Source organism: Gnatocerus cornutus, chromosome 6 (genome assembly GCF_029298725.1).
Source record: "Gnatocerus cornutus isolate USDA-ARS CGAHR chromosome 6, icGnaCorn1.1, whole genome shotgun sequence".
NCBI lineage: Eukaryota > Metazoa > Arthropoda > Insecta > Coleoptera > Tenebrionidae > Gnatocerus > Gnatocerus cornutus.
In genome coordinates, this window is record NC_142238.1 from 4,430,800 (window position 1) to 4,552,695 (window position 121,896).

General features: G+C 34.5%; 15 protein-coding genes and 1 pseudogene across 18 annotated transcripts; 8 read left to right on the top strand and 8 right to left on the bottom strand.

Annotated features, from left to right (window-relative positions):
• Window positions 1-2,698: 2,698 nt before the first annotated feature.
• Window positions 2,699-11,392, top strand: LOC148172242 (uncharacterized). Its single transcript, XM_088039640.1, has 2 exons — window positions 2,699-4,273; window positions 10,473-11,392. Exons 1-2 carry the CDS (start codon window positions 2,939-2,941, stop codon window positions 11,319-11,321), a joined length of 2,184 nt encoding a protein of 727 aa, XP_087895766.1. The 5' UTR covers window positions 2,699-2,938; the 3' UTR covers window positions 11,322-11,392.
• Window positions 11,393-43,823: 32,431 nt separating this feature from the next.
• LOC148172243 (pseudouridine-5'-phosphatase-like) lies at window positions 43,824-45,267 on the top strand. Of its 2 annotated transcripts, none has more exons than XM_088038627.1 (5): window positions 43,824-43,968; window positions 44,017-44,403; window positions 44,447-44,665; window positions 44,713-44,945; window positions 44,987-45,267. In XM_088038627.1, exons 2-5 carry the CDS (start codon window positions 44,346-44,348, stop codon window positions 45,158-45,160), a joined length of 684 nt encoding a protein of 227 aa, XP_087894753.1. In that variant the 5' UTR covers window positions 43,824-43,968; window positions 44,017-44,345; the 3' UTR covers window positions 45,161-45,267. The 2 variants fall into 2 exon arrangements, with proteins under 2 accessions (XP_087894753.1, XP_087894754.1); XM_088038628.1 differs by having other exon boundaries at window positions 43,827-43,968; window positions 45,003-45,238.
• Window positions 45,268-48,847: 3,580 nt separating this feature from the next.
• LOC148172244 (putative pseudouridine-5'-phosphatase) lies at window positions 48,848-49,967 on the top strand. Its single transcript, XM_088038665.1, has 5 exons — window positions 48,848-48,981; window positions 49,030-49,107; window positions 49,157-49,375; window positions 49,419-49,830; window positions 49,876-49,967. Exons 2-5 carry the CDS (start codon window positions 49,053-49,055, stop codon window positions 49,898-49,900), a joined length of 711 nt encoding a protein of 236 aa, XP_087894791.1. The 5' UTR covers window positions 48,848-48,981; window positions 49,030-49,052; the 3' UTR covers window positions 49,901-49,967.
• On the top strand, window positions 49,945-54,438 carry LOC148172245 (putative pseudouridine-5'-phosphatase). The gene is made up of 4 exons (XM_088038666.1): window positions 49,945-50,046; window positions 50,096-50,314; window positions 53,930-54,162; window positions 54,207-54,438. The coding sequence occupies exons 1-4, from the start codon at window positions 49,992-49,994 to the stop codon at window positions 54,381-54,383; spliced, it is 684 nt and encodes a 227-aa protein (XP_087894792.1). The 5' UTR covers window positions 49,945-49,991; the 3' UTR covers window positions 54,384-54,438.
• mRpL33 (mitochondrial ribosomal protein L33) lies at window positions 54,371-55,091 on the bottom strand. Its single transcript, XM_088038667.1, has 3 exons — window positions 54,677-55,091; window positions 54,523-54,626; window positions 54,371-54,474 (listed from the first exon to the last, which is right to left on the bottom strand). The coding sequence occupies exons 1-3, from the start codon at window positions 54,715-54,717 to the stop codon at window positions 54,416-54,418; spliced, it is 204 nt and encodes a 67-aa protein (XP_087894793.1). The 5' UTR covers window positions 54,718-55,091; the 3' UTR covers window positions 54,371-54,415.
• A 651-nt stretch (window positions 55,092-55,742) lies between these two features.
• On the bottom strand, window positions 55,743-56,553 carry LOC148172247 (uncharacterized). The gene is made up of 4 exons (XM_088038889.1): window positions 56,385-56,553; window positions 56,113-56,339; window positions 55,988-56,068; window positions 55,743-55,938 (listed from the first exon to the last, which is right to left on the bottom strand). The coding sequence occupies exons 1-4, from the start codon at window positions 56,551-56,553 to the stop codon at window positions 55,804-55,806; spliced, it is 612 nt and encodes a 203-aa protein (XP_087895015.1). The 3' UTR covers window positions 55,743-55,803.
• Window positions 56,554-56,615: 62 nt separating this feature from the next.
• Window positions 56,616-57,855, bottom strand: LOC148172248 (centromere-associated protein E-like). Its single transcript, XM_088038887.1, has 6 exons — window positions 57,773-57,855; window positions 57,493-57,614; window positions 57,400-57,445; window positions 57,254-57,352; window positions 57,070-57,205; window positions 56,616-57,023 (listed from the first exon to the last, which is right to left on the bottom strand). Exons 1-6 carry the CDS (start codon window positions 57,814-57,816, stop codon window positions 56,616-56,618), a joined length of 855 nt encoding a protein of 284 aa, XP_087895013.1. The 5' UTR covers window positions 57,817-57,855.
• An 803-nt stretch (window positions 57,856-58,658) lies between these two features.
• Window positions 58,659-59,056, top strand: LOC148172249 (uncharacterized). Its single transcript, XM_088038891.1, has 2 exons — window positions 58,659-58,868; window positions 58,913-59,056. Exons 1-2 carry the CDS (start codon window positions 58,659-58,661, stop codon window positions 59,054-59,056), a joined length of 354 nt encoding a protein of 117 aa, XP_087895017.1.
• Window positions 59,057-60,464: 1,408 nt separating this feature from the next.
• Window positions 60,465-61,779, top strand: LOC148172250 (putative pseudouridine-5'-phosphatase). Its single transcript, XM_088038888.1, has 4 exons — window positions 60,465-60,819; window positions 60,905-61,123; window positions 61,170-61,402; window positions 61,446-61,779. The coding sequence occupies exons 1-4, from the start codon at window positions 60,765-60,767 to the stop codon at window positions 61,620-61,622; spliced, it is 684 nt and encodes a 227-aa protein (XP_087895014.1). The 5' UTR covers window positions 60,465-60,764; the 3' UTR covers window positions 61,623-61,779.
• A 6,834-nt stretch (window positions 61,780-68,613) lies between these two features.
• LOC148172251 (synaptic vesicle glycoprotein 2B-like) lies at window positions 68,614-70,718 on the bottom strand. Its single transcript, XM_088038925.1, has 10 exons — window positions 70,687-70,718; window positions 70,314-70,561; window positions 70,106-70,268; window positions 69,877-70,055; window positions 69,457-69,832; window positions 69,269-69,410; window positions 69,107-69,221; window positions 68,900-69,059; window positions 68,721-68,848; window positions 68,614-68,669 (listed from the first exon to the last, which is right to left on the bottom strand). The coding sequence occupies exons 1-10, from the start codon at window positions 70,716-70,718 to the stop codon at window positions 68,614-68,616; spliced, it is 1,599 nt and encodes a 532-aa protein (XP_087895051.1).
• Window positions 70,719-74,056: 3,338 nt separating this feature from the next.
• Window positions 74,057-84,846, top strand: LOC148172252 (synaptic vesicle glycoprotein 2B-like; annotated as a pseudogene). Its single transcript, XR_015770299.1, has 10 exons — window positions 74,057-74,204; window positions 74,251-74,617; window positions 80,986-81,167; window positions 81,206-81,384; window positions 81,427-81,591; window positions 81,637-81,781; window positions 81,826-81,937; window positions 84,373-84,532; window positions 84,577-84,704; window positions 84,749-84,846. The product of XR_015770299.1 is annotated as a synaptic vesicle glycoprotein 2B-like (transcript).
• Window positions 84,847-84,852: 6 nt separating this feature from the next.
• On the top strand, window positions 84,853-89,773 carry LOC148172253 (synaptic vesicle glycoprotein 2B-like). Its single transcript, XM_088039162.1, has 9 exons — window positions 84,853-85,116; window positions 85,160-85,526; window positions 85,574-85,755; window positions 85,802-85,986; window positions 88,646-88,830; window positions 88,878-89,022; window positions 89,079-89,350; window positions 89,398-89,525; window positions 89,577-89,773. Exons 1-9 carry the CDS (start codon window positions 84,966-84,968, stop codon window positions 89,630-89,632), a joined length of 1,671 nt encoding a protein of 556 aa, XP_087895288.1. The 5' UTR covers window positions 84,853-84,965; the 3' UTR covers window positions 89,633-89,773.
• LOC148172254 (synaptic vesicle glycoprotein 2C-like) lies at window positions 89,704-97,510 on the bottom strand. Of its 2 annotated transcripts, none has more exons than XM_088039163.1 (10): window positions 97,261-97,510; window positions 93,981-94,034; window positions 93,609-93,933; window positions 93,441-93,562; window positions 93,025-93,242; window positions 92,791-92,978; window positions 92,490-92,746; window positions 90,228-90,387; window positions 90,051-90,178; window positions 89,704-90,002 (listed from the first exon to the last, which is right to left on the bottom strand). In XM_088039163.1, the coding sequence occupies exons 1-10, from the start codon at window positions 97,286-97,288 to the stop codon at window positions 89,944-89,946; spliced, it is 1,539 nt and encodes a 512-aa protein (XP_087895289.1). In that variant the 5' UTR covers window positions 97,289-97,510; the 3' UTR covers window positions 89,704-89,943. The 2 variants fall into 2 exon arrangements, with proteins under 2 accessions (XP_087895289.1, XP_087895290.1); XM_088039164.1 differs by lacking the exon at window positions 97,261-97,510 and adding an exon at window positions 94,080-94,115.
• A 1,663-nt stretch (window positions 97,511-99,173) lies between these two features.
• LOC148172255 (uncharacterized) lies at window positions 99,174-99,711 on the bottom strand. Its single transcript, XM_088039732.1, has 3 exons — window positions 99,633-99,711; window positions 99,412-99,590; window positions 99,174-99,365 (listed from the first exon to the last, which is right to left on the bottom strand). Exons 1-3 carry the CDS (start codon window positions 99,709-99,711, stop codon window positions 99,174-99,176), a joined length of 450 nt encoding a protein of 149 aa, XP_087895858.1.
• Window positions 99,712-101,739: 2,028 nt separating this feature from the next.
• On the bottom strand, window positions 101,740-106,230 carry LOC148172256 (chorion peroxidase-like). Its single transcript, XM_088039176.1, has 10 exons — window positions 105,745-106,230; window positions 105,521-105,697; window positions 105,280-105,476; window positions 105,039-105,231; window positions 104,645-104,993; window positions 102,559-102,712; window positions 102,350-102,508; window positions 102,100-102,304; window positions 101,861-101,975; window positions 101,740-101,806 (listed from the first exon to the last, which is right to left on the bottom strand). Exons 1-10 carry the CDS (start codon window positions 106,190-106,192, stop codon window positions 101,740-101,742), a joined length of 2,064 nt encoding a protein of 687 aa, XP_087895302.1. The 5' UTR covers window positions 106,193-106,230.
• Window positions 106,231-108,490: 2,260 nt separating this feature from the next.
• Window positions 108,491-114,053, bottom strand: CCHa1 (neuropeptide CCHamide 1). The gene is made up of 5 exons (XM_088039189.1): window positions 113,878-114,053; window positions 109,344-109,379; window positions 109,130-109,283; window positions 108,813-108,927; window positions 108,491-108,756 (listed from the first exon to the last, which is right to left on the bottom strand). The coding sequence occupies exons 1-5, from the start codon at window positions 113,963-113,965 to the stop codon at window positions 108,718-108,720; spliced, it is 432 nt and encodes a 143-aa protein (XP_087895315.1). The 5' UTR covers window positions 113,966-114,053; the 3' UTR covers window positions 108,491-108,717.
• Between the last annotated feature and the right edge of the window lie 7,843 nt (window positions 114,054-121,896).

Sequence of the window (121,896 nt, forward strand, 5' to 3'; positions counted from 1 at the left end):
CTGTACAGGTAAAATATCAATTTTTCAAATAATTTCAAGAAGTTTTCTTTTTTTTTATTATTTTTATTGAACTGTCAGCAACATAAATCTATTATTGCCAGGCACTTTTATTGTTGTTTAAGCTATACCAGACGCCAATTTTGAATTAAAAAAAAAATTTTTTTCAAAATATTTTAGTATGGCTGAAATTTTAATATGATCTTATTTAAGCCACTAAAAACCCAAAATTAATTTGCCAAGCAAAAATTCGATTGTTAATCTACGGCCAGATCGATCTAAACGTGATAAGTGATTGGGCATGTTGGAAGAGTGCAGACAATCACGCGTTAGTTGCGCAAGCGAGATAGACGACAGCAGCTGTTTGTAGTCAAGATGGCGTCAGTTTAGTCACATTGGTGTTTACGTTTAACAAAATTGTGTTACAATGGTTAATGAAAAATTAAAGTGTGTTTTTTGTAAAGACAGAGATGGAAAAATAATAAGTTTTGTGGAAGAAAAATTAAAAAAGTGTAAAGAAGTTTTACAAATACGTGTAAATTTTAAACTGAAATATAATAGTGTACAGTTACCAGAGCAAGTTAATGACACTGATGGATATCATAGAAATTGTTACAACAGTTTTACAGCTCTCATGGCGAAATATCGAAATTTATCTGAAATTAATTTCTCATCAACAGTAGATCTTCCCAGCTCATCTAGTTCAACTCCGACATTAACTACAGTAGTAGATCTTCCCAGCCCATCTAGCTCAACTCCGATATTAACTACAGCAGTAGATGTTAATGAAACTTTTCCAGATAATACGTCTACAAATTCACAAACAGAAGTTAATATCCAAGAAATTGACAATTCCAATGTAGTTATTGAGCCTGATAGCGTGGTAAATGTGGTAAATAAAGAAACAAATTCAAATATCACACGAGCTTGTTTTTTTTGTGGAAAAGATCGCAAGCAAGCAAAAGGTAAACAACAGGCTTTACACTCCTCGAATGATGCCAAAATTTATAAAAAAATAGCAGAGTGGATGACAAAATTAAATAATCAAGAGTTGTTAAACAAAATAGAAAATTTACAGGCAAAAAGTGAAATTGTTTTTTATCATCATTCGTGTGAATTGGGATATTTAAATGATTATAATAAAGTTATTGCTGATAATCCACAAACTTCCTGGCATGACAATCGAAGTATCCATCAGAACATTTTCAAAAAAATTGTATCATTAATAGAGGAAGAAGTTATCAACAAGAAAAATTGTTTGCTCTTATCTTCTCTTTGTGATACATACAATGATGAATTAAAGCTTCAGTCTCAGTCAGATTTAAATTTTATGACAAATCATTATCTTGAGGAGAAAATATTGAAACAATTTAAAAAATCAATTAAAATTATTTCAAAAAATAAAAAAAAAGTTATCATGCATAAAGATTGTAGTTTATTAGAAGATAATGATTTGACGAGACTCGAGGAAAATGAGCTTATTGATAAAGTTGCATTAATGCTACGGAACACAATTTTACAAATGGATAAATTAGAATTACCTACAAAAATCAAGCCACTTGATTTAATCAATGGTGAATGTACTATTCCTGAAAAACTCGATCGATTTTTTAAAACATTGATTGGAGGCAAGGATATTCGTCGCCGAAATGGTATAAACTGTAATCGATTAACCAACTCAATCGCCTCTGATACTATTTTTTGTGTGACCAATGGTACTATTAAACCATCAAAACATATAACTCTAGGCATGACGGTTAAAAGTCTTACAAGTAGTAGAAAAATCATAAACATTCTTAATCGTCTTGGACATTGCTGTAACTACACCACACTGGAGGAGCTCGAAACTGAAGCTACTTATTCATCTGTACATCGCACTGAAATTTGTCCACCTGATATTACTCAGAAATCATCGTTATGCACTGGTGTCGCCTTCGACAACTTTGACAGATACGTAGATACACTTAATGGCAAAGAAACTTTGCATGATACCGTTGGTATAATCTACCAAAATATTGATAATGATGCTCTTGATGAAATTGATATCGATTCTAGAAGTGACCAGTCTGACATGTTACCACCAACAGTGAAAAGAAGACGAACCTTTGAAGCCATTGTTCCTGAACTTGTTCCGATATCTGCCCGTTTGGAAATGTTAGATCGATTAACACCTGTTGAAAACATACATCAATATATTCCGAGTACTTTATCATTAGTACAAACTATAGATTTATTACATATGGTTTCACTCTTTTTCCATGTACCAAATACTCCAATGTGGACGGGATTTAATTCTAGAATAATAAAGGATAATACTCCAAAACAAAAAGTATCCTACCTCACTCCGATCAATTTTTCACCAACGGAGACATCAGTAGTGAAGTTGACAATGACACAGGCTCAAAAAGTTGGCGTGGAATGTGACCAAAAATACGTCCAAGTAACATATGATTTGGCCATTGCTAAAATAGCTCTCAAAATTCAGGCGACAGAAAGTCCTAAATTTGATAATCTCTTCATACATCTAGGCTCATTTCATCTGATGATGGCATTTTTTAAAGCGATTGGAGTATTTATCAATGAGTGTGGATTATCACATATGATGGTTGAAAGTAAGATTATAGCATCAGGCTCGGTAAACGGCATCATTGAAGGAAAACATTTTAACCGGTGTAAACGTCTGCATCCGTTGATGGCTGTAGGTTTGCAAATTTTACATTTTGACCAATACTTAAAAACCAAACAAGTGGAACACAGTTTCTTAAAAGAACAAATCTTTGATGATCTTTTACAATATCAAGATAATGAAATTTCCATTTCCGATTCAACTACGACTGCTGAACTATTACCTAATCAGGTGTTATCCAGACTGCTCTCTTCGTATCAAAAATTCGTAGACAAAACTAGACAAGGTGATCATGGAAAAACTGCTCAGTTCTACATGACCTACATCCAACTAGTTAATTATTACATCACTTTATCAAGGAGCATTCGCATGGGTGATTTTGAAATGTTCAAGCATATAATTCCAAAAATCACTAATTTATTTTTTATAGTTAATCAGCCAAACTACGCTAGATGGTGTGTAAAATATTATGACAATTTGCAGAATGTTGACGACACACACCCAGGACTAGAAGAGGACTTCAAATCTGGATGTTTTGGTATTAAAAGAACAGATAAATCTTTTTCAAGAATACCGATAGATCTTACGCTGGAGCAGACAATCAACGCCGATGCAGCTAAACGTCTCAGCGGTATTGCACATTTTACAAATTCAATAGCTGCACGTCAACGCTGGGCAAAAAGTCATAGTATTAGGGCTGCTTTGATCTCACATGTTCTCGATGTTTGTGGATTAAGATATTTGCAAGACATTACCGCAGACTTACAACCTAATCGGATTAAAATTTTTGAAAAACAACTTGTTCATTTTATTGATATTTTGGAAAAAAACTGTAATCCGTTCGATTCAGATTTGAACAAAGATAATCTTTACAATATAGCTAGTGGAAAGCCAGTCTCTGAACATATAGCTGAGTTTCTCCTGAACATCGAAGAAAGTGGTGATGAGTTAAGAAAGCAGTTCATTAATGAATGTGCTGTCGATGGATCTAGATTTGACAAACCAATAAAAAAAAATCAAGTACTCAACTTCGCTGAGGCTCCAAAGAAAAAAAAATTAACACTCGGAAATAAAGTTGTGGAGCTGAGAATGCAAAGGGATTTATTTGGAAGAATGTTGGGGATATCCTTAACTCATAAAGTGGATATTGAGAAAGTTTTAACATTTCCACTGACACCAGTGCCAACATCAATGTGCCACGCAGATGGCAGTATTTGTAAAACTGACAAATCTCAATTAGTTAAATTAATTGAGAAGAAAATCGGTAATAATGTCGATAAGCCACCTTCGTGTTTTAATATAGCTATTTTGGATGGTTTCTTCATGCTACACCTAATGAAAGAAGTACCTGTAACCTTCGACGGTTTATCAAAAAAATTTTTGAGTATGATACTACGATTTAAATCTAATCGTGTCGATATTGTCTTCGATCAATATTTTACACCATCAATCAAAGATTTTGAACGCACACGTCGGGATGAATTAATGAGCCAAGTTACAATCGGACCCAATCAAATTCGTCCGCATAATTTTGTGGCCGAACTGAAAAATATAAATTTTAAAGAAGCCCTTGTTAATTTTTTTATTGACCATTGGGCTGGTGATGAAATGGCTCCGATAATTGGAAATAAAATAAGTTATTTGTGTTCGGTACCATCACGGTACTACCCTCGTATTGGTGGGCGTCTGCGCACGCCTCACCCCCACACAGAGGGGTGGTCTTTACTTTTCCTGTACATAGTTTTTTTTGTAATATAGTTCTGAATAAACCTCTAGAGTAAGAACAAGATTTTTTGGCAACAGGCCCTTTCCACATTTTCATTTTTTCATTACGGCGACGCTTGAAAAAGCTCAAGCGTCGATTGAGAACTCAAGTTTCTCAACATAAATTGGTCCTTCGAGCCGGATCTGAGAGTGCAGTGCTCAGATCCGAAATTTGTGCTAGTGCTGGTGTGAAATTCTCAATTCGACGCCTTCATCGGGAAGCAGTGGTATAATCCAAACACCGATCAAAAGGTCAGCAGCGAAGTCGAGAAGCACACTGCAGTCAACCAGCTCTCCCATCAATTCAACGCTCCAACGCAGCGAAACATCGTCACCAGGATCTTAGCAACAGCAGATTCAACGCCAACTACACAACCTCATCATCATCAGCAGCAGCTCGCTCCAGTCCAGGAAAGGTTTCAGGTTAGAACTTCCTTCATTTCATTTCCTGCGCTCATACACGCTTTCACTGTTGTCCCCAAGTTAATTTCTCGGCTTTCGCGTTGCTAATTAATAAATCTAGTAAAGATGTCCGAAGAACAACTTAAAACTCTTGTAACGAAACGTGCAGCTGTTAAAAGTCGATTGACTCGGTTTCACACCTTTTTTTCCAAGCCGGAAAACGCCAACAATGTTATGGAAATAAGGGAAAGACTTCAAGGGTTAAATTCATGCTTAGGCGAATTTGAGGGCTACCACTGGCAAATAAATTCGCTAAACTCAGAAAAGGCCACGGATGCAGACCTACAAAATTTTGAAGACGAGTATTATAGAATCATAAGTGCATGCAAGAATTTTCTAAACACGAAAACTGGGGCACGCCAAGGTCCATCGGCGGACGAACCGCCAATTACCGCGGAGAAACTACCAACGGTCAAACTACCAGAGATTAAGTTGCCGACATTTTCCGGTTCCCTTACGGAATGGATCAGTTTTCGGGAAACGTTTACAAATCTAATCCACGACACGGAGCTTCCTGCGGTCCAAAAATTGCACTATTTACGCGGTAGCTTGCAAGGGGACGCGAAACAGACAGTTGAGCACTTGACTCCATCTGCGGACAATTACGCGTCAGCATGGGCATTGCTGGAACAACGGTATGAGAATCCGCGCCTCATAACGCAGCACCACGTACGCGCTTTATTTTCACTACCCCAAATCCATGGCAAAGACGCGAAATTACTAAGATCCGTCATAACTACCTTAAATTCTAACTTAAAGGCGTTGGAAAATATGAAGCGTCCCGTCAATCAATGGGACGACTTGCTCGTCCACTTAATTTCATCAAAATTTGATCAACCCACTACAATCGCATGGGAAAATACGTTGACAAACGCGTCACCAAGCCAAAAAGAAATCATAGATTTTCTCACCAAGAGATGTCAAATGTGGGAGTCTTATGACGTAACCACAAGAGTCAACCAACACCCGTTCAAAATTAATAAAAATTCCGGTAACAACCGTACAATTTCTCATATAGTCAGCCCTTCAGTCAAACCGTTGAAATGCTCCATATGTCGGCAGGGACATCACATTTACGGCTGTCCGCGATTTTTAGCGCTTAGTCCAGAGCAGCGCATGTTGGAAGTCAAAAAACTTCAGCTTTGCATCAATTGCTTGCGCGGTGGCCACAGGTCGGAAACGTGCAATTCATCAAATTGCAGAAGTTGCAATAAAAGGCACAATACGCTCTTGCACATGAATCAAAATTCTGCCCACAATGAAGAACCGCAACCGTCGACCTCAGCCTTAACTTCGTCAGCCGAGACAAGCACTTCTTTAATTTGCTCGACCGTGTTTTTATCTACGGCCATCGTCAACGTACGCGCGCGAGGGGGCAACAATGTCCAGTTGCGGGCACTTCTCGACAACGGGTCCGCGTCGAACTTTGTTACGGAAGAAGCGATAAAAAAATTGAAACTAAACAACGTCAAAAACGTAAATATCGCAGTCTCCGGTATCGGTGGAATAGTGGCGCCGATAAAGCGATTTGTCAAAATTCAGTTCACTAGCGCGCAAAACGCTTACTCTTCCGAGCTTAATTGCCTCGTTGTCCCAAAAATTACTGGTAACATACCTACCGTGCCAATTTCAGCGATAACAGGTGTACCAGAAAATATTCGCTTGGCCGATCCCGCCTATAACGTGCCAAATAAAATTGACCTCCTTTTAGGCAATGAGTTATTTTGGGAGTTGATTTGCGTGGGCCAAATTCAGATGCCAAACCGCGGTCCCATTCTGCAAAAAACCCAATTAGGCTGGATCATCAACGGCCCTTCAAAATCTAATCCGGTCCCAGCGCAAATCCCGTGCAACATCTCGAACATCGAGTTACATGACGCGGTGCAAACATTCTTCAACCTTGAAAATTGCGGAGAAAATACGATCGACAACTCAAATAATTTATGCGAAGACATTTTTACCAAGACCTTCAGTCGAACGGCGTTGGGCCGATTTCAGGTCAAATTGCCCTTTCGGGACGAACCGCCCCTTCTGGGAAATTCTTACGACAGGGTTTGCAAGATGTTTTTGAATCTTGAACGACGGCTTCAAAGGGACCCGATTGTAAGGAAACAGTATAAGGAATTTATGACCAATTATAAATCGCTAGGACACATGGTGGAAGTCCCAGAACCCGATCATACCGGATACTTTGTTCCGCACCATGCGGTCATAAACGAGGCCAGCTTAACAACAAAATTGCGGGTAGTCTTCAACGCGTCCTTCAAAACTACGAACAACAAGTCAATAAATGACCACTTGCTGGTCGGCCCAACTTTACAGCCCGAACTTTACGAAACTCTCATCCGGTTCAGAACGTACCCTGTGGCCATCACAGCAGACATCCAAAAGATGTACCGGCAAATTTTGTTACATCCGGAGCATCAAAAATACCAACAAATCCCTTGGCGAGATGACTCGACCGAACCCATAAAAATTTACAAGCTGCAAACGGTCACTTACGGTTTCGCAAGTTCGAGCTTTTTAGCGACCCGATGCCTAGAAGAACTCGCGAAAATCGCTGCAGCCGCAGATCTACCAAACGCCGCACGGGCCATTCGCCGTGATTTTTATGTAGATGATCTGCTCACCGGAGCCGACACGGAAATCGAGGCAATTCAACTTTTAAATGAAGTAAAGTCAATTCTACGTAGCGGTGGCTTCGAACTGCACAAAATCATGTCCAATCGTCCTAATATATCGGACACAAGTCAAATTTCAAGTAATAACACGGCCTCCTTAGACAAACAAGAAGTCAGCAAAACATTAGGAGTTCTGTGGGATCGCAATAGTGATCAAATCAAATTCGAAACAGCAAATAATCCGTCCCCTTCGCAAAGAATCACCAAACGCACAGTTTTGAGTGCGATCGCGAGAATATTCGATCCTCTTGGATTAGTAGCACCAGTTACAGTTGCAGCTAAAATTATTCTTCAAAAATTATGGTCATTGAAACTTGATTGGGATGAGAGTTTACCTGCCGAGTTACACACCCAATGGTGTCAATTCATAAACACTTTCTCGGAGTTGAATCACATTGAAATACCGCGATTAGTTCTTCATCAGCGCGAGGAATTTCAAATTCACGGGTTTTGCGATGCCAGTCAAAACGCGTATGGAGCATGCATTTATCTACGTAGCCTAGACGCCCAAGGCCATCCACAAACAAAACTTTTATGCTCAAAAAATAGAGTTGCTCCATTAAAGTCCATAACGATTCCGCGAATGGAATTATGCGCGGCGCTGCTTTTGGCGCGGCTGATCGTAAAGGTACGCAACACTTTAAATCTTTCCGGGGCCCAGTACCACCTCTGGAGTGACTCCACCATAGTTTTAGCTTGGTTGCGATTAGAACCCACACGGTTAAAGGTATTTGTGTCAAATCGGGTATCGGAAATTCAATCCGCAACCAATGTCCGCGATTGGCATCATGTGCCATCAAGTCAGAATCCAGCCGACATTTTATCCCGTGGCACAACTCCCGCTCTTCTGTCAAAGTCTCGCTGGTTGACAGGACCGGAGTTTCTATCACTACCCAATTGCGAAATACCCTCCTTCAACTTAAATGCGGAATCAATGGATGATACAACCCTTCCCGAACTAAAAACCATTTGCTGCTTGAGAGTGATGCAGCCATCACAATTCGAATTATGGACGCGATTTTCATCATTTCAAAAATTGATCAGAGTGACCGCATTAATTCTGAGATTTAAAAACAACTGCTTATCAAAAACCACTAAACGAACCGGTCCTTTAAATAATGAGGAATTGAATCAGGCTCATGATACCATTATCAAAGCGACCCAATCAGAAGCTTTGCGCAACGAAATCCACGAGTTAAAGGGCTTCAAGGAAATTCCGAAGTCCAGCAAAATCGCGGCCTTAAGCCCATTTATCGACGATAACGGTCTTTTACGCGTAGGGGGGCGCCTTCGTAATTCTTCGTTGTCCGAATGGGGTAAACACCAATTAATATTGGCTAAGGATCATCCAGTAACGCGTTTGATAATTACAAAACATCACATAGAAGGTCTACATTCAGGCTGCCAGACAACTTTGGGCGCTGTTCGATACAAGTACTGGCCCATTTCGGGACGAACCATTGTTCGGAAATTAATATTTAATTGCTTGAATTGTTACAAAACAAAACCCAGGCAATTTGATCAGTTCATGGCTGATCTTCCCGCAGATCGCGTCACGCCTTCTCGTCCTTTCTCAATTGTCGGTGTGGATTATGCGGGCCCATTCGCGTTAAAGAATGGATTTGGACGAACCCAAAAAACAATGAAGGCATACATTGCCATTTTTGTATGTTTTGCAACACGGGCCGTACATATCGAAGTTGTCTGCGAGTGCTCGTCCTCCGCTTTTCTCAATACCCTTAAAAGATTTATTGCTAGACGAGGTAAACCGGCAAAAATATTTTCAGACAATGGGAAAAATTTTGTTGGAGCCAATCGCCATCTCCAGCAGCTGCGCGTTTTGTTACGAGACCGCGAATTTAGAGCAAAATTGCACTCAGCGGCTTCAAACGATGGAATAGAATGGCACTTTATTCCTCCACATGCTCCCCACATGGGAGGTTTGTGGGAAAGCGCGGTTAAATCCGCGAAGTCCCACTTAAAACGGGTAATTGGAGAAACGCTTCTTAATTACGAGGAAATTAATACATTGTTGACAATGGTGGAAGCGTGCATGAATTCCCGTCCAATCACTCCACTATCTAACGACCCTAACGATCCTCAACCTTTAACTCCTGGCCATTTTCTCATTGGGGCCCCTCTGACCGCCCCCAATGAACCTGGACTTGATGACCAACCAAGAAACCGGTTAAATCGTTACCAATTGGTAGAGAGACTACGACACGAATTCTGGAAGCGTTGGTCCAGGGAGTACTTGGCGACTCTCCAGGCCCGATCGAAATGGAGACAACATCCCGGAAAACGTCCTTGCATCGGCGACCTCGTTATTCTCAAAGAAGACAACACAGCTCCGCTTCACTGGCCCATGGGGAGAATTGTCGATCTCCATCCCGGATCAGACGGACAGTGTCGTGTTGTGTCGATTAAAACAGTGCGGGGAGTGTACAAACGACCCATTACGAAGGTCTGTGCGGTTCCTCTGGACTCATAAAATTATGTTATAAGTCCTCACTTTTCGCTAATCTACATTTAGCAACTGTATATAACTCTCTAACATCTCTAAATCGTTATTAGTTTAAGACATTTATTGTTTTAATTAAATTCAAGAACTTCACTAAATGTGTTTTATCTAAATCAACTTTTTATATCATTAGTTTAACACACCTATTTTTTGCCTCTTGAACTTGTTCAACAGTTCAACGCGGGGAGTATGTTCGGTACCATCACGGTACTACCCTCGTATTGGTGGGCGTCTGCGCACGCCTCACCCCCACACAGAGGGGTGGTCTTTACTTTTCCTGTACATAGTTTTTTTTGTAATATAGTTCTGAATAAACCTCTAGAGTAAGAACAAGATTTTTTGGCAACAGGCCCTTTCCACATTTTCATTTTTTCACTACGGCGACGCTTGAAAAAGCTCAAGCGTCGATTGAGAACTCAAGTTTCTCAACAATTTGAATTTCAACAAGTGCTATTCCTACCGGGTTCAAAATAATAAAGTAATTAAGACTGTGGAAGATTCATTGTCTTGCGAAGAACATGAAGAGGCGGATTCCAGAATAATATATCACATTTGCCAAATAAATGTTGATGCCGAAGTCATGATACGTTGCTCAGACACAGATATTTTAATAATACTTCTTGGTAACATGGAACATTTGAATGCATCACTAAAACTCTGGATAAATTTGGGTGTCGGGAATCACGAACGATTTATAAGCGTCAATCGAATATACGAAATTTTGGGGAATTCTGTATCGAAAGCTCTACCGTGCTTTCATGCCCTCACTGGATGCGACTACACACCGGCTTTTTTCCGGAAAGGTAAACTGCGACCTTTTAAACTCTTAGAACAATCAGAACAGTATCAGACGGCCTGTCAAAATATTATAACAGATGATGAAGAATTGTTGGAAGAGACATTGAAGATCTTGGAAAAGTTAATTTGTCATATTTACGGAGCTCGTGATTCTTGGAACGTCAATGAAACTCGGTTTCAATTGTTTACAAACACTTACCGCGCCAAAAAATCAGACGATAATTTCGAAAAAAAATTTCGTAATTTTGACCCATCAAGCCTACCACCATGTAAAGCTGAATTATATCAGCATTTTCTGCGAGTTCGTTATGTAACAAAGTTTTGGAGAAATGCATACTTGAAACATCCAACATCTCTATCACCTCAAGCTTCCGGCTGGACCATAAATGACGGCAAATACGATTTTGCCTGGTTTGTTGGGGAGCAATTACCATCATTAGTTGCTGACATTATTATTAAAGGTAAAAATTAAAAATAAAATATTTATAAATTTCTTTGCCGAAAAATTATAAAATTTTTCATTCTATTACAGATAATAATGTATTACAAGACGATAACAATTCAAAAGATGACGATGACAATGAAAATGACAGCAGTGATGAAGATGATGATGATGATTATGAAGATGCCTCCGTTTTTTGTGATACAATTATTGATTAAAAAATCAAGCCTTAATTTTCATGTAACCATAAAATTTTTGGTTTCTTTTCATACTCATTTTGTACAACAATAAATTATTACTTTGATACCGTATTAATCCACACATTAATTCAATAGTTTTCAATCTTTTCACTGTAATTTATTTGACAACTATTTATAGACCATGCAAAATAACACCACCTCACTTATCACGTTTAGGTCGATCTGGCCGTAGGTTTACAATCGAATTTTTGCTTGGCAAATTAATTTTGGGTTTTTAGTGGCTTAAATAAGATCATATTAAAATTTCAGCCATACTAAAATATTTTGAAAAAAATTTTTTTTTTAATTCAAAATTGGCGTCTGGTATAGCTTAAACAACAATAAAAGTGCCTGGCAATAATAGATTTATGTTGCTGACAGTTCAATAAAAATAATAAAAAAAAAAGAAAACTTCTTGAAATTATTTGAAAAATTGATATTTTACCTGTACAGATACGATGCGCACTGATGAGCGCAACCACTACCGCCAGCCAGGTAGCCCGGATCATGCCCGGGAGAGTGAGAGAGAAAGCATATCTAAAAACTGGCCTACCTGAAATTCTTGTTTTTTTCACGTTGCTAGCTCTCGTACTATTATCATCAATATGCTAAACACCATAGCATTTTATCTGAGACGTGGATTCACAAGGTGTACCTATGATAACCGTCATCGCAGATGGAGCATGGTCAAAACGATCATATAAAGTCAATTACGACGCTCTTTCGGGTGTTTTAAGTGCTAAATGAATAATTTTTCATAGTTTATTTAATATTTGACATATTACAGGCCTGCATAGTGGCGGCAAGAACTGGAAAACTTCTTTTCATTGGCGGTAGAAATAAATATTGTCCCGTTTGTGACCGATCAACAGTAAAAAACATTCCAATTCAAAAACTGGACTGCTTCTTCTACGGGGATGGAGTCAGACATGGTATGGTATTAAGGGGGAGGGTGATGTATTCACTGCACTCAGGCCGCAATCGGCCCATTGTGCAGCAATGGAGTCAGACATAATACTTGAAGGTTTTAGACAAAGTATGGCAATGCATGGACTTATGTATACACAACTTGTGGGAGACGGAGACAGCAGCGTTTTTAAAAAACTTTGTGTTGCGAGACCATATGGACATAAAGTGGCGATTAAAAAAATTGAGTGTGTTAACCATTTACTTAGAAATTACTGCTTTAAACTTAGGGATCTGTGTAAGCTAAGATTCAGTTCGAAAAAGACTTTAGTACCTCCGACTCTGCGTAAATGTCTCAACAATAACATATTGAGACTAAGAACTGCTGTGAAGAAGGCAATTTTGTATAGGAGAACAGAAAAAATTTCTTTGGAAGACCAAGTGGCTCTTCTGACAAAAGAGATATCATCAATAGTAATAGTCCAAAACATGTTTTTGGATTACACGATTGTTGTGATAGTTACTTTTGTCAAGGAAAGAAAGACAACGAAGTAAATTTAGTTCCACAGATGATAGAGTCTGGAATCTTCGAAGACATAGAAGCCTGCGGGAAAAGACTGGTTCAAAATGCCCACAGCTTAATTTTGAATATGAAAAATAATGCCGCTGAATGTTACAATGCAATAATTTGTAAATTCACAGGAGGGAAAAGGATAAATTTTTCTATAAAAAATAGTTACGCAATAAAATGCAATGCAGCAGCTATTGCTTATAATAAAAAAGAAACTATTTTTCGACGATTTCAAAAAAAAATGACCGGACGAAGTCCAGGAAAGTACGCAAAAATGTACATTGCGAGCGTGAAAAGAAAATCTGCTTACAATAAAGCTAGGAGGCAGTTGTTTCCTCGATATAAAAAGTAAAAAACTGTTGCACCACCTGACGAAGATTACGGGATTCAAATGGACGAAGAAGAATTTTTAAAAAAACGGCAGGATTTATTGACAAGTTTGAAAAAGGACGCTGAACAAATAAAGTTTATTGAAAAAGAGAAACGAGGACAAACCGCTAATACTAGGTGGAAGGAAGAAAGAAGATATCGATTGACTGCCTCTAATTTTGGCACTGTGTGCAAATTACGAAATTCAACAGACCCAAAAAAATTATGCCAAAACATTTTGTCGAGTGAATTTAGAAAGAGCGCCGCCATCAAATGGGGATCCGAAAACGAGAGTACTGCGAAATTATTATTCCAAAGACAGTTTGGTGTTACCGTTTCAGATTGCGGACTTTTTATTGACAAGGACAATAACTTTCTTGGTGCTAGCCCGGATGGAATTATTGACAAAGACAACATTTTAGAAATCAAGTGCCCTTGGTCAATAAAGAACACAACCCCTCAAGCAGCAAGCGAGAAAAAAAAATTAAATTACTTGGTACGAAATGATGGAAATCTCCAGCTGAAACGAAACCATCAATATTTTTACCAAGTACAAGGAAGGACAGCTGGCCATCACAGGAGCGAAATATTGTCACTTTATGGTTTGGACTCCTTGTGGATTTTTTGTTGAAAAGGTAAAATGTAAACATTAATTAACTATATTTATGTATTCATTTATTGTTCCAGATCGAATATGACCAATCATTTTGGGATACAATGCTGCCTAAACTAAAAAAAAATTTACCTAAAATCAATTGCCCCATGAAATTTTAAAATAAACAATTGAAAAATACTATGTAACAATTTTGTTCAATATATGTATTTTTTATGCTTATTATTCTATTTACCATAGACCTACACACCAGCATCGTAAACTCCCATTCATCCCTCAATGCTCATCTGGTTAATTTGTTATGGTCAGGTCAGAACCATTTTTCGACCAATAACAGGGAACTTGAAAGTGTCGAATTTCAGTTCTCTAAATGTTTGTATTACTTTCTTTTTCTTACATACTGGTTGCACCATTGCTTATTCACAACTAAAGTGATTTCTGCCAAATTACAGTGCCCTGCCCACAAAAAATCTGAATACTGTTCGACTGCGAAGATCCCCTTAAAAGTCAAGTCATCTGAGCAGGTCAGCGCCACATTATCTTGACGGCTGCTATACCAAGTCAGATAAGGTAATTCTTGATCAGTTTGCAAATGCAAAAACCATGGCTACCAATAACAGGCTCTAATTATCGTTAAACCCAGAGATTTGGGAATTAATAGATGGGGGGACATAGTTAAAAGTCTTAAAAACATATCTACGACTAGCGTTACAACTTTCGTCCTTGTCTGTTGCACGCATTCACTGGATACAATGTATACCTATCTCTCTCGCCAGGATGGAGAGTTTTTGATTGGCTAATTTTAAAACTTGACAACAGATTGACAACAATTGTAATGTGTGACAGTTCACAGCAAAATGAGTAATCCAACGTACTGTAACACAACAAGTTCTCTCAGCACCATAAAACCTCTGACGTCGCATACTACAGACGACAGAAAGTGAGTTCAAAGAAGAATTTTTGGTTTAAGACGCATTTGAACAAATTTGTGCGATAATTGTCGAAACAGATTTTGTAATAAGCGTAGAATAGAAATGGTACAAATAGGGCTAACTAGTGAAATAAAAATCAATGGAATATTACAACTGGCATGTTTCTGAACTAAATCGTCGTCTGTGGAGAAATTGAGAAGCAAAATATGAAAATTAACCACAGACTATAAAGTGCAAAGAAAGTGAATTATTATGCGATTAGCAGATGATTTATAATTGAAACGGAAGTCACCAAACATACGGAGAGGAAGAAAAACATGGATTTTGACGAAGAGAGAAAAGATCAAGATTCAATTGAAAGAAATATCCTAGGTAATAAAAATCCAAGTTGTACCTAACTAAATTGGATGAATGGAGAAATGTTCAAAGTATTGAAGAAAAATACATGAAAGCAGTAAAAAATACATTAAAAAGGGACAAGTAGATTGTTGAGAACATCAAAAGAGTGTGAAGCTCAGAACTGGTTAACAAAATAATGGACAGCTCTGACAACAAGTAAGAACAGAAAGAAGAACACGCTAGGAAACCTGTGACATTGTAGCAAATAAGATTCTGTTTAAGATTTGGACAGAGGCAAAAAGGTTGACAATGAGTAGAAAGGAGTAAAAGAAGATCGTGGCAGACCGAGAGAAGACTGCGCTTTTTTCTTACACTCGGACGAGGAACAAAATCAAATTGATGTGAATAGTGGCAAATACATCTTAAAAGAGACTTTCTGCATTTTCTTCTTTAGAAGTCTGGGTCTAATGTAAAGTTTTCTATGTTCTTACAATTAATCTAGGCTGTTTGAATTAGCTTCTCCATTTTGCCAGGTTTCTGGTGTCAGACTAGAAACGTATTAGTCACACGTTGGTAATTTTGATTTTGTCATTAGTGTTTGACCTTAAACCTATTGAAAACTATGTTATGCACACTGAAAATTGTATCAATATCGTTTAATTGTGGAGCTATAAATGCTCGGTTTTACCGCATTCATATTGTGGGAGTCTCCACTTGACGTAGAAGAGCTTCGGCCTATTAAGGAATGAAAGTTTCAACATTAAAAGACAGCAAAACGAAATCAAACTAGTGATGAAAGATCCTTGTCACAAAATTTAGCAACATACAAGAGAAATAACGTCTAAAACCTTTAAATTCACAAAACTTTGCATTCAAAGTTCTTTACTGACATTAGCTATGACAATTTGGATTTGCCATTTGAAATTCGAGTAACGATCTACGTCATGATCTCTGATTGGTTCCATCCTGACGAGAGAGACAATACTGCATAAGCATATCAGCGATAGGAATCAGTGCAATAGGTAGAGACAGAAATAAAAATTATTGTTGCACATGTTTTGTGTAACGTATGTCCAAATTTCCATATGGTAACCGGATCTATTATTTTCCAAATCTCTGGTTAAACCTAATTCTCTAAAATTTGTAAATATTTGCAATTTTTCGGTAAGCATCAGTAATTTGCGGCACACGTTTGGTTCCCGCAACTTTATTTTGAAGAATTACTACTTTATGAAAAATTTAATTCTCGATGTAAGTATGGAACAAATGTATGCAGCAAAACTAATTTCACGTTTACTACCAATATTTGTAGTACAAAATGGCTCTTTGTGCAGCAGTGGTAGCAGAGATTTGTGGTAACAGATTTTTGATAGCAGTAGCAAAGACAAAGAAAAAACGGTTTTAAATAAAGAATTTAAAATAGAAGAGATCTAACATTATTTCAAAGTACGAGAATAACGAGAAAAACTTTTTTGTAAATCAAAGAATTAATTGGAAACCGTTTAATCGAAAAATCAAAACGGTCCAAGGCCTTTAATGTTGATACACAACTTTATGTCGCCTTAGAATTTTTGGCCAGTGGAGGATTTCAATGGTTAGTAGGCAATACAATCCAGATCTCTCAAGCTTCGACAAGTAGAATCATTCGAGGTGTCGTTGATTCCCTTATAGAAATTGCACCACAGTTTATTAAATTTCCTGAAGACAACGAAAGCATCGTTAACATTAAACAGCAATTTTATGCAATTGGCCACAACGGGACACTTTGCTGTGGGTTCCCTAATGTGCTTGGAGCCATTGACTTGTATGTCTACAGAAACCATCTAGAAATCCGGAGCAATACGTAGACAGATTTTTTCTCCATCGGTTTTGATACCTTTACCCATCTTGTATAACGTAACAAGAAAGCAACACACTTTAATATTAAAATAATTTGACATTACTTTTACATTTCTCATAATAATATTAATAATTTTAAATTTGCAATGTAGGCTAAGATTAAGGTGATTGGTTTGGTAATTTAGGGGCGTGGTCTAGCAGATAAATTTTCGTTAAGGTGCTGATACCTTGCAATCGGTTTGTGAATTTCATTGCAAATCTCCCGATAAGTCATTGTAAGGATATTGCAACTTGCAATCCCGGTAAGCGTTTGCAAATCAGATTTCGTGAATGACCCCCTAAGTAAACATAAAGAGGAAGTGGATTGAAATTCTGCAAAAGCCGTCTGCAAAAGTTTTGTGTTGTCAACACACTTTTTTCAGGTAGTTAACTGCACTTCCCAACCTCTGGGGGCGCCACGGAGATTTTGAACTAAAATTTTTAAATTAAAATAGCTGGATTATGTAAACAGGCGTAGATGATAACCGCAATCGTTTTTTTTGACAAGTGATTAACCTAAAAGACACATTTTTGTTTCAAAAAGTGAGTTAGTCTTTATAACATTTATTATAGTGAGCCGCTTTTACCATGGCGTACCTGACTTTTAGAGTCGAATATTATCTTATTGCACTCATAATGTGGAGGGTGTAAACAGGCTATTGTGTCCGAAAATTAAAATTTACGACATCTCCAAGTAGGTAGAAAAATGTGGACCCGTGCCTCTTCCAGGTATTAGCGCGGAGGCTCAAGATGATTGTTGATCCCTTCACCGTGTTTTTTTTAATGAGATTGATAAGCTTTTAATTTTTGTTTATTAATTTAAATTTTAAACAAGTTAAAAAAATGGAGTGCTATCAAGTTTTTAAAATTTTACAACGAAAAAATTTCATCATTTTAATGATGGAACGTGTATTTTACATAATTATAAAGAATTTTCAAATCCTAACACAAATACATATAAGTAATTCAAAATGTAATATTAACATAATGCTTCTGAATTTGTGAAATGAATTATAAACATTCGTTTCCTTCTCATTGTTTTCTCATACGCAAAATTAGTTTTCTATCGCAATCCAATTTTGCTGTTTAATTAATCCACAAATAGGTACTTTTCAGAATCTTTTGTAAGGAGTCTGTTTGCCTATTTGTTCTTAATTCTTTAATTCTTAGAAAAAGTGGGGACTTTAAGTGGAATATTAAAATGTCGTTAAACTAAAAGGAGTGGTAATATGTATAAAGAGGACCGGTAAGTACGAAAAATCATTTTGAAGTTAACTGTTTGACGAATTTTGCTCACTTTGTTTTCTTTACGACCTATTTCATGATGTGGCAACCTTGGTTAGATCAATCTAATGAAGATGAAAATGATGATTTTATCGACGTAATTGGTGTAGAGCCAATGGACGTTCCAGAGCAAAACTTGTTAAAAGAAGGTAAGTGAAGAAAACCATTATTTTTATTTATTATCAATTCATTATTTTAAATAAAATTTAGATATTTTTCTTACGGACCTAATATTTATAAATGGAATTAATAACTACAAAATTTGTTTTTTCTTTAGGTGCTAGCGAGGTGCGAAAATATTTGTGCAATTCTGCAAAGGACTTGGTCAGAAAAGTCTATAAAAACTTGATTAACCGGGGAGAGAAAGCACCTGTCCAGGTTACATCTGAATTAACGGAAATACCATATCGGACAGTTCAGCGCATCATCAATTCTACCGGAGAAAACTGTGGACCAAATAGGCGTCACCGACTGAAAGTCCACGAAAAATTCAGTGAACCAGAATTAGATTTTGTTCGATCCATCATTTACACGATGTATAAAGAAAAGCAAGTTCCAACGGTAATGGCTGTTAGAGAAAGACTCATTCAAGCTAAGTTCCCAGCAAATTTTTGCGTGGATACTATGCGTAACTTATTAAGAGCCATTGGTTTTAGATACAAAATTTTGGACAAACGGTGTTCCATAATGAACACACCTCGTTTAGTGACGTGGAGAGTGGAATTTATATCCAAAATTAGACAATTTAGGGATTTGGGAAAAAACATTGTCTACATTGATGAAACGTGGTACGGTAGTCACGATGTCGTAAAACGAGGTTGGGTTGACGGATCCAAGAAATGTTTTTTTGAAACGCCACCAAATAGAGGAAAGAGGATCATCATCTTGGCAGCAGGTAATAAAAATGGATTTATTCCTAATTCATTTGTTTTAGCGACCAAAAACATAAAGGACAGCAGCGCAGATTACCACGATGATATGAATCGGCTTCTTCCAGAATTAACACCGAACTCTGTTATTGTTCTAGATAACGCTTCGTACCACTCCAGACAAGACCGAAAAATCCCAACTAAATCTTCAAAAAAGGATGCCTTATTGAAATTCGTCCAGGAAGAGAACATTCCCATTCCCGAAGGTCTAAAGCAGACAAAAAAGAATTTGGTTGCTTTAATTACACAAAGTGACGTGGATAAGTCCAAATCATATGCGATTGACAACTTTGCTGAAAACTGTGGACACCAGGTTTTGCGACTTCCACCATACCACTGTGTGCTAAATCCCATTGAGTTGGTGTGGAGCCAACTCAAACACCGAGTTAGGAAGGGTAATTTAACGCCAAATTTGACTAATTCTGTCGTTAATTTGATCCGCGAAGAGGCTCAAAAAATTGACGGTGTTCTTTGGTCCAATTGTATTGACCACACAGTTCACGTGGAAAACAATTTCCTAGGTCGAAATGACTTTCCAGAACTCATCATAAACACTAATGATGACAGTGATGATTCTGATGTGGAATGATTAATTTGTAGTTTTTTTATAACTTTATATAAATTTCATAATTTTTGTTTAATTTTTAATTAGATAGATAGGATTAGGATGTTCTTTATATTTTTTTTATATAATTATGCAAATACACATGTTCCAACATTATTTTTTCGTTCTTATCGTAAAAACTTGATGACTCTCGGTTTTTTCAAATTAATAAACAAAAATTAAAAGCTTATCAACCTCATTAAAAAAACACGGTGAAGGGATCAACAATCATCTTGAGCCTCCGCGCTAATACCTGGAAGAGGCACGGGTCCACATTTTTCTACCTACTTGGAGATGTCGTAAATTTTAATTTTCGGACACAATAGCCTGTTTACACCCTCCACATTATGAGTGCAATAAGATAATATTCGACTCTAAAAGTCAGGTACGCCATGGTAAAAGCGGCTCACTATAACAGCGCAATTCTGGAGGAGTACACTCTACTTCACGGTCGGACATTAGTTTTTAGGAAACAATTACGAGGAGAAAACCCAAATTTCTTACGACTTTTGCTAACAAATTTGATAGATAGATTTGATAGTGTTAATTATGAGCATTATTCTGAAATACTCAACAACAATAATAATTGAAGAGCCGGCCGTCTCGAATAACGTTGTAACCGTCAATTCGTCAAAACTGAGATACTAGTGAAAAAATGTTCTACAATATACAGTATCGGACAAAGTTAGAGCAACTTTGTAAAACCTTGACTGTACCTTTGGTGATAACAGCTATTTCCCAGCAAGCCATACATGTCTTTTACTATTATCAATACAATTTCTTCCACATGTTTTTTTTTTGTTCCGTCTCGCTTTTTTGTATGCCTTTTTGTAGATAAGCCTGAACTGGTGCGACACAATTAAAGCAACTTTTTAGTTTTCGTTAAGATTGTCGTCAGAGTAGGTTGAGGAATATTGAAACTTATATTTAACGATGCCCCGCGGAAAACACTATTCCCTTGATTCAAAACATAAAATAATAGAGGCTTATCAGTCGGGAAAATCTCAACGTTTGATAAGTGAACAGTTTGGTGTTTGTAAAAGCGTAATTTCCAGAACTATAAAAAAATATCGGCAACGTAAATGTGTAGTGAACTTTAAAAGAGGAGGTCGACCCCGAAAAACCACAAAGAAACTTGATCGTCGTATAAAGAGAATGAACGACAACAATCCCTGGCTTTCTTGTCCCAGACTTATGGCAGAAATTGACAATGCTAATGTATCCTGCAGAACAGTTCAACGTCGACTAGTTGAATTTGGACTTCCTGGACGACGTCCAGCAAAAAAACCCGCTCTGTCAAAAAAAAATAGGGAAGCAAGACTGTGTTTTGCGAATAGGCATTTGCACTGGTCGGAAGATGATTGGAAGAAGGTGCTATTTTCAGATGAATCTAAGTTTCAACTATTTGGAAGTGATGGAGCACGCTATGTTCAACGTCCTCAAAATAAAAGATTGCATCCGAAGTATGTTAGTACGACGGTTAAACACGGAGGAGGCAATATCATGGTTTAGGGTTGTTTCTCGGGATACGGTATCGGACCTGTTCATCAAATTGAAGGCATTATGGATCGCTTCGTGTATAGAAACATTTTAGAATCTGTGATGTTACCTTATGCTGAATGGGAGATGCCGCTGCAGTTTATATTCCAACAGGATAATGATCCTAAACACACGGCGAAATGTGTAAAAGAGTGGTTTCAACAAAATAATATTCATGTATTACAATAGCCAGCGCAGTCTCCGGACTTAAACCCAATAGAGAATCTTTGGGAGATAGTGGAGCGACAAATTCGTCAGAAACAAATGTCCAATAAAAAACAAATATTCACTGAAGTCCAGGCCGCTTGGACCAGCATCAATCAGGAAACTGTTTCGAATCTAATATCTTCCATGCCCAAGAGATGTCATGACGTCATAGCCAATAATGGGTATTGGACTAAATATTGACCAGTTTGTCTATATTACTCTTTTTTGAATATTTTTTGGGAAGTTGCTTTAATTTTGTCGCAAAATTATTATTGTTGAATACATTTACTCTAATTTCTGGCAAATAATAAGTGGAATAAATATAATTTTTTTATTGTAGATGTTGCTTGATTATTAAACAGTTTGATTCTATAGCTACCCACTTCCTTTTAGTGTGCAAAAAAATTACAAATCGATTTTTGTCAAGTTGCTTTAACTATGTCCGATACTGTACATATAGGGTTTTTCTTTGGAAAATCTTGTCAAAGAAAACTTTTTTCGGGTGTAACATTAATCAACATGTGTTTTAATAAAAATAAATTTTAAATACTGTCGACTCTCGCTAATTCGAAGTTGGCGGGACCAGTAAAAAATTTCGAATTACCAAAGGGTTCGAATTAGCGAGAGAATTACCAAGAGTTGTGATTATATGTAGCTATAATGTATATACAGGGTGATTTTTTTAAAACGGCAGGCGTTGTAGAATTTTTATTTATGAACCGATTTAAAAAATTTAAAAAACAAATTAAATGGTTTTTAATTTACTATAAACTGATGATTTTAAAAATTTTCTAAATGTCTTAGTATCTTTTGGGCTCAACTATTTTAAATTGAAACCTATATTTTTTTTTTCATAATTTGAAAGATTTTAATTTTCTTGATTCAGAAATGTGTAATATGTTCTACTTTTAACCAAAAATATTTAAAAAAAAAATTTCAAAGTTGAAAAAAATAAGCAATAAAAGTTAATAAAATCTAGGTGTATGGTGTCAAATAAAAGAATGCCGTTATTGTAATGTCAAAAAGCAGCAAATAACAGAAAGGATCGGCTTTTTTTTTTGAAATTATTAATAACAAAAGACAATAATAATTACAAATCAGAAAAAACAACTACTTAATTTAATTAAAATACTGTTGAAACGCCATCCCGTTTTTTTTTTATTGCACAATTGACACCTACGAGAAATGCATTGTGCATTGTAAACTTGTAAGAAAACTTGTTCTTTCTGTTATTTGCTGCTTTTTGACATTACAATAACGATATTGTGTTATTTGACACCACGCACCTAGATTTTATTAACTTTTATTGCCTAAATTTTTTCATTTTTGATATTTTTTTTAAATATTTTTTGTAAAAGTAGAACATATTACACATTTCTGAATCAAGAAAATTAATATCTTCTAAATTATGGAAAAAAAAATATGGGTGTCAATTTAAAATAAGAAAGTTGAGTATCGCCCAAAAAATACTAAGACATTTAAAAAACTTTTAAAATCATCAGTTTATAGGAAATTAAAAACCATTTAATTTGTTTTTTAAATTTTTGAAATCGGTTCATAAATAAAAATTCTACAACGCCTGCCGTTTTAAAAAAATCACCCTGTATGTATTGATTTGTATGAAAAGTGTATTTCAACGTCATTTAGCCTATCTACGTCAACGTAGTATAATATGTTCATATACATATTAGACACTTGTATTTTTTTGAAGTCATGATACTTGTGTCAAACTCAGACGATACCCTATTAAATTATAAAACCTAGAAACTAGACAAACAAAGGAAACAAAATGCGAATGAATACATTTGCTGACTTTGTGACTTCGGATTGTTGAGAGTTCCTTGAGAGAAACTTCGAATTACTGCGTGTTCCCGGTCGGCCTTGCCTCCTTTCAACTTCGAATTACCAAAATGCATTGAAAAACTTCGATTTATTGAGATTCACAAGGGACCGAGCTTTTGCTTCGAAATACCAAGAGTTTCGAATTACTGAGAGTTCGAATTAGTGAGAGTCAACTGTATTGTGTTTGTAACGTCCCTTTTTTGCACTTAACGTTATTCGAGGCGGCCTTTTAATTGATCAACTAGGCTTATTACTGACATTTCACTCTTTAAGGAGATGACACAATTGACGTAAAAATCTTTAAATCAAACATATTTCTTGTTTGTTTATTTAAATGATTGTGAATAAAATAGTATATATACATGCCTTGGTGAAAAGTTTCATTCCTGTCTCGCATATTTGCTGCGCTCTCGGGTATCAAACTTATGCTCGACAGGAATGAAACACTTTCCACCTCGGTATGTAATCTACTATTGAATTGCTGCCAAAAATTTAATCACACTATTGTCGTTCTTCAACGTCTAGATCTTATTTAGAACCACCATGGCAAACTAAAAAAAATATTTAGGCTACACAGAATATTGTGACGAAAACCAGAATTAACGCTGGAATACAAAGTTTTCTTGGATGTTTTTAATGAAATGAATTTAAGCCTCTCTCTAAAAAAAATAAATACTGGTTTTGTAGATTTCGAGCTCTTTTTTGAGAATTCAAGCCAGAAAACAGCGAGAATCAGCTGGAAATCGTCGTTTAGCATCGAAATAAGAGGATTTCTCTAAGAATTTTGATGATTTCGTGCAGATTTCAGCTATTTTCTCGCGATTCAGACGTTGAATTTTGATAGAAACTGGTGGTTTTGTAAATTTCGAGCTGTTCTTTGCGAATTCAAGTCAGAAAACAGCGAGAATCAGCGAGAAATCGTCGTTTAGCATCGAAATAATCGGTTCTTACATCTCAACAATATAATGTCAAAAGTTCAAGTCATTCGAAGCAAAATTAATTAATTAGTATTTATGTATGCGTCGCTCCAGACTAATTTATTATGATTACGCTCAACCAAATAATAGATTGCCATGGATTTCAAAACTGTCAAAACTGTTAAGTCATTCAGCTTTTTGTGGTGTTCAGTTTTAGTGTGATAACAGTTACTATTAGTAAAATGCCAACAAAAATTAAACAAGATCGGAAGAACGGTAATACAATTTTGAAACGACCCAGAAAAATAACACCCTTCCCATGTAGCACCGGACGTCCATCGGACCTACAGTTCATGTCCAAAATGATCCATATTTATCCGTCTATGGATGGTGTGTTTATGGACATTTGTTGGCTGTACAATGGATGTACATTTTAGGACTGTTTTTTGATGGACACATAATGGATATCCACTGGATTTATATTTTGGGATTAATTAGGGATGTACATTTTTCGACGTCCAATGGATATCCAGTTTTGGACTATTCTTGGATGGACACATAATGGATATTCATTGGATGTACATTTTGGGATTCATTTGGGATGTACACTTCTTGACGTCCAATGGATATTCATTTTTGGACTATTCTTGGATAGACACATATTGGATATTTATTGGATGTACCTTTTGGGATTAATTAGGGATGTACACTTTTCGACGTCCAATGGATATCCATTTTTGGACTATTGTTGGATGAACACATAACGGATATTCATTGGATGTACATTTTTGGATTTATTTGGGATGTACACTTTTTGATGTCCAATGGATTTTTGGACTATTGCTGGATAGACACATATTAGATATTTATTGGATGTACATTTTTTGATTAATTTGGGATGTACACATTCGGACGTCGAATGAATGTATATTTTTGGACTATAGTTGGATAGACAGATAATGGATGTCCATTGAACGTGAAATTTGAAATTATGTATGGATGTACACTTATGTACATATATTCAATGAATCTACATTTCTGGACTATTTTTGAATGAACATGTAATGGATATCCATTGGATGAAAAATTTTGGATATACTTTGAATACACCCCTACGGATGTTCGTTGGATGCACTTTTTGCACGCGGCTTCAAAAAAAACTTTTTTTAGTAAAGTAAATAATTTTCTCAATATTTGCCTCTTATCAAATTGTAGCATAAGGTTTGGTGTTTTTAGTAGTCCAAATGACAAAATCTATCAATTAGGATGGTGTGAGATATCAATCCGAGAATAGGAAGTAATAATGAAACATATTTTTCAAATTGAGTTAGAGCATGGTGCTGTTTGGTTGACGATTTATATTGGATAATCCATTCAATAAATGCATGAATCTATTATTTTGAATTAACAATAAACACACATTTAACATAGCTGTCTAGAATATGTACGAATTCATAAATATCTGTCCCTCTAGTTTGTCGTTCGTACGAGATCTTACCTCAAATTAACAATTTGGAACTTTATACGTATAGTAATATTTTGTCAGTCACTTTTTTTTTAAATTAGGAACATTTATTTACTAAAAAAAGGTTGCCAGTTATTTGAATGAAAGAAATGGTCAAATCTGTCTTCATCTGAACTTAACCTTTTCGCTGCTCCAAACGTAAGAATACGCAAAACGGAAATTTTTTCAGACTGCTCAAAGCGGATATGTTCGCATGGCTTGAGAGGCAGTAAACTGCTCAAAGCGTATTTTTATGGACATGTATATAGGATTACCTACCATTAAGGAGTGCGAATTTACAAGTTGTGTCGAATTTAATTTTTTTTTGTTTCTACGCCCTGACTGCTCAAGCCAGATATTTCCGCATGCGGCTAAAATGCACTCCACGCGCTACTGCACATGTTTTTTTACCTACGCACTTGTTTGGACACGTTTTTGCCCAAGTCATTTACTTGTTAGTCTGAATGCAGATTTGATTTATTAAGATGGCGAAACAATGGTGCAAAAAGAAATCTTTAACCGAAGCTGAATTAGCTGAACTTTTGGCCAATAGTGACAGTGAAAATGAAGATTTTATCTGTAATGACTCAGATGATGATTGGGATGCAGAAGATCCAGACGATCCAAAAGAATGTAATGAAAGCGACGAAGAGATTGAAAAAGAAACAGAAGGAGCGATTGAAGAAGATACTGAGGACGAGGTCGACTTAGAATCTCAACCAACACCAAAGAGAAAAAAAATTGCAAAATTGCCAAATCCTTTTGACTGGAAAAGCGATAATTTCAATCCGGTCGTTCATGATTTTACGGGACATCAAAACTCTGGTATTTTAGTTGATTTTGATACATCCCCTACAGAACTGGAATGTTTTGAAGTATTCTTTACTCAAGAAATAGTAAATTTCATTGTTTCTGAGACCAACAAGTATGCTACACATTTGTTGGAAGGTGCTACCGAAGATTCGCGTCTACAGCGATGGAAAAACGCCAATATGGAAGAGATGTATTGCTTTGTTGCAGTCACCATGTTGATGTCTCAAGTACGCAAGAAAAATATTAACGATTACTGGTCTACCGATTTTTTAATAAGAACCCCTATATTTTCTCAAATTATGAGCAGGGATAGGTACTTGGTACTTCTTCGTTGCCTTCACTTCATGGATTTGAACGAGCCTATAATTCAAAACGATTCTCTAAGAAAAATTAGAAAAATTGTGGACCACATGAAGACAACATTTCAAAATTCGTTTTACCCTTTTCAAAACGTTTGCATAGACGAAAGTTTATTGCTTTTTAAAGGGCGTGTGTTTTTTAAGCAATTTATTCCTTCAAAAAGACACAGGTTTGGAATCAAATTTTTTCTGCTATGCGATTGTGAGACGGGTTACATCCTCGATTTTATAATATATACTGGTAGTACAACAGAGATAAATACTGGATTTGACGAAGAAGGACTTGGAAAATCGGGACAAATTGTGCTCACTATGCTGGAACGCTATCTTGGAAAGGGCCATTTCGTAGATAACTGGTATACCAGTCCCACGCTATTTAATTTTCTCCATGACAGAGCCACAAATGCCTGTGGCACTGTCAAAAGCAACAGAAAATATTTGCCAAGTCTAGACCAAAAACTAAAGAAAGGTGAAGTAGATGTCAAAGCAACCAAAAATATGATGGCTTTGAAATGGCGTGATAAGCGTGATGTTCGCATGTTGACTACTTGTCATCAAAACGAAATAACAGAAACGGAAAAAAGAGACCACGAAACAAATGAACCTATCAAAAAACCACTGTGTATCATTGAATACAACAAATATATGGGTGCTGTAGATAAATCTGATTTAATACTAAGTTCATTGGAATCAGTAAGAAAAACCATAAAGTGGTATAAAAAGGTGTTTTTCCACTTTTTAGACTTATCCTTGCTAAACGCATACATACTGTATAAAACAGCTTCTGGAAACAATATATCTTCAAGTACTTTCCAAAAAGAACTCATTCGGCAGTTACTAGAAAAGTACCATCAGCCAATATCCCAAAATAATAATCCTGGAACTGCAGGCCGACGATCTAATGATGCTGACAACCCTATTCGTCTTTCGGATCGGCATTTCCCAGGACACGTGCCAAATACCACCAAAAGAAAGAATCCTACCAAACGATGTGTGGTTTGTTCTAAAAACAAAATAAGACGTGAGACACGTTATATGTGTCAACAATGTGATGCACCCTTATGTATACTTCCATGTTTCGAAAAATTTCATACTTTGAAAAGGTATTAAATTAGTAATAACTCTTGTTCTCTTTTTAATATATTCCTTTATCTTGTCTAATTGGTTGACGTCGTGAAAAATATAAACCACTGTGACCATCTACGAAATTACTTGATCAATTCACTGCTCGGAACGTAAATATACGTTCAAGCAAAACAGCCGTGAACTGCTCTGAACGTATAATCACGTACGAGCTTGCGAACGCCGCACTGCAGAACAATTCTTAAAAACATGAGGAGCAGCGAAAAGGTTAATAATAAAACAATTAGAATAATAAACCTTCATCGTCGCACTTCTTAAGCCGAGTATTTCTTTTTGCTACCAATAAATGTTGCAGTTGTATTGCATTTTGGCGGAACCCCCTGGAAACATGTGACGTCTCAAAACTTTTTTTCTCCGTTTTGTTGATTTGCCGGCACCGCTTGAAAGGAAAGCAGGTAGTGATGTTATCTCAGTTTAACAAATTAAGTTTTTAATCTAGCGCATAGACTTTTTAAGTAATAGTTACTACTAAATAATTACAACTAAAAACAATGAAGACATATGTATAATATATACTTATATTTATTAACATATTCTTTGTAGAACAGTTAATATAAAATAATAATAAAATAAGAGAAAGTTTGAAATAGTATAAAAGAGACGTAAGCTCGTAAACCCTAAAAAATTTTTGGATCGGGAACCATTGTTAAAAATTCGACTGCACTGAAGGGTGGACACTTTAGACAGGAATTTATTGCACCAATCTGGTCGAGAAGGCCCTTCGACAAGTGCCAGATGTTGAACAAGTGTTAAGACACTATTATTGACGAATACTAAGAAGAAACAAACACTAAATTAGTTAAAGATTAACCAATACTTTTGACTTGATGAATACAAATATGTGTGCTTGTTTAGCGACTTTATTCATAATTAAGACAATTAAATTACATGGAAATTTTGTTTATTTTTTCCTTAAGTTATATCTGTTATAATATATTGTAGTATACTTATATTACTTGTAGATTATAAGTATTTTACCGGAAGTTTTAATAGATACAATTTTTTTTTATTTCTTTTTATAAAAAAGTTTGTATTTTATTAAAAATGGAATAATAAAATTACTTATTATATATCTAATTTTAGAAAATCATTCATACGATATATGATCAATTTGAGATAAAGTGTTTTTAATGAGTTTTAGAAAATCATTCATATGATATATGATCAATTTGAGATAAAGTGTTTTTAATGAACGTGTGTTGTGTAATATAGTGTATAATTAGTAAGCATTTTAGGTAAGTATATTTTTCAACTTTACAATTTTTCATAGCCACTTTTTTATGGTTTTACCACCATTTTTGCCCTTCGTTCTCAAATCCTCTGACCACTTGATTTCTGTCCTTGGTCGGTGTACCTTGTGTTTTCAATAAGTGTGGTTGTATAATTTCGAGTATAATTTTTAAAAAATTTTGTCGCAAAAAGTTTCTACATACAACAAAAAGGTAAATCTTAAAAGTCTTTTATAAAATCGGTTTAAAATGCCTAAATTTAGTCGATCTGTTTATAGAAAAGCAACTGAAGATTTTAATAAAACAACCAGCCCGACCAGTTAGGAAGTAACTACAATATGAAGGACCGTGGACACAAATTGTCATTAGGCAATTCAAAAATCTTACAATTAATTATAGGTATGGTGGATGTTTCTAATTATAAGCGCATAATGCAAATATCTTTGGTCTTTTATAATATGTAGCATTCAAAACAACTGACTTTTGAACTGAAATTTTGATAACACCAATGTAATATTTATCATGTACAATTTTTTCTAACAAACATTTTTCAGAATCCACTAAAACATCAGGCAAATTTGGGCAATCAACAGAAAAAGAAATCGAGTCATGTGTAGGGAAATGGCTTAGGCGCTGCACCGAAAGAGTGAATAACCGAAAGAAATGAGTTTTACATTACTTTTTATATAATTATTATTTTACTATACTTTTTTATATTTTAATGAATGTAATAAATCCATTATATTTAATAAAATTTTATGCAATTAATTTTTCTTTTTAATTACATCCGACTAGCATCCATTGAACATCCCGAAAAAGTTGGTACAATAAAATGTAATCACTGGACATCCAATGTACTATCGCGGAATCAAAATTTCGAACATCACTTTTTGACATGGCAATGTAAAGCAAGCTTTATTGTCATTGTGACTGACATACAAAATAAATTTCTGACACTTGCTGTACCGTTTATAAATTTTAAGGTTATAAAATTAAAGGACAGTTTACAATTTTTAATCATCAGTCAATTTGATGATCGAAATTTTGATTCCGCGATAGTACGTAAATTCTGTGTCCAAAAAATGTTCAATGGAGCACAAACTGGCATCCAGTTAAGATCCAGAAAAGGTTATTCTAATAATGGACATCCAGTGGACGTCCAGAAAATATCCTGCAATGTCCATTCACCTTAATTTGGGGTCCAACTGGCGTCCAAAAAACGTACAGACAAAGTTAATCCAATACTGGACGACCAGCGGATGTACATTTATTGTCCAAAAAACATCCGTCATTGCCTATGGACATCCATTCGATGTCCAAATTGAATGTACAGTCGATGTCCAACAAACATCCAGAAAAAGTCAGTCTTAATATGGACGTCCATTGGCCTTTTATTGGATGTTATTCCTATATCCAAAACACATCCGTCGACGTCTTTTTACATCCAATTGAAGTCCAGATGGCATCCAGAAAAAGTACAGAAGAGAACAGTCCAATAGTGTATATCCAATGGACATCCAATTTGGCGCAAACTGGATGGATTATGGACTTTAAAGACCAATTTTGGTCAGAAAAGGGACATCCATTGGATGTTCATATATCCAGGCACGATTTAAAAATGTACATCCATTGTACGTCCCCGTGCTACATAGGTTAGTATTATTAATATATATTTTATTCTGTTTTTTCAACGTTAGTGAAGTGCATAGAGTGTAATGGAAAAGTTTCATTTGAATTTAGCGAGAAAGAAAGACTTTTAAAGCTAAGATGAAAAATATTGTTTGGTCGTAGATAAAATAGTGTCTTTCACTTGCATGTAATGAAGGCTGTTATTACACGAGGATAGGAAAATTACAATACAAGCGAAGCATTAAAGAACATACTATTATTTTTGCTCTTTTAGATGCAGCAATGGACATAGGTTCAATGGAAGAAATTATAGAAAATGCCGATAAGTAGTAATAAAATGTTACAGTTTATGGTAAATTTATATTGAATGTTTCAGAGATTGTATATAAAAACAATACCACCCCAAGTCCTCAAGTTATAGATTTAACATTACGAATCCATTCTGTGGAACAAAAAATAAATAAAATTCTTGAGAACACACTTTACAACAAAATTTTAATTGAAAGAATGGCTCTTAAGATTAAAGATTTATCTAAATGTCAGGCCAACAATTTTAAAACTGTCCCTAAAAATCAATTCAAAAAATACAAAAACTTGTTATAATATGATGAATTAGTGAAAAATTCAGAAGAGGCACAATAGAAATTTCTTTTATATGATACCTACATTACTGTTCGTTTTAGGAAATTGCTTTCTTCTTGTCTGGAGGAACAACAGAAGTAGAATCCATAAAAAGAGGATTAAGGAGAATTTTTAGTGACAGATTGGCAACGAAATGCTCTTGGTTTGGTAGAAAAGATAATTTTAAAGTTGGACATCTGGGAGTGCTAGAAATTTTAAAAAGTACGGAATAAACCTGATTAATAACAGACACTATCGTTTTTTATATATTATTGATGCGGTGAGAAAAAAATTCCCTTCATTACCAGACAAACAATATGAAATTAACGTAGCAACATGGCTGCGACAGATTCTAGATGATGAAGAGATAGGTATTGGAGACTTCGTCTTGGTGAAATTTGCCACAAAAAAAAAGATCTTGCATTTTCCAGGAAGAGTTGAAGATGTGCTAAAATGTCATAAATATGAAATAAAATTTTTCCGCCAACACAAAAATTATGGATTTCACTTCCCCTCCGTAGACGACATCAGTAGTAGTAATAACTGAGGTTCCGCCATCTAGAACTTCAAATGCAGAATCGATGCAATACTTCCAGCTTCCACGTACAAGAATGAGCTCGTTAGAGATATAAATAAAAAACAAAAAAGAAATGAGACGATTGACAAAAAGAAACCGGACAATAAAAAGACTGTAAAGATTTAACTTTTAGTTTAATAAGTTTTGTTAAATATTATTTAAGAAATTTAATACAGTGAACATTCGATATAGTCACCTTCGATATGAAAAACATTTGATTAAACAACCTTTGATATTGTCAACTAATTTAGTTTCTGTCATTCGATATAATTACATCAACTGTCAGTACGTAAAATAACCGTGTCAAAGATGCAAAAACAGAAGAGACAGTGTTTATCGTTCTGAAGGATGTTTCTGCTATTTTCTTCTTAAATTTTTTCCACGTTCTTTCCTTTTCTTGTTTTATCTTACGTGTGTTCTTGCTTTTGACAATTGGTATTCTTCGTAGTTTTCTATATTAGTATTTGCAAGGTATTTCTTTAATATTTGTTTCTTGCCTTTTATTGTTAAATTTTCGTTGTTTGTCTACTAAGACTAATTTTTTTTTTCGATATAATCAACATTTTTGATAAAAGCAACTTTTGAAAAAATTGTTCCCAGACAGGGTGACTATATCGTTTTTTTTTTCATTTAGTTTATTTAGTTTATTTCCAATAATTTCGAAGATTTAGCTAACTTGATTATTCAGCTAAGATCTATTAATATTGCTGACAATATGCCAGAAACAGAAACAAATACAAATCAAATAAATGTTCCTTTATTAAGATTCTATTAAGATTCTAATCCCCATCAACTAAACCAATTTTTAAATTAATGTGAAAATTTAATTAGAACATTTCAAAATGCAATCAATGTTTATTCGATAGATGCTGTCTTATTGGTACGAGGACCGAATTAATAAGTCGGCAAAACAAAAAATGCATTAGCATTGCAAGAAGCAAGAAGCATTTTGTTGTCAAAATTAAATAGTAGTATCCAAAATGAACAAGAAAAAGTAATAAAAATGGCCAATATGAGAAATTCGCTTTAAAAACCTTTAACTGGTGGGCTTAAAGCTGTGAGAATGAATATAAATAGGTGGCTAATAAAAAAAAAACAACACACTTTTGACTAACGTAAGTTAGCCGTAAAGTATAACGTTTCCCGTGGTAGCATAAGAAATATTGTCAAGAAACATAATGTTAAAAACTTCAGACAAAAGACAGCAAAATACACACAAAAGCCCCTAGAAGAAGTTCCAAGAAAATGCAGGAAACTACGGCGAAATTGTCTGCGCTAAAACATCACAATTGTCATGGATGACGAAAAATCTTTCACTTTTATCAATGACGACATGCCAGAAAATGACAGTTATTACACTGTCGACAAGAATACTGTTCCTGAAATCGTAAAATACAAGTGCAAACTCAAATTTGAAAAAAAGTCCTTGTTAACTGTTAACTGCAAAATCATTTCAATCCGAGATTATAGACCAATTAGCGTTACAATAAATTAATAACGTGGAAGTTTAAGCCACCAAGAGCTCCACATTTCAGGGGAATGCATAAAGCCGCTGAAAAATCGACATAATTCCATTCAAAACGAGTAAATTTAGAGACGAAAATGATTGAATCTGGCCTTAATTCCGCCCTTTTTCTCCCATGTCCAACAATCCTTCCGATTTGCAACCCTTAACTCCAGGGTACTTCTTTATCGGCGAAACACTAAATCGAAATGATTTAAACGGAGGCAATTCTGCAACAACGCTCGTAAGTAAACTTCCTATTTGGCCCTCGTGACTACGTAAATAAAATTACGCAGGTAGCTGAAGCATGGGCTTTTAAAAACTTTACTGTACGAGTACTTCCAATCAACGTGAAAAACTCTCTTTAGTGTAGCAAAGCAAGTTGCGCTGATGTAGTTTTACAGATACCCACTTGCGATTCATGGAAATGAAAACGAGATTGACGGTGAGTTCAACATCTTTAGATGTCAGAACAAACAACCTTCTGATCCACCAAAATCAACTTCCAGTAGAAGAGTATCAAGGTGTGGTGGACTAATATGAAACGAAGAGACGTAATTGATCAAAATAATGGAAAATTTGCCCTCGGCATTCAACATTTTTGAAAATCAAAAGGCAAATCCTTCTATGTTGAAGCCTATTTTGTACGAGTTGGTTAAACACCACAAAGCAGCTTTTAAAACCTTTAAAATCGATGACTTGTTTTCAGCTGTCGGTCACGAAGTTCTACGATTACCCCCATATCATCCTGATTTGAATCCCATTGAGTTTATTTGGGCACAAGTGAAAAGCAACGTGGCCGCAAAAAACACGACTTTCAACTTTAATGACGTTCATCGTGGAATCAATAACTGTGGAAAATTGAAGTCGGCATGTCAACATGTATACAAATTGAACGAAGTTGACCCAATCATAATTTCTTTCAGGGAAAACTGAGGATGAAACCAGCAGTTCCTCCTCCGATGACACTGTATTTTTTGTTGAGAATTTTCTTAAAAATTTTGTTATATTATTGTTTTTTATATTTGCATGTAGGGGAAGAGTGGGCAAAACGGGGTACGGCGATAAAACGGGGTACCGCCCCTCCCGAGCGACATCTATAGAAGAATAGCACAAAATGAAATCAAAATATTGCTAGTGTTAGTAAAGTAGAACTCTTTAGCACACATTCTTGATTTTGGTACTTGTCGCAACGAGTTTATGTGCAAACTAAATTTGAAAATAACTAAAGAATATCAGGAATAATTAAGTGGTAAGTGGTTACAATTGTTAATTAGTTTGTTGACTTCATTGGGAACCAATTATTTTACCCAGTTTCCTCATATTAAAAAAAGTATCTGTTGAGTTAGCAAAAATGTGCATTAGTACAAAACGGGGTAGCCTAAAACGGGGTACCCCATTTTAGCCTTCATACTTTGATTTATATTTTTGTTTCCCTTTGCCATCAATAGGTTTAATATGGCCCACTACAAAAGAAAGACAAACCGCTAATCCTGGGCTAGTGATGCTATGGCTGGTGCCTTAAATGCAATATTAGAGGATAAAATTGGATACTGTAAGGCATCTATTCGTTGTGCCTCAAACAACTTTAGAAAACAGAATGAAGAAAGTTAAAGCTGGGATGTCAGTGGAGGAAGCTAGTAGGAAGGGTGGTCTAGGTGCCTATAAACCTGTATTTACATTTGCCCAAGAAAAAGAATTGGCGAATCATGTGCTATTCTTGGAATCAAGATTATTTGGTTTAACAGTAAGAGATTTCAGAGAATTGACCTTTCAATATGCGGAACAAAATAATATTAAACACCATTTCAATAGAGAATTAAAAATGGCAGGAAGAGACTGGTTCAAAGGGTTTCGCCACAGACATCAAAAAATTACTCTGCGTAAGCCAGAACCTACATCGGCCTCTAGTTAATGGACACCTACAATTTTGCCCCTCATAACATCTACAATGTAGATAAAACAGGAATCACAACAGTCCAGAAGAGCATGAAAAAAATTATAGCTCTAAAAGGCAGGCGTCAAGTGAGAAAAATTACACCTGCTGAAAGAGGACAACTAATTACTTTAGAAATTTGTTTTTCTGCGGCTGGAACTTATGTTCCCCCATTAATAATATTTCCTCGAAAACGGGAAAAGATGTCACTAATGGATAGCACACCACCAGGTTCTGTTTTGGCCTGCCATCCAAGTGGGTGGATGCAGACGGACGTTTTTATCAACTGGTTTACTCATTTTATATCGCATGCACGGCCCAGTGAGGAACATCCAGTCCTTCTGCTCTTGGATGGTCACTCCACGCATGTCAAGAACATTCAGGTGATAGAACTAGCCCGCAAAAATAACGTGCATATTCTGTGTTCCCACCACACTGTACCCATCGATTACAGCCGCTAGATGTATCCTTTAATAAACCCTTAAGCGATTGGTACTCCCACGAAATAGATACTTGGTTGCGTGTGCATCCTGGTAGAGTTGTAACACAAGATGATGTGGGGGCACTCTTTGGCAAGGCATATTTAAAAACGGCCACTATGGAAACTGCCATCAACGGCTTTCGCAAAACGGGGATTTATCCCTTAAATAGAGAGGTTTTCACCGAACTTGATTTTGCGGCATCCAAGACCACTGATAATGAACAGTTTACTGGTCAGGACAATCCAGCAGACATTGACCCTTTAGATGCACAAAATGAAACGCAACGCTATGAGGCTCTAGAAAAGGTAGCCTCAACTACACCACCAAACAGTCCAATTCCAGGACCTAGCAGATCAAGAATTGGAGAATCGCTGGTTTCCACCCCCGAAAAACCTAGCACAAGTACCTCAACTTATGTATCTCCCAATGAGATCATGCCACTACCACAGGCACCACAAAAAACAAACAAATCCAAGCGAAAGAGAGGTAAAACTGCAATTATAACTGAGAGTCCATACTTGAACGAATTAAAGTCAGCCTCAACGCTATATGCTTCTGAGCAATCGAAAACTGTAGTTAAAAAACGAATTTTTGACACGCCCTGTGGCAAGAACAACAGTTCGCAAAGGACAACTATTAATAAGACAGCTCAAGCTGGCAGTTGTAAACAAAAGGGCAAAAGGCAAAGGATGTATGAATTCTCTTCAGATGACGAAAAAGATGATGACAACGTTAAATGTATCATCTGTAAAGAAGATTTTTCAAATTCTAAGGGCGGCGAAGGCTGGATTCAATGCGACAACTGCCAAGAATGGGCTCATGAAGCTTGTGCCTTGTTAAAGGAAGAAGATGATTACTATATTTGTGATCATTGCGCATAGAAAAGCTCCACCCCATTTTGTCCACTGTAGTACCCCATTTTACCCAAACTAGTTGACAAAACGGGGTGAATGAAACGTATTTAAAAAAAAATGTTTTAGTATGTAGCCTTCAGTTTTTTTCTTTGTAATAATGTTTAAAATAGAACTAAATAAATAAACTTTGTTATAAAAAAGGTTAAATTATGTTTAATGGTAAAATAAAATAAGTACAGCATTTTAGACACTAAGTACCCCGTTTTGCCCACTCTTCCCCTATAGGAATTTTTTTAGCCATATTTTGCAGAATTTGTTTTTAGTTTGCTTGAGTCCGGGCTTGCCCCTGCCTCCAGAACTCGATGAGGAACACGGTTGGAGGCAGCATTATTTTATTATAAAAACATAGACACTGTAAACCCTGTAATACAAAATTTGAAAAGCGAATCGCAGTATAATTGACTGCAAAAAGGTTCTGGAGAGACCAAATTTAAAACTACTAAAATTTATTAATGATAATTTTAAATGTCTGCCCATAATAATAATACTTTGAAGCACGAAATTTGTCTCTCATTGAAGAACTTAATATTTTACTTAATATAATTAATTTACAAAAAATTTCACAATTCTGCGCAGTAACAATACGCCAAACGAAGAGAATAAACTCCAAACCGCAAATTTTAAAGGTTAGTTGTGACAAACCTTGAACGTCAATTTGACAAAAATTTCTCAAATTTTTATTCGGAAAAATAACCTCAATAATTCTGAAAGCTGCAAAGTTTGGTGAGTACTGAGTTGATTTGTAGATTATACAAGGTGTTTATAAATGTTTCTAGCATCAAGGGTGGCTATGAAATGTCAAAGACATTTGCCGCTCATTACAAATGTGGGTTGCGATTTTTCAACTGACATTTGCAGTTAACCTCAAACGTGGAGTACAGAAAGTTTTGAGAAATAAACTTTTCTAATTGTGGTTTAAAACCTGAAAAACTTGGACACAAAACTGTAACTGAAACTTCGTTGACGTAAATAACATTATACATTATTTTCAAGATAGTTATATTCACTATGAAAACAAAGCGGCAAAATAGTGCATGGCAAGAATTCCAGAGCCACCCTTGATGCTAGAAACATTTATAAACACCTTGTATTATTCTATATTATTATAATTCTCCTTTAGCTGTTCGATGGAATCGTCGACTGAGGCGGAATTAGTTGAGATCAGCATAAACCACAAAGGTAATAGATTTGGCAGCCTCTGTAACTGTAGAACAGGCGAATAGTGAATGAATGAATGAAATTTGGTCAACCATTATTTCTAAATATAAGCTAATAACATCAAAAAAAAATTGTATACAGGTGCTTTACGCTTATGCAAATATCAAGATACTGTAAATTATGGTACCAAATTTAATGTACCGTTAAATGATAAAGACAATAATGATTCTCAAGACGAATCGAAAGAGAATGATACTGACTTTGAAAACCGAATCTATCAAATAAATACAGACATTCATTATTTTTCCTTATATTTTACAAGCGATAAATGGAAACAATTGCGCCAGAAAACCGGAAGGAAATACATGAAAATAAAAACTTCCTGGACGGATAGTTTCGCAAAAAAATTTTTAATACAACAAAATTGCCTTGCTGTTTTAAATTTACATCGAGTTTCAATTCAATATCTTATGCATCAACTTTTTATTTGAACATTCTAGGAGTTTGTGTTGAATGCAAATGTAACTACAATTCACAAGAAGAAACGAAGAGTCATGAAAAATTTGCGTCATCAGTTGAGCGGCTATTTAACTGATCAAAATAAAAAGGCGTCGGGAGTGAAAAAAAGTTTAATGGGAGCATAAAGAATCCCCATGTGTACCATAAATAAATAAAAACATTATGTTAATTGATTTTTACTGCAGTTTTTTGTTGTTTTCTCTTCATGCCCCTAGTTCCCCTATTTGGTATATAACCTCAATAATTCTGAAAGCTGCAAGTTGATTTGTAAATTATATTACTCTATAACATGTGAGCCACAAAATTTTGGTTTAGGGTAGGCCATGAAAGAGAGAGACAAACATAGAAGTCATGTCGGAGTGAAATTTTGTTTTTGATATAACCTCAATTTTTTAATGAAAATATGTAACATTACGAGGTGCAAATAAGAGAAAATGTATCGTGTGTCTCTCCAGAATCAATAATGTATTGAATCAAAGGACAAATGTCAAACTACTGTCAAATTTTTTCTCGACTTACGTAAATTTTGTCAAAGCCTACCCTAAATAAAAATTAATTCTCCTTTAGCTGTAAGATGGAGGGTGAATTAGTTGAGATCAGCATAAACCATAAAGGTATAAATTTGGCAGCCTCTGTAACTGTAGAAGAGGCGAATATTTTGTTGAATGGTGAGTGTATTCTTTTAAAAACTATTTTAATTTGCATTTTCTCTTTCAAAACTTGTATAGAAATAGTTTTTTGTGTATTCATAGATGCAGCCGCAGCTGATAAGTACGCAGAAGCGCTTTTGTTAGAGCAAACACCTGCACCCAAAGATCTGCATGGTGTTAAACCAAATGACAACAATCTTAATTTAAGAGATGCAACAAATTTATATTTAAGCCCCAAAACTACTTAGAATGACCGTTTTAATGATCGAAAAACTCAAAAAGTCTCCTTTGGCAAAAGATTGCTCAATAGGGAGCTGAAAAATGTATGCAAAAATTTGCTAATTTACAAAGGATGTATATGAAATATATATCAAGCACATGAAAACAACAGGGACTCAAAAAAAAAATCCTCCACCCTACTTTAACGAAACACATGTGGGACTTAAATATAATTTCATACAAATATTGACGATTAAATTATTTTAAAGGTTTCGAATTAGGCTTATTAATTGAGCTAATCGCTTCCCATCCCCAAATACACGATATGAAGGAAAAAGTTTCAAAGATGCCAGAGTGAAAGAAAACACATGGGAGGAGATAAGCATTGTCCTGGAGACTACCTTAGAAAAATGTAAAAGAGTGTGGAAAAATTTGCATGACCGTTTTAGTAAAGAAAAAAGGTATCCATAAAAAACGTTTGGATTATAATTTAAAATTTGATATAATTGAGAGTGTTTAAGATTTGGGTAATTTTGGAAGAGCAAATAAATTAGGAAATCCCTAAGTGTCCTGGAAGTCCTGGAAAATGCTGCTATGTTAGCCGGATTTACGGTTTCTCAACTTCAAGTCGAATTTACACATAGAAAACGTTTTTCAATCCAAAAATTGTTATTATAATTCTATTCTATAACTTATTAAGTCTTAAGTACGTAGATCAATTCATGGAAAACGTAACCTTTAAAAAATGATTTTTTCCCGCCGCGGCTCCACTCTGTGCGTCGTAGAGACAAGAGACTGCAAGATCTACAATCCGAAATTGGTGCAAGCATCTCTGCAATAGGAAGAACCCTTGCATTAATTTTGAACAAACAAGGGGAAAGAGAAGATCTTACCATTGTGGAGTTTGCATTTCAGAGAATCTGTGGCCAGGAGGCAACATCAAACCACAAAAACAACTCTCAAACATTTTAAAACTAAACACTTCAAACTTGAAGGCACTAGGACTGTAGCAAGACTAATCACTAAAAAATGTTTTTTTGCAACAATCGATCTAAAAGATGCATATTTTCTCATTTATATTGTAAAAAGCTGCAAAAAAAAATTGCGTTTTAAGTTTAATGGCCTTTTGGTCTTAGTTGCGCTCCATACATCTTCACTAAATTAATGAAGTCAGTAATAACATGTCTTAGACAGGAAGGGTTTATATCTAAAGTTGGGTTTTATTATGAATTGGACCGTGTTAAGATATTTGTTGACACCAAACACCAACTAGGAACCAGCAAGTGAGGGAAACCGAAAGAAACGCCGTTGACACACTTGGCTTTCCACTGTGTCAATTGTCCTACCGCCGTGTCACTTGCCATTCAACGCTCGTCAACCAGTGGTCTTCGACCCTCTAGTCAATCCCTCAAGCACGCTGAGCCGTTTTTGCACATTAAGTTCAATATGAGTTAGATTTATTAAAGCCTGTCATTCTAACGTCAATTAAGTTACAGTGGACCTGATTGTTTATACAAAATTCAAAGGAGAAAACTTAAACTGGTCTCTTAGCAACTCGCGAGTGTATCCTCCTTGTGATTGGTCAACTTTGTCATGTATTTTCTCAGTTTCTGTTGAAATTATAACTTTTTTTCAGCAATTTACTCAGTCAATGGCAGCCATTAGTTTTTTTTTCTTTGTAGAAGGTCTGAATGAGCCAATTAAACTAATTATCAAAGCGTCGCGATTTCGAAAATTGCATGAAGCTATAGAGGCTGCAGTTAAGGAAGAAAAATCAGCTAGGTAAATTGCAAGATTCTCAAAAATCTAATAATTTAAATCAAAGGTCTCACAACAATCATTTTAATTATAATTCTAATAACACAAATCAAAGACCTTTCACAAATTCAAATCGACAAAATAATTTCTCTCAAAATCCAAATATTAATAATAGTTTTTGTCGATATTGTAAAATAAGGGGTCATGCAATTGATAAATCCGCCAATCCTACAATACCCCAATTACTCTGAAGAATTTATAGTGACTACAGACGCGAGTCAAAATGCAATCGGCGCTGTTTTGTGCAAAAAAGTTCATTTCAATCGTTTAAAGAAATATAATTTAGACAATTTAATCAGAAAACGAAGTATAATTTTTTTTTCTAATTCTTACGATTTTTTTTGCACATCCGAATTGATCCTCGTTTCAATTATTTTCATTACAAATTACAATGAGTGTTTTACTGTCATAACGCTGATTGTGAATCAAATTAATAAGTTAAATACATTATGTACTTTCTATTTTCGATGTTATGACTACATTATGTATTGTATAATTACATCTGAATTAATGTCATTTGTATATATATTTTTTAGCATAGTTCTATCACAAGTTATTTGTATTAATTATGACTTATTTGTTTTTTTATCTCTCAAATTTTTTATTTATATTTTTTAATGTCGTATTACAATTTTTGTATATTTTATATTAGTTATCACTACTATTAGATTTGATGCTTCATATATTGTTTTACTATTGTCTTTATACGTGTTATATTTTTTCTTATTTCACTTTTGTAAAAATTTTGCGGCTAGCGGCTAGAGGGGAGGTTTTGTAATTAATTCTAGCCACCCTCATTCTCATATGATCAATTAGTCACATCTCATAACTCTCCCTTAAGACGGTGTGGGGATGCGACTATTAGCATTTTCTATGAAGTTTAGATTCAAAGCACAACAGAGAAACACAACGGTACACAACAATACTATAAAACATTGCGTCGCAAAAAATGCCTTAAGAATTATCACTTACCCCATTTTAGCCTTTGAGGAGTAACCAAAATTGGTCCTTGAGAATAACGAGGCCCCTGTAAGTTTAAAAAACGAATTTTAGGCGACTTAAACTGAAAATGGAATTTTTAGGCCTCAAGAGCGACCTAAAAGTAAGACTTTTCTGGCCGCAAACATTTTTGGCCGACCAATGGTGGCGCCATCTACCCATAGTTTTGCATATTACATTAAGATACCGATATTACCCCCAATTTTATCATTATTTGGGTAAAATCAAATCGACAAACTGCTGTAAAGTGCAACAAAAACGTGTTTGAAAATAAAAAACATGCCGAAACTGCAAATGTAAATAAAAAAAATATGAACTTTTCTGAAGGAATCATAAATATTTACAATTATTCAGTTGTTATAAATGATTAAATCAATAAATCATAAATAAAAATTAATTAACTTGTAAATTTAATGATGTCGCCTAAAAAATCTAGTGTGTATCACGGCCAAAAAGTGCCATTTTGCCCTCGGCTATCGCCTCGGCCATAAAAAAAGGCTCAGCCGAAAAAGACACGCTTTTTGGCCTTGGTACACAAATAACTATTAAAAACAGAATGAATTAACTTAAACTGTTAGTTTTACCTTAAACATCCAAAATTCTCAGTTGAACTTGGCACTTGCACAAACAACGATAAAAAACAAACATTTTCAAACAAGCCGGGCGAAAAACGGTTAAAACTCTAAAGCATGCTTTACGATAACCTTTATCGTTTGTCACCGAACAAAAACAAAACTGAAGACAAATGCCCTCAATTATTCTTAAATTGCACTAACGAGTTAATCGAAATTGTGGCGAGACACTGAAATAAAACTGCAAATTCCGTTGATACTGGAGAAACAAATTAACTGCGGAGAAAACTTGTAGACTGCCTTTAGCGTTGTGGTTGCCTGCAGCACTGCCAACATTACTCTTGATCCCACTAAATCAAACCGTTTATTACTTTAAAAAAACTACGAAACTTTAACTCGCTTGCACGACACAGATAAATTGATGTCTTGTGGTTCATTGAATCGTGAGAATCTTAGGTGAGAATTACAATTGCAAAGAATTGAGCAGTTATTTCTAGAGAGGCACTACCAACATATTTGGCAAAAATGACCAGGAAGCTGTTTGGTGTTTTATCTGTCACTTGTCAAAACTGTGTAAACATAACCTCAAGTTTTTAAATGATGAAATGATCAAAAACTACAATTGGAAAGGTAAATAATAACCGGAATTTTAACCCAATTTACGTATCTCTTTGTAGGCATTACTTTATTAAAAGTGAAGACAAATCTTCAAAACGCAGTTATTTCCAGAGAGACACTACCAACATATTTGGCAAAAATGACCAGGAAGCAATTTGGTGTTTTATCTGTCACTTGTCAAAACTGTGTAAACATAACCTCAAGTTTTTAAATGATGAAATGATCAAAAACTACAATTGGAAAGGTAAATAATAACCCGGAATTTTAACCAAATTTACGTATCTCTTTGTAGGCTATTAAAAGTGAAGACAAATCTTCAAAACGTAGTTTATCATGTAAAACCAAAGCAGAAGCGCTAAGGCAAAACAAACTCCGACAAAAAACTACAGTTTCAATGCACGTTTGTTTATTTTTGGTCCAATTTTCCTTAAATTTTCCTTTGTGTTCAGGCAACCAACAATACATCTTATCTAAAATCTTTGGTAAACAACGTCACAGTTTTTCACTGCAAAAAACTGTTTTGAAATAGAATCATGGCGCGCTCATTTCCCACTCGACCAGTTATCGGTTTCTCATAGACAAGGTCACCTCCATAGACAGTCGCCACCTTCACCTTATAGCATGATGTCGTTCAAAAGAGTGACTCACGTAATTTTCGACTTGGATGGTCTAATCCTAGGTAAATAAAACTTGTTTAATGAAGAGCTCATTGAAACTTCCAGAGTCCGAGTCTCTTTACAGGAAGGCAATTGGTGACATTGCCGCCAAGTACAACCAAGAATACACCAATGAGATCCAATTAAAAATCTTGGGGACGACGGAGCCCAACACTGCCAGAATCGCTATAAAAGAAATGAATCTACCGATAACTTCCGACCAGTTCATTGAAATGTACCACGAGAAAGTAAAAGAGTACTTGAAGCACCCAACCCTGATGCCAGGTACTTGAGATCGACTAAAGTCGCCACTATACTAATGTCATCTTCAGGGGCAAAAGAACTCATTGAACACCTTCACAAACACGAGATACCGATCGCCGTGGCGACGTCTTCCGGTCAAGACATGTACGTCTTGAAGGTACAAGACCATCTTCAACTCATGGGTCTCTTCCACCACATTGTGTGTGGGAGTTCTGACCCACAGGTAAAAAATGGGAAACCAGCGCCGGATATCTTCCTTGTTTGTGCGTCTAGATTTGATGACAACCCCAAACCAGAACAGGTGTTTACTTTCTTTACTTTCTCCTTTATAACTGTGATTAGTGTTTGGTGTTTGAAGATGCTCCCAATGGTGCCAAGGGCGCCGTGGCGGCAGGGATGCAGGTAGTCTTAGTTCCCGAACCTGAGGTCCCGGAAAGTTTGAGGAAGCCTGCGACTTTGGTGTTGAATTCGCTGAAGGAGTTTAAACCGGAAGCTTTTGGGCTGCCGGCGTTTTGATATTGCAGGAAGGCCGCCGTGAAACTAAGCAATCATTACCACCAAATACACGTAATAATTATTGTAAACTATAAACTGCCTAAAGAGTATAAATGGTGCAAAGAATATTTTACTTTGAGTTTCTAAAAAATGTCTTCAAAGTCTTTCAGAGTCTCTAAAATCTAAAAAGTGTCTTCAAAGAGTGTCTGAGTAGTCTTAAATAGTCTAAGAGTGTCTAAAGATTCTCAAGAGAGTCTATAGAGTCTAAATAGTCTAATGATTTTTTTACTTTGAATCCCCAAAGATTGTCTAAAGAATCTGAGGATTCTTTAAAGAATGCATAATCAGATTCCGAAGATTGTCTAAGGAGTCTAAAAAGTGTTTAAAGAATTCAAATAAGAATTTAAACAATTTCAGTTCTTCTAGAACCCCTGAGGAGTCTTAAATAGTCTAAAGTGTCTAAAGAATATAAAGATCCTCTAAAAATTCTCTAGAGGACACAAAGAATCTAAAGAATGTTTAATAGGATTGCTAAAGAGTCTAAAGTTTGTTTAAAGAATGCTTTTATAGAGTTTTTAAGCGTTTCTAAAATCTAAAGAGTCTAAAGATAGTGAGTGAAGTAATTTAAAAAGTGTCTCTATGGAGTCTAAACAGTCTAAAGAATTTTTTACTTCATGTCTCAAACAGCCTAAAGTGTCTAAAAGAATCTATATAAATTATAAAGAAATAAAATATAAAGAATGTTTGAAAGATTCTTTGTGGTTTTCTAAGGAGTTTTTAACAGTTTCTAAAATCCCAAAGGTCTCTAGATCAAAAAAGTGTCTCTAGATTTTTTTACTTTCAGTACTACTTTGAGTGTTATAAAGAATTTCTAAATAATGTCTAAAGAGTCTTGCAGAGTTTTTAAAGCATAAAGAGTGTCTCTGGAGTCTTAACAGTCTAAAAATGTTTTACTTCGAGGCTCTCAAAAATGTCTAAAGAGTCTAAAGTTTGTTTGAAGAATGTCTTTCCAGTGACTAAAGAGTCTTTAAAAATCAAAGCAGTCTAAAAATTTAAAGTCCAAAGATTCTAAACTGGGTTTAAAGAGTTTAAACTATAGAAAGCCTAAAGAGTAATTATGTGTACAGAATCTAAATAAGAACCTAACGATTTCTGATGGAGTTTAAACTATTAATATCTTAATACAAAGTTTTGTTTTACTTTGATCCTTTAAAGAGTATAAAGAAAATTTAAAAGGGTCTTTAAGCGTGTCTAAAGAGCCCATGTTTAAAGATTGTATGAAGAGTGCCTAAGGGGTGTTTAAATGTAGTGTTTGTAAAGAGTCTAAAATTGTTTGAAAAATGGATAAGAAGTTTTTAAATTAATTTTAAAGGGCTAAAGAGTATTTTAAAAAGTATAAAAAGTGTCTACAGAGTGTCTAAAGTGGTCAAAAGAGTAAAGAATCGATGACTAAAAAGTCATATAGAGTCAAAGGATTGTCTAAAAAGTCTAAACATTGTTTGAAGCATGCCTAAAGGAAATTAAAAAAAAATCTAAAGCGTGTATAAATAGTCTAAAAAGAGTGTCTAAAAATCTAAAAAGTCTATGTCTAAAGAATCTAAAAAATGCCTAAAGACCCCAAAGAGTGTGTGAAATGTCTAAAAGACTAAAGAATTCAATGAGTCATAGAGAGTTGAAGGATTGTCTTAAAAGTTTAAATATTGTATGAAGAATGAAGGGAATCTTAAAAAAGACTAAAGAGTGTCTGAGGGGTATAAAAATTCTCTAAAGAATGTCTAAAGAGCCTAAAGAATGTCTAAAGAGTCTAAAGAATGTCTAAGGAGTCTAAAAAATCTAAAAAGTGTCTTATGAGTTTAAAAAGAGTGCCTAACGAGTCTACAGACTGTCTAAAGAGTCCAAAAAACTAAAACCCAAAGAGACATGGAAAGATTAAAAAGTCTAATGCCCAAAAGGAGTCTTAAAAAAGTCTAAACAATGTCTAAGGAGTCTTAAAAAAGGTGTCTGAAGAGTGTTCAAAATACCTAACAGTATTCTTAAAAGAATCTAGAGAGTTTAAAGAGCGTCCAAAGTGTCTAAAGAGTCTCTAGAGTCTTCAAAATGTACAAAAAGTCTAAATATTGCTTAAAGAATGCTTAAACTGAGTCTAAAAACAGACTAATAAAGAATGTCTAAATGGTGTCAAGAGTCTACAAAATGTCTAAGAAGACTAAAAAGTCTAAAGAATTTAAAAAATGCCTAAAGAGTACCAATCGAAAAAGTCTAAAAAGTGTCTAAAGAGTCTAAAAAAAGTCAAAACAGTCTACAGAATGTCTAAGAAGTTTAAAAAGTCGAAAGAATCTAAAAAATGCCTAAAGAGTACCGATCGGAAAAGTCTAAAAGGTGTCTAAAGAGTCGAAAAAATATCTAAAGTGTCCAAAAGACTAAAGAATCCAAAGAGTCATAGAGAGTCAAAGAATTGTCTTAAAAGTCTAAATATTGTATTAAGAATGCCTGAAGGAAATCTTAAAAAGATTTAAAAGTGCCTAAAGAGTCTAAAGAATGTCTGAGAAATATAAAAAGCCAAAAGAGTCTAAAAAGTGTCAAGAGTCTACAGAATGTCTAAGAAGTCTAAAAAATCTAAAGAATCTAAAAAATGCCGAAAGAGGACCAATTGGAAAAGTCTAAAAAGTGTCTAAAGAGTCTAAAAAGTGTCAAAAGAGTCTGCATAATGTCTAAGAAGTCTAAAGAATTTAAAAAATGCCTTAAGAGTACCAATCGGAAAAGTCTAAAAAGTGTCTAAAGACTCTACAGTGTCTAAATAGTCCAAAACACTAAAGAACTCAAAGAGTCATGCAGAGACTAAAAACTCTAAATATTGTTTAAAGAATGCCCAAAACGAGTCTTAAAAAAGTCTAATGAGTGTCTAAGGAGTCTAAAAAGGGGCGTCCCAAGAGTGTAAAAAGAGTTATAGAAAATCGAAGGAGCATCTAAACAGTCCAAATACTGTTTGAAGAATGCTAAAAGAGTTTCTTAATAAAGTTTAACGCGTATCTAAAAAGTGTCTAAGGAATCTAAACATTTTAAAGAGTGGCGAGTCAAGAGTGTCCAAAAGATTAAAAAACCTACAAAACCATAGAACAACAAAAGAGTCGCTAAAAAGTCTAAATATTGTTTGAAGAATGCCTAACAGTATTCTTAAAACAGTCTAAAGAGTTTAAAGAGCGTCCAAAGTGTCTAAAGAGTCTCACGAGTCTTCAAAATGTACAAAAAGTCTAAATATTGCTTAAAGAATGCTTAAACTGAGTCTAAAAACAGACTAAAGAATGTCTAAATGGTGTATAAAAAGTGTTTAAAGAGACTCTAGAGTGCCCAAAAGGTCTAAATGTTGTTTGAAGAATGCTTAAATGAAGTCTAAAGAGAGTTTAAAGAGTGTCTAAGGAATGTCTAAACAGGCTAAGTAAAGCTTCCATTGCAAAAAGTCCAAAGATTCTAAAGTGGGTTTAAAGAGTTTAGAAAACTACTATAGGAAGCCTAAAAAGTAATTATAAAGAATATAAATAAGAATCTAAAGATTTTCGATGGAGTTTAAACTATTATACAGTCATAATCTAAAGTTTTTATTTTGAGTTTGACCCTCCAAAGAGTATAAAGAATTTTTAAAAAAGATCATTAAGCGTGTCTAAATAGTCAAAATTTAAAGAGTCTAAAATGGACAAAAGTTGGATGAAGTCTGCGTATTGATTTCTTGATTAGACAACCACCAATACACGCCGCCAAACTAATCAATTCTTATCACTATCACCACAAATAAACGCTGTAATTACGACCATATAATCCCCGTTTCGGTCTGCTTAACACCAAAAGTAAACATGTTTATTAAGCTTCACCTTAATCCTCAATTGATTTCACAGTTTATCGCGTCTCAACCTGCAAAATGTCGTTCAAAAAAGTGACACACGTAATTTTCGACCTCGATGGCACTCTTCTGGGTAAATAAAAACAAATCCTGTCTTCAAGCACTGTAGAAATGACTTCCAGATACTGAATCCGTGTACGAAGATGTCATCCGTCAGATGGCAGCCGAAGAAGGCAAAGTCTACACCCAGGAGACCCGTTTGAAACTCATGGGGACGACAGAAGAAACCACTGCGAAAATCGCCGTGGAAGGGGTTGGTTTACCATACACCCCCGAGAAATTCCTGGAAATCTACCATGAGAGAGTTAAAACAGCATTGCAACACCCAAAACTCCTGCCAGGTATTCCCAAACCGCACTCTTCCTCATCTAATCTCACACTTAGGTGCAAAGGAACTAGTTGAACACTTCCACACCCACAAGATTCCGCTAGCCGTGGCGACATCTTCCGCCAAAAACATCCTCGATATTAAGATCCAGGATCACTTGGAGTTGATGGGTTTGTTCCACCACATCGTGTGTGGAAGCACCGATCCTGAGGTCAAACATGGAAAACCGGCGCCAGACATCTTCCTGGTCTGCGCGTCTAGATTTGACGATAATCCTAAACCTGAGGAGTGCTTGGTTTTTGAAGACGCTCCTAATGGCGCGCTGGGTGCTAGAGCAGCTGGAATGCAAGTAGTTCTAGTTCCTGACCCCCGAGTATCGGAAGAACTAAAGAAGCCGGCGACTTTGGTGCTGCACTCGCTGACGGAGGTCAAACCGGAGCTCTTCGGGCTCCCACCGCGGAACACTAGGTGAGTAAAAACCACACAAACCTCATAAAACTGGTTTTCTTTCAGCGCATCGAAGAAGGAGTGTCTCTAGACTTGTTATCTTCTGGAATTAAGTATTTATTTTAAAAGTAGAGGGGGAATAAAGTTGTTTTAGTACACTTAATTAGTTTAATCTTATCGTCATGTCTTTCAAAACCGTCTCCCACGTCATTTTTGACTTTGATGGCCTAATCGTTGGTAAAACCACCATGGCGAGTTCTTACCGCCTCTAGCGTTTTTCTTGCAGACTCCGAGTCCATTTATGACCAAATCTTCACGGAAATCGCAAGAAAATTCGGTAAACAATACACGAGTGAGGTTAAAGTCAAAGTGATGGCCACTCCGGACCCCGTCACTGCTAAAATTTGCATAGAAGACATGCAGCTGCCATATACAATTGCGGAGTTCTTGGAGGTGCTCGCCGTCAGAGAAAAAGAACTTTTACGGCACCCTAAATTGATGCCAGGTCTGTGGTTCAGCCCGAATGTCAGAGAAACAAAGAGTGCCTGAGGAGTCTTAAGGAGTGTCCACACTAAAACAACATAGACAACATTTACGGGTTTCTTGAAATGTCCTTAAATACTCCTGAAAGTTTCGGTTTACTTGAATTAGCATATTAAGAAGCGGAATAGAAGAACAAAAGTTGCTCTTTGTTGCTTTGGTGTGGAGGTTTCTTAAAGAGAAAAATTGTGTCAATGTATCAAGAGTGTATCTAAAGAGTCTAAATTTTGTGCATTTAAAGAGGCTCAAAAATGTCCAAAGCGACATAGAGAGTCGCAGGAGTGTCTAGAAAGTATAAATATTGTGTTATAGTGTAAATATTGTTAGAAGTCTTAAGAGTGTCGAAAGTGTCTTAATAAGTGTCTACATAGTGTTAAGAGTATCTAAAGAGTGTAAAGAGTGCCTAAAAAGTCTACAGAGTGACTAAAGTGTTCAAAAGAGAAAAGAATCTATGGCGAGTCATAAAGAGTCCAAGGATTGTCTAAAAAGTCTAAAAATTGTTTCCTAAAGAGAATTTAAAAAAAAACTAAAGAATTTCGAAAGCTTGTATAAATAGTTTAAAAAGTCTAAAAAGAGTGTTTAAGGAATATAAAAATTAAAAAGAGTCTAAAAAGTGTCAAGAGTGTACAGAATGTCTAAGAAGACTAAAAAGTCTAAAGAATCTAAAAAATGCCTAAAGAGTACCAATCGGAAAAGTCTAAAAAGTATCTAAAGAATCTACAAAAGGTCAAAAGAGTCTACAGAATGTCTAAGAAGTCTAAAAAGTCTAAAAAATCTAAAAAATGCCAAAAGGGTACCAATCGGAAAAGTCTAAAAAGTGTCTAAACAGTCGAAAAAATGTCTAAAGTGTCCAAAAGACTAAAGAATCCAAAGAACCATAGAGAGTCGAAGAATTGTCTTAAAAGTCTAAATATTGTATGAAGAATGCATGAAGGAAATCTTAAGAAGATTTAAGAGTGCCTAAAGAGTCTAAAGAGTGTCTGAGGAATATAAAAAGTCAAGAGTCTAAAAAGTGTCAAGAGTGTACAGAATGTCTAAGAAGACTAAAAAGTCTAAAGAATCTAAAAAATGTCTAAAGAGTACCAATCGGAAAAGTCTAAAAAGTGTCTAAATAAGAGTCTAAAAAAAGTCAAAATAGTCTACAGAATGCCTAAGAAGTCTAAAAAGTCGAAAGAATCTAAAAAATGCCTAAAGAGTACCTATCGGAGAAGTCTAAAAAGTGTCTAAAAAGTCGAAAAAATATCTAAAGTATTCAAAAGGCTAAAGAATCCAAAGAGTCATAAAGAGTCAAAGAATTGTCTTAAAAGTCTAAAAAGAATTGTCTTAAAAGCCTAAATATTGTATGAAAAATGCTTGAAGGGAATCTTAAAAAGATTTAAGAGTGCCTAAAGAGTCTAAAGAGTGTCTGAGGAATATAAAGAGTCTAAAAAGTGTCAAGAGTGTACAGAATGTCTTTAAAAGACTAAAAAGTCTAAAGAATCTAAAAAATGCCTAAAGAGTGCCAATCGGAAAAGACTAAAAAGTGTCTAAAGAGTCTAAAAAAAGTCAAAATAGTCAACAGAATGCCTAAGAAGTCTAAAAAGTCGAAAGAATCTAAAAAATGCGTAAAGAGTACCGATAGGAAAAGTCTAAAAGAAGTCAAAATAGTCTACAGAATGCCTAAGAAGTATAAAAAGTCGAAAGAATCTAAAAAATGCCCAAAGAGTACCGATCGGAAAAGTCTAAAAAGTGTCTAAAGAGTCGAAAAAATATCTAAAGTATTCAAAAGACTAATGAATCCAAAGAGTCATAAAGTGTCAAATAATTGTCTTAAAAGTCTAAATATTGTATGAAGAATGCCTGAAGAAAATCTTAAAAAGATTTAAGAGTGCCTAAAGAGTCTAAAGAGTGTCTGAGGAATATAAAAAGTCAAGAGTCTAAAAAGTGTCAAGAGTGTACAGAATGTCTAAGAAGACTAAAAAGTCTAAAGAATCTAAAAAATGTCTGAAGAGCACCAATCGGAAAAGACTAAAAAGTGTCTAAAGAGTCTAAAAAAAGTCAAAAGAGTCTACAGAATGTCTAAGAAGTCTAAAAAGTCTAAATAATCTAAAAAATGCCTTAAGAGTACCGATCGGAAAAGTCTAAAAGGTGTCTAAAGAGTCGAAAAAAATATCTAAGTATCCAAAAGACTAAAGAATCCAAAGAGTCAAAGAATTGTCTTAAAAGTCTAAAGATTGTATGAAGAATGCCTGAAGGAAATCTTAAAAAGATTTAAGAGTGCCTAAAGAGTCTAAAGTGTGTCTGGGGAATATAAAAAGTCAAAAGAGTCTAAAAAGTGTCAAGAGTGTACAGAATGTCTAAGAAGACTAAAAGTCTAAAGAATCTAAAAAATGCCTAAAGAGTACCAATCGGAAAAATCTAAAGTGTCTAAAGAATGTAAAAAATGTCAAAAGAGTCTACAGAAGTCTAAAAAGTCTAAAGAATGTAAAAAATGCCTAAAGAATACCGATCGGAAAAGTCTAAAAGGTGTCTAAAGAGTCGAAAAAATATCTATAGTATCCAAAAGACTAAAGAATCCAAAGAGTCAAAGAATTGTCTTAAAAGTCTAAAGATCGTATGAAGAATGCCTGAAGGAAATCTTAAAAAGATTTAAGAGTGCCTAAAGAGTCTAAAGAGTGTCTGAGGAATATAAAAAGTCAAAAGAGTCTAAAAACTGTCAAGAGTGTACAGAATGTCTAAGAAGACTAAAAAGTCTAAAGAATCTAAAAAATGCCTAAATAGCACCAATCGGAAAAGTCTAAAAATTGTCTAGAGTCTAAAAAAAGTCAAAATAGTCTACAGAATGTCTAAGAAGTCTAAAGAATCTAAAAAATGCCTTAAGAGTACCAATCGGAAAAGTCTAAAGTGTCTAAAGAGTGCCTAAAGACTCTCCAGTATCTAAATAGTCCAAAACATTAAAGAACTCAAAGCGTCATGCAGAGACTAAAAACTCTAAATAATGTTTAAAGAATGCCCAAAAGGAGTCGTAAAAAGGTCTAAGGAAGGAGTATCTAAAAAGTCCAAATACTGTTTGAAGAATGCTAAAAGAGATGCTTAATAAAGTTTAACGCATATACTAAAAAGTGTCTCAAGAGTGTCCAAAAGATTAAAAAACCGACAGAATCATAGAACAAAGGAGTCGCTAAAAAGTCTAAATATTGATTGAAGAATGCCAAACAGTATTCTTAAAACAGTCTAAAGAGTTTAAAGAGCGTCTGAAGTGTCTAAAGAGTCTCTAAAGTGTAGAAACGGTCTAAATATTGCCTAAATGAAACTAAAAAAAAGACTAAAGAGTGTCTAAAGAGTCTAGTGTCCAAAAAGCCTAAGTATTGTTTGAAGAATGCTTAAATGGAGTCTAAAGAAAGTTTAAAGGATGTCTAAGGAATGTCTAAACAGGTAAAGTGAAGCCTGCATTGCAAAAAGTGGCAAAAACATGCATGTTTTGAGACGTCATGCTTCTTGTATAGTTTTCAGAATTCCATGGTTGTGCCTACAGCCTAAAGAATGTTTAAAGAGTCTTAAAAACCATCTAAATATTATTTCAACAAAAGCAACTTTTCAGGTGCGAAAAGACTCATTGAACATCTCCACGAAAATAAAATCCCAATCGCCATTGCCACATCATCATCCCAAGAGTTTTTTACCCACAAAACGCAAGATCATCTAGAGCTGCTGTCACGTTTTCACCACGTGGTTTGTGGATGCTCAAATCCAGAAGTGAAGAACGGAAAACCAGCCCCAGACATTTACTTAGTTTGTGCTTCTAAGTTTGAAGAGCGACCGCAACCGAATCAGGTAAGAAATGATGCCAAAAAATCGCAAATCTAAGTTGGTTCCAGTGTTTGGTGTTTGAGGACGCCCCTAATGGAGCTATGGGGGCCGTGTCTGCGGGTATGCAAGTGGTGCTGGTCCCAGATCCGGTAATACCGGAAGAATCCAAGAAAATGGCGACTTTGGTGCTCAATTCATTGGAGGAGTTTAGACCGGAAGTATTCGGGCTTCCACCCTTTAAATAATTTATTTAACACTAAATATATACAAGTTGGAGTTAACTCTTGCCCATGCTTCTTACTTTTTTCTTTTCTCTATATATGACTTCCTTCTGGACTGTAAAAAGGATAATTATTTAATGTAAATTCTGTGTAGATTACTTACCGAATGGATCGAAGCGAATGAGCTCCAGTTTATCCGCCAGTCTCTCCCGGATTTGATTAAAAGTGTGGCCGCTGATTACGCTTTCTAACTGCACCATTATGCTCCTGGAGCAAACACCCTGTATACAAACCTAACTTGAGATAAAAATACCTACTTGCTCTTGGCCCTTTTCAACAAAACGTTCGTCACAAACATCTTCGAACTCAAAGTTGACGTTCACATAACCTCTTCTTCGCACATGACGTTTGTTTGACAGTAGTAATGTCAAAGCGCATGCGTGAATTTTCGACGCGTCTCGACGCCAAGGAACACTTCGGCGCGTCTCGACGCCAAGGAACACTTCGACGGTCGTCACAAATAAATAGCTCCCCGTTTAAACCCTAAACTCAAATTTGACGTTCAACATAACCTCTCTCTCGCACGTGACGTTTATTTGACAGTAGTAACGTCAAAGCGCATGCGTGAATTTTCGACGCGTCTCGACGCCAAGGAACACTTCGACGGTCGTCACAAATAAATAGCTCCCTGTTTAAACCCTAAACTCAAATATGACGTTCAACATAACCTCTCTCTCGCACGTGACGTTTATTTGACAGTAGTAATGTCAAAGCGCATGCGTGAATTTTCGAGGCGTCTCGACGCCAAGGAACACTTCGACGGTCGTCACCCTAAACTAAACTAAATTTTTCCCAACCCGGAAGAGTTCGATCCCGATAATGGGAGTTATTCGAATTCGTTTTTACCATTTGGAGGCGGACAAAGAAACTGCATCGGTTCTGAAGTCGCTTATTAGAATCAAAGTTGGATTACAACAAAGATATTTTAATTTTAGAAGAAAACAAAAAATATACTAAAATAGTTACGTTCAAAACTCTTTCACCTCCTTATCAAACTATAATAAATATTAAAATTTAAATATGGGCATAACTGTACTTTAAACTTTATTAAAAAAAGTTAAAAAAATGTTTGCTTCGTTCTAAAGTAAAAGTTTCTAAAATCTCTATTTCTTGTTCTAAAATTTTGTGCTTTGGTGCAGTTAATGAACACTTTAGAAGTGGAAACCTCCATAAATTTCATCGTCATAACTTAAAAATTAACAATGATACAAATTTTAATAAAAAGAAGTTTAAAATTTTTAGGTTTTTTTTCTAAATTAAGTAAAATATTAGTTTTCTCTAAATGTAATACAAAAATGTGGATTCTTGTTGACGGGTCGATCCTCAAATTTAATAACTTTATTGATTTGTCGTAAAATTTAAAACAATACAGTAAATTTGTACCTCAACCTTCCTTCATATATTTCAATATCAGAATTTCCTTTGTCAGCTTTGATATCTTTTCATTTCCCATCTCACAAGCGCGTTTCATTTGGTTGTACTTCACTTGTAAAAGGCTTTCTTCCATGAGTAAATTACACTAAAAACACAAAATAGAACGAACTCAGAAATACCCAAACATTTCTCACCTGAATCTCCACAGAGGTGTTCTGATTGATTTGCCTCACTTCTTTCATCACGTTGCTCTTCTCTTCCGTAAGAATATCACACTAAAACGCAAATTAGAACTCGCAAATCCTTAAACTCTCCTCACCTGAATCTGCAAAGAGGATCCAGTCTTTTGACTGAGTCGTTCTTGTAGAGCCTTCACCTCTTTATCAAGACTTTTCGCTTTTTGTAGAGTGGACTTGTAATCACAGAATTTCTCCCAATCCGCCTGCACAATTTCTGCTTTTCGCTCCTGTTCCCTGAAAATTTCCTCTCGTAATTGCAGAATTTTTTTTATTCGCGACTTGTTTTCCATCTTTAGCGATGCGGTTGCTGGAAAATTCACCCAGTTAAGGAAACTCTATAATTACAACTTACTTTCTTGTTGAGAAGTTATCGTCTGTTTTAGTTGTGGAATTTCAGTTTTCAGCAAATCACACTGCGTACACGCACCTTTCATCTCTTTAAGTACCATCATCTCCTGCAAATACTCTTTGTTCGATCTCTCCAACTGCTCCATCTGTTCTTGCAAGAACGACTTCTCCATGATAAAATACTCGTTGATCAACTCCCGACTTTTCGTGAATTTTCTTTCATTTCGATGAGATTTCAGTCTTGTAAGCGAATTTGGTGTTTTAAAGCATTTTGATTGGACTTGAGGTCCTTCAAGATGTGTTTAAACCGATCCTGCTTGTCTTGTGAGTGTTTGATTAACAACATGTTTTCTTCGTTAATAATCTGTTCAGTAACATTGCACAAGAAGTCCTTCAGTACTGACTCATCTTTATCACAGTTGGATTGCAAGAGTTCAGACCGCAGCTGCTCGTTGTGTTGCACGCATTCCCTCTCGGCGAGTGAAGCCCGCATTTTGAATTGCTCCTTTTCCTCGACTTGTTGCCTTAAACTGTCAATTCGGGAATTTGCGAACTTTAACATTTCCTTTTGTTGTTGGATCTGCTCCTTTTCTTCATTCAACTCCCTCTGAGTCTTCTTCAGTGTTGTCTCCAATTCCGCCACCTGAAAGATTGAGATAATTGGAACTCTTCAAGTCAATGGCTCTTACTTTAGCTTCGCTTTCCAGCAACTGTTTGCGCACGTTGTTAAGCTCCTGGGAGGTTTTACTGAAGATATTCTCCTCGTCTCTTGTAAACGTGACCAGTTCTTTGTAATCCTGCTCGAGGGCTGATAGTGTTTCTTCCCTTAAATTCAAACAATGAAATCACATCAAGAGAATATTTCACACTTACGTTTCATGTGATGTGGGCGATGAAAATATCATTTCATGAGGTGATGACGATAACAGTTCATCATCAAGTATCGGCTCCAACATGGGGGCACACGTATGTCTAAAAAACCCATCCTTCTGACTATACAAAACGCAAATTATACTCACTTTAGTAGCAGATCGAGTGCAGAATTCGCTTCCAAATCTTGAGCACCTAAAATTGAATCAGATTAAGATTCTAGAGTCCATTTTTTTACAAACTTTTGTTGTCTTCGAGAAACTTGGGCGCAGAGTCTTGCAGTAATCTGGTCAGTTTGGAGTCGCGGAAATTTACGTATTCTTGGCCGTCACTCAGCTGCTTGATGACTAGACTTAGAGCCGATCTGAAAGTACGAAGTATTAATTATCTAATTGGAGTAATAAATAATTGTCTCCTAAAATATGTTATTAAATAAATATTTGCTGCGTTCTTGACATTTGACTCTGGAACTTTGAACTTCATTCAGACTCAAATTTATCCATAAAATTTAATCACACTCACTTGTTGATGTGGCCCCCTTCCTTGAGCCTCACCCCCGTCGCCATAGTCTGCGCCACCCGCTCCGACTCCACCAAATTAAGATTCGAAACTTGAACGCAGCCCCCATTATCAAAATCAGTGATTTGCGTCGACTGTATGACCTGAAACTCCGAATTAAGACAAAAAAACGTTAAATTTTCTCTTACAATTTTAAATATCGTGTGTGACCGACTACTGCGAGCATTGCCTTCAGTTGATCCAATGCGCCTGTTCAAGTTTCCACTTCCAATTTAGGCCTTCAATGGAAGAATTTACAAACTCTTTGACCACGTCCGTGTAGATTTCTCCATTAGTTTTGTTCATTTCGAAGATGTGGTCTAAAATTAAGATAAAGATGCGCCCACAACGCAGGAGGACCTTACCAAAAATGTAGCCTTTCCCATATTTAGCCCCTGTTTCGTCCACTTGGAAGATAATATTGCTTTTTACGTAATTACGACCGAGAGAAACAGGCACTAATTGCCCAAAATGGAAAATCTCAAAACTGTTGAAAGTAAGAGCCATTGACTTGAAGAGTTCCAATTATCTCAATCTTTCAGGTGGCAGAATTGGAGACAACAATGAAGAAGACTCAGTGGGAATTGAATGAAGAAAAGGAGCAGATCCAACAACAAAAGGAAATGTTAAAGTTCGCAAATTCCCGAATTGACAGTTTAAGGCAACAAGTCGAGGAAAAGGAGCAATTCAAAATGCGGTCTGAACTCTTGCAATCCAACTGAAGAAAGATGAGTCAGTACTAAAGGAAAATCAACAACTAAAACAGACGATAACTTCTCAACAAGAAAGTAAGTTGTAATTATCGAGTTTCCTTAACTGGGTGAATTTTTCAGCAATCGCATCGCTAAAGATGGTAAACAAGTCTCGAATAAAAAAAATTCTGCAATTACGAGAGGAAATTTTCCAAGAACAGGAGCGAAAAGCAGAAGTTGTGCAGGCGGATTGGGAGAAATTCTGTGATTACAAGTCCACTCTACAAAAAGCGAAAAGTCTTGATAAAGAGGTGAAGGCTCTACAAGAACGACTCAGTCAAAAGACTGGATCCTCTTTGCAGATTCAGGTGAGGAGAGTTTAAGGATTTGCGAGTTCTAATTTGTGTTTTAGTGTGATATTCTTACGGAAGGCAGTATTTTAAAAGAGAAGAGCAACGTGATGAAAGAAGTGAGGCAAATCAATCAGAACACCACTGTGGAGATTCAGGTGAGAAATGTTTGGGTATTTCCGAGGAGGACCTTACCAAAACTGTAGCCTTCCCCATATTTAACCCCTGTTTCGTCCACTTGGAAGATAATATTGCTTTGGGTGGCCCAGTGGGCACAGAGCTTCTTCTCATGTTCAACGGTAAGAAACAGACGGATTCTAATGGTCACTTTAATGTTAGTACTCGACCTCGTGGTCACTTTGGCCACTTTAAAACTCTTGAATGAAACTTTTTAACCCCAAAAAGTTCATTTCAAGATATGCGTCGTCCGCACAATAAAAACAATAAAACACAAAGTCAAATGTTGACTCACCACACAATGTTAAAATTATAAAGCATAAGCGAATTTTTCAAGGCACTGTTTTTTCGTTTAAAAAATTCTGTGAATTGAAAAAAACACACTGTTTTTACTCGGACCAATCAGCGATGGGTTCATTTGGTACTAAAACTAATACCAACCCGAATCCGGATAATCCCTGTACGAACGACCCAAACTTCGCGACGTGGTAGTGAACTTTAACGATTGGAGGTTGGCGTAACTGCTGGTACGTCACGTGGGTCAGTTGCCGGTTAATTCAAAACTGCAGAAGCGGCGCGATTTTCGAACCACAGCCATAGGTAAATTATCTTTAGATGCGTAACTTAGTAATAACCGTATAAAATAAACATGACCCACTGAATCTTAATATTTGTCCCTCTCAAAGGCTAACTTTTTATTGTTGTAAAATGACTTTGATTGCATACGGTGAGTGCAGGCATCTCCTGGCACACGTTTTCATTAATAAACGTCATTTGACTATCAAAATGATACTGTGCTGTCAGAATTAAATGAAGAATTTTTTTATTCAATCATTTCAGTCTATTTCTTTGTAAATTCAAGCCAGAAAACAACGAAAATCAGCGAAAAATTGTCGTTTTGCATCGAAATAAGCGGATTTCTCTAAGAATTTTGATGATTTCGTGCAGATTTCTGCTGTTTTCTTGCAATTCAGCCGCTAAATCTTGATAAAAAGTGATGGTTTTGTAGATTTCAAGCCTTTCTCTGCGAATTCAAGCCAGAAAACAACGAAAATCAGCGAAAAATCGTCGTTTTGCATCGACGGTCGTCACAAATAAACAGCTACGCACTTGAACCCTAAACTCAAATTTGACGTTCAACATAACCTCTTTCGCACATGACGTTTATTTGGCAGTAGTAATGTCAAAGCGCTTGCGTGAATTTTCGACGCGTCTCGACGCCGACGAACACTTCGACGGTCGCCACAAATAAATAGCTCCCCGTTTAAACCCTAAACTCAAATTTGACGTTCATCACAACCTCTCTCTCGCACGTGACGTTTATTTGACATTGACACTGGGAACGTCAAAGCGTCAGAGCGCATGTGCGAGTTTCTGACGCGTCTCGACGCCTGTTAGTCCTGCCAGGAGCGTTTCGACGCTTCGATTTTTCTTTGATTCGCTCTAATTATATCCATAATGACAGTTTTATTTAGTTTCTCCCAAAGATTGTTTGTCCGCGCATGTTTTTTCGTCGAAAAATAAAAAAATTTTGCAATTTCGCCCATGTCCCAAATCGACTCACGCATCCCATACCATTTGTTCTACTTACGTCACCTTGCCCCATTTAGTTTTTTAGCGATTCCGAGAATCCCCATTACTCATCAATTGAGTTCGCAATCGCAATCTTTCACCACATCCTCGTGTATAAATCGCACGTTGTGGTCGTGAAATCAGTCGCGAAAAATTGTCTCAACGATGTCGTTCAAGAAAGTAACGCACGTAATCTTCGACATGGACGGGCTTTTAATAGGTAAAAAATTGTTTGGCAACCTTTTTCATTGTCTGTTGTATTCACCACTATTGATAACAATTCCTTCACCTCAGCTGAATTCCAGAGTCTGAGTCCGCTTATGATAGGGTCCTCGAGGAAATCGCGCGGCCCTTCAACCGAAAATTCACCACCGACATTAAAGTCAAGATCTTGGGGACTCCCGAAATCGACACCGCGAAAATCGCGATCAAAGAAATGGATCTCCCGCTGACCGTCGACGAGTTCCTCGACATCTACAGAGCTAAAGTAATCGAGGTGTTGCAACACCCCCCTCTCATGCCAGGTAAAACCCTTAAAACCATTCCCCCAAATGAGAGTCCCTCCGCCAGGTGCCAAGAAACTGGTGCAACATTTACACGACCATAACATCCCCATAGCCGTCGCCACGTCGTCTTCTCAAGAGTCGTACGAACTGAAGACGCAGTTCCATCAGGATCTCTTCGGGTTGTTCCACCACATTGTTTGTGGTAGTACGGATCAAGAGGTGAAGAATGGGAAACCCGCCCCTGATATTTTCCTAGTGTGTGCCTCCAGGTTCCCGGATTCCCCGAAACCTGAACAGGTAAACATTAATTTAGGGGAGTTTTTTTATTGATTTTTGGTAGTGTTTGGTGCTGGAGGACGCCCCCAATGGTGCCCAAGGCGCAATATCGGCCGGAATGCAAGCAGTGTTGGTTCCCGCTCCAGAAGTTCCTCAAGAGTCCCGGAAACCCGCGACTATCATTCTCAATTCTCTGGAGGAGTTCAAACCGGAGTTGTTCGGATTACCCGCGTTCAATTGACGCGTAATTTAGTTAATAATAGGAATCAAAAGAGTCACGCAATAAGCGGCTGTTTGTGACGTTTTAAGTTATTACAGATATTTATTGCACCCTGGTTGAAATGTTGACAAAGTAACTTAATAGAAATTATTTTAATAAAATCGTTTCGTTGAGATAAGTTATTTGATTACTGATAAAACATATGAACTTTTCCGTGAGTGCTGAATATACAGCGGAATCGTCCCAAGGACTCTCATTATAATTATTGCAATTACCAACTAATTGTTTCACGTGGAGAAAATGAATCCGACGATCGATAAAAGTCTTCATATTAGTTTGTTTTACAATTACCCAACTCGCGTGTTGTGAGTACTAAATCAGTTTTTGGGAGTAGAATAAATATACCGGATCAACTTCAAGTCACATTCTCAAAAAAATTTTACTTTTCCCTCCACCAAGTCTTCAGAATCTCAATAAGACTCTTCCGGACGTTTCCAAGAAACTTATTGGCCACTCCCTGTTGCGTGTGAACATGCGTAACACAAATGTGGATGCTAAAAATAAAAGGATGAATGACATATTTAAATATAGACTTTAGCCTTACCCTGAAGGAAATTGCAACACATTTAGATTCCATCGAAGGTCGTTTAGAGCGGTACCAAGTCTATAAATGTCGAAGTTGTTGGAACCCAAAACTATCACGCTTGTCACGGGCTGGCCGAAAATAAAAATACCCTTTATTCGTTTCAACCTGAATTCAATTAGCCCCTGAGTTTAACATTACATTTATTTTCATTAAAATCTTAATATTACAGTTATGTCATACGGTTGGCCAAAGAACATTTATTTTTATGTAATTTTTTTTGTATTTTTCGTCGACTTAACAGGTCTGAAGTTTACTAAAAGGAAAAAAAAGTCCTTTTCCTTGGGGAAAAAATTATAATTATAGACAGTTTAAAAGTGGGTGTAGGTTTTCAAATAGTATATTGTAATGGCACGCTTTGAATTTAAAAGTACCGCCGCCCGCCCGCCTAGCGGAAGATACGGAAAGGGATGTTGACCAGTGGAATTCACTTCCGCCTAGTACTCAAAACAGAGCAGGTCGTCTTTGTTGGAGTGGTGCCGCCATTGTTGAAAAACAATTCTTTTGTAGTGACTTCGCGCTACCGCTTTTGTTTTTTTTTTGTGCATTGTTTGTTTTTGTTTGTTCCTTTTAATTTTGTTTTGCATGCGTTAACATTAAGTGTTTTTTTTTATTAAATTGTAAACGTTATTGTAAGTGGGTAAAAAAAGGTTGCCGGTAAGCTAACGTTGAAAAGGTATGTAAAATGTTAATTTGTTTTTCGGTCGGGAAAGCTTTGATTGTTAGCAGGTTTCTGGGAGGTTTTTCGTGTTCAAATGTTAAGGGAAATGGGGTTGAAGCGTAAAAAAGTTCTTCGTTATTTTTTGTTTTTTTCGATTTCCAGAACACAGCTTGATAATATTAAAGTTTTAATTAAAGATTTATTTATTTTAAATTAAGCAAAAAATATTATTCCTTTGTCATTTTTCTGTAAAATGAAAAATAAAGTTTTTTTCCCTCTTGTGAACTCAATCCGGGGACATACTGTATATATATTTAGATATAGTATATCCGGTGAGCGATTGGGAGATTTTGACAGTTGACATATAGGTTGGCAACAAATTATGCTACAAAGTACAATAAAAACACTAAATTCCTACGCAAACTGGGTTGACAGGGTTGACAGTAAGTGGGCTTACTTTGTTATTTTAAATTTCGCGCGTCTTTTATCGCGTAGATTTAGTGACTTTTCTGTCATTCAATCTCTCACCGTACGAATTATACATATATTGTTGGCCGCAAAGGACAATCCAATTATATTGATACATTTTTTATTAATTTATTAAACACAAAACCTAAAATCCGTAATGTGAAATTGACCAAGAACTTGACAGGAAACAGGTGACAGCCAGACTTTTTATAGAAATTTTGATCTAAAACAGTTGGCAGAAAAAGCGTTTGACCTTGCAGCAATTGTCATATGCGTAGAAGCTAATCGTCCTGCGCAAGTTTGCCAAAACTTGATTAATCCTTATTTAAATCTCTCTTTTGAAACTTACCTTTAATTAATTCTTAACTAATGTGAGATGTTGATACACTAAACTTTGACAACGTGTTAACCTCAAAAATCGTTATTCAATTTTCCCCTAATTTTCTCCATAAAAGCCAGATTTACACCCAAGAATTTTAGAAAACTTACACAGGAGAGTGGACTGATAGTAATGAGTTGGACTTTAGATACCTATAAACGACTCCAAATTGAGTACTCTAATGGACCTATTAAAGCGGCAAATACGAAAATAGTTTATTAAAACACCGAGTTTCATAAAAAGCAAATTTTAAGGCACAAATCCAAGTTTATAAAACGAGCGGCGAAGACGCGAGTTTTATAATGGATGAGTGTCTTAATAGCCTTGTGAACGAGGTTTTTATACTATTTTTCGTAATTTGTTCTACTTTTCGTTTTACACGATTGGTAATGGTTTTGTAACCACGACTTGCCACTTGATTTTCAAATTCAATTTAAAATTTGACATTTATTGAGTTTCACTGTCACTGAATTTTGACTTAACGTAACCTAACCTCACAGCCAGTATTCACATCTATTATATTTAGGTACAATTATTGTTGGCCGCAAAGGAATTTATTAAACACGAATCGTAAAATTCAAATTGACCAAAAACTTGACAGGAAACAGGTGACAGCCAGACTAATTAGTTCTGCCAATTCTTAAAAAACAAAATTTCCTACTTTGAGTTCTTTTATAAACGACTCCAAATTGAATACTCTAATGGACCTATTAAAACGGCAAATTCGAAAAATATTATTATATACGTTACAATTATTGTTTTTTTTCTAAGACGATTAAATTTTTTAGTTTACATGGTGTTTTTCTTTGAACTTAACCCCTCCATATACACAAGTTAATAGGTTTAAACATTCGCAATTTTGACATTCGCGTCTAAAAGTTGGAACGGAACGCCCGGGAATATTGAGGGTTTACTGTATCGCGACCTGAGAACTATAAGGTTCTAACTAACATTTGTATTAAATTGATCAGTGTTCATGTTATCAGTGATATCTCTTTAATTTATTAAGTATTTATTTCAAAAAATGACAGGATCTATTAATATAATTTTGGCTTGTTAAAGTATTAAATTACTTCATTTTTATACTTAATAAAAAATGTTTAAAAAAATCAATTTGAATTCTCACAAAAATCAGTTAGAACCTTATAATTCTCACGTCGTGGTATAATGAAGTTGTAACAATTAAAAGTGTGCTAATTACTGGGCCAATATGGTTGTTTGGTGTTAGAAATGAATGTGCTAATTTTACGTAATCGGCCATCAAGATAAAAAAATTGGCGATTCGGATAAAATTTAGTACTTCAATTAGCTCATTGAATTGTAACAAAAAGTAAGCTAGTCATGATCTCAGAACGTCGATGAAAAGTCGAAAGTCATGTCCGTTTGTCGGAAAACATGATGATGTAACAATTATAAATAAAACTTATAATTTTACATTTCCGTATGTATTTAAATAGCAACCAAATATAATTATGTTTGTATATGTATGTAATCTAAGCACACAGGTGTTCCAGAACGATCGCACTTCATTTTAATAAAAAATTCTTTATCAAAATCTGAGCTGATTGTCGCACATTGTTCAGGCTCTTACTGTTTTTTAATTACAAACACTTTCAGTTGGCCAATTACAGCCCATAGATAGATAGCACTTTGTTGCTAAGTTACTTGCTAAATTATAAATATAATTAATAATTATAAATGCCTGAACATTGTGCCACACGGCAATCAATTCAGATTTTGATAGAGAATTTCCTATTAAAAGAAAGTGAAAGCTTTCTGGGACACCTGTATACAGGTGGTCCAAGAACTAGCGCCTCAGAGAAAAAGGGCTTGTGGAGGCAACAATTCTAAACCAAAATTTTGAAACAAAAATTATTTAGCTGAAAAAATAATCGAGTGATTGATGTGATTAGTTTTACAGTAGTGTTAACCATGTTTGATGTAAACGCAAAAAACTACGTTTTTCAAAAATCAAAATTGAAAAAACGTTGGGAAACTCAACCGGTAATATTTGTAAATATTTGTATCCCCAAAACCATAAAAATGATAATAAAATGAAGATTAAAACATGTGGAATTGAGATATGTAATAATTATAAATAGAGGATATGTCAAATGTAATAATTGTTAAAAATCTATTTATATGGAGAACAAAGAGAGACAGACAATGGAGAGTACCTGAAATAAATAAATGTGTGTATAAGGAATCTTATGAAATCCCAAAACTTCTTACAAATTTGAATAGAATCAATGAAAACTGAAATGTGATATGAGGATGCAAATAGAATCTAAAGAAAATTCAGAATAATAAGGAAATAATAAGAATTAGGAAACTTAGAGATACTAAAAATAATATCAATAATTTTGAAATTTCGCCAGAAAAAAATCCATTACAGCTTGAAATGAAGGAAAGTTTTTTAAATTACTGTCTCAGTTTTAAGAAAAAAATAAAAGAAAATAATTCAAATTTTCATGCTACGCCAATGATTACTAAGGTTACTATTCATAGATACATTATTTACGAACAAAATGCTCTGCGTTGTCGTTAAGGTTATTTTGTGCAATCAGTGGCGCCGAATGAGGTCAGGATATTAGAGTTTTTATCTTTACCTTAAAATTAATAAAAATCACCGAAAATGTCTTCTACGTATTTCCGTAATTTTTTTTTTACTACTATTTCAAAATCACCCTGTAAACTAAATAAATAATTTAGGAAATTCAAAAAAATACCTGCTGAACTAAAAAGAACCTAAGAAACAGCTAACGGACAATCTGTAGTTAATTTGAACATGCATACTTCTTAATAAATAAAAAAAAGGGTAGATTTAGGTAAAATACAATTCCAATAAAACACAAATATGCAAATTGAAATTTATAATATGTATGTTGTAAAAACTGATTGCAGTCATTTTTTAAAGGGATACCGGAAACATACAGGATGTTTTTGAAATACACTACCAAATAAAACGTGGTAATTGGTGAAGACAAGTAGAATCAATTGACAAAAAATGCTATATGTAAGACTTTTCGTTTTTGAGATAAAATTAATCGAATATTTGGGCAAATATTTTAATTCGCCCTTGGATTAAAGGTTATAATCTTCATTACTTAGCCACAATCCAAGATTTGTAGTGTTCCAAGTAAGTAATAAAAAGTGTTATTTCTTTAGAAAAAAATTGAAAAATAGTCAAGTCGATTTCAGTGTTTAATTTTTGGTAGTGTATGTAAAAAACACCTGTATTTAACAATATTTGCTTGGTAAATCTATAAACTGTAATGTAAAGTTCCTGGATTTTTGCATCCAAAGTCTAAAGAAACTTGAAACAAAATTTAAAGATAATTCAGATGAAATATCAATTCTAACTTAGACTACACCATTTTCAAGTGTATTTCGGAAAGCGTCAATTGTAATTCAAATTAGTCACGTTAATATCAGAAAATGTCAATTGTATTTCAAAAAAGATCATTTGTAATTCCGATTAAAGATGCCGGTCCTCGACAAAATATTGCAATGAAATCTCACTGTAGAAAAATCTTTTTAAGATTTTATGCTGATTGTAATTTGAAATTTGTTCATTTGACAGATTTTTGAAAAAGAGTTATTGAAACCCTGCAGACGGCACAACTGTCTTGTAGATTTATTGTTTATTTATTTATTTATTATTGATTAAATTACAAATGATCTTGTCTGAAATACAATTTATTAATCCGAATTACAATTGATATTTTCTGACATCAACTTGATTCTTTCTGAAATGATGTAGTAAAAAATCACGTGTAAAACCTGCACTCAACCATTATGTGGGGTTAATCAGAGATTTATTTGCGGTTTTGTAATGTCAGATTCTTTAGGCTACATTACTGTTAAAAGTTGAAATGGTTAATAATTATCGTCAGTTAAGTTAAGAGTTGAGTTTTACCTCTTTGTCCACATGTAAAGGCAGAATATTGATTGAAACTGGGACAGATGGTCATTTTGATGTCACTTTGCCGAAAATTGTGTGGAAAAAACACGTCGATTACCCAAGATTTTTTACTAGTCTAAGTTAGAATCGATATTTCATCTAAATTATCTTTAAATTTTGTTTACAGTTTCTTTAGACTTTGGATGCAAAAATCTAGGAACTTTACAGTTTATAGATTTACCAAGCAAATATTGTTAAATACAGGTGTTTTTTACATACACTACCAAAAATTAAACACTGGAATCGAATTGACTATTTTTTATTAATTTTTTTTTATTGTTATTATTATTTTTTTTAATTGATTCTACTTGTCTTCACCAATTACCGTGTTTTGTTTGGTAGTGTATTTCAAAAACATCCTGTATGTTTCCGGTATCCCTTTAAAAAATGACTGCAACCAGTTTTCACAAGATACACTGCGTTTCAAAAACCCCATGGCGGTAAATTCACATGGTAAGTTTTAGAATGCAACCTACAATACACAAAGTGCATAGTGGGTTGCCAGATAACAGCTTTACTACCCAGATAAACTGGATATGACACATAAACCCGTATTTTTTTACTTTTTTTATTCATGAATTTTTTCTTTTCATACTTTTTTATAATTTTTTTTTAATAAACAATTTATTTGTAATTTTTTAATATCAATTTTATCGGGATACATTCTGTTTTTTCACTAGGAATCAGAGGCACTCCAACTCATAACATGTAACTGCAATTTGGATTTTTGTTTTGCATTATCTGATACTCTACTATGTGTTACATGATGATAATTATTATTAATTATTTCTCGGTTAAAAAAAAAACGAAAAAGAAGGATAACAGTCAGAAATATTATTGAAGAAAATGAAAAGGTAAAAAAAAAGCAAATAATAGAAGAAATAAAGACTTATTTTGTTATTCCAATGCCTTCAAATCGGTGTTTGGTAACAAGAGTGCCAGAAACCCACAACCTAAAAAAAGTCACTTTTAGTAATAATTTCATTACTTTAAAATCACTTTACTTAGAATAATCGAACCGACTGAAAAAAACGGGGGCGCACATCCACTCCGCAGGAGCACCGGAAACAATAAGTTACCAACCATCGCCCCGGCTCGAGCTAACATCATAGCGAGCGAAATCGTCATTGTTCTAAAATTTCATTACAACACTAGCGCTTTAATAGAGTTTTCCGCCACTCACCTTAACGTGGTAGGAAATAAATCAATGATAACCGTCAAGACCACATTTGTTGCCACACTTCCGGACGCTGTGAACAACGAAGAAAATCCAACAGCCATCGCCGTGTTCTTGGAAAAGTACATCGCGATACCACACGATCCTGAAATCAATCCGCACAAAACTGAAAGTGTTAATTTAGTTAAAGTGGTTTCCAAGAGGTTAGCATACAGAGAATTTTCTTTTTTCCCAACAAGTTGATGAGGGAGCCTGCGAAGAAGTAGCTACACATTGCAACGGAAGCCACAGTGATTGAGTTGATGTAAACGGAAGAGTTGTTGAGATTCTGCAACGATTCTTTGAATAATTTGAAGATTTTCGCGTTTTACGCACCACTGAACACTCCTCTGACGCCACCGCTGGTTGAATCACCGAAAGCATGTCACAGAGATCAGCAGATGTGTTATTATGAAACAACTGATAGTCATTGATGGCTTGGAAGATTTGCGGTAACCAAAGACGCAGAGTGTTCAAACTACAACTCACAATAGAGAATGTGGAGGTGCACAACTTGAAACAACCTCAGAGTAAAAAGAGTTTGGATCAAACAGACCAGAACGAGATTCTTCAGATGAGGAGGGAAAAATAACGGCGTTATTTGTTGCCATCCTTCCTTCAGTGCTTGAATTTTACTCCGATTCGCAGTGACGTGTCCTCCATGTTTACCAAGATTGTCATTCTTCAGTTGAACTTCATCCACCAGAGCTTTCACTGGGAAAGTTTCCGGCGGTTTTCCAGTATTTATGCTGTAAACGCGTTGGAAAATCTTAAGGGCCTTTTCGTTTTGTCCTATCGTCATTAGGAATTTCGGGCTCTCTGGTAAAAACATGAAGATGATGCAACTGGTGAATGAGGGAATTCCAGCGAGAAAAAGATAGAAATTCCATGAATGGAAGACTGAAAAAACGTTAGAAGGATGTGAATACTTTCAGTTCTCTTACCAAGTGAGTTTGAAATTGAAAAGTAAAAGTTTCGTGGTAAAATCACCCAAGCAATCAACGGCATTACTATGGTGCCACAGTTGAAAACGGCGCCCAAAACTAGTTGCATTCGGGCTCGATTTTTCGCGCTTTGGAATTCAGACAAGTACGTCGTAAACGCCGCAAAAGGACCATTTATACTGTAAAACACTCACAATTAAAAATTAGCGCGAAACTGAAAAAAACTAACATGAAACCACCTAAAAACTTCGAAACTATCAGCCAAATTTTCGTCTGCGCGAAACCACTCATGAAAACGAAAATCGCATCTAGAAAAAAACCAACCATGAGCAGTTTTTTTCTTCCAAGAGTGTCGTAAAGAAATCCCCAGATTAACGCACTCGAGATCATCCCTTGAATACAACGTTTTATTGGTCGAAAATGATGTCACAACTCACCCAAATATGTAGTGGCGTTGAGTAATCCTTTGTCGTCTAGGCTTAAGTGGAGGTCGCACTGTGCGGCGGGGAAGACATAGGACATTGTTGTGGTTTCGAAAATTGAAGCCCATCCTGCGGGAACGGCGATTAGGATCAGGAGGAGGTTGTATTTTCCGAAGCCTGTGGCCGAAATTGCTGTCTCAAAATCGGCCGGACCTGTGAATAAAAATGTGATAATGAGAGGTAATAAAAGCAAATATTTACAGTTGGCAAACAAGAACTCTTGCCATTAAACTACTTAAAATTGTAATGTGCACACATATAAGATACCTACTCTCTTATTAAATCGAAAATTTGAAACTCACCTTTACCCAGAGCTTGGGTATGAGCAAACACCTTTTGCACATTGTATTTCTTAGTCATTTTGATTTATGTTCATGATAGTCAAACTCTGAATGAGAATAAAATAGTAAGAAGAACGTAATGTGACGGAATATTAGATTTTGCTTATCTTTTAGTCTTGATAAAACAATAGGAAACAATGAAAATTTGCACCACTGCAGCGAACACCAAAATCTTTAAGTAAATATGTTACGCTCGCATTAAGAATATCGTCTAGCAATACATTTTAAGCTAAAAATTGAGATTGGCGAATAAGCAACGACAATGAATGTTTTTTTTTTCTATAGTACACTTTTTCTGCCTGTAAGCTTAAATAACAGGTGTGTATTTTAATTTGTTGTCTAGCTATGTTTTTGAGGATAGAAACTGCAAACTTTTAATCAGTCTTGATCTCAGTCTGCTTCTCGTTTTTGAATCTGATCTTACATCAATTTTTGTAACAGGCGGTAAAGGTAAATAATCTGCTTTATATTTAATGCCCTACAAATCATTGTATTTGTGCGATTTTAGTGTCCCGTATTTCTCTAAGAAATCTGAAAAAATTGTGCAGATTTCTGCCGTTTTCTTGCATTCAGCCGTTGAATCTTGATAAAAATTGGTGATTTTGTAAATTTCGAGCTCTTCTTTGCAAATTCCAGCTAGAAAACGGCGAAAATCAGCGAGAAATCGTCGTTTTGCATCGAAATAAGCGGATTTCTCTATAAATTTTGATGATTTCGTGCAGATTTCTACTGTTTTCTTGCAATTCAGTCGTTGAATCTTGATAAAAATTGGTGGTTTTGTAGATTTCGAGCTCATTTTTGCGAATTCAAGCCAGAAAACAGCGAAAATCAGCGAGAAATCGTCGTTTTGCATCGAAAAAAGCGGATTTCTCTAAGCATTTTGATGATTTCGTCCAGATTTCTGCCGTTTTCTTGCAATTCAACCGTTGAATCTTGATAAAAATTGGTGATTTTGTAGATTTCGAGCTCTTTTTTGCAAATACAAGCCAGAAAACGGTGAGAATCAGCGCGAAATCGTCGTTTCGCATCGAAATAAGCGGATTTCTCTAAGAAATCTGAAAAAATTGTGCAGATTTCTGCCGTTTTCTCGCATTCAGCCGTTGAATCTTGATAAAAATTGGTGATTTTGTAAATTTCGAGCTATTCTTTGCAAATTCCAGCTAGAAAACGGCGAAAATCAGCGAGAAATCGTCGTTTTGCATCGAAATAAGCGGATTTCTCTATAAATTTTGATGATTTCGTGCAGATTTCTGCTGTTTTCTTGCAATTCAGCTGTTGAATCTTGATAAAAATTGGTGGTTTTGTAGATTTCGAGCTCATTTTTGCGAATTCAAGCCAGAAAACAGCGAAAATCAGCGAGAAATCGTCGTTTTGCATCGAAAAAAGCGGATTTCTCTAAGCATTTTGATGATTTCGTCCAGATTTCTGCCGTTTTCTTGCAGTTCAGCCGTTGAATCTTGATAAAAATTGGTGATTTTGTAAATTTCGAGCTCTTCTTTGCAAATTCCAGCTAGAAAACGGCGAAAATCAGCGAGAAATCGTCGTTTTGCATCGAAATAAGCGGATTTCTCTATAAATTTTGATGATTTAGTGCAGATTTCTGCTGTTTTCTTGCAATTCAGCCGTTGAATCTTGATAAAAATTGGTGGTTTTGTAGATTTCGAGCTCTTCTTTGCGAATTCAAGCCAGAAAACCGCGAAAATCAGCGAGAAATGTCGTTTTGCATCGAAATAAGCGGATTTTTCTAAGAATTTTGATGATTTCGTGCAGATTTCTGCTGTTTTCTTGCAATGCACCTGTTGAATTTTGATAAAAATTGGTGGTTTTGTAGATTTTAAACTCTTCTTTGCGAATTCAAGCCAAGAAATCGCAAAAATCAGCAAGAAATCGTCGTTTTGCATCGAAATAAGCGGATTTTTCTACAAATTTTGATGATTTCGTCCAGATTTCTGCCGTTTTCTTGCAATTCAGTCGTTGAATCTTGATAAAAATTGGTGATTTTGTAGATTTCGAGCTCTTCTTTGCAAATTCCAGCCAGAAAACGGCGAAAATCAGCGAGAAATAGACGTTTTGCATCGAAATAAGCGGATTTCTCTATAAATTTTGATGATTTCGTGCAGATTTCTGCTGTTTTCTTGCATTCAGCCGTTGAATCTTGATAAAAATTGGTGGTTTTGTAGATTTTAAACTCTTCTTTGCGAATTGAAGCCAAGAAATCGCAAAAATCAGCAAGAAATCGTCGTTTTGCATCTAAATAAGCGGATTTTTCTACAAATTTTGATGATTTCGTCCAGATTTCTGCCGTTTTCTTGCAATTCAGTCGTTGAATCTTGATAAAAATTGGTGATTTTGTAGATTTCGAGCTCTTCTTTGCAAATTCCAGCCAGAAAACGGCGAAAATCAGCGAGAAATAGTCGTTTTGCATCGAAATAAGCGGATTTCTCTATAAATTTTGATGATTTCGTGCAGATTTCTGCTGTTTTCTTGCAATTCAGCCGTTGAATCTTGATAAAAATTGGTGGTTTTGTAGATTTCGAGCTCTTCTTTGCGAATTCAACCCAGAAAACGGCGAAAATCAGCGAGAAATCGTCGTTTTGCATCAAAATAAATGGAATTCTCTAAGAATTTTAATGATTTCGTGCAGATTTCTGCTGTTTTCTTGCAATTCAGCCGTTTTGAATGAGTGCAAGCGCAAATAATTTCTTAATTGTCCAGATATTGCTTCATTTTAAATAGCGCCAAAGACTTGTCCTTCTGTACCAAGCAGTTATAAACATTTAATGTTTGCTTAGAAAATAAAACTTAAACTTCTGATTTTGGTAAGTTAACAACATTTTTCAGATCAAAATAAACTATTGCACAGTTTGGGTTAGTGCTCATTTTGTCTTTATCTTTTTTTAACCGCATTGATGTTACTTTAAATCGGTGCTGCTGATAATAACTGTTTTCTGCGTCAGTGCAAAATTATGTTCTTCACAATCTTCATGTTCTTTATCAATCATTTTTTGGAATTCAAAATTCAAAATTATATTCATAATTAAAAATATTGCGGTATAAGTGAAGCGATTGTAGTTCTTTTTTGCACTTGTAACCTTACAAAAATGAAATTTTCTTGCAGATTCTACTTGAAACTAAAAAGTTTTTTACATATCTTCACAATTATGACAGATTCAGGAAACTATTTTTGTTTGTTTCAGTGTCTGAAAATGTATAAATTTTAAAATACAATAAACTGAGCTCTGAAAATTTCAAAACCTACACACTTCATGAGTTCGAATCAAGAGCAAAGAATCTCCATTCTCAATATCGAAAAATTTTCGCCTCCATTTCTGACAGTATCGAATTACCATTGAAGAAATGCATGACAACTACAGAAACGTTTCCGTCAGAATTTTTGCGAGTTTCATCTTAAATGGCGTCATCCTCAGGCAACATTTACATAAAAATTATGACACTTATGACAAATTCAACATTACAGGGAACAATGCAGATCTTACAGAGACAGGTTTGTTGACCACCCGTGAGACTAAACCGAAAGTGACCAATTTCAGAAGTTGACAACGCAGACTTCGAAACCGCAATTTCCGCAACAAAATTTGGCAAGTTTAACGTTTTGTTAATTTTCTTGACAATTCCAGGAGTTTGGTCGTCCACTTTCGGGACAACATCAATGTCGTACGTGTTTCCAGCGGCGCATTGCGATCTAAACTTGTCTTTGAACGACAGAGGGGTTCTAAATGCCATCACGTACATTGGGATGATTTCCAGTGGTTTTATTTGGGGATTTCTGTGCGACACCTTAGGAAGGAAAAAAATTATGGTTATAGGATACTTCTTAGACACTCTGTTTGTGGTCCTGAGCGCGTTTTCCCAAACCTTGACGCCACTAATAATTTTTAAATTTTTGGGGGGATTTATGTGAGTGAAGATGGGGAGTTGGTACACTCTGCAGCAAATATATTAGGCTCATGGGCGGAATTGGTCGTAAAGAGGTGCAGTAAACTGTCAGCGGGTGGTGTCCGTAATCTGCACCCTCATAAATCAAATTTGCGGGGCCAAAGAAATTTCGAAGCTTTGTTGTTGAAAAACTGACCAAAGATATTTGTGAGGTTTTAATTTACCCAGTCGTGAATTCATGAACGACGAATTTCGCAATTTCGACCGGCAAGTTTTAATTGCTAATCTTACGATTTAGTTTTGTTTTTCTAAGGTGGATAAAAGGTTAAGTGTAATGATTGATGAGTCAATGTAAATAAAAAAGTCACAAGTTAAAGGAAACAAACAAAAAAATTAACTTTATTGTAAACAAAAAATTAATAAAACAAATTAAAAAAATGCTTAAATATGAATAAAAAAACTTGAGTAAAAGGAAACAAAAAAATTAATCTTTATTGTAAGCAAAAATTAAATAAAACAAATTAAAATTAAGGCTTAGGTTATTTTGCGCCCTGGCAATCCACCTCTTCACCTCTTCAACGTCGTTTCCTAGAAAGAAAAAAAATTGAATATTGAAATGAAAAAAGTGAATAAATTAAAATATGTTTATTAAACTTACCGATAGATTGACCCTTTCCGATATTTTACCCGCCCGCTCGGCAACCGAGAATGAAACCCTTGGTTTCCAACGTCGAGTTCTTTATTGCACTGGCAAACGTGGTATCTTGGAGAAAATTGACAAATTATTTTTTTCAAATGTTTACCGCATATTTATAGAGGTAGAAGATAATCCGACAGGTAAGTGGTCATTTGCAGTGGGGATGCGTGAGTATTTGCACTCAAAAACGCAATTTTTTAAACTTTTAAAATTTATAGTCAAAATTTTGTAACTTTGGTTTAACTTCGCCTACTTTTTGGGCCAATTGAATTTTAGCTGGAAGTTTGATTCACTCTGCAAAATTTTGATAGTTCGTCGATATTTACTAAAAGTCGGGGTAGAAATGTCCACACATTAGAAGATGAAACACCATCAAAATCGACGAAACTTTCTGGCAAAACCGCAAATCTTCTTGACATGTGTGACACTTGAGCCGTCAAATTTTTGATTATGTTGAGTAAAGGAGGCTAGCCATTTCTTGATTCGACAAATTCAAATCGTCATTTGTTCATGTGGGCGGGGTTAAACCAAAGTTATAAAATTCCGACTATAATTATGATTTCAAAATCCCAAGAAAACATAACCAAAATACTCTCAAATGGAGTTTGCTGCATGAAAATCAAATTAAAGATGCTAAAACTTCGTGCAGTTTCAGAACTTTTTTTTCATTTCATTGCGCCGCTAAATTAGCAGAGAATGCATTTAACACGTCAAAGTAGACAATAAGGGCTCGATTTCATGTTGACTTGCGGCATTGCAAATAAGAGTTGCGTCTTAGCAACCCCAATCAAACAGCAGCTGCGTCAACGCTACTTTCGCCACTGACTTGAAATCGGGCCCTAAGGGATCAATTTTAATTCAGTGCCGCAAATCGGTTACGCAGCGGCAAAAAGCCGCACTGTCAAATGCAAAATAAAATTAAGCACAGGGCGCTAAAGCATGGTCGAGCGTCAATATTTTTTTAAAAATGGGGAAAACAAGTAGTTAATGAAACGACTTGCAGCATTCATTCTTGTAGTGCTAACCAATTAAGCAAGATTTAACTCCAAAATTTGGGTAAATTAATTTGAAGTCAATTTCAAGTTATTTAGCGACGTCGCTAAAGGTGTTTGCGACGTAGCAAAGCGGTATAATTTACGGTAAATTTGAAAATGCTTGGAACTGCATGAGATCAATATGATTGAATATGTTGAGAACAAAATTGTTGGATCAAATCTTGGTGTTGGCAAAAATTATCAAAAATACAATTTATTCCCAAATACCAAATTTCATCAAAAATGCTGACGCGCGTTTCGATAGCAATGCTACCATCATTAAAGCGATTAACTCAGTTTAACCATCGCTCTGATGATGATAGCATTGCTATCGAAATGCGCGTCAGCATTTTTTGACAAAATTTGGTGTTTAAGAATAAAGTGCATTTTTGATAATATGACAATGTTTAGAAATGTATACAAAATTTACTGCACCGACATGATTTTGACAACTAATATCCATTCTCAAAACATAAAAGTTACTATAGTTGGCGATAAAAAATAACCCTAGACGGAACAGTTGGTGAGATTGGTAACCAAATGGACATTTGACAATTTTAATGCCAAAACTTCAAAATTAAATGTTTAATTTCAACTCACTCTGCAAGAAAGCGTAAGAAATAGATAATTTCTGCATTGGGAAGTTTCAACATGACACTAAGAAGTTCTCTAAGGTAAACGAAAATTAAACAAACTGAACTAACATTGACAACAAACTTCAAAGTACAGTCTCATGAAATGATAATTGAAAAACACACTCTGATTTTACAGAAATCAAAGGTAACTTGATTTTTATGTTTTGTGAATGGATATTACTTTGATAAAATAGCGTTTTTTCTTCTCAAATTTTAAACATGATTTGCATTTAAGGTTTAAAATAAAATAGAGATGTCATAAAAATTTTTAATTAGCGAGTGTTTTCTCAAAAACTCAAAAATCGATAAATATTCCAATTCTTAAATGTCGCCAAACTAACACTAGTAAAAAACAAATTTTTGTATCCGATTCTGGAGCTTGATCAACCGTAACGTATGCAAATTTGCAAATTTTTATCTTCTAAATTAAACACGAACTTGGGGGTGATTATAAGTGTTAATAAGAAATTATTAAAAAGTCAAGATCAAATAAGTATATTTGAAATTTTTTGTCAAACGTTCATTCAAAAATTCCAAATAGCTGCAAATTATTCTGAAATTCTTAGGAAGGATTACAGTTGATCCGTTTAGTGGAAATTGGATTACCTGTGTTTAATCTAACCTAATGACTTTACTTTGACTGTTACCGACTGCCGCTGTTTGGCAAATTTTTATACTGGGTTCTGCAACACTGATAAACACCCCCAAAATCGTCTTTAATTTAAAAGATAAAAATTTGCAAATTTGCATACGCTTACGGTTGATCATGTTCCAAAATCGGATGCAAAAATTAGTTTTTATCAGTGTTAGTTTGGCGTCGTGACACCTAAGAATTAAAATATTTATCAATTTTGGAGTTTTTGAGAAAACACTCGGTAATTTAAATTCTTTATGACATAACTGAATAAAAATTTGTTTTTATTCTAAACCTGCAAATCATGTTTAAAATTTGAGAAAAAAAACTGCTGTTTTATGAAGGTAGTTTTCAAAATCATGTCGGTACAGTAAATTTTTTGTAGTAAAAGTTTTTATACATTTCTCAACATTTTCAATCATATTAATCTCATGCAGTTCCAAGTGTTATCTTGTTATCAAATTTACCGTAACTATTAACTTACTATAAAATTCCTCTACTTAACAATTAATACAAGTGAAGTAACTTTTTTTATCTATATAGTTTTATTATTGTCTACTTTGACGTGTTAAATGCATTCTCTGCCAATTTAGCTCAGCAATCAAATGAAAAAAAAGTGCTGAAACTGCACGAAGTTGCGATATCTTTATATCTTAATTTTTACATAGCAAAACTATATTTGAGAGTATTTTGGTTATATTTTTTTTGGATTTTGAAATCATAATTTATGAAAATTTAAAAAAATGTTTAAAAATTTGCGTTTTTGAGTGCAAATACCACGCATTTTCACTTCAACTGACCACATACCTGTCGGATTATCTTCTACCCCTATAACTATGCGGTAAATATTTGGGGAAATCAATTTGCCAATTTTCTCCAAGATACCACGTTTGCCAGAGCATAAAAACTCGACGTTGGAAATCAAGGGTTTTATTCTCGGTTGCCGAGCGGGCGGGTAAAATATCGGAAAGGTTCAATCTATCGGTAAGTTTAATAATAATAAATATATTTTAATTTATTCACTTTTTCCATTTCAATATTCATTTTTTTTATTTCTAGGAAACGACGTTGAAGAGCTGAAGAGGTGGATTGCCAAGGGTCAAAATAACCTAAGCCTTAATTTTAATTTGTTTTATTTAATTTTTGCTTACAATAAAGTTTAATTTTTTTGTTTGTTTCCTTTAAGGCGAGTGCCAAGACTCGTCGCTGGTCAGAATTCGAGCTGAGCTGTCACATCGGGAAGGTTGTCAAGCGGTACCTCTGTTTACAACACCCCTTACTGTGCTATCGTAAAGTGATTGTAAAATAATAAATGCTTATTTTGTCTCTGTCTGGTAGAAATACTTTTTCATGGATAAAATAATATGAATAAAAAACTTTTATTTTAAAATTGTAAGTACATCAGTACGTTGTTCAAAAAATAATTAGTCAAATAATAAATAGATCAAAGTATTATTTAATATTAGAATGCCAAACAGAAATTTTCTAAAAAAACTAAACTTATGTGTTTTATGTTTAATTTTATTTGTTTCCAAATAGATACGTATTTGGTATGAAGGTATACTCAAAAGATACAAAATACATAGTATAATAATGTGTATAATATGTACATGTTAGTAAGTATTTATAAGAAAAGTGGTATTTACATAATAGGTATTTATTTACAATATTGACAATTAACTAATACATAGGTAATACAAACTTAATGACGGCGGATCGGAATAGACAATCTTTGTTTCCTAGAGTCAATTAATTCCAGCAACATGTGATCAAAATAAAACTTAATCAATTTTGGTTCCATTTTTTTTTCCAAAAAGTTGTGTCTTCATAAATATATTCATATTTCATATCACTTTCTTGTCCAAACCAAACACCCAGAATACACATTTTTTTTCGTGTAATTCTTAACTGCCCTTGGATTTGGTAATACCAATTATGATTTGAATTTACAATGTATGTTCCATTTTTTTCTAGTTACCAGAAGTCAACCTTTTTATTCTCCCAAAAAAAAATTATATTGTTCTCAAAGGAACAAGATTTAGTGGGTTTTTCAGTAAAAGTTGAACCGGCCGGAGGCAAAATGAAAAAAATTGTCATCACCTAGTAAAACTCCGGTCAGTTTCTTAGATAAACTCTAATCCAATATTGCAAACATCAGGTAAATTGCATCCGGTCAGGTCGCTCCATAGAGTCATACCATTCAAAACAATTTTGTTTGGTTCAACATTTTTCATTCATTGATGAACTTTTAAATTCTAGTGAAATAAGAAAAAAATAAACATAAATAATAAAATATGTAATAAGAAAAATAATAATAAATTACTATTTTATTAAATTTCATTTTCTAAATTTTGCGTCCAACACCGTGAAGTAGTCGAGAAATTAATTCGTGTGTCATTGAAAGACTTTAGTTGAAAACATGACTATAAATTAAATGAATTTTCATACTACATACTTGTTTCTATAATTTCATACATCAAGCATTATGAAACTTCGATGTGCTTGTACTTATTAGCACTTTTAATAACGCTCTTCTAATTGTAACCATTTTATTATCCTCTGTGCGAAACAAGCAGGTAAAAATTTTAGAAGAAATCCCTTGATTTACAACTTCCAAAGATGGTCAAGAAACCGCAAATGAGGGTACGCTTATAAATCAACCTAGTCGTAAATTATCTGCAGAGCTCAGAGCTTCGATTGAAAAATGTTTAGTTTATCTCGTTCATAACTAAACCAATTTTAATGATATCGATTAAAATTTAGCGGGAAAGTGATTTTGAAAGTATTCTTTACTAATTCTAAGTTTAAAAATTCACAAAAATCGGACATAAACTTCTATTCGTAAAACTACCCCTAAATTATCGAATTTTCAAGTCATTTAACTTTTAAATTAAATGTTTTTTCCAATGTTTGATTCTTAGTTTTAGAAGAAAATATGAATACAAGCAGTTGAGAATAAGAACGAAACTGATACATAAAAAAATAAGCGAAATATTTAGACGATACTTTACATGGGATTCTCCATAAGAAAAATGTCTTGGCACTCGCCTTAACTTGTGACATTTTTATTTACATTGATTCATCAATCATTACATTCAACCTTTTATCCATCTTAGAAAAACAAAACCAAATCGTGAGATTTTAGCAATTAAAACTTGCCGGTCGAAATTGCGAAATTCGTCGTTCATGAATTCACGGCTGTGTAAATTAAAACTTCACAAATATCCCTGGTCAGTTTTTCAACAAAGCTTCGAAATTTCTTAGGCCCCGCAAATTTGATTTATGAGGGTGCAGATTACGGACACCACCCGCTGAGAGTTTACTGCACCTCTTTGCGACCAATTCCGCCCATGAGGTCAATACATTTGCGCGTGAAAAGTCGTTTTTAGCATCAATGGGCCATTTTCCGCCCTCGCCGCGTATTTATCTGAATTTCACTGTGCCAAGTACCGTTCTAGAGTGGTATTAATCCGAGGGATGATCACAAGTTCTGGAACTCTGGTTTTACCTTTGGTAGCATGGGCGGTTTTGCCCCATCACATCCATATAAATTTAATGGAAAACAAAATAGGTAATTTAATACTGCAGTGGTACAACAGAGTAATTTAGTTTTGCATTCGTGGAACATTTTTCTTCTGGTCTGTGCCATCCCTGGTTTAATTAGTGGAATTGCCTTCTGTTTTATGCCCGAGAGCCCGAAATTTCTGATGACTGTGGGTCGAAACGAACAGGCTATGAAAGTGTTTCGAAAAGTCTTCGTTATCAACACCGGAAAAACCGCGTTTCCGGTAAGTTTAGTCACCTGCAAACCGGAAAACCGTCAAATTTAGATCCGGAGTTTGGTCAATGAAACTGAACAACCTAAAGATCTGACGCACGGTGGGCACATTACGGCCAAACGCACAAAAACCGAAGCACTTCGAGACTCTTTGCTTTCCTCCACATCTCAAGCACATTATTTTAGTGTGTTGTATGCAGTCATTCCTCATGTTAACGTAAGAAATTTGATGAATTTCATTCTTCTTAGCTTGATGTTTCAGGGTGAACACGCTGCGATTGTGGTTTCCTCAGATATTTCAGGCTATTAGTGATTACAAATATTATCATAACGGTACGACTGATAGTCTTTGCAACATGTTGGAAGACCTCAGACCTAAAAAAAAGTCGAGTTTGCCGTGTCACGTCGTAAGTTTTCGGTGCAAAGTGATGAAAAAGACAGTTTTTTTTAGAATTTCTCGGGTTCTGTGTATCTGAGTACAGTGACTATTGCTGGTGTTGCCATGTTGTGTTACATCTTTGCCGTTTCTTTGATTAACAAAATCGGGAAAAAAATTCTTTTAGGTATGGAGAGCGAAGAATGCAACCTCCCACTCTGGAGGAACAACAAACCGTGTCGGTCCATTGAAGAGTTGTTTAGATGCAGTATTTAATTATTTTTTTGTATTATAGTTGGGTTGCAACTTCTTAAAATGTATTGCCTTAATGATAATTTTGATCAGTGAACGGTAAATGTTTCATTTCAGCCATTTAATTTTTGGCATATTATGTTAAATTTTGATAAAATCGTAAAGTTTTCTTTTAGGCATTTTACCTATACCAGAGCTCATTGCTATCAGTCCACTCTTCTGTGTGAATTTTCAAATTTTTTTGGGTGTAAATCAGGCTTCCAATTTTTTTTTGCACTTTATATGCAACTTTGCAAAATCCATTACGATACTAAATACAGCAGATATGGCAAATTCAATCTATTAGGATTTTTTGAATAAAGAATAAAGCTATTTTCTTTTAATTATCTCTAATATCTCTAAAAGTTAGGTATTATTCTAAGAGAAGTTGCTTAGAATCGAATTTTATATTCATTTATACCAAATGAAGAGTACTTAAACAAAAAAATTCTAATTTTAATTTTATCACATAGTTCTTTTTAGCAGTAATACATTGTATAATAAGAGTTGCCAAACCCCAAAATCAAAGATTTTAATATTTAAAAGAAATCGAAATAAGAATTTTAAGTTGAAATTATACAAGGTGTTTATAGATATTTCTACCATCAAAGGGGGCTTTGGAATTCCTGTCGGGCACTACTTTACCGCTTTGTTTTCATAGTGAATATAACTATGTTCACAATTATTTCAAATGTCACTTAAGTCTACGACTTTTCAGTTACGGTTTTGTGTCAAAATTTCAGATTTTCAGGGTTCAAACCACAACTTGAACAGTTTGCTTTCAAAACTAACTTTATTCAATGATTGAGGTTAACCACAAATGTCAGTTGAAAAATCTAACCCCACATTTGTACCGAGCGGCAAATTTATTTGACATTTCATAACCACCCTTGATGCTAGAAACATTTATAAACACCTTGTATGTAAAAAATTACTTCTGAGCAACTTTTCTTAAAAATCGAAGATGCGCAACATCAAGAAAAAGTTTACTTTATTCAAAAACTCGTGGACAATCTATCATTTCCAATTTCTTTCTTCTAAAATTAAGGAAGATAAAAGCTTATTTATTTAAAGTACAAAGCACTGTATTATTTTTTCGTCTAATCTGCATTTATTTCAATTTTATTTTAATTTTCATCGTCAAGCGTCAAACGCCTGTAACTTTTTTTAGCGATTTTTAAAATATCAAATTTGGAAAGTCGCGTTTTTGGACCACTAATTAAGCCAAAAGTGTCCTGAGATTTTCATGTCAAAATTGTCAAATTCTGGAGGGACAATGATGCCAACCTTCTTTTTAAGCTTCCAAAGCTAATTCATTAAGAGTTCAACCCTTCAAATAACTGTCAAACTACAATCAGTTTAGGCAAATTTTTACTTCTTTATAGAAAAAATCGTCATTTGGCTTCTACAGATTTCAAACAATTTTAGCCGATTTCTCTAGATTTAACCATAGAATCTTTCTTAAACTTCACTATTTTATGCATTTTGATTCGTAATTTGCGAAAACAACCTCAAATACCGCTTCTTTATAGAGAAAATCGTCAATTAGCATCAAATTTAGTTAATTTTTCCACGAATTTTGCTGATTTCAAGCACATTTCAGCCGATTCCTTTAGATTTATCCGTTGAATCTTTGCAAAACTTTATTATTTTATGCATTTCAATCTCGACTTTGCGATTACAATCACAAACACCGCTTTTTTATAGATAAAATAGACATTTAGCATCAAATTTAGGCGATTTTTAAGAAATTATAAAGATTTCAAACAATTTTACCGATTTCTCTAGATTTAACCATCGAATCTTTCTTAAACTTCACTATTTTATGCATTTTGATCTCTAATTTGCGAAAACAGCCTCAAATACCGTTCCTTTATAGAGAAAATAGACATTTAGCATCAAATTTAGTTAATTTTTCGACGAATTTTGCTGATTTCAAGCACATTTTAGCCCGATTTCTTTAGATTTATCCGTTGAATCTTTGCAAAACTTTACTATTTTATTTTAATTTTCATTGTCAAGCGACAAACGTCTGTAACTTTTTTTTGCGATTTTTAAAATATCAAATTTGGAAAGTCCTCATTCGTTGGCGGTTTTGGACCACTAATTACGCCAAAAGTGTCCTAAAATAAACAATTACTACTCAATGGCAGTATAGATAATACATATTAAGAGATTTAAATCCAACCATAGTAAAAAATAATTAAAGACTGCATTTAAACAACGCTTTGTTTGTTGATCCTTCAGAGTGGGAGGTTGCATACTTTACAGGCGGCAGTGCCCACACTCCACGGATTGAATTAAATTTTCTTGCCCTGTTTATAATTTCAGGAATTTTAACAACCACCAGTGGAATAGCCGCAATGTCTCTATACTTCGCCCAAAGCTGGTCTGTAGTTCTGGCAATATCATCATTGTTTTTCGCAATGGGGAGCATTGGAGGACACGTCATCATGTCCGTCGTCATCGACGTCTTTCCAACATATCTAAGGTAACCGTTGGAGCTAAACGATTTTTGTAATTCTAACATTACAGAGCTGTTACAATTTCTATTGTGATGATACTTGGTCGCTCTGCTTCCATGCTTGGAAACTTGATATTCCCAGGTTTGTTAAGTTTGGGATGCGCAGTTGCGTTTTTCACCGTTGGATCTTTCATGATCGGTAGAAAACATTTTCTTTGGACTTGTAGTTTGAGGGAGTTTTAGGTTGTTCTTTGCTTATCACGCTGCTGCCGAACACTGATTTAGTTGCTTTACAGTGACAATATTTTGTACAATTGCATAGTTTAATAAATAATTCAGTCTTACCACATTTTGCATCATAACGTGCAATTATCTCATTAAACGCAATATCGAACTATGTGAACAAATGCGTCATAATTTAGAAGATGTGCGACGTCAGTGCATTGCATAACCAAAAACAATGCGAGAAGAGATTACGCGCTTAATTGGATCTATTTTAATATTTAAACAGAATTCCCCAACTCTATTCAGTTCCAAAATGGTGCGAAACATCTCGAGCAACATCGAGCAAGTCTACATTGAAAGACCGACGACTCTTCAACCCACCAAAGGTACTGCCAAAGTTGTAAACATCCAATAAATCGCAACTTCCAGATGTCGACAACGCTGACTTTGAAACCGCAATCTCCGCCACGAAATTCGGGAAGTTCAACGTTTTACTTCTTTTGTTGGCAATTCCAGCAGCTTGCACGTCCATGTTGGAGACCACGACGATGTCGTACGTGTTTCCAGCGGCTCATTGCGATCTAAACTTGTCTTTGAACGACAGAGGGGCTCTGAATGCCGTCACGTTCTTTGGAATGGTCTCTAGTGGTTTCATCTGGGGGTTCTTGTGCGACACTCTTGGAAGGAAGAAACTGATGGTGGTTGGGTACCTCGTGGACGCACTGCTTGTGATCATGAGCGCGTTTTCACAAAACTACACGTTGTTGTTGGTGTTTAAATTCTTCGGGGGATTTATGTAAGTGGCGATGCAAAATAAGCGCGTTTTCTAGTGGTACTTTGCAGTATCAATGGTCCTTTCGCCGCTCTCACTGCTTATCTCTCTGAGTTCCACTGCTCGAAGTACCGCTCTAGAGTGCAGCTTTGTCGAGGAATGATCGTGAGTTGTGGAGGGGTTCTTCTTCCCTTACTAGCCTGGGGGATTTTACCCCAACAAATCGACATAAATCTTCTTCAAAACAAAATAGGTAAATCGACACCCTGTTGGTCACATTAAATTAACCCCAACTGCAGTTTTGCATTCCTGGAATGTATTTCTTCTGGTTTGTGCCGTTCCTTCGCTCATCAGTGGAGTGGCGTTCGTTTTCATGCCAGAGAGTCCGAAATTTTTGATGACTGTGGGCCGGAACGAAGAGGCTCTAGAAATTTTTCAAACAGTTTTTGCTCTAAATACGGGGAAAACCAAAGACGAGTTTCCGGTGAGATTCGAACTTACAGTTGGTTTAGATTGCAAGATCACAAATTCTAAAACTTGTATTGTGTAATGTAATTCGGTGTTGTGACAATTCTTTTGGGACAAAAAACGATCGTGAAAGTTCTGTCAATGTGTCAAAATTTAATTTGTTTCTGACCGATAAATAGCAGAAATTTACTTCACTTTGAACAGGTTTTCAAGCTCGCATTGTTTAATTACGTAGGATTTTCATGTCAAATTGTCAAATTCTGGAGGGACTATGATGCCAACTTTGTCATTTTTTAGCTTCCAAAGTTAATTCATTAAGATTTCAACCTGTCAAATAACTGTCAAATTACAAACAGTTTAGGCACTTTTTTATAGAGAAAATCGTCATTTGGCTTCAAATTTAGTCGAGTTTTTAAGGAATTTACAGATTTCAAACAATTTTAGCCGATTTCTCTAGATCTAACCATTGAATCTTTCTTAACTTTACTATTTTATGCATTTTGATCTCTAATTTGCGAAAATAGCCTCAAATATCGCTTCTTTATAGAGAAAAATCGTCATTTAGCATTAAATTTATTTAATTTTTCGACGCATTTTGCTGATTTCTAACACATTTCAGCTTTAGATTAATCCGTTGAATCTTTGCAAAACTATTTTAAGCATTTTAGTTTCGACTTTGCGATTATAATGTCAAACGCCGTTTTTTTATAAATAAAATCGACATTTAGCCTGAAATTTAATTAATTTTTCGAGGAATTTGTTGATTTCAAGCACATTTCAGCCGATTTCTTTAGATTTATCCGTTGGATCTTTGCAAAACTTTACTATTTTATGCATTTCAATCTCGACTTTACGATTACAATCTCAAACACCGCTTTTTTCTAAACAAAATCGTCATTTGGCTTTAATTTTAGTCGATTTTTTAAAGAATTTTAAAGATTTCAAGCAATTTTTGCCGATGTCTCTAGATTTAACCATTGAATCTTTTTTAAACTTCACTTTTTTATGCATTTTGATCTCTAATTTGCGAAAACAGCTTCAATTACCGCTTCGTTATAGAGAAAATCGACATTTAGCTTCAAATTTAGAATTTTGTTGATTTCAAGCACATTTCAGCCGATTTCTTTAGATTTATCCGTTAAATCTTTGAAAAACTTTACTATTTTATGCATTTTAATTTCGATTTTACGATTACAATGTCAAACACAGCTTTTTTATAGATAAAATCGACATTTAGCATCAAGTTTAGTTAATTTTTCGACGAATTTTGCTGATTTCTAGCACATTTCAGCCGATTTCTTTAGATTTATTCGTTGAATTTTTGCAAAACTTTACTATTTTATGTATTTCAATCTCGACTACGCGATTACAATCTCAAACACCGCTTTTTTATAAACAAAATCGTCATTTGGCTTCAAATTTAGTCGATTTTTTAAGGAATTTTAAAGATTTCAAGCAATTTTAGCCGATTTCTCCAGATTTAACCATTAAATCTTTCTTAAACATTACTATTTTATGCATTTTGATCTCTAATTTGCGAAAACAGCCTCAATTACCGCTTCTTTACAGAGAAAATCGACATTTAGCTTCAACTTAAGTTAATTTTTTGACGAATTTTGCTAATTTCAAATACATTTCAGCGGATTTCTTCAGATTTATCCGTTGAATCTTTATTTTTTTATGCATTTCAATCTCGACTTTGCAAACACAATGTTAAACACCGCTTTTTTATAGATAAAATCGACATTTAGCAATAAATTTAGTTAATTTTTCAATGAATTTTGTTGATTTCAAGCACATTTCAGCCGATTTCTTTAGATTTATCCGTTGAATCTTTGCGAAACTTAATTTTTTTATGCATTTCAATCTCGACTTTGCTATTATAATCTCAAACACCGCTTTTTATAAATAAAATCGACATCAAATTTAGGCGATTTTTAAGAAATTTTAAAGATTTCAAACAATTTTACCGATTTCTCTAGATTTAACCATTGAATCTTTCTTAAACTTCACAATTTTATGCATTTTGATCTCTAATTTGCAAAAACAGCTTTAAATACCGCTTTTTTATAGAGAAAATCGACATTTAGCGTCAAATGTAGATAATTTTTTGACAAATTTTGCTAATTTCAAACACATTTCAGCCGATTTCTTTAGATTTATCCGTTGAATCTTTGCACAAATTTACTATTTTATGCATTTTAATCTCCTTTGCAATTACAATCTCAAAAACCGCTTTTTTATAAATAAAATCGACATTTTTAGCATCAAATTTAGGCGATTTTTAAGAAATTTTACAGATTTCAAAACAATTTTACCGATTTCTCTAGATTTAACCATTTAATCTTTCTTAAACTTTACTATTTTATGCATTTGGATCTCTAATTTGCGAAAACAGCCTCAAATACCGCTTCTTTATAGAGAATATCGACATTTAGCATCAAATTTAGTTGATTTTTCGACGAATTTTGCTAATTTTATGCACATTTCTGCTCATTTCTCATGATTTAACCGTTGAATCTTTGTAAAACTTGACTATTTAATTTAAAGTTTGAATATTGATGAATTATTATCTTTGGAAATTGAAAGATGAATTACACGATGAAAATTTTACATTTCGTCACCTAAACCAACTGTAATAGATACTGTGACTGTATAAAACCATCTTAATTCAGATCAAGAGTTTGGTAAATGAAACGGAACGAAACAAAAATCTCAAACACGGAGGACACATTACTGCAAAGCGAACAAAAACTGAAGCCCTGCGAGAAGGCTTTCAACAGATCAAACCCCTGTTTTTTCCCCCACATTTCAGAAATATTGTCTTGGTGTGTTTGATGCAAGCCTTGCTTATGTTAACGTAAGGAAATTGAAGTAAATTTAATTGTTTCTAGCTCGATGTTTCAGTGTGAACACGTTGCGGTTGTGGTTTCCTCAGATATTTCAGGCTATTAGTGACTACCAATATTACAATAATGGCACGACTGATAGTCTTTGCAATATGTTGGAAGTGCTCAAACCGTCGGAAGAGTCCAATTCGACATGTCATGTTGTAAGTTTTTCTTGAAATTACAATTAGATTGATTAGAAAGAAAAAGTTTTTTACAGAATTTCACACCTTCAGTATATTTGAGTACTATGACTCTTGCAGCGGTTACAGTGGTTGGTTTTATAATCGCCGGATCGTTGATAAACAAAATAGGAAAAAAAGTTCTCTTAGGGATTCTGACGATAATAAGTGGAATTTGTGCAATGTCGATATATTTTACTCAAAATTCGGCTGTTTTTCTTACAATATCGTCATTATTCTTATCAATGGGAAATATCGGTGGAAATGTCATAGTGACTGTGGTCATAGATCTGTTCCCTACATCTTTAAGGTAACTGTCATACCAATCTGAAGACAGTTTTAATTATGACATTACAGAGCTGTCACAATTTCGCTAGTGATGATGCTTGGTCGATCCTCCTCCATGATAGGTAATTTAATATTTCCGCTTTTATTGAGTTTGGGATGTGCGCCACCATTCTTTTCGATTGGTTCTTTTATGATAGGTAAACTCGATATTTATTTAATGATTTTATCTGTTGCAAATCTATTTCTAGCTTGTTCAATACTCACCATTTTGTTGCCAAATACAGATTTAGTGGCTCTGCAATAAAATTGGGAAGAAACAGGAGAATCTAAGCTAAGCGCTATAGTATTATTAGTTTTTTAATTTATATATTTATAACATATTTTGTACCTAAATTCAATAAATAACAATAAATTATATACAGGATGATTCTTTTCAATATTCAATATATAGATATAGACATTGACGTATCATGTAGCAACATTTCGTCATTAAACAAATTTGTGAAATGTTGCTCAATCAGTATGGAAATTCGCTACGTGCTAGAATATTAAAACGAATCACTCTGTAATTCTGTATAATTATAAATTAAGTAAAAACCCCAAAACCTCAGCTCTTCAGTGCAGCACCAAATAATTGTCAGTTTGTGGAATCGCCACACACAGAGAACCACTCGCTAAAAATAAAACAATTGTTTCGTGTCAATGCTACCAACCTCTCTTACCAATCAAAAGCGCCCCAAAAAGATATATTGGAACAGAACACTGCAAGTCTATCAACACTCCAAAAACAACGTTCCCGAAAATCGCCCCAATTCTTCCCGACGATGCCGTCACAGCTAATGCAATCGCTCTACAAAAACTCTGCTTTACCAAAAGAAGAAAATTTAAAAAAAAAACACCTTAAATTAGTAGGAAACAAATCCACGATCACACAAAAAATCACTGCTTCAAGAATACTGGTCAGTGCCTCAAAAATACAAGAAAGTACCAAAGTCTCTGTGGAGCTCTGCACCCAATTTAGAGCAAGAGTGGAGAGTCCTGACATCACAAGACCCACAACTGGAAGAAGAAGTGTCAGGCTTTGGTTCCAAACTACAAGGTCTTTATAAATGTTTCTAGCATCAAGGGTGGCTTTGGAATTCCTGTCGTACCATATTTTGTCGCTTTGTTTTCATAGTGAATAGGTATAACAATCAGGAAAATTATTTATAATGTTAGTTACTTCAATGACGTTTTAGTTACGGTTTTGTGCCCAAGTTTTCGATTTTAAACCACAACTAGAACAGTAATTCGGTGTTGTCACAATTCTTTTGGGACAAAAGACGATCGTGAAAGTTTTGTCAATGTGTCGAAATTTAATTTGTTTCTGACCGATAAATAGCAGAATTTTACTTCACTTTGAGCATGTTTCAGAGCCCGCATTGACTAATTACGTAGGATTTTCATGTCAAATTGTCAAATTCTGGAGAGACTATGATGCCAACGTTGTCATTTTTAAGGTTCCAAAGTTAATTCATTAAGATTTCAACCCTTCAAATAACTGTCAAATTACAAACAGTTTAGGCACTTTTTTATAAAGAAAATCGTCATTTGGCTTTAAATTTAGGCGATTTTTTAAGAAATTTTTCTGATTTCAAACAATTTTAGATGATTTCTCTAGATTTAACCATTAAATCTTTCTTAAACTTCACTATTTTATACATTTTGATCTCTAATTTGCAAAAACAGCCTCAAATACCGCTTCTTTCTAGAGAAAATCGACATTTAGCTTCAAATTTAGTTAATTTTTCGATGAATTTTGCTGATTTCAAGCACATTTCAGCCGATTTCTTTAGATTTATCCATTGAATCTTTGCAAAACTTTATTATCTTATGCATTTCAATCTCGACTTTGCGATCACAATCTCAAACACCGCTTTTTTATAGATAAAGTCGTCATTTAGCATCAAGTTTAGTTAATTTTTTGACGAATTTTGCTGATTTCAAGCACATTTCAGCCGAGTTCTTTTGTTTTATCCGTTGGATCTTTGCAAAACTTTATTATTTTATGCATTTCAATCTCGACATTGCGATTACAATCGCAAACACCGCTTTTTATAGAGAAAATCGACATTTAGCATCAAATTTAGTTAATTTTTTGACGAATTTTGCTGATTTCAAACACATTTCAGCCGATTTCTTTAGATTTCTCCGTTGAATCGTTGCAAAACTTTATTATTTTATGCATTTTAATCTCGACGTTGCGATTACAGTCTCAAACACCGCTTTTTTTTATAGATACAATCGACATTTGGCATCAAATTTAGTCGATTTTTTAAGAAATTTCAAAGATTTTAAACAATTTTAGCCGATTTCTCTAAATTTAACCATTGAATCTTTTTTAAACTTCACTATTTTATGCATTTCAATCTCGACTTTGCGATTACAATCTCAAACACCGCTTTTTATAGATAAAGTCGTCATTTAGCATCAAATTTAGTTAATTTTTTGACGAATTTTGTTAATTTCAAGCACATTTCAGTCGATTTCTTTAGATTTATCCATTGAATCTTTGCAAAACTTTACTATTTTATGCATTTCAATCTCGACTTTGCGATTACAATCCCAAACTCCGCTTTTTTATAGATAAAATCGACATTTAGCATCAAATTTAGGCGATTTTTAAAAGATTTTAAAGATTTCAAACAATTTTACCGATTTCTCTAGATTTGACCATCGAATCGTTCTAAAACTTCATTATTTTATGCATTTTGATCTCTAATTGGCAAAAACAGCCTTAAATACCGCTTCTTTATAGAGAAAATCGACATTTAGCATCAAATTTTGGCGATTTTTAAGAAATCATCAAGCGTGGCTTTGGAATTCCTGTCGTACACTATTTTGCCGCTTTGTTATCATAGTGAATATGACTATCAGGAAAATTATTTAAAATGTTAGTTACTTCAATGACGTTTTAGTTACGGTTTTGTGCCCAAGTTTTCGATTTTCAGGTTTTAAACCCCAACTAGAACAGTTTATTTCTCAAAACTTACTTTGCTTTCATGTTTGAGGTTAACTGCAAATGTCAGTTGCCAAATCGAAACCCACATTTGTAATAAGCGGCACATTTCTTTGACCCTTGATGCTAGAAACATTTATAAACACGTTGTAGAAGTACTCACTCAAGACAAATTTCTTTCCGAATTTTTTCATGAACCAGCTGAGAGATACTGAAGTCGGTATGCAACTTATTCCGATAATTAGAGTGTCGAGAAAGACGTGCTCGTTTAGAGTGGATGTACACTCTTCTGGAAAGAAGTCGGTGTCGTCGTTTACTGCAGAGACTGTACACACACTGGCGGTGGTGTTTGGGTACTTCATTTCGAATTGGTTGAATCGTTCGAAAATTTCAGGAAACCACATCACCAGAGTGTAGTAACTAAAACTAACATAAAAATGGAATAAGGGTGGATCTATCGTTACCTTGCCATTAACCCGAAATCTGCAAAAGAGGTGATCGCCAGGTACTTCAAGTACGGTTGTGAAAACAGAACTTTCAAGTTCGCAATAAACGATTGTAGCTTCTCCATCACCTTGATACTTATCGGTACTTCTTTTGTGCTCTTCTCAACATTGTTGTTATCCTCATACTCTCCTTCTAAAGTCATGACCTGCAACTGGTAACTCCATAAAAGTTAACAAAGTCTTGGAACTTACTGGATACATATAAGAGGGCTGCCCAGTGTTAAAAGTAAAAACCGCCTGAAAAACTTCTTTGGCTTTCTCGTATTGTCGCTTCGAAATAAAAAATTTCGGCGTCTCTGGCAAAAAGTACAACAAAATTAAGCTTACCAAGCTCGGTAAGCTGCACACCAAAACAAAAGTCCTCCATGGACTAAAATTCCCGCTTCTGTTCAAAAGAATCCAAGCGAGACCTAGAGCAAATGCGACAAGATAGTTACATAGCAATGACACGACTTGCTTGTATTTTTTTACACTGCAAGAAGTAGCTCGGACCAGACTGACTGTTCAAAAGAAGAATCCTCTATATATTTTGGCCAGACTGGCAACCTACTCTGCATCAAACATGAATTAGAACTAAACCTAAACAGCAATTAGTAAGGTGGACTTACATGGTAAGAAAATCACGCCGAGGTTCCAGAAGACTTCTAATTTCCCCAACTGCGAGTCTCTGTGCTTTTTTGAGAGAAATTCGCCGAGGTAGGAGAAAACGATGCTTATAGCTCCTATAATACTAGGAAATGGATTTAAATTGTTGAAGAAAAGTTAGCGAAAATTACCCAAATCCGCTGAAAAACCGACAAAATAGAAAGAGGTGAAAGTCCGTCGCGAGCGAAGAAGTGAAAGCTGCGAGAAAGTCGACTGATAGGGCTAGCATTAGGGCGAGTTTGCGCCCTTTGGAGTCGGCGATGGAGCCCCAAAGACTGCACCCAAAAATCATTCCGATTAGAGGCATGGCTGAAAGTTTTCCTTTGTCTGAGGATGATAAGCTAAAGTCGCACTCTGCTGATGGCAAAACGAAAGATAAAGTCGTCGTGCTGATAGCGCATGTGGCGTAAATCGTGCCACACACAGCCAAAAGGTACTTTTGGAACTTTCCGAATTCTAAAAAGATGCTATTATCGGGGGGTTTGGATTAGATTTGGACTTACTTGAGTAGTGGATGGCTGTTTCAAAATCCGCCATTTGGGCCTTTTCCTGGAAATCTAAACAGTTTCAGGAGTTAATAAAAGTGTTTACCATATCATTACGTGTTGTCGACGCGACTGATACAAAATTTTAGACAAGATGGACATTTATCGACACGGTTAACATGGGAAAAATACGCTAAGGCTGTTGTTTGTTTGTTTTAGCAATGAGTCAATATCACTCGTTTCATATCAAGACGTCAGTGTTGAGGAAATTAATTGTTGGATTTTGTTTCCTTAACCCAATTAAAAATATCTTGCATTCGATTTATACAGTTTTCATACCAAGGAATTTAAAATAGTGTATTAAAAAACGTGTTTTATAATGGCCAATTTGGTGCACGAGTTCCCCGTGTACAAAACGAGCCGTAGGCCATAAAACAAGTTCTTTATACTATTTTTTCGAATTTGCACCATTTCTTTAAATTTAAATTTAAATTTTCCAATTCTTAGAGTTTTCGTGTTACACGATTGGTAATGGTTTTGTAACCAGGACTTGCCACAAGATTTTCAAATATAATTTAAAATTTGACATTTATTGAGTTTCACTGTCACTGAATTTTTGACATAACGTAACCTAACCTAACACAGCCAGTATTCACATCTATTATACACGGTGTTTATAAATGTTTTTAGCATCAAGGGAGGTTTTGGAATTCCTGTCATGCGCTATTTTGCCGCTTTGTTTTTATAGTGAATATAACTATGTTCACAATTATTTCAAATGTCACTTACGTCTACGAGTTTTCAGTTACGGTTTTGTGTCCAAATTTTAAATTTTCAGGCTTCAAAGCACAACTTGAACAGTTTGTTTTCAAAACTGACTTTGTTCAATGATTGAGGTTAACTACAAATGTCAGTTGAAAAATCTAAACCCACATTAGTAACGAGCGGCAAATTTATTTGACATTTCATAGCCACCCTTGATGCTAGAAACATTTATAAACACCTTGTATTTAGGTACATATATTGTTGGCCGCAAAGGACAATTCAATTGTCTTGATACATTTTTTATTCACGCAGCAATTTATTAAACACGAATCGTAAAATCCAAATTTCCTACTTTGAGTTCTTTTATAGATAAAGTCCTTTTTTTTTTAAAAAACCACACCGCAATCTTCGCCTGCGTTGAAACCGGCAACGTTGCCTAGGGAGATTTTTGGTGAGAAAATAGTTGTAAAATTTTTGACATTTCTGAAAATTAGGCAGTGTTTCTGTTAAAAACGTTGCTTTTACAGCCTGTTGTATTGCAAATAAAACGATTTAATAGTGAAAAGACTCTTCACAGCCTGAAAGGCCCTTTTGTGTAATCAAATTGTCAATTAGGAGCTAACCTATTTGATTTTGTCACCAAAAAGTCACCATCGACGATGTTGCCGGTTGTAAAGTGCTGGGAGAGTGAGGTGTTGGTGGTTTTTTAATAAAAAAACGGACTTTACCTATAAACGACTCCAAATTGAGTACTCTAATGGACCTATTAAGGCGCCAAATTCGAAAAACTATTTTTTCGAATTTGTACCCTTTTTTTAATAAAAAATTTAAATTTTCTAATTCTAAAAGTTTTCGTGTTACACGATTGGTAATGGTTTTGTAACCACGACTTGCCACTTGATTTTTAAATTCAATTTAAAATTTGACATTTATCACAACCTGCATTCACATCTATTATACAAGGTGTTTAGAAATGTTTCTAGCATCAAGGGTCAAGGTTACTAAAATTAACAGGTTTGCTACAAAGTTTTGAGCCAATAGAAGCAGGCCTCTTGACCTGGCGCGAATACGTCATCGGAAAGCTGTTTTAAATTCCGATTGACTTTTTTCATTGCTATTATTATTTAAAACAGCAATATTTAACACTCTGATGTCTCTACAAGAACTTTGTTACACAACAATGGCGATCAGCAATGTTTTTACACCACAGAACGATTGACAGAACTTTCTTGTGACGTCATTTATGGTCGCACGTCCCTAGCAACCAAAAGGGGATGGAGTTTCAGCCTTAGTAACGAGCAAACCTGTTAAATTTAGGAACCTTGATCGAGGGTGGCTATGAAATGTCAAATAAATTTGTCGCTCGTTACAAATGTGGGTTCAGATTTTTCAAATGACATTTGTAGTTTAACCTCAATCATTTTGAACAAAGTTAGTTTTGAAAACAAACTGTTTAAGTTGTGGTTTGAAGCCTGAAAATCTATAATTTTGACACAAAACCGTAACTGAAAACTCGTAGACGTAAGTGACATTTGAAATACTATCGCGGAATCAAAATTTCGAACATCACTTTTTGACATGGCAATGTAAAGCAAGCTTTATTGTCATTGTGACTGACATACAAAGTAAATTTCTGACACTTGCTGTACCGTTTATAAATTTTAAGGTTATAAAAACAAAGGACAGTTTACAATTTTTAAACATCAATCAATTTGATATTCGAAATTTTGATTCTGCGATAGTAATTGTGAACATTGTTATATTCACTATGAAAACAAAGCGGCAAAATAGTGCATGACAGGAAGCCCCCCATGATACTAGAAACATTTATAAACACCTTGTATTTAGGTACATATATTGTTGGCCGCAACGGACAATTTAATTATATTGATACATTTTTTATTCACGCAGCAACTAAACATGTGAAATTGACCAAGAACTTGACAGGAAACAGGCGACAGCCAGATTAATTAGTTCTGCCAACTCCTTAAAAACAAAATTTCCTACTTTGAATACTCTTATAGATAAAGTGCGGCTCATTGCTATCAGTCCACTCTGCTGTGTAAATTTTCGAAAATTTTTGGGTGTAAATCAGGCTTTCAGTTCTTTAGGGAGAAAATTAGGGGAAAATTGAATGTAGCAATTTTGTTGTCAAAGTTGAGTGTATTAATAAATAACTAATTAAACATTTGTTGCAACAGGAAGTTTTTAATAGAGATTTAACAATTTTTGGGCAATGTTGTGAAAATGTTTTGAAAATGTTGTTCAAGGTCAAACGCTCTTACTGCCAATTGTTATTGATAAAAATTGCTAGGGGCTGCTGCCAACTTAACTTTTTAATGAGTGGACCGATTGTAATGAGCTCTAGTATATCTATAAACGACTTCAAATTGAGTACTCTAATGGACCTATTAAAGCGGCAAATTCGAAAAATTAAATTTTGAAGAATTATTATTAATATCAACACGTAAAAAATTAAATAACTGAGGAAGCAAATTATAAAATTAATAAATCAAAATAATTTCAAACTTACCCCATTGCCGATAGGCTACACGTTCCATAAGCTAAAAGTTACTGAAAAGAATCACTCGTGGAATCAATCTAAGATCGTGTGAAGTAAAACTAAATACTTCTTTAACGGGTCGTTTGCTGAGGTCAATTAGGCGTCTAAACTAATGTTTTGGTCTGACTGATTGATTGTCAATAAAGTTTGCTACGCTTTTTCGAAAAATTTAACGTCAATTATTGATAATAATCTTTTTATGACCTTGTTGATATGAACTTTTTGATCGTAAAAGTAATCATTCCGGTTTTATATTTAGAAACTTTGGCATCATAACACGAATTTTAAACAAAACTTTACTGATTATTCTATTATGAGCTATATTTATTCTCAGTAAAACTTCCAAATCAATGGATATGACGTATTCGTTTCAATTGTACTAGAAATTACTGGTTGAAGCTCGGAGACATAAAAACAAAGATAAGAACTGCACATTTTCTCAAAGAGTGGCTCCGAATATCAAAGTTCACGAAGAAGCAATAATGTAAACAGTCTACCAGTTCCTAGTCGAGGGACTTTTTAACTTCCAAGCGTTGAATTGCATTGAGATCTATTCTAAAGTCCAGCTCATTGCTATCAGTCTACTCTCCTGTGTAAATTTTCGAAACTTGTTGGGTGTAAATCCGGCTTTCAAATCTTTAGGGAGAAAATTAGGGGAAAATTGAATGTAGCGATTTTTGAGGTTATCACGTTGTCAAAGTTGAGTGTATTAATCAATAACTAAAGTCCGTTCTTTTATTAAAAAACCACCAACACCGCACTCTACCACCACTTTACAACCGGCAACGTCGTCGATGGTGACTTTTTGGTGATAAAATCAAATAGGTTAGCTGCCTAATTGACAGTTTGATTACACAAAACGGCCTTTCAGGTTGTGCCGAGTCTTTTTACTACTAAATCATTTGATTTTCAATCCAACAGGCTGTAAAAGAAACGTTTTTAACGGAAACACTGCCTAATTTTCAGAAATGTCAAAAATTTGACAACTATTTTCTCACCAAAAATCTCACTAGACAACGTTGCCGGTTGTAATGCAGGGGAAATTTGCGGTGTTGGTGGTTTTTAAAAAAAAACGGACTTTAATTAAAATTTGTTGCAAATGAATGATTTTAATAGAAAGTTAACAAGTTTAAGCAATGTTGTGCAAGACGATTAGCTTCTACGCATGCCACAGTTGCATCAAGGTCAAACGCCTTTGTTGCCAACTGTTACAGATGAAAATCGCTAGGGGCTGCTGCCAACTTAACTTTTTAATGAGTGGACCGATAGTAATGAGCTTTGGTACTCTTCATTTATTTTGAATGCCGCATTTCAAGGTCATAATTTGGGAAATTTGTGGAGCTTTATTAAGATTTATGCATTAGATTGAACATAAACGAATACTTGAACACCCAAAGACCCGTTTGTGATTCAATTCAATACATAAATCCTCTCAAGTTTGACGTAAAGCTCCACAATTTTCACAAATTATGACCTTGAAATGCGGTATTCAAAATAAATGAAGAGTATAGTTCGTACAGTGAGAGTTTGAATGACAGAAAAGTCACTAAATCTACGCAATAAAAAGTGTGACCATATGCGCGAAATTTAAAATAACAAAATAACCCCAGTTACTGACAACCCTGTCCACAAATTTTGCATAGGAATTTAGTGTTTTTAGTGTATTTTGTAGCATAATTTGCTGCCAACCTATATGTCAACTGTCGAAATCTCCCAATCTCTCACCGAATATACTACATAACTAAGCGGTTTTATGTTACAAAACGATTTTCCACCTAAATCTGAGATGATAAATTAATCAAAATATTGAATAAATGTTTATTTTTATTCTGGTGTTGAATAACAATAATTATTTATTTAACGAATTAGTTAATTCTGTGATATCAGGGCTCGGCGCTGAAAGTCCCAAAGTAGCAAATCACACCATCTTTAGGACACGGCTGCCGCTCCAAAAAATTTTCCGGCGGCACCTTCTTCTTCTCCAAGTTGCTCTCTTTTTCTTCATCAGTAACAGTGTCTAACCACGACATGTTTTGTTCGCTTTTTATCAGCACGTCGTCAAGAACCTTCTGGGGCTGAAACACAAAGAAAATCTAGCAAAAGAGCCGGTTTTATTCTCACAATTGCTTTTTTCAATGGTAGAATTTTCCTTGGAGGTAACTCTTTGAAGAAATCCTCGATTTTGTTGTTTTGGAGCATTAAGAGAATGAACCAGATATACTCGTTGCGGATGTTCATGTCTTCTTCGGTGTCTTTCAAGTCAGCGAGGACATCAAACCAAATTCTAACGTACTGGCGATCTATGAAAGAAGTTTAGGGGGAATTTAAGAGTGAGGACGTACCGTTTGCTGGCATTAATTGCACTAAAGCCTTGGCTAGCATTAAATTGTAATAGAATTGTTCGGTTAAGTCGGAGCTCATTTTTACTGGGAAATTTTGATGTGACACTACAGAAATGTCAATCAAACGTTGAAGCAATTTTTGAAAATTTTAATAAAGTGCGGAAAATAGAAAATACAGGTTTAAAACTTTCATGACATTATTAGTTTTTAAAGTCACACTAGAAAAATCTCAATCACGCCAGAATCTTAAACACCGCTTTTTTATACATAAAATCGACATTTAGCATCTTTAGTTAATTTTTCGACGAATTTTGCTGATTTTAAGCACATTCCAGCCGATTTCTCTCCGATTTACCCGTTGCATCTTTCCAAAACTTTATTATTTTATGCATTTCAATCTCGACTTAGCGATCACAATCTCAAACACCGCTTTTTATAGATAAAATCGACATTTAACATCAAATTTAGTCGATTTTTTAAGGAATTTCAAAGATTTCAAACAATTTTAGCCGATTTCACTAGATTTAACCATTAAATCTTTCTTAAACTTCACTATTTTATGCATTTTGATTTCTAATTTGTGCAAACAGCCTCAAATGCCGCTTTTTATTTGAAAAAATCGTCATTTAGCATCAAATTTAGTTAATTTTTCGACAAATTTTGCTGATTTCAAGCATATTTCAGCCCGATTTCTTTAGATTTATCCGTTGAATCTTTGCAAAACTTGATTATTTTATGCATTTCAACCTCGACTTTGCGATTACAATCTCAAACACCGCGTTTTTGTAGATAAAATCGACATTTAGCATCAAATTTAGTCAATTTTTTAAGGATTTTCAAAAATTTCAAACAATTTTGGCCGATTTCTCTAGATTTAACACTTGAATCTTTCTTAAACTTTACTATTTTATGTATTTTGATCTCTAATTTGCGAAAACAGCCACAAATACCGCTTATTTATAGAGAATATCGACATTTAGCATCAAATTTAGTCGATTTTTTAAGGAATTGCAAAGACTTCAAACAATTTTAGCCGATTTCACTAGATTTAACCATTGAATCTTTCTTAAACTTCACTATTTTATGCATTTTGATTTCTAATTTGTGCAAACAGCCTCAAATGCTGCTTTGTATTTGAAAAAATCGTCATTTAGCATCAAATTTAGTTAATTTTTCGACGAATTTTGTTGATTTCAAGCACATCTTAGCCGATTTCTTTTGATTTATCCGTTGACTCTATGCAAAACTTTATTATTTTATATTTAAATCTCGACTTTGCGATCACAATTTCAAACACCGTTTATTTTATGGATAAAATCGACATTTAGCATCAAATTTAGTTAATTTTTCGACGAATTTTGCTGATTTCAATCACATTTCAGCCCGATTTCTTTAGATTTATCCGTTGAATCTTTGCAAAACTTTACTATTTTATGTATTTCATTTTCGACTTTGCAATCAGAATCTCAAACACCGCTTTTTCATAGCTAAAATCGACATTTAGCATCAAATTTAGTCGATTTTTTAAGGAATTGCAAAGACTTCAAACAATTTTAGCCGATTTCACTAGATTTAACCATTGAATCTTTCTTAAACTTCACTATTTTATGCATTTTGATTTCTAATTTGTGCAAACAGCCTCAAATGCCGCTTTTTATTTGAAAAAATCGTCATTTAGCATCAAATTTAGTTAATTTTTCGACGAATTTTACTGATTTCAAGCACATTTTAGCCGATTTCTTTTGATTTATCCGTTGACTCTATGCAAAACTTTATTAATTTATGCATTTGAATCTCGACATTGCGATCACAATTTCAAACACCGTTTATTTTATGGTTAAAATCGACATTTAGCATCAAATTTAGTTAATTTTTCGACGAATTTTCTGATTTCAAGCACATTTCAGCCGATTTCTTTCGATTTATCCGTTGAATCTATACAAAACTTGATTATTTTATGCATTTCAATCTCGACTTTGCGATCACAATCTCAAACACCGCTTTTTTATAGATAAAATCGACATTTAGCTTCAAATTTAGAAAATAAAATCAACAGGTTTAAAAATTTCATGACTTTATTAGTTTTCATAGTCACACTAGAAAGATCTCAATCACGCCAGAATTCTAGATTTATCCGAGGAATATCCACACCGCTGCAGTCAGCAAACTCATTTCTGTAAAAAAATGTGCAAATCACAACTTGTTAACTACTTTACACAAAAACTTACCCTCTAACACCCGGTTTTTTAAAGGCATTTGGAGCTTGGCGCGCCAAAAGACTTCCATCGCTGTTATCGCATATTAAACGAGACATAGACGCTTTACGGAGTTCTTGAAGTTGTTCTGCAAATATATAATGTAAGAAATTGTTATTAATATTTCAATTTGCATTGCTAGTTAGGAAAAGTTCGTTAATCTTAAATTAAGACTTGATATTTGACTTTCTAGTGGAGTAATTACGATTTACCTGGAGTGAAATATCCTGGATTTACACTAGGATTATTCTCGAAAAAGTATCTGTCTCCCTTTTTTAATCTGTAAAACTGATCCGCAATTATGTCTCTAAACGTGAATCCGACGATACTGTCGGGAGTTTTTTCTTCTAATAATCCTCCAATCCATAAATCAATGTCATTGACGGAGGAGTAGACAGTTTTCAATTTTGGAGCAAGCTAAAATATCCGAAAAATAAAGTTTCTCTTCAAATTATAACCTACTTCCACACTAAGTTCTTCAAAAGTTTTAATTCTGGGAAGCCCAACAAGCTGCCTGTAGTCATTGTAAGGTCTAAGTCCATGATCTCTCCCTCGCTGTATATTCAATGCTGCTAAATCTATACCAAAAGCGTTTCCAGCCCGAAACATATACCTAGTTAACTAAAAAAAATAATTATTATATTAAAATAATTGTTTGTTAATAATCTTACAGCTTCCGCCAAGTTATTGTCGACTTCCTGAATCGGCTCCGTCGTTAAAGTGCTCAAAAGTTGATCAATGAAGAAGAATTTCCTGATCCGATTCGGTTGAAACATAGTCTCGGGAATAAATATCATCTCGTCCATCCTCTCTTTCCCAAATATCCTGTTTAAATAAAAATAGTAGATTTTGTTATACGGCAGAAAAGTGGTACTTTTTGTCGAGCAATTAAATTGCAGTAGCGAGGTGAAGCGTAGCGTCAAAAACATGGATGGCTATGCATGTAGTTGTCATTGATGACATTTACTGTAAAAAATATTGGTTTCAAAGAGTTTCAAAGTTAAGATCGTGCAAGTGCCATCCAAAACGTAAGTCTCAAATAGTAACCGTCACAAAGAGTACTTCGAATTTGCCGCTTTAATAGAGTAGAGTACTCAATTTGGAGTCGTTTATATAGTTTATCCGGCGAGAGATTGGGAGATTTTGACAGTTGACATATAGGTTGACAGCAAATTATGCAACAAAATACACTTAAAAACACTAAATTCCTACGCGAACTAAGTTGACAGGGTTGACAGTAAGTGGGCTTATTTTGTTATTTTAAATTTCGTGCGTAGATTTAGTGACTTTTCGATCATTCAATCTCTCACTGTACTAACTATACATTCAATTTCCCCCTAATTTTCTCCCTTAGGAATTGAAAGCCTGCTTTACACCCACATATTTTCGAAAATTTACACAGGAGAGTCGACTGAGCAGAATGGGCTGCACTTTATTATATCCGGTGAGAGATTGGGAGATTTTGACAGTTGACATATAGGTTGGCAGCAAATTATGCAACAAAATACACTTAAAAACACTAAATTCCTACGCGAACTGAGTTGACAGGGTTGACAATAACTGGGCTTATTTGGTTAATTTAAATTTCGCGCGTAAATTTAGTGACTTTTTGCTCATTCAATCTCTGACTGTACAAACTATAGCTATCTATTATTTTTTTTAATATAAGAAAACTCAAAGTAAGAAATTTTGTTTTTAAAGAGTTGGCAGAACTAATTAGTCTGGCTGTTACCTGTCAACTTCTTGGTCAATTTCACCATTTACGATTCGTGTTTAATAAATTGCTGCGTGTTCTTTGCGGCAAACAATATATGCACCTAAATATAATAGATCTGAATACCGGTTGTGAGTGAGGTAAGGTTAAAATTCAGTGACAGTGAAACTCAATAAATGTCAAATTTTAAATTAAATGTGAAAATCAAGTGGCAAGTCGTGGTTACAAAACCATTACCAATCGAAAACTATTCGAATTGGAAAATTTAAATTTTTTATTAAAAAAAGGATGCAAATTCGAAAAAATAGTGTAAAGGACTTGTTTTATAATGTTTTATAATGGCCATTATAAAACACGTTCTTTAATATACTATTTTCTGCCTAGGCCGTAAAACTGTTTCCATGTCAACGGGCGCTTTTCATTACTTATAACAAAATTCCCAACTTTACTGTCTAAAAACGACTAAAAAATCGTGACTTTTTGTGACGTTTGGAGAAAATAGTGATTTGTTTCACTAGGCTAGAAAATTCAATTTCCGAGCATTTCTATAATATTTTCTAGCCGTGTCAAACACGAAATTTTGTGCGCCGACAATTATTAATAGTAATTTATTTTGACTTTTGGTTTGAATTTGAAACGTCATTTCCCCATTTAGGGGAATTTCATCAGCTGGGAAATAGGTTGGTAGCACCCCATTCAAATCAAATGATTGTAGATTAATTTAAATTCAAATGTGTTTCAGCAAATTTCTGTGGTGTCTTTGCTTAATTTCGAAGGTCATTGGCCTCCAAATCGGCACACAAATTGACACAATTGACATTTATGCAGCGATGCCAACTTGCAAAATAAAACCAACTATTTGAAATGTCACGTTTGACTGCCTAGATATTCAAAAGGTGATTTTCTTGCCGCAAATGAGTATCACAAATCGCATGAAAAGTGACGAAGGCAAAATTGCCAACTTAACTGTCTAAAAACGACTAAAAAATAGTGACTTTTTGTGAGGTTTGGAGAAAAAGATAAGCATTTTCTTTCCTACTCACTTCAGTAAACTCCCCACAGTAGAATGACCAAACCGAAACGCCGCAGAAGCAAATTCGTTGGTAGCTGACGGCTCCACTGAACCATCATAATCGTAAGAATACTCCGTTCCTTGCGACAACGCCAAACCGAACTCCTCCATGGCCGAGTTTCCTATCAAAATTGGTAAAAACTCTTTATACGTTACAACCTGCAGCTCAGCCGTCACGACGTGTCGAGCTTCTAGAAAAATCTGTTCATCGCTCCAATGAGGGTTCAGTTTCGCAAGTTCGGCGGCGACGCGATTGTGTTCTCTTAGAAAAACAGTGTGAAGGACCACTAAAGAGATCATCTGGTTCGTCCTGCTGTCACCTGAAAAAATCGTTGAATTTTGGCCGAGTTTTGTTGGAATCGTACCTGACATGTAGCAAGCGGCATTTTGAGCCTTGCTGAGACATTGATCGGGGTCTTCTGATAGTGGCAGCATGGATCTGCCGAAGTCGCTGAAGACGCGTAACTTTCCTTTGTCGAAACTGCGGAGTTTGCCGGTTTGTTCGGGCGTTGAGCCGTAGATCGATGAGCCGTCGATGAAATGCGTTATTTTGTTCATCTAAAATACAGAATCAAGACGAGTTTTGTTGGTACGATCATTTCGTACCTGTTGGGCGTAACCTAAGGTACAGTCTTGCCTGGGTGCTAAAACAGAGCGCACAAAGTTGATGCACTTTTGGTTGAAATGACTGTAGAAGGGATCGTCTTGAGGGATTTCTATAGCCATGCAGGCGTAGTGACGTTCGTCGTGACTGTACATTGTTCTTCCGTCCGAAGAACAACACGAAATTGCGCTTCCGTTTCCTGGAAAATTTAATGAGAAAAAATTCCAGTGTTGGGTTGAGTACCAAAAGAAGTTTCAATGGATTGGGTGATGTCATGGGAGAGGAACTGTCCAAACTGCATGACCATCAAGGTGTAATCATAGTTGAAAACGTCTTTATCGTCAATGAGCGTTGTGCTGATCAACCTGGGGCTAACAAGGGGGACCCCATCCACCTCAGACTCCCTCGGAATCCAAATCCCTGCAACCACCAAAATGAAGAGAAAATCACCCCCAATTCCCACCCACCGTCTTTGTAACTCGGCGGGAGAAGTCGGGAGTACGGCGTCATCCCACTCCCCCAACCTGGATGCAATTGATTATTACACGCCCCATCGATCCTCCGATATCTTACAGGAACCCCTGGACACACGGGAACTGGAGCGCAAGCGGTCCCCAGTGGAGTGGCTTTCAAGTCTTGGTCCAACATCCCCAGCTCAATGTCACTCCTATCCAACCCCTGACGATTTTTGAAATCTCTTGTCGCCAACGCAATCTCCATGGCTCTAGAAGCGAGATCCAACACCTCGAAAAGATCACTCTTAGTGAGCAACTTAAAATTTTTAAAATGATCGTAACTCGGCGATCCGGGAAAAACGAAATAACCATCGGCCAACAAAACAGATTCCTTCATTTTAAACTGTTTGATCTGTTGAGCACTCTGTTTAGCGATGAGGTCCATCGTGCGCGCATTCATGCGAAGAGAGTGATGACGCCCATGTAAGTGTTTGTCATCAGAAGCTGAAACAGAAGGATGTTATTGTGTTAGAAATTTTTAGAATCACCTGTATGATTTTGACCGGAAGAGCAACAAACGCCTTCGCGTCCGTTGGTTGTCAAACATTTCTTGTTTTCGGATTTACGCACGTGGGCCGGACACTGCACGAATTGGACACAATGCGATTTTGCTGCACAGAGTTGGTCTGTTTCTGCATTTTTTGTTAAATGAGTGGAGTTGAAGAAGTGACGCTGTTCATGACAAAATACCTCGAGGAGGAAGCAAAGAGTTATCAGGATTTTTTGTACACTCATTTCGCACGCTAAAATTGTACTAATTGGCGGAAGTGAAGCACTTTTAAAATCGTTTATTCTGTAATTTTTATTTCATAGGCAAACTACAGGTGTCTCTAAATACACTGTGTTTTGCCTATTTAATCAGTTCTCTTGTTATCAGTTGTGAAATGTAGCCACTGTGTATAAAGTGCAAAGTTTCCTAACGAGGTCATTTTTTTCATGAACGTAGCAGAATTGTTGATAGTCGCGAAGACTCTTATTTCACTTTGTAATTTGCAATTTATTAATACAAAATTGTGAATCTCGAAATTGTTAAAACTCTTATAAAGGAAGGATTTGCGAAAGTCCCAAATGATTTACATAATAGTTATTTATGTATTAAGGGCATAATATGGATGTTTATGTTCGAGATACATAAACATCAAGTTATGCCCGTGGTACATACAACGTTTTATGTCTTACCAATAAATTTTGATTTTTCAGATAAAAATAATTTATACACAAATATTAAATTTCTGTTCTTGAATCTACATAAAGACTTTATAAAAAATACTTTACATGTCGTTTTGTGTTAGTTTAAAGATTCAATCATTTTAATTACTAATGGCTTTATACAGGGTGATTTTTAAAAAACGGCAGGCGTTGTAAAATTTTTATTTATGAACCAATTTCAAAAATTAAAAAAACAAATTTAATGGTTTTTAATTTACTATAAACTGATCCATTTAGAATTTTTCTAAATGTCTTAGTATCTTTTAGGCAATATCAACTTTCTTATTTTAAATTGGCACCCATATTTTTTTGCATAATTTGGAAGATATTAATTTTCTTGATTCAGAAGTGTGTAATATGTTTTACTTTTACAAAAAATATTTTTAAAAAAATTTGCAAAATTGAAAAAAAATAAAGTTAATAAAATCTAAGTGTGCAATGAAAAAAAAACAGTATTTTAATTAAATTAGGTAGATGTTTTTTCTGATTTGTAATTATTATTGTCTTGTGTTATCAATAATTTCAAAAAAGATTGCCAATCCTTTCTGTTATCTGCTGCTTTTTGACATTACAATAATGGTATTGTGTTATTTGACAGGACGCAGCTAGATTTTATTAACTTTTATTGCTTAATTTTTCATTTTTGATAATTTTTTAAAAATTTTTTTTGTAAAAGTAGAACATACTACACATTTTTGAGTCAATAAAATTAATATCTTTCAAATTATGAAAAAAAATAAATATAGGTACCAATTTAAAATAAGAAAGTTGAATATCGCCCAAAAGATACTAAGACATTTTGAAAAATTCTAAAATTATCAGTTTATAGTAAATTAAAAATCATTTAATTTGTTTTTAAAATTTTTGAAATTGGGTCATAAATAAAAATTCTACAACGCCTGCCGTTTTTTAAAAATCACCCTGTATACAATTTCTGATTTCTACACTGTTTATTTGCGATAATTGAAACCACAAAATACTATTGCAGTTGATTTATAATTTATAAATCATTAGTTAATTCGTTAATTACTAGGCACTATATTATTAGCATTATTTTTATTATTGTTATTAAAAAAATCTAGTGTCATGTCAACTATTGAAAGCGTATCAATATGGCAGGTAAAATTCCATCAAAAATTGTTGAAAACGCTGCAAAAGCCACTGAAAGTTTATTGCCAACAAAATCTAAAGATTTATACGATAAAGAATACGAAAAATTCCCAACATGGATAACCCATTCGACATAACCTCAAAAAAAAACACGCGCGCACAGTGGAGCGAACTGCAAAGCTCAAAACGGAGAATTAAGGACAAAAAAAACCTTTTGACTTTGACTGTTTGATGATAATTAAGTTTAAATGCAATTTGAATATGGCGGGCAAAGAGTAGCCAGTCGCTGTTTGTTGTGAGGTTGCTTTGACAGCTTAATGCCCTAGGGCGTAATTGTACCTCTAACGTACCGCAAATCCGAGCCATAAAGAGCCAATAATTAAACGGTAAGACATAAATAATTTATTAACAAGCATGGCACTATAATATTAACATGAATAAAATCCACAGTCTTTACAGTAATAGAGAGGGCTCACAGAAACATAATGATAACCCCAAATTTTGTCATTCCAGCCCTTATTGACAAGAAGTGGGGTCGAGTTATTTACAAAAAAGTTTAACAATCAGTTCACAATTAATTTTAAGAAAATGTTAAGATAGCGAGTCCTAAATCCTTCTCAGAGCGTTCCTTTTGACTATTCTTCCCTGAAAATCAAAACTGGAGTAAAACAACAAAAGGATAAGTGGTGGTAAAAACTGACCAACAATTTCGGTATTTTCATCTTGTTGAATTGCCGCTCGTTTGAGTAGATGTCGTCAAACAACATGTTTTCTTCGTTTAAATAACCTCCCGGTAGATTGCTGGAGTCATCTTGGCTGAAATGATAAACACCTGAAGTACCGCCAGATGAGCTAAAGTTGTTTGATTACACCCTAAACTTAAAGCGGTTTTCTTTGACACACCACACTATCGATTTAAAATTGACCAACTACTCTAACTAGTCTCCTTAATTTCCTCAACTAATTTAAATTAAAGCATGTTTTAGAAATTTTACCCAACTATAATTAGATAGCCAACCTTTTTAAAGTCTCCAGTTGAGGGCCTGCGAACAGATCGGAATCTCTTTCACTAATATAAGGTAGATCTATGGGATTATGGACCAATTTTGATAAAAACCATTGAGATCCCTTGTTCGTGGGATTGGGAACGTTGTTGTTGCGTTTACCATGAGCTGGAAAAATGATAATCAAGCAAGAGTTTTAATTGAAAGGTTTAATTTTAATTATCTTACCACCCCAGCATGCATGGCCGTAGCTGAGACATGAGCCTGAAAAAAGTAAATTCAATTTACCTAAAGCTATGGTTGTCCACAGCAGGATGACAAGTGGAATGGAAAAAATTGTTTCAATTCGGGGCTGTGTCAAAGAGATTGGAATCATTAAAAAGTGGAGTTTACTCGCTAAATCAAATTTTACAAAGAATTGAAAATTGCACCATTAGGCACTTTGTGGCGAAATGGAAATGTGCGTTTAGGAATTAAATTAAAGCTCTTGCAGACAAGTTGTAGTGACAATTTTTTTTTTGTTCTGACGACCTCGAACTTAAAAATCTAAAGAATGTGAAGATGAAATCTCGATTTCTTTTTTCTGATCCGTCCGAGAGTGCCGAGTTGCTCTTAAGGACCTTCAAATGAAGTTCTAATAAATGTAGATTTTTAATTCCAGAGCAAAATTTCAAATTTCAAAATCTTGCGTTGTTGGGGCTTAAAATTTAGGCAGAATTTCGCGCAATTTCCAAATCCTGGCTCAAAATTCCGGTGCGACAACAAATAATCAAGTTATGGCCGTTTAGAGTATCGGAAATTTGATTTTTATTTTTCGAATTTTTAATGTTCGATATTTCGAAACTACAACAGATTAAGAAAAATGTTGTACTCGCGTTTTTCTAATTTAAAATTCGCTCTAAAATACTCAAAACTCGCTTCAATGATCGGTTTTTAGTGAAAAAAAAATCTGACTCAATAATTTTTTTTCAATTTTTTGTTTTTTGGTCGCTGCTCGTAAACTATTTGACCTACTGATCTGTCATTTGAGCTGCTCTTTCGATAGATGCGTAACTCAAAAATATTCAAAGTGATTTTCGCCCCAAAAAGATCCCTTAAAAACAGATTTTGGTCAAGGTCTTGTTAATTTGTGAAGCAAACTCAAGTTATTTGTGCTCATTTAACGCAGAATTTCACGCTGAATCCAAAACCAGACAAATTTTTAAAGTACGTCAACAAATAATCGCCAGAGAGGTCCCAGAATTTGTTCTTAGATTTTCCAAAAGATTTGAAAAAAATTCGCCACTAAAACTATGTCAATCTTCAGGGCGTCGATAACTCACTTATTTTTAGAGAAAACTTGCGTTACTTGACCTTATTTTACGCAGAATTTTGCGCAGATTCTAAATCCGAGCTCAAAATTCACGAACGACAACAAATAACTGAGTTATGGTCATTTAAGGTATCGAAAAGCGAATTCTTAGTAAACCGAGAACATAAAATTGTTTAGAAAGGCATATTTGCATTAAAAATGTTAGTTTAGGCCAAGAAGATTTATAACTAGTCTCCTAGTATTCGTAGTTTAGGCATAACACGACGTTACATGTATTTTCCCGTGACACAACCTTCGAAATTTCGAGCGGGAAATTTAAAATTTTACATTTTTAACTTCAATTTTTTACCAATCCCATAAAGAATTCTAAAAATAATTCTCAGATTAAGAAGTCTTTTAAGCACAATCCGCCTTAATCAAATTTAATTTTAAGGTTTGGAAGAGCAGGAATAAATAAAATTAAAATTTTGCGATTACTAAAAAACTTGACATTTGGTTGTAGAGCCATCTATTAATCAAAATTGACATGTATCCACTAATTGTTGGATTTATCTTGTGATTTAATGGAATTAGTTTTTCTTTTTACTCAAATTTTAGCAGATGTAGATGTCGCTTCAGTTATTTTTTGTGCTCACTTGGTACTACAATTTTCTAGAGATTTATTCCTATGTAGTTGGCAGAAATGTCTCAAAAATTTTAAATTAAGGCAAAAATTATTTGTGTTGTGTTCAAAATTCAGATCGAAAATAAATTTCAAGTAAACCTGCTGTAATTGAATTGAAACTCAAACATGTCACTGCAAAATGTCACCAATTATAACAAATTTTGTATAACCAGATTTACACTAAACAATTTTTGGAAAGTCACTAAAGAGTCGGCACTAAGAAAAAATTGTGACGTAATTTTTTTTCTTTTAGATTTTTTGTAGGCGTCAAGTTTAAAATGAATGCAACTCTGCAATTTCTGCGACATGTTTAACAAGAACTGTCACATTTGTCAAAAATATTTAGCTTATGCCTTTGGAAACTGCTGATTTTAAGCTTCTCTTTTGTAAATCGGAAAATTCTATGTAGGAAAAATGAAGTTTAGTATTATTTAGTAATTTAAAAAAAATCAAAAAGAAACCCTGATTTACATTGCGGAAATTGAGAGAAAAAATTATGGCAACGAAAAATCGGTAAAATTTCGTGTCGCCAATAGTACAGGGTGTTTCACCTAAAACTTTTGATCCCAATATCTTCGTTATTTGTGAACGGATTTCAATTCCAATATAATAGAAAAGATAAATTAAAATAAAATTAAATTATTGATTTAAATAAGACATAAAATAAAGCTTCACGTATTCAATAATTTTCGTTTTAAATTTTTATTAAAATCCGGTCACAAATAACAAAGATATTATGGGGCTCGAAAGTCTTAGGTGGTCACTCTGTATAATTAATATATTATATTTAATAAATTGAATGGTTTTTAATTTACTATAAACTGATGATTTTCGAATTTTTCTAAATGTCTTAGAATCTTTTGGGCGATATTCAACTTTTTTATTTTAAATTGGCACCCATATTTTTTTGGAAGATATTAATTTTCTTGATTCAGAAATGTGTAGTATGTTCTTTTACAAAAAATATTAAAAATGAAAAAATGTAGGCAATAAAAGTTAATAAAATTTAGGGGCATGCTGTCAAATAACACAATACCGTTATTGTAATGTCAAAAAGCAGCAAATAACAGAAAGGATTGGCAATCTCTTTTAAAATTATTAATAACAAAAGAGAATAATAATTACAAATCAGAAAAAACATCTACCTAATTTAATTAAAATACTGTTGAAACGCCATTCCGTTTTGTTCATTGCACAATTGACACCATGCACCTAGATTTTATTAACTTTAATTGCCTATTTTTTTATTTTTGATAATTATTTTTTGTAAAAGTAGAAAATATTACACATTTTTAAATCAAAAAAATTATTATCTTCCAAATTATGCAAAAAAATATGCGTGCCAATTTAAAATAAGAAAGTTGAATATCGCCCAAAAGATACTAAGACATTTAGAAAAATTCTAAATTCATCAATTTATAGGAAAAACTATTTTTTAAATCGGTTCATAAATAAAAATTCTAAACAACGCCTGCCGTTTTTTAAAAATCACCCTGTATAAAAGAGCTTTGTGATAATTTGAGTCATACTTATTGTCAAATTATAAATTTATTTTAAAGAAAATAAAAAATGAAATACAAATAAATTCTATTTCTTCAAAAATGGGGGATTTTTCTAAATTTTTGCCGACGTGTAGAAGAAGATAGATTGTGGCTATCTGTAGAACATATTGTTATAATTATATTAGTTTCAATAACATAAAAAAATCGTTGCCAAAATTGATAAAAACAACAAAGACATTTAGAAAAATTCTAAAATCATCAGTTTATAGTAAATTAAAAACTAATTAATTTGTTTTTTTAATTTTTGAAATCGGTTTATAAACCAAAATTCTACAACGCCTGCCGTTTTTTAAAAATTACCCTGTATGAGAAATTAATTTTTTTTCACCACTAAGTATAATTTTATTTTTACCCTTAGGTATTTATTTGTCAAAGATCGAAAAGATGTCTTGTGTATTCGCATGGCACCTTATGGATATACTAGAATTACTTGGAATTTTCTGGAATTATTTTGGATTACCTTATTTTTGAGGAAGAACACAATAACCCCAAGTGCACAGCGCTCAGTGCATTTTTCTGGGTTTTAATCTGAGTTTAATCATTCTCCATTTCGACATTAAGAAAAGGGTGGATCTTCAGAAAAGATTAACATATCTGATGTTTATTTATTTAATTACCCTGTCTTAAAACACCCTGTATAAAACAATTCCTTTGTTGAATTTAGCACTAGATAAATACCGAATGCTACCCACTTTATGCTAAATGATAAACACTGGGCATAAACGAGAACACACATGTTTATCTTATCCTATTATATTCTCTTCATTCTCCAAGATCCCTGAAGAGTCATTGTTAAACTGGACTTAAGAACTTACTCAACAATATTGAAGCAAGGGTTAATTTTTAATTTTTGGGGTGTTTCAATTTAACCTTCCACCCTGCATCTCGCATTAAAAAAATAATTATGTTTGCTATGCTGAAATTCAGGTTTTAATCGTTGAAATTGGTTAAAAATCAACAAAATTGAGCATTTCGCAATATATTAATTACTGATTCGGAAAATACGTTCATTTGAGTGATGAGTTAATTCTGGTAATGAATTAGAAGAATTTGTTGACATAACTGTGTACAAAAGGTGTGAGAACTGGAAATTGATAGCTTTCAACTATGATCTTGACAGATAAAAGTAGGAGGAATCAATTAAAACATAATCGAAAGTATTTATAGACGAAAATAAACTAACAAAAGTTCTAAAAAGAGTTGAATAAATTTGAAATTACTCACCAGCAGCGCATTCCGCGAAACACAAAAAAATCACAATCACCGTGATTTTGGCAAGTTTGACAGGTAAAGGTGATATCACCGTCGCCATTGTTTACAAAAACGAAAGACCAAACGAAAGAACAAAACTATTCGTTACTTGTTGCGTTTGTTGATCTGCAAGCGCAACAGGAATCGTAAACTCTGAAGGCTTGCCATGGCACCATCCCTTTTATAGCGAAGATTTGGTCCGCCTACCGCCAACGATTATGCTGCCTCCACCTATGAAGTTGAGTACTTTTGATTTTTGTACAGGACGTGATTCTCTCACTTAACCACCCATCAAATTTTAATCTGATTCTATTGCTGTTTGTTTATCGTAAATATGATTTCTTCACCTCGCTCAATTATTTTTATGTGTTTTTACATGCTCGGGTTTGATCACGTTTGTCTTAAGATCGGGGTGGAATAGAAAGGGTGCAACTTTACGAGCTGACTGAGGGTTGAAAAATTAAAAACATCTTTGTTTTTTCGATTCAAGATAACGGATATTTAGACATTCCACGTCCTTTTTCACTACGAAATCATATTGATTATACGACTTTCATTCGCTTTACGATTTGCGGCTTTTTTACATTTTAATTCACGCTGTTAAATTTAATTTAAAATCACCGAACATACTTTGTTCTTTTAGACAGAAACAATTTTAGAGTAAAAGCTTTTGTCAAATTTCGGTACCATTTAGAGACACATTTGTACTGAAAGGATTTAATTATATTATCTAAAAATATGGAAAAACACATTTAACTTTTAGCGAATCTCTAGTGAGATTTTCCCTAGAAGCTCGTACGTTTTGGTTAGCAACTAAAAGATTTATAGACTCCTTCAATACAATCATTTTAACAAAAAAGGTGGAAATATGTATAAATCCTAGTTGTATTGACATTTTGATGTTTTATTTTCCTGCGAACGACGCGTGAAATTAACATGAAGAAAAACGGAATTTGGGAAAGTTGAAAGTTTTCAATTACCCGGAAGGTGCAGTGTGGGCACGAATTAAAAAGAAATTTTTAAACTAATTATTTTAATATCGACCCTTTTGTGGATGTTTTTAATATCTAGTGGTTTTAATGTGATCATAATTTCCCACTGAACATTTTTTCCATTTTCATATTTAGGTCTAAAAGAAGAGAAGAAACAAGGTGTATTTAAATTTACTATCGTTAAAAGCTCCTTGTCTATTTAATTTGTTATCTACTAAAGTTGCCTAACTCACTGGTTTATCCGGAAAACACATAAATTTAATAGAAGAAATAAATTTGCATTAAGACTTGTTCTACTGCTAAGACTATAATATTTATCAGCCCTTAGAAATAAGTCGGCACTAAATAAATCAAGTCTAAAGTCTATACAAATAGTCAGAAAGCGGAGAATATGAAATAAATCCGAGCCAAACTTTGAAACTGAAGAATTTAAAATTGCAAAACCTTCAATTACGCACAAATGAATGTCCGTTTGTATTCGCTTGAATAAATTTATTGCAGCTAATGTAGGTTCCATGAAAAAGTGGAAAAAATGCCCGCTGAAATTCATGTTATTGTCGGTCGATTGCAAAGCTCAACGATCTATAGAAAATGATTTTTCGCTTTTCAGTCTGAACGTATTTTATCGAGTCTTGTCACATATCTCTCTCGTTTACATAATTCAGACACATTGACGTAGCCGACTAACCTCGAGCTACCGGTATGGATGAATGTAAAATGCAGTTTTGTCGCTCAAACGTATAAATCGGCCGTTTAATTTCGTCATATTTGTCTTTATTTTATTGAATGAACACAACGCATTTTTCTGTTTCATTTATTTCGCATGCCTCAATAAAAAACGACGTGGATGGACTTTAATTTTTTATATTTAAAGGCAAATAATAGTTATGTTACACATGTACGAGAAAAAAAATTGAAATAGAAATTGTCCTAGAAATAATTCTCGAAAAATTTCTTTAGCATTCTTTGAATTCACGAAACGTGTACTTTTTTTGTACTTATATTTTTCTGTCTAAACACAGAAAAATTAAAATCTTATAATAATTCACAGATCTAAAAAAATGCTTTTCTCTTAAATGGCCAAAAATGGTGGATGCGCGAATCTGTTATTTCCGACTGAAAATTCCTGAGAAAATCTTTACAAAAAGAGTATCTTTTCATTGGAATCTTATAGAAAATTGCTGAAAAAATTCTTGACAATATACACAAAAAAAGTCAAATTTTCGCGAGAATTTTTTATGTCCGGTCAAATCGTCCCCTGCAAATTGGTCCTTAAAAGCTTTGCTGTACTGTAATTATCTAGACCAACTGAATGTATTTGCGGCCACATAATCCGTTTTTCATGATTTATTATCCGCACAGAGACTGGCAACAAATATGGACACCTTCAAAATCATCTTTAATTTCAAAATTTCTTTTTGGTCATTAATAGTTTAAATTAAACAACCAGTATTCATTTTACTGTACCTAATTGCAGTAAACTAACTAAAGTTAAGTTGCTAAGTCCATTCTGAATTTTTTTAACCGAAATCGAAAAATTTTAATTTTTTACATATTTGTCGTCAAATCTGGGATTTGAAAATTTGGGGAATAAAAATAGAATGTTTCTTAATTCTGAAACAATAACACATAAAAGGATCCAATGCTGTACCTTTCTGTTATCCTTTTTATAAAATTGAAAACGCATTTTGTTCAAAAATGGACTTTTCAACTTAACAACTTAAGCCAACAAAATGTTTCATGCATCTGATCATTAAATGTTCTTCTTAAAATAAAGAGTAAACCCGAATAAAGTAGAAAGATTTCAACTGCAACATCAGACATCGCTGTAGATAATGAATGATTCCGCAAAAATAATCAAAATTCAAAAGGGGCGAAACTCGGATTATTCGTTATTCGACGCTTATGACACTGAATTTAACAGTTTCCCAAAGAACTGCAAAAAACCACGCTCTTATCGGATTTATTTAACTTTCGCTTAATTCTTGGTTTTAAAGACAGGAAACATTTCAAAAATTGGGTATTAGGGAGAATTAATTTGGTTAAAATAAATGAGGCCCTCAAAAGAGTTAATGTTTATCTCAATTTGTTTGTAAATTTGAATTAAAACAAAATAATGAGAAGTTACCTGAAGTCATCACAAAAAATGTTCAAATGTTGTCAAAAAAAGTCAAATGTTGATAAAGAAATGTTTTGCCATTTGTTTCTTAGCGTTTTATTCCTAACATGTTCGGTGGTTTGGACTGACATTACCAGTGCAACTGACTTACCTATCCCATTAATTCAGTGGCAATTTCTGCAAAAAAAATTCTTGGAAACGATGAAGTTTTAGAACGCGAAATTTAACCACCATTTCAAACTGTCCTGCCTGACATTGTGGATAAAATCTTTGCACTTTATTCGGGTTTATCCTGTCAACAGGTGGCCCACCAAAGATTTTTGGGCCCAATATCTTTGTTAGTAAACGGATTTTAATGAAATTTAAAACCAACATAACTGAAGACATAAAACTTGATTTAAAACTGAAATCATTTAAAATTACTCTCATCATACAGGGCTAGTCAAGAGAAGATTACTTCTGAAAATTATATTTCCGCAACCCAAAATACTAATATCCTGTACTACTCGATACTACTAGAAATTGAAATAAAATGCTGAATCCACGATTGCTTTGGGTTGGTCAATGTCACTTTGACATTATGTATTTAAATTTCGTCTTTATTCTTAATTCCGCTCCATTAGAGCCGCATTAGTTCATTAGTACCTCTATTAATCTGTCCTATACCGAAGCTGTAAGTGCTCGACAAATAATTTTTCTCCTTAACAAGCATGATATGTTAGGTTGAGTTAAGAAGATGAGAAAACTGACATGATTCTCATTTACGGAGAATTCCAAAAAATGCTGTGGCTGCTGCAGACCTTTATCGTAAAGATATTCCCATCGAAACTGAACTAGTTTGTCTATGGACACTCACGTAACCTCCTTTTCCGTAATTGTCAAAGTGACACTGTCAAAGCCTAAGCAATCGTGGATTCAGCATTTCATTTCTGATTCGAGTTGTATCAAGTGACTCAAGAAATTAGTATTTTGGGTTACAAAAAAATCATTTTCAGAAGTAATCTTTTCATGACTAGCCCTGTATAAAACGGCAACGCTGAAAATAAATCGTCGAGCAGGTCCAGTTTTTAAGAAAAAGAAGAAAAGCTACAAAATTGTCTCTGGCTATGAAAGCAAGGGCAATTTTGAAAAACATTAGTGGTTTTTGACACTTCTCATTTGAGGTTACTCGTAAATCTGAGACTTTTACATCGATTTCGCCAAAAAAACATCGATTTTTAATACATATATTTTTATTTTCAATGTATCATTAAAAATCGATGATTGCGGTTTCGATGTATGTATTTTATTTTACACTCTTGATTTTGGGGATATTTTGTTTGATTGGTTGTCAACGTATAGAACCAAAGCAAAGTGTGATTTACTTGTACTGCGGTCTAAATAGTAGACTGGAACTTAATTTAAGGAGTTATATTTTTGAATTTTGTTTATTCTTATTAATCTCGAATTTATTTGTTTTGTTTATTTACTTATTATTTTGTTTATTACTAAGTTTTTATTGATTTTTGTTTTTCTCGAATTTCTTTATTATTTTGTGCTTTGTTAAGAACTTTATTTATTTTTGTTTTTTACAATATACTATGCTACATTGAATTTTTTATTTACTATTTTTCAAAATCGATGTTTTCTCCGATGTATTGGAGATCGATGTAATTTTGCTCTTGTTGAAATTGAGTTCAACATCAATTTTTTTACTCGATGTTCCCAGGGTCTGATTATGGCAAAGATGTTTTAGAATACATTTTTGGATTATGGAGTGCGGGTACTAGCGCCTGTAAAGTGTGCAACCTTCCACTATGGAGGATCAACAAACTTTGCCGGTCCTTTTAAATACCATTGAAAGCGTTGTTTAGATGCAGTATTTAATTACTTTGACTGTGTTTTTATTATGATTGGGTTGACGCCTTTTAATATGTATTATCTATACTGCCATTGAGTAGTAATTGTTTATTTTAGGACACTTTTAGCGTAATTAGTGATCCAAAAACGCCAACGAATGTCGAGTTTCCAAATTCCTTAACCTATTATAATTAATACCTAACTTTTAGAGATACGCGAAGTAAATTACAAGATAATAGCTTTATTCAAAAAATCCTAATAGTTTGAATTTGCTATATCTGCTGTATTTAGTATCATCATGGATTTTGCAAAGTTGCAAATTGCATGTAAATATCCCTAAAAAAAACGATTTTATCAAAATTCAACCTAATATGCCAAAAATTAACAGAGATACCAACTTGTATTCTGGCTGAAATTTTACAATTTACCATTCACTGATCTAAATTATTCAACCCACAGAGAGTTCTTTTCGGCTCTATTTTGATTTGTTATTTGGATCTTTTAGAAATCAATGCAATGCAATGACACATAAACAATTAGAACGTGTAGAAATTCAAACTTGTCAAAAAGCAAAATCATTAAGGTTGCACAAAATCAACGCTTTAATTTGTTATTTCAAAGATATCATTACTATAAATCGTTTTAAAAAAAATACTTTTTTAGGCGACTTAAACTGAAAATGAAATTTTTAGGCCTTAAAAGCCGCCTAAAAGTGAGTCTTTTCTGGCCGCAAACATTTTCGGCCGATCTATGGTGGCGCCATCTATCCATAGTTTTGCATATTACGTCAAGATACCGATATTACCCTCAATTTTATAATTATTTGGGTAAAATCAGATCGACAAACAGCTGTAAAGTGCAACAAAGACGTGTTGAATTATTGAAAATGAACATGTTTAGCAGTGCTCCTGCAACAACATTCAAAAACACATTAAACCTAATTCATACAAATTGTGAAGCTACACGTGCTGAAACTGCAAATGTAAATAAGGAAAATATGAACTTTTCTGAAGGATTCATAAATATTTACAATTATTCAGTTGTTATAATTGATTAAATCAATAACTCATAAATAAAAATTAATTAACTTGTAAATTTAATGATGTCGCCTAAAAAATCTTGTGTGTAACATGGCCAAAAAGTGACATTTTGCCCTCGCCTTCTTTCTTCTTTCATTAAAAAAGGCTCGGCCAAAAAAGAACCACTTTTTGGCCTTGGTACACAAATAGCTATTTTAACAGGTAAATCGACTCATTCTCTTAAACGGCAAAAAGGATCCAGCCATTTTTTGGTAAATGGGTGTAATTTTTTATACGTAATGTGATAGCAAACATTTTGAATAAATTTACCCATTAAAAAGGTGACTTTCGGGTCGATTTCAAGTCACTGCGTTAACGCAAATTTGCAACCGTTGCCAAGGTATGAGCAATGTGATTGGCGTTGCTATGTTGCAAATGGGATTTGTAGTAAGGCAAGTCACACTTGAAATCGACCCCTAAAATTGCATTTTTAACGTTAAAATATTTAATTAACGTCCAATTACGCCGACGTATTCAATAATCAGCATTTTAAATTTTATTAAAATTTGTTTTCAAACGACAAAGATATGATGAGAAACTGTAAACTGCAAACTCCTATATATTTCAAATTTACTACATTTATGTGACTTTTTACTGAGACAAAGACAAACAGGGTTAAAAACTAAGAGCTTCATTTTTGTTGAAACTCCACAAATGAAACGTTTGTGTGACAAATGCGGAAAATTTACATTTTAATGACAGTCTTTGTAATGCAGGTGTTAATTCATTTAAACATATATTTAACATTTTGTAATGTTTTATCTAAGATCACATCGGGACGAATTAAACTGGGCGCAAATTGTATTGGGGACGAATTGTCGGGTGCAAACTGTCGGAGACGAACTGTAAAGTAAACACTCTTTTTCTCAATATAATTTTGTAATTTTGTTTGATGCATTTGGAGCAGCCCAAATCCCTTGACATATCTGTTGACTCATCAAACAGCTTTTTTCGCGGACGCCTTATAAAAGCTTTTATTTAAATAAATACGTGCTTACAAAAAGGTGTAGGAAGAATGTAAACTAAATGTTAATTTATGAAGTCATAAAGTCATGATGTCGGGCTAAAAACCGCAGGTAAACATTAAAAAAAAGTTTTACATTCACGGCGATTATCGCGTGAAAAATTTAATAATGTCAGCTCGGTTCCTCGAAAGTTATGGCGGGATTATGTAAGAATTGAAATTCGCCAATTAGATTTTATTGCAGATGCGTCCACTTATTTTTATTTTCGGGAATGGAGCTATGTCGTTTGCATTTTCTTGCTGTTTTTATTTGGCAAACGGCAAACTTAATTTCTAAATGAAGTCGACAGTGTTTACAAAACTCACAATGTTTAAACGTACAGAGAGATTGTAGTCAACAATAAATAAGATTTTAACTACTTGTTCAACATATTTTCAGAACTTTAAGGGATTGAAAATACTAAATTTATGTAAATTTTAGTCTACATTTCAATATTGATTGAAGAATTTACCTAATAATGTACGGTAAAATGGTGCTGTTTCATTAGTTTGTCTCCTATGTAGCTTAAATGAACTACCGCTTGCAAAGTTAATTACTTTGAGGAAATAATGATAACCAAGGGGTGCCAACCTGCCCTTAGGCAGACAATTTTCAAACGCTTTTCCACCTTACACATAGGTATTCTTCATAGTTTTGTCTGAATATTTTGTGGCAGAATTCGGTATTCTTTAAATTGTAAATTCTAAAAGATTCGATAACACTTTCGAAGACTGTTTTTGACCTGAACCCTATCCGATTTTAGAACAAATTAATAAGCCATGCTTAAAATTAAATTGCCGTCAGATCCTAATTTATATTAAATTTAACCCAACTTGCCAAGTTATATTGTACTCGTAATATTATTTCTTAACGGCTTTTACAAAGACTTGAGCGATTATTATTAAAGTAATGATTGGGCTTTAATAATATTAATAATAATACATAGGTTTGTTACAAAA

Bases quoted from the DNA above. Each gene is read 5' to 3' on its own strand.
- LOC148172245 (XM_088038666.1), top strand. From the start codon at position 49,992: ATGTCTTTCAAAACCGTCTCCCACGTCATTTTTGACTTTGATGGCCTA. The intron at 50,047-50,095 runs GTAAAACCACCA...TTTTTCTTGCAG, and splicing joins CTTTGATGGCCTAATCGTTG to ACTCCGAGTCCATTTATGAC. The intron at 54,163-54,206 runs GTAAGAAATGAT...AGTTGGTTCCAG, and splicing joins AGCGACCGCAACCGAATCAG to TGTTTGGTGTTTGAGGACGC.
- LOC148172244 (XM_088038665.1), top strand. From the start codon at position 49,053: ATGTCGTTCAAAAAAGTGACACACGTAATTTTCGACCTCGATGGCACT. The intron at 49,376-49,418 runs GTATTCCCAAAC...TCTCACACTTAG, and splicing joins ACACCCAAAACTCCTGCCAG to GTGCAAAGGAACTAGTTGAA. The intron at 49,831-49,875 runs GTGAGTAAAAAC...GTTTTCTTTCAG, and splicing joins CTCCCACCGCGGAACACTAG to CGCATCGAAGAAGGAGTGTC.
- LOC148172242 (XM_088039640.1), top strand. From the start codon at position 2,939: ATGACCTACATCCAACTAGTTAATTATTACATCACTTTATCAAGGAGC. The intron at 4,274-10,472 runs GTACCATCACGG...TGAGAACTCAAG, and splicing joins AAATAAGTTATTTGTGTTCG to TTTCTCAACAATTTGAATTT.
- LOC148172254 (XM_088039163.1), bottom strand. From the start codon at position 97,288: ATGGAACGTGTAGCCTATCGGCAATGGG. The intron at 93,934-93,980 runs GTAAGTCCAAAT...GCATCTTTTTAG, and splicing joins AACAGCCATCCACTACTCAA to AATTCGGAAAGTTCCAAAAG. The intron at 92,747-92,790 runs GTAACGATAGAT...TGTTAGTTTTAG, and splicing joins GATTTCGGGTTAATGGCAAG to TTACTACACTCTGGTGATGT.
- LOC148172243 (XM_088038627.1), top strand. From the start codon at position 44,346: ATGATGTCGTTCAAAAGAGTGACTCACGTAATTTTCGACTTGGATGGT. The intron at 44,666-44,712 runs GTACTTGAGATC...TGTCATCTTCAG, and splicing joins GCACCCAACCCTGATGCCAG to GGGCAAAAGAACTCATTGAA. The intron at 44,946-44,986 runs GTGTTTACTTTC...AACTGTGATTAG, and splicing joins ACAACCCCAAACCAGAACAG to TGTTTGGTGTTTGAAGATGC.
- LOC148172250 (XM_088038888.1), top strand. From the start codon at position 60,765: ATGTCGTTCAAGAAAGTAACGCACGTAATCTTCGACATGGACGGGCTT. The intron at 60,820-60,904 runs GTAAAAAATTGT...GCTGAATTCCAG, and splicing joins CATGGACGGGCTTTTAATAG to AGTCTGAGTCCGCTTATGAT. The intron at 61,124-61,169 runs GTAAAACCCTTA...TCCCTCCGCCAG, and splicing joins ACACCCCCCTCTCATGCCAG to GTGCCAAGAAACTGGTGCAA.
- LOC148172248 (XM_088038887.1), bottom strand. From the start codon at position 57,816: ATGGCGACGGGGGTGAGGCTCAAGGAAGGGGGCCACATCAACAA. The intron at 57,446-57,492 runs GTTTGTAAAAAA...ATTCAATTTTAG, and splicing joins GTTTCTCGAAGACAACAAAA to GTGCTCAAGATTTGGAAGCG. The intron at 57,353-57,399 runs GTGAGTATAATT...TGGGTTTTTTAG, and splicing joins GCACTCGATCTGCTACTAAA to ACATACGTGTGCCCCCATGT.
- LOC148172251 (XM_088038925.1), bottom strand. From the start codon at position 70,718: ATGACTAAGAAATACAATGTGCAAAAGGTGTT. The intron at 70,562-70,686 runs TGCTCATACCCA...CTTGTTTGCCAA, and splicing joins TACAATGTGCAAAAGGTGTT to CTGTAAATATTTGCTTTTAT. The intron at 68,849-68,899 runs GTGAGTGGCGGA...ATGAAATTTTAG, and splicing joins TTATTTCCTACCACGTTAAG to AACAATGACGATTTCGCTCG.
- CCHa1 (XM_088039189.1), bottom strand. From the start codon at position 113,965: ATGGCGACGGTGATATCACCTTTACCTGTCAAACTTGCCAAAATCACG. The intron at 109,380-113,877 runs GTGAGTAATTTC...TACTTTTTTCAG, and splicing joins TTTCGCGGAATGCGCTGCTG to GCTCATGTCTCAGCTACGGC. The intron at 109,284-109,343 runs GTAAGATAATTA...TCATTTTTCCAG, and splicing joins CGGCCATGCATGCTGGGGTG to CTCATGGTAAACGCAACAAC.
- LOC148172253 (XM_088039162.1), top strand. From the start codon at position 84,966: ATGCGAGAAGAGATTACGCGCTTAATTGGATCTATTTTAATATTTAAA. The intron at 88,831-88,877 runs GTAAGGAAATTG...TCGATGTTTCAG, and splicing joins CAAGCCTTGCTTATGTTAAC to TGTGAACACGTTGCGGTTGT. The intron at 89,023-89,078 runs GTAAGTTTTTCT...AGTTTTTTACAG, and splicing joins CCAATTCGACATGTCATGTT to AATTTCACACCTTCAGTATA.
- LOC148172255 (XM_088039732.1), bottom strand. From the start codon at position 99,711: ATGAGCTCCGACTTAACCGAACAATTCTATTACAATTTAATGCTAGCC. The intron at 99,591-99,632 runs GTACGTCCTCAC...CTTCTTTCATAG, and splicing joins GCAATTAATGCCAGCAAACG to ATCGCCAGTACGTTAGAATT. The intron at 99,366-99,411 runs GTGAGAATAAAA...TTTGTGTTTCAG, and splicing joins TACCATTGAAAAAAGCAATT to CCCCAGAAGGTTCTTGACGA.
- LOC148172247 (XM_088038889.1), bottom strand. From the start codon at position 56,553: ATGGAGAAGTCGTTCTTGCAAGAACAGATGGAGCAGTTGGAGAGATCG. The intron at 56,340-56,384 runs GTAAGTTGTAAT...TGAATTTTCCAG, and splicing joins GATAACTTCTCAACAAGAAA to CAACCGCATCGCTAAAGATG. The intron at 55,939-55,987 runs GTGAGAAATGTT...TTGTGTTTTTAG, and splicing joins ACACCTCTGTGGAGATTCAG to TGTAATTTACTCATGGAAGA.
- mRpL33 (XM_088038667.1), bottom strand. From the start codon at position 54,717: ATGTTTGTGACGAACGTTTTGTTGAAAAGGGCCAAGAGCAA. The intron at 54,627-54,676 runs GTAGGTATTTTT...TGTTTGCTCCAG, and splicing joins TTGAAAAGGGCCAAGAGCAA to GAGCATAATGGTGCAGTTAG. The intron at 54,475-54,522 runs GTAAGTAATCTA...TCCTTTTTACAG, and splicing joins CATTCGCTTCGATCCATTCG to TCCAGAAGGAAGTCATATAT.
- LOC148172249 (XM_088038891.1), top strand. From the start codon at position 58,659: ATGGTAAACAAGTCTCGAATAAAAAAAATTCTGCAATTACGAGAGGAA. The intron at 58,869-58,912 runs GTGAGGAGAGTT...TTTGTGTTTTAG, and splicing joins GATCCTCTTTGCAGATTCAG to TGTGATATTCTTACGGAAGG.
- LOC148172256 (XM_088039176.1), bottom strand. From the start codon at position 106,192: ATGAATGCGCGCACGATGGACCTCATCGCTAAACAGAGTGCTCAACAG. The intron at 104,994-105,038 runs GTACGATTCCAA...CGATTTTTTCAG, and splicing joins TGCCGCTTGCTACATGTCAG to GTGACAGCAGGACGAACCAG. The intron at 101,807-101,860 runs GTAAGTTTTTGT...ATTTTTTTACAG, and splicing joins AAAAAACCGGGTGTTAGAGG to AAATGAGTTTGCTGACTGCA.